Source organism: Mobula birostris, chromosome 6, assembly GCF_030028105.1.
Source record: "Mobula birostris isolate sMobBir1 chromosome 6, sMobBir1.hap1, whole genome shotgun sequence".
In the NCBI taxonomy this organism is placed as follows: domain Eukaryota; kingdom Metazoa; phylum Chordata; class Chondrichthyes; order Myliobatiformes; family Myliobatidae; genus Mobula; species Mobula birostris.
The window spans coordinates 92,989,736-93,133,914 of NC_092375.1; the positions used below are offsets into that span (position 1 = coordinate 92,989,736).

The 144,179-nt window shown below is 43.0% G+C and overlaps 2 protein-coding genes across 3 annotated transcripts; one reads left to right on the forward strand and one right to left on the reverse strand.

Annotated features, from left to right (window-relative positions):
• The first annotated feature begins 3,472 nt into the window (after window positions 1–3,472).
• Window positions 3,473–64,626, forward strand: grk1a (G protein-coupled receptor kinase 1 a). The gene is made up of 7 exons (XM_072262347.1): window positions 3,473–4,174; window positions 25,474–25,601; window positions 37,199–37,356; window positions 40,172–40,255; window positions 54,075–54,199; window positions 58,180–58,381; window positions 64,331–64,626. The coding sequence occupies exons 1-7, from the start codon at window positions 3,473–3,475 to the stop codon at window positions 64,624–64,626; spliced, it is 1,695 nt and encodes a 564-aa protein (XP_072118448.1).
• A 22,354-nt stretch (window positions 64,627–86,980) lies between these two features.
• Window positions 86,981–133,115, reverse strand: lamp1a (lysosomal associated membrane protein 1a). 2 transcript variants are annotated; one of them, XM_072260869.1, is made up of 9 exons: window positions 132,980–133,115; window positions 121,826–121,944; window positions 113,787–114,000; window positions 112,189–112,347; window positions 108,875–109,053; window positions 101,557–101,679; window positions 100,772–100,835; window positions 91,952–92,122; window positions 86,981–89,161 (listed from the first exon to the last, which is right to left on the reverse strand). In XM_072260869.1, the coding sequence occupies exons 1-9, from the start codon at window positions 133,026–133,028 to the stop codon at window positions 89,022–89,024; spliced, it is 1,218 nt and encodes a 405-aa protein (XP_072116970.1). In that variant the 5' UTR covers window positions 133,029–133,115; the 3' UTR covers window positions 86,981–89,021. The 2 variants fall into 2 exon arrangements, with proteins under 2 accessions (XP_072116970.1, XP_072116969.1); XM_072260868.1 differs by having other exon boundaries at window positions 108,860–109,053; window positions 132,980–133,114.
• Window positions 133,116–144,179: the final 11,064 nt, after the last annotated feature.

Sequence of the window (144,179 nt, forward strand, 5' to 3'; positions counted from 1 at the left end):
CCTTAGAAATTACTAGGCTTACCTATAGCCCTCTATTTTACTAAGCTCCATATACCTATCTAAAAGTTTCTTAAAAGACCCTATTGTATCTGCCTCCACCACCTTTGCCGGCAGCTCATTCCACGCACTCACCACTCTCTGAGTAAAAAAACTTACCCCTGACATCTCCTCTGTACCTACTCCCCAGCACCTTAAACCTGTGTCCTCTTGTGGCAACCATTACAGCCCTGGGAAAAAGCCTCTGACTATCCACATGATCAATGCCTCTCATCATCTTATACACCTCTATCAGGTCACCTCTCATCTTCCGTTGCTCCAAGGAGAAAAGAATGAGTTCACTCAACCTGTCTTCATAAGGCATGCTCCCCAATCCAGGCAACATCCTTGTAAATCTCCTCTGCACCCTTTCTATGGCTTTCAAATCCTTCCTGTAGTGAGGCGACCAGAACTGAGCACAGTACTCCAAGTGGGGCCTGACCAGGGTCCTATATAGCTGTAACATCACCTCTCAGCTCCTAAATTCAATTCCATTATTGGTGAAGGCCAATACACCGTATGTCTTCTTAACCACAGAGCCAACCTGTGGAGCTGCTTTGAGCGTCCTGTGGACTCGGACCCCATGATCCCTCTGATCCTCCACACTGCCCAGAGTCAAACCATTAATACTATATTCTGCCATCATATTTGACCTTCCAAAATGAACCACCTCACACTTATGTGGGTTGAACTCCATCTGCCGCTTCTCAGCCCAGTTTTGCATCATCAATGTCCCACTGTAACCTCTGACAGCCTCCACACTATCCACAACACCCCCAACCTTTGTGTCATCAACAAACTTACTAACCCATCCCTCCACTTTTTAGGATATTAGAGTTAAGGGGATAGAATTAGAGACAGTGGTGTATTATAAACATCAGAAAGTCTGCTGATGCTGCACATATAAAGCAACACACACAAGATGCTGTGGGAGTTCAGCAGGTCAGGCAGTTTCTATGGAAATAAAGTTTTTGGCCAAGATCCTTCTTCAAGATTGAAGTGATATATTAAAGGATACAGGAGGAAATAAGACCATTGGAGCAGAACTCGGCCTGCTAAATCTGCTTTACCATTCCATCATGGCTGATTTATGATCCCTCCCGCAGGAGAATGGGCTTGAGAGGGATAATAAATCAGACCCTGACTAATCCAGAACCTGTCAACCTCCACTTTAGATATACCCAATGGCCTCTATGGTTTTCTGTGTGCAGGATTAGCCAAGGAGGGATATTACTGTATAAAGGGAGAAAGCAGGATTAGAGCAGATGGGATAAAATAGTGCAGAGAAGAGAATGGAATTAGAGATTGAAGAGTAGGTGAGTGAGCAGGGGATTAGACAACAAAAGGGGTGTGTGGGGAGATGTGGGTGAAGTACAGAAGGGTGCAGGGAGAAAGCTGGGAATATGATATAGCCTGGGAAGATCAGAAATGAATAAGAGAGTGGAGAGTGGGTGAGATGGTGGGATATAAATGCTTTTGGGGGAGGTGAAGGAAGTGGGTATTGAGCAAGAGGGACAGTAGGTTTGTGATATATTATAAAAGGTAACTAGAGCAGAGATTAAGCTGGATGGGATATCAAATTACATGGGGAGAGTAAGATTAAGTTATGTCGGGTGGGATATCATAGGGTGTGGGCTGAGACTGACAAGCCAAACATGCTTTGGAACACTACAGATGGTCTCTGTTAATAGTTTAATCTCACTCTCCTACTCTCATTTTATGTTTTCCATGGGTTTGTCTCTGATCGTGCCTTTTGTTCTGCAGTAAGGTCTTGTTTACGCAGAGCTTTTTTCCCTCTACCTTCACCATCTTGTGTCTTTCTTGTACAGTTTCTATGCTGTGTGTTGTTTGAACTCGTGTGCCTGTGATGCTGCTGTCCATTTTGCACTGTATCTTGTACCTCACTGTACTTGTGCACCAGATAATAAACTTGATTTGAGTAAGGGAGTTGCATTGGATTGGAGGTGTGATATGTAATAAAATAGCAAAATTCAGGGCAAATGAATTAGATTTGGTTTGGTCTAAAATGAAAGAATATGGCAGCCAAGAAAGTTGGATATTAAATGGTATCAGGAGAATGAGTTTGGATAGGATAAGGTATAGAGAGGGGTCAGACTATGTACAAAACTTATTCTATGTTCCACCTTCCACTCCTATTGGATTGCTTCATCTTCAGTGTTTTGTCAATTCTTCCAATTTCCTCCCAATTCTGACTCCATTCCCATTCTCAACTTTCCTATCAGCCTCTCAACCCAACCCCCATCCACGCCTGCCAGCTCTAGTAGAGTCATAGGGAAGTACAGTGCAGAAATAGGCCCTTCAGCCCATCTAGTCCATGCTGGAAACCATTTAAACTGCCTATTCCCATCGACCAGCATTGGGACCATAGCCCTCCATATCTCTACTATCCATGTACCTATCCAAAATTCTGTTAAATGTTGAAATCAAGCTGGCATGCACCACTTGCATTGGTAGCTCATTGCACACTCTCACAACTGTCCAAGTGAAGAAGTTTCCTCTCATGTTCCCCTTAAACTTTTCACCTTTCACCCTTAACCCATGACTTCTTGCTCCATCCTTTCACTCCACTTTCTTATACTAGTTACTTCCTCTTTATCTTTCAGTCCAGGTGAAAAGCCTTGACCTTCAATGTTGGCTGTCATTTCCCTCCACAGATACTGAGTCGTTCCAGTGTTTTGTGTGTTGTTCCACATTGCAGCATCTACAGCTCCTTGTGTCTTCTGTGTACAAGATTACAGGGTATATGGACAGCAAGGGAGTAGAATCTGGGAGAGTGGGGCATTAAAGCAATGGGCAAATAGGATTAGTCTGAAACTATGTTATAATGCCAAACTGATACATCACTTGACAGTAATGTAGAATTATCACATAGAATAATATAGATCTAAATGTATAGATTAATGCAGATCTCTCAGAGAGTGACAACGATATAAAAGTACAAAGAGATACCAGTAACATGGTGTGTTGAGCATGATGTGAGAATTATTTATAAGTGGATAATATCTTTATCCAAGATGTTGAGTCAGGTCTGTTTCTGTTGCTGCTATTTGCTCATCTGCTGTAATGCAGGCAGAATGGAATTGGAAAAGATTAAGATTAAGGGATCTGTAAACTGTAACATGTAGCCTCAGGGGAACTTTCAGTTTGGTCAGTTATGTCAGCGCCGGCGACGTCCAGCACATTCCTGAGGTTACTTTCATCTGGGTGGCGGTTGAACGGATCATAGTGTCTGGGAGTTCACAACCCAGTTCTTTCACTGTCCTCTGCTCCCTCGTGGATTTTACAGGTCTCTCTCTCTCCCTCTCTCCCCCCTCCCCCTTCTCTCTTTCTCTTTCTTTCTCTCTCTCGCTCTCTCTGCCCCCTCTTCCCCTTTCGCTCATGCTCTTACCCTGAAGTAAAATAAAAGCAAAGCAGGATGGATTTAGGGAGTCTGCAGACTGTTGTAGCTAACTCTGCCTACATCTCGGCCCGAGTCACTTTTGATGGGCCCTCTAATGTCCAGATGACCAGAGATAAAAAGTACCGAGCCAAACTCAAACTGCCACACATCACCCAAAGTGAAAGTCTGAAGGATGAGATTGACACGGAGTTTGAGAGTATTTGCATCAGGCAACCCATTGGGAAGCGACTGTTCCAACAGTATTTGGACACTGTTGCTGACTACAAGCCAGCTTGTGAGCTGTGGAAAAATATTGAAGACTATGATACAGCAGAAGACGAAGAAAGAGTTCAGAAGGCACAAGGTATTATCAGCAAATACCTGGAAATGGGGGCAGAACTCTTCTGTAGCTACTTGGAAGAGAAATGTATTTTGAGGGTCAAGGAGGACTGTGAAAATGTGAGGGAAGACCTATTCAAGGAATGCAAGGAGCTGACGATGGAATTCCTAAAGAGTGCTCCCTTTGAGGCTTACAAACAAAGTATGTACTTCATGAGGTTCCTGCAGTGGAAGTGGCTGGAAGCCCAACCCATCGGAGAGGACTGGTTCCTGGAATTCCGGGTTTTGGGAAAGGGAGGGTTTGGCGAAGTGTCTGCTTGCCAGATGAAAGCGACTGGGAAACTATATGCTTGCAAAAAGCTGAACAAGAAGAGGCTGAAGAAGAGGAAAGGCAACCAGGTAAGTTTGGGCTGATTGAGGCTCGAGCTTTGCACTGATGTGGGGAGGGAAATTACGCAGATTCAGCTCCTGCACAAGATATGGGTCAGAATAATTGGATGAAGGGGCACAGTGATCTGCTGAAAGGATCAACCTTCTTGTGAACCTGACCTGAGACAAGATTAGAACATGCTCAAGTCTTAGCAACATCTGCCGCTATACCATTGCTGTGCAGTTTCTAGAGGCATGAATGAAAATATCAGTCAGTGTTTTTTTAGGAGAAAATTGAGTTATACAGCATGGGGACCGGCCCTGTGGACCAACTCATCCATCCCAGCCAAGTTGTCAACCTGAGGTGGTCCCATCTGCCTAAGTTTGGCCCATATCCCGTTCCTATCCACATACCTGTCCAAGTGTCTTATAATGGCACTTGCTTCTACTACTTCCTCTGGCCCCTCAATCCATATACCCTCTGTGCACAGAACTTGCCTGGTCTCCTTCAAATTACTGACAAGTTGGTTGACGGAAGCACAACTACTAATTTTTGCTGCTGCACGCAGTTCCAGTGTAACACTTAATTCAAATGAACATTGGGAAATAGAAGATAACATGTGATTCCAGTCAGGGCACAATTACAATGGAGAGTGTGCAGACAAGGTTGCCCAGAGTGTTGCCTGGGATGGAATGTTTCAATTAAGAGGGGATACTGGGTAGGTTGAGTTTGTTTCCTAGAAATGGAAGGGGCTGACGGGGGGGGGGCGGTTTGGGAGCTGACAGAGGTGTACAAAATTAGGAGAGGCACAGAGAGGGGGGATAGTGAAAAATTTTCCTTTTTAACAGATGTATTAAACCAGAGGGCATGGATTTTAAGGCAAATGGCAGGAGATTAAGAGAGGATTTGAAGAATTTTTTTTCATGCAGGGTATGATTGCACTCTCAGAGTCTGTGGTAAACATAGTTACTTTGGCAACATTTAACGAGTATCCACATAAACACTTGGATAGCTAAGAAAAGGTTACAGGACAAGTGTTCATGAAGAGAATTGGGAGAGATGGGCACTAATTGTCAGCAGGGATTTGGTGGTCCGGTGAGCTTCTTTCCATGCTCTGTAAGTTTTGAACTCATTTCGTTCTGAATCCACATTGGAACCAACCTGGCTTTCCCTAAAGCAGGTAAAATCTATTTCTATGTGAAAAGGATGTGACAAGGGAGAGAAAAAAAAAACAAAGGTCATGAGTATTATCAGGAAGCACCGTGGAATGGATTTTTGGAACTCTAAACAACGACACCTTGCATTTATGTAGTGTTTCTAGCATAACGAAACCTCCAGCTACTTGGGTTGTGAGTTCTAGACACTGAGGTGGATAGATTTGTCAAACCAGAATAAGAATCATCACTGATAAATGTCATGAAATTTGTTGTTTTGCAGCAGCAGTACAGTGCAATACATGAAAATTACTGTAAACAACAAAAAGGATATATAAAAATATATAAGCAGTGCACAAAGGGAGCAAGACAGTGAGATTGTGTTCATAGGTTCATGAACTGTTCAGAAATCTGATGGCAGAGAGGGAAAAGCTGTACCTTAAACATTGAGTATGCATCTTCAGGTTCCTGCATCTCTTCCCTGATGGTACTAATGAGAAGAGGGCATGTAAGGACCCTTCATGATACCCCGGGCTTGTTTTCATGGTGCTTTGTATATTTGCTTCCTGACTTCTACCAGAGACAAACTGGAGTTCACAAAAAATGTCTGTTGTCTTGGTCTTAGTTGCCAAAATTCTATTTGTCTATTACTCCCGCTAATAAACCAAATAGATTCTGCAGATGCTGGAAATCTTGAGTAACACACAAAATGCTGGAGTCAGACAGCATCTACAGAGGAAAATAGATAATCAACGTTTTAGATTGAGACTTTTCTTTGGGACTGGAAAGGGAGGGGCCAAAAGCCAGAAGCTGGGAGAGGGGAAGATGTACAAACTGGCAAGTGATAGGTGAAACCAGCTGAGGGGGAAGATGGGTGGATCGGGGAGGGGGCATGATGTAAGAAGCTGGGCAGGAGAGGTGAATGGGGTCTGTCTTTTTTTTATATATGTTTTTCAATTTTTTAATGTTCTTTGCACCTCTGATTTTATCTACATCCCCAGGCAGTCTCTATGTATCCCAAACTCTAAAGATTACTGTGTAAAATGTTGCCTTTGGTTCCAAGTCACATCAGTGGCTATTGAAAACAGATTCTCTTTAACTCTGTTTAACTCTGTTATTCTGTTTAACTCCTTCATCATTTAAAACCATTCTACTGAATCGTCCCTTTCAATGGAAGATTATCCTTTCTCAATCCTGAGATCCCCTCATCCTCCAGTCAAGTAAAGCTTTTCTATGCCCTCTCCAAAGCTTTAATGACCTTTCTAATGTGTGTTCCCAGAGCTAAACTGTTTGCTTCACGGGTTTAGCATAGCTCCTTGGCTTCTGTGTTCTAATCCACTGTTAAAAATATTCACATGCTTTGTTAACCAATCCTACCACCACTGGCATGATGATTAAAATCACCTTCTGGTGTTGTGCTGTCTCTCATATATCATTTATTGCTACTTATTGTTTACTTCCAAATGTTGTGTCATCTGCCAGTTCTACAATGATGCTGCGTATCAGTCATCCAGGATCTGCTCATGAAGTGGGAGTTTTAGAGAGATACAGCTGGGAAACAGGCTCGTGTCTGTGCCAGCTATGATACTAATCTCATTTGGCACCACATGGTCCATATCTCTCCATTCTCTGCTTGCTGAAGTACCTGTCTGAAGTGTCGCTTGCACCATTTCTCTCACCTCGTAAAAAGGTTGTCCATTCATCCATTTTATTTCTGCCAGCCAATCACAGACTCCTGTTTCTCGAAGCCATATACCTCCCCAATCCATTGACATTAGTCATTCCCCGTTCAGTACATGTTCTAGACTGCTGGTTGCCTTCTCTATCAATTCCATGATGCCATGGTAATTATTTTCAATATTTTGACATTCCCCACCAATTCCATTTCAATTTCTGATATTGGCCCTTTCCTGAAAGGGAAGAAAAAAGATGATACTGAGATGGCGACAGTCTTTCTCCAGTTGATGTCCCTCTCTTTAATATCTTTGTAAATATATTTCACCACCCCATTCCCTTCACTGGGTGGCCCACAAATGCACCATGTCTCCCGCACTGTTAGACAACTTTCTTCAACTCGTCTGCAGTTGACGCACAAAGCATGACAATTCCCTTCCTTATCTTTTCTGAAAGCTTTCTAACGTGAATATTATGTCTATATCCTCCCTTTCTTCATAACTGTCAGATCATCAAATTTATAAGCTAGGTATCATCCATTTCCCAAAGCTGTGCTGATTTTGCACTTCTATTCAAGACAAACCCTGTGGAAGGTTTGTCCACACTCCTGATGGCAAAGACAGCATGCAAGAAAGGTCAGGCTTGGGGTCACTAGCTCTCCTTGTGAGTGTTAGTCCTTGGGTTCAACTTAATATCAGAGGATGTATAGAGTATGCACCCTGAAACTCTTACTCCACAGAACAGAAAACAACCCAAAGAATGATGACAGAAAGTGTTAGAGCTCCAAAACCACCTCCCCTCCCCTCCCACACACAAGCAGAAGCAAAAGCATAAACCCTCCCCTCCCCCCTCCACTTGCTCCAGCAGAACTATCAATTCCACCCCCCCCCCATCACCCGCCCTGCAGGCAATAGCAAGGCCCCCAAAGAGACCATGATCTCAAGTCCATCAAAAACTACAGTCCATCCCAACTCTTCAACATCTTCAACAAGGGAGAGAGAGATATTGCTCCTGTACAATGAGAGGGCAGATCAGCAGCTCACTGTTATGATCTGCTGCAATCCTTGTCTGAGTTCCCTGACACGAGAACCATCAGACTCTCACTCACCATTGAGAGAGAGAGAGAGAGAGAGATTGCTCAAGTGCAGGGGGTCTTATTTCACCAAACACCACCTGCTGTCTCGATATTTCAATCTACTGCAACACTTCAGTTGGTGACATCAGCGAGGAATCGGGTCATCTGTAGGGCTGCATTCCAAAAGGCGCACATCTTCCAGGCTGTACCTGGAGATAATGAAATGCCAAGCTGCATGGCAAATCCGAGAGCAAAATCCCACTGCCTGTGAATAACTGTAGTGTGAGCTACAGTTGTAGATCATGAACTGGACCCCAGCCACCTTGAAAAGAAAAAGAAGAGACCTGAGAAGAAAAGGATAAGCTGTTTTGCAGACAAACAGCAAGAAGTTGCCTGCGGTCTGCAAAAACCTCTGGCCATCTTTAGCTCCTCCCAGTTGTTTGTGCTCTTTGGAGGTTTGATGAAGAGTTAAATCTTGTATCTAGAACCCAGCTCCTTCCTATTCCTGTTCACCTCTAATGAGACTGTTCCTTCTTGTCAATCCAGTCCATCCAATCCATTTGAGATATTTTGTCCAATCACAGCCAGAGTATTGGTTGTCACAATATTACCTTATACTTACCACTTCATCAGTGCATGAATACTAACTAATTAGGTCCAGAGGGGCATTGATCAATTGATTGACGTACAAGGACCACATTCTCCTTGGCTCCTGAAATTGACGAGCGTTTGGTTTGTACCAGGTATGTGTTTAAGATATCCCCTATCACAACTCATTTCATCTAATTCCAGCTGTCCATGTATTCATTGCCATTGGGACTTTCAGAACAATTTCTGATTCAAAATCCTATCATCAATTATTAAAACTGTATAGAAATTCCAATATTAAATATAAGGTGTATAGGAATTCCTTCTCTCTGAGGGTAGCGAATCTCTGAAATTCTCTGCTTGTGAAGGTTGGATCACTGGATATATTTAAGGTAGAGATAGATAACTATTTGAAAGATTGAGGAATTGAGGTTTGTGGGAAATTGCAGGGAGGAAGTGTGGAGGCCAGTGTAGATCAGCCAGGTTCATATTAAATGGCGGGGCTGTGTTGAGGGGCGGAGTGGCCTACTCCTGCTCCTGTTTTCCTGTGTTCTTGTGTTCAGTCAATCCCAAAGAATTCACCTTCCCTCCTCTGATTGTAATCCTGCTTTGTACTCCAGTACATCCTCAGAAAGCCTCACTGACATCCATCACCCTGTATGTTGCTACCTCCACATGTCTGTTAAGTTGAACCAATCTTTTATTCCTTGGTGCTTGTTTTAACCATCTGATGACCACAATGTGTATTCCAAGCCTAACCTTAACGGTTTATTGTCCTCTGTTTTGAATTGGAATTATGAAAAGCACCATGCAGAAGCATCCCTTTTACTAAATATGATGAGAAAATGAGGCATTTTCTAAGGATTCTGATCTACTATTTGGCTTAGATTTTATGCTTATATTAGACAATAGACGATAGGTGCAGGAGCAGGCCATTCAGCCCTTCGAGCCAGCACCACCATTCACTGTGATCATGGCTGATCATCCACAATCAGTACCCTTTTCCTGCCTTCTCCCCATAACCCTTCACTCCGCTATCTTTAAGAGCTCTATGTAACTCTTTCTTGAAAGAATCCAGAGAATTGGCCTCCACTGCCTTCTGAGGCAGAGCATTCCACAGATCCACAACACTCTGTGTGAAGAAGTTTTTCCTCAACTCTGTTCTAAATTGTCTACCCCATATTCTTAAACTGTGGCCTTTGGTTCTGGACTCCCCCAACATCGGGAACATATCTCCTGCCTCTAGCATGTCCAATCCCTTAATAATCTTATATGTTTCAATAAGATCCCCTCTCAGCCTTCTAAATTCCAGTGTATACAAGCCCAGTCGCTCCAATCTTTCAACATATGACAGTCCCGCCATCCCGGGAATTAACCTTGTGAACCTACGCTGCACTCCCTCAATAGCTAGAACGTCTTTCCTCAAATTTGGAGACCAAAACTGTACACAATACTCCAGGTGTGGTCTCACCAGGGTCCTGTACAACTGCAGAACTATACTCTTTTGCTCCTATACTCAATTCCCCTTGTTATGAAGGCCAACATGCCATTAGCTTTCTTCACTGCCTGCTATACCTGCATGCTTACTTTCAGCGACTGATGAACAAGGACACCTAGATCTCGTTGTACTTCCCCTTTTCCTAACTTGACACCATGCAGGTAGTAATCTACCTTCCTGTTCTTGCCACCAAAGTGGATAACCTCACATTTATCCACATTAAACTGCATCTGCCATGCATCCCAGCCTGTCCAAGTCACCCTGCATTCTCATAACATCCTCCTCACATTTCACACTGCCACCCAGCTTTGTGTCATCGACAAATTTGATAATGTTACTTTTAATCCCCTCATCTAAATCATTAATATATATTGTAAACAGCTGCAGTCCCAGCACTGAACCCTGTGGTACCCCACTGGTCACCGCCTGCCATTCCGAAAGGGACCCATTAATCGCTACTCTTTGTTTCCTGTCTGCCAACCAGTTTTCTATCCATGTCAGTACCCTACCCCCAATACCATGTGCTCTAATTTTGCCCACTAACCTCCTATGTGGGACCTTATCAAAGGCTTTCTAAAAGTCCAGGTACACTACATCCACTGGCTTTCCCATGTCCATTTTCATAGTTACATTCTCAAAAAATTCCAGAAGATTAATCAAGCATGATTTCCCCTTCGTAAATCCATGCTGACTCGGACCTATCCTGCTACTGCTATCCAAATGTGTCATAATTTCATCTTTTATCATTGATTCCAGCATCTTCCCCACCACTGATGTCAGACTAACTGGTCTATAATTGCCTGATTTCTCTCTCCCTCCTTTCTTAAAAAGTGGGATAACATTAGCTACCCTCCAATCCGCAGGAACTGATCCTGAATCTATAGAACATTGGAAAATGATTACCAATGCGTCCACGATTTCTAGAGCCACCTCCTTAAGTACCCTGGGGTGCAGACCATCAGGTCTTGGGAATTTAGCAACTTTTAGACCCATCAGTTTACCCAACACCATTTTGTGCCTGATGTGAATTTCCTTCAGTTCCTCCGTTACCCTAGGTCCTCTGGCCACTATTACGTCGGGGAGATTGTTTGTGTCTTCCCTAGTGAAGACAGATCCAAAGTACCTGTTCAGCTCTTCTGCCATTTCCTTGTTCCCCATAATAATTTCACCCGTTTCTGTCTTCAAGGGCCCAACTTTGGTCTTAACTAATTTTTCCCTCTTCACATACCTAAAGAAGCTTTTGCTATCCTCCTTTATATTCTTGGCTAGCTTGCCTTCGTATCTCATCTTTTCTCCCCGTACTGCCTTTTTAGTTATCTTGTGTTGCTCCTTAAAAGTCTCCCAATCCTCTGGCTTCCCACTCATCCTTGCTATGTTATACCTCCTCTCTTTTATTTTTATACTGTCCTTGACTTCCCTTGTCATCCACAATCGCCCCCACTCCCCTTAGAATCTTTCTTCCTCTTTGGAATGAACTGATCCTGGACCTTCTGTATTATTCCCAGAAATACCTGCCATTGTTGTTCCACTGTCATCCCTGCTGGGGTATCTTTCCAGTCACCTTTTGCCAGCTCCTCCCTCATGTGTCCATAGACCCCTTTGTTCAACTGTAATACTGACACTTCCGATCTTCCCTTCTCCCTCTCAAATTGTAGACTAAAACTTATCATATTATGGTCACTACCTCCTCATGGCTCCTTTACCTCGAGTTCCCTTATCAAATCAGGCTCATTACACAACACTGAATCCAGAACTGCCTTCTCCCTGGTAGGCTCTAATACAAGCTGCTCTATATTTTTGCCTATCCAATCTTGGGAGAGGATGACGACAGCGTGCGCAGCCTCTCCGGTGATGAATATCTGTTATCTGTCAAGTAGGGGACCGTGCACAATCCTGATTTGATGGAGACAGACGTGAGAGCACTGAGGAACATCTGGAAAACTTCTGAAATGTCTGCTTCGCTGCCGCTGCTACTGTGTGGTAACCAGAATCTCTGGAGCTGAAGGCCTCGAAATCCTCGGCTTTGCGTGTTTCAGCAGCTGGGGAGAGGTCAAAGGCGCTCGGCAGAGGATGGCGCTCGGGAGGCTGTATCAGAGAGGCTGCTTGGAAGCTCAGTTTTTGGACAGATGGATTCAGGGTCCGCTGTGGTCGGCTGCTTCCAAGGTATCAGCAAGTTGATGGTGCCTGGAGGTTTATGGCAGAGAGTTTCTCCCTTTTGCCGCCGCTATCGGGGACTCGGGAGTTGATCGACTCGGGGACTTTGAGACTATTTTTTGTACTGCGCCTATGGACTGTTCTTCATCAAGTTATGGCATTGCTTTGCACTGCTGTAACTATATGGTATAATTATGTGGTTTTGTCAGTGTTAGTCTTTGGTCTGTCCTGTTTTCTGTGATATCATGCTGGAGAAACATTGTATCATTTCTTAATGCATGTATGCATTTCTAAGTGACAATAAAAGAGGACTGAGTGTTCTCATAATCTATTATAGGCAAAAATCTTGCATCTGCGGAGTTGCAAGATTTAGTCAGTATCGAGTGTAGCGGAAAGGAACTGGTACACCTGATGCAGTGTCTAGACCTGAAATGCTGACTGTCTATTTCCATCAATAGGTGCAACCTGACCTGCTCCAGATTTTCATAATCTGCAGTCTTTTGTATCTCAACCAGGGAGGAACTGCCTGGGTATATCCTGTTCATGAAAGCAGAACAAATCCAACGCAGACAACTGGAGTTGGAATTGGAATTGGTTTATTATTGTTACATGTACTGAGCTACAGGGAGAAGCCTTGTTTTGTACACCGTCCATGAGGGATAATTTCAAAACATAAGTACATTGAGGTAGTACAAGTGAGTGCAGAATCTCGCGTTATAGCTACAGAGAAGGTGCTGATGTACAGCAGACAATAAGGTGTAAGGACCACGATGAGGCAGGCTGTGAGATCAAGAGTTCCCGTTAAGTTCAGGAGGTTCAGTCGAGAGTCTCATAACATCAGGGCGGAAACTACGCATGGGCCTGGTGCTGCATGTTTTCAAGCTGTTGTACTTTGTCCAATGGAAGGGAAGAGAAAAGGAATGGCCACGATGGAAAAGGTCTTTGTTTATGATCAAGATCAAGTTTAATTATCATTCAACCATACATGAGCACAGCTAAATGAAACAGTGTTCCTCTGGGGCCAAGGTGCAAAACACATTACCAACAGCACACACAGCACAAGATACATATAATACATCTAACATAGCAATAAGCAAACAGCCATATTGAAAAATGTAATATAGCCCAAGTCCCTGCGTGACGTGTCCTGCAGGTTGATTGTCAGCAAGAACAAGCTCTCGTCAGATGAATGAATGCTCACTTGCACGCAATCTAACTTGTCTTCCTCCGAGTGAACCCTGGGGGGCAGGACTGATGGGAAGGGCTTGTCCCCCCCAATCCAGCATGGACCGAGTGCCACAGTACCTCTGGCGCTTTCTCCCCTGGGCGGCTGCCGCAGGTACTAGACCGAGCTACAACAGAGTCCACACAGCTTTCTGCTGTTGTTCTTGCCAATGAACCGGTGAGCTGGACGACGTATTCTACATTACCAATGTCTAACAGGGTCTTGCAGTCACAGGAAAATGTGACAATCTCTCACTGTTAGACTGCACACTGCCTTTGCCTTCACACACCGACTCCAACGCCTTCCTGTAGCAGGCAGCAACGTAGTCCACACCAAGTCCAGCTCCTTTGCTATCGAACAACTCACTGACAGGGTAGACCTGCAGTACCTAAAGTTCTCAATATCCAGCAGTGTCTTGCAAATGTAAAAAAAAATGTTTAAAAAAGACAGAAACACATTTGGTTAGCCTCAGAAAGGCTGCTGCGTCTGAGCGCGATGCCAGTTTACCAGAAACGTCTTGTTGGCTGTGTTCCCAAGTGTAGACAGACTCCACAGCAGGGAGGCTGGTTTTCATCCTAGACGGAACTTTGTCTTTAGCTCTCTGCAGCTTCTTGTCCAATCATCTAATCACTTAATCAGCAAAGTGTTGCAAGTTATCATTGAGAGGAAAAGCCCTCCCTACCCTTGGGCATATCTACAAGGAGTGCTGCCAGAAGAAAGCAGCATCCATTGTCAAAGGTGCCCACCATCCAGGCCAAGCTCTCTTCTCGTTGCTGCCATTGGGTAGGAGGTACATATGCCCTGGGTCCCACATCACCACAGTTATTTACCCTTCAACCATCAGGCTCCAGATGAGGTAAACATCCTCTCCATATCAAGGCGTTTCAATCCTGGAATCATTGTTGTGAACCTCCTTTGAACTTCCTGCACTGTGAGCACATCCTTTCTTAGATAAGGGACCCAAAACTGCTCAAAATATTCCAAATGAAGCCTCACCAGTGGTTTATAGAGACTTAACATTACACCCTTGCTTTTATATTGTAATCCTGTCAAAATGAATGCAACATTGCATTTGCCTTCGTCAACCTGCAAATTAGCCTTTGGGGAATCCTGCAGGACTCCCAAGTCCCTTTGCACCTCAGATTTTTGAAGTTTCTCTCCATTTAGAAAATAGTCTATGCTTTTATTTCTTCTACCAAAGTGCATGACCATACACTTCCTGAAACTGTATTCCATCTGCCACTTCTTTGCCAATTCTCCTAATCTGCTTAAGTCCTTCTGTAGCCTCCCTGCTTCCTCAACACTACCTGCCCCTCCACCATGTCTTTGTATTGTCTGCAAACTTGGCCACAGCCATCAATTCCTTCATCCAAAATCATTGACATATAACGTCAAAAGAATCGATTCCAACACAGACGCTTGTGGAACACCACTAGGCAACCAGAAAAAACTCCCTTTATTCACACTCTTTGTCTCCTACCAATCAGCCAATGCTCTATCCATGCTAGTATCTTTCCTGTAATACCATGGGCTCTTACTTTATTAAGCAGCATCATTTATTAAGCACCTTGTCAAAGGCCTTCAGAAAATCCAAATGGTCAACATCCACTGATTCTTGTTTGCCTATCGTGCTTGTTATTTCTTCAAAGAATTCCAACAGATTTGTCAGGCAAGATTTTCCCTCAGGAAACCATGCTAACTTTGGCCTATTTTATTGTGTGCCTCCAAGTACCTCAAAACCACATCCATAATAATCAACTTCAATATCTTACCAACTACTGAGGTGAAATTAGCTACTGGCCTGTAATTTCCTTCCTTCTGCTTCTCTCTCTCCTTGAAGAGTGGAGTGAATATGCAATTTTCCAGTCTTCTGGAACAATGCCAGAATCCATGCAAATACATATTTCCCTGAAAGTGGTGACAGAGCCAAGACGACAAAGAACTTGTGTGGCATACTTAATTTTATCAGTCTGGACAATGAATGCAAGAGTTGGGACATCATGTTACAAATAGACAAGACCTTGGTAAGACTGCACTTGGAGTATTGTGTGCAGTTCTGGGCTCATCTCTCCAATCTAGCTGAAGAATCCTGACCCAAAAGGGACTGTCCTTTCCCTTCACAGATGCTGCCTGACCTGCTGTTCCTTGAGCTTTTTGTGTGTACTCTAAATTCCAGCATCTTGTACATCTATTCCTAACAGCATTATGTTCTTAACAATATTGCCTACCAATCAATCAGCAGATGTTCTTAATAATATCAAATGTAAAAACATACATTGTAAACAAAGTCATTCTAGAATGGTTTGCCAGCATGCTGGCTCATAAGTTATGTACCCTGTTAACATCTACACTCTCCTGGTCTGGTAAACAATGAGGACAGTCCCTTGTGGTGAATGTACACAGAGGGGCTTAAAGATACCTGGTGGTATACTGCATAGTCACTGTCCACAGGAGGTAAATGGTGAAAAGGAGGGCTGAGAAGGTTAATGCACATCAGTTACTGCCTACTGTTCAGAGTCAATGGAGGCTGGGCCCCGGTTACTGCAGATACTGTAGTTAAGTACTGTTCCAATGCCATGTACAATACACCGTTGTTGGTAGAATCATGGATGATGACAAGGAGACATACAGGAGTGAAACCAACCACCTGGGTGAGTGATGTCAAAAAGCAACCTTGCACTTAACACCAGTAAAACCAAGGAAAGGGAAGTCAGGTGAACAGACAGCAGTCCTCACTGAAATGTCTGTGATGGAAGGGGTGAATGACTTCATGTTCCTGGGTGTCATCATGTCATGTGGCTCAGCACAAAGATACAGCCATGCCAGAGTCTCTACTTCCTTAGAAGTCTAAGGAGATTTGGCATGTCATCTATGACGCTATCAAACTTTTACAGCCCTTTGCTGAGGTGGTCACATCTGAGATACTGGATGACCACCAGGAAAAGTAAAGAGAGTAGGCCGACAGTACAAGGTCCTCTGTTGCCATTCCCCTCACTAACAGAGTCGGGGGACGAAGGGGATGTTCTTTCAGGGTTAACAGCAGCAGTGATCAGGGCTCTGGCACTGTGACTAGCTCTGAGGCCTTGAGGGAAAGGGTGGAGTCAGACGGGGTAATAAGAGACCCAGTAGTAAATGTTGAGACAGGAGATTCTATGGCTGCGGAAGTGATGCAGGAGTGGATCATTGCCTCCCGAATGCCGAATGTTGGTTCAAATGACTTAGGCAGAAGAAGGAATGTGGTCCCGCGGTGCGAATATAGGGAGACTTGTAAGAAGATAAGAAGCAGGACCTTGAGGGTAGTGATCTCCAGATTATTCCCAGTGTCACATGCAAGCGAGGTCAGAAATAGAAGGATAGGCCAGGTGAATTTGAGGCTAAGGAGTTGGTGCAGGAGCAGGGAGTCTGGTCCTTGACCTATTGACGTCTCTCCTGGGGGTAGTGGTTTCAAAGCATGAGGTTTAACAGGTAAAGCAGACAAGTGTGGATTGGCTCTGGGGGCTGGGATGCTATAGTCATTACAGAAACATGGCTGAGAGAAGGGCAGGACTGACAGCTCAATATTCCAGGATACATATGCTACAGGCATGACAGGAGATAGTTCTCCCTCTACAAGATACAATGTTTTCAGGAAGATGACAGCCATCATTAAAGACTCCTACAGTCTGGGCTGTGCCCTCCGTTCGATGTTACCATCAGGGAGGAGGTGCAGGAGCCTAAAGAATCAACCTCAAGGTTCAAAAGCTGTCCCCCGAGTTCTATCAGGTTCTTGACCCAACCTGAAAAACCCGAACTCTACCTCTGATTATATTTCCCTCAACTTGTTATTATGTTTATTTTGTCATATAAGTTGTGTATAATTTATGTTTATTTATGTTTATGTAATTCTCATCTGTAACCAGCTGCCTGCCGTAAATAACTAATTTTCATAGTATTTATTCCCTGGGTGTGAATGCCTGTGGCAAAAAGCTCGAACATTGATGTTGGTGGTAGTGGGCTGGTGGGATTAGACACTAGGTGCTGAACTCCAGTCATTGTGCATTGAGGTGGCAGTGTGGGGTATTGTACTTTGGTCACTCTGAATGATGGGGAGATAAAACACAAGATGGGCAGTGTCTCAGTCACTGAATACTGGGAATATATCAGAGCTTGCTTTCATTTCCTAGAATTCTAGTCCCCAAAATTTGCCGTGAAACTCACTTTAGCATTGCTGAGGAGATAGCAGAATTTACTTGAGTTCTTTGAGGATAGAATAGAGAGGGTTGATAGAGGGGTACCTGTAGATGTAGTGAATTTAGATATTCAAAAGGCATTAGAAAAAGTGCCAGAGAGAAAACTGGTGTACAGATTAAAAGCCCATGGTATTCGAGAAAGTGTGTTAAAATGGACTGAGAACTGACCATCTCAGAAAACAGAGAGGTGTCATAACTGGGTCCTTTACTGAAAGGAGCTTTAGTGAAGCGAGAATCAGAATCAGGTTTATTATCACCGGCATGTGACGTGAAATTTGTTAACTTAGCAGCAGTTCAATGCAATACATAAACTAGCAGAGAGAGAGAGAGAGAAAAAATAAATAAAATAGAAATAATAATAATAAATAAACAAGTAAATCAATTACTTATATTGAATAGATTTTTTAAAATGTGCAAAAGCAGAAATACTGTATATAAAAAAAGTGAGTAGTGTCCAAAGATTCAATGTCCATTTAAGAATCGGATGGCAGAGGGGAAGAAGCTGTTCCTGAATCGCTGAGTGTGTGCCTTCAGGCTTCTGTATCTCCTACCTGATGGTAACAGTGAGAAAAAGGCATGCCCTGGGTGCTGGAGGTCCTTAATAATGGATGCTGCCTTTCTGAGACACCACTCCTTGAAGATGTCCTGGGTACTTTGTGGGCTAGTGCCCTAGATGGAGCTGACTAGATTTACAACCTTCTGCAGCTTCTTTCACTCCTGTGCAGTAGCCCCTCCATACCAGACAGTGATGCAGCCTGTCAGAATGCTCTCCACGGTACAACTATAGAAGTTTTTGAGTGTATTTGTTGACATGCCAAACCTCTTCAATCTCCTAATAAAGTATAGTTGCTGTCTTGCCTTCTTTATATCGATATGTTGGGACCAGGTTAGATCCTCAGAGATCTTGACATGCAGGAATTTGAAACTGCTCACTGTCTCCACTTCTGATCCCTCTATGAGGATTGGTTCATGTTCCCTCATCCTACCCTTTCTGAAGTCCACAATCAGCTCTTTGGTCACACTGAAATTGAGTGCCAGATTGTTGCTGCAACACCACTCAACTAGCTGGTATATCCCACTCTTGTACGTCAGCTCATCTCCATCTGAGATTCTGCCAATAATGGTTGTATCATCAGCAAATTTATAGATGGTATTTGAGCTGTGTCTAGCCACACAGTCATGGGTATAGAGAGAGTAGAGCAGTGGGCTAAGCACACACCCCTGAGGTGTGCCAGTGTTGATCGGCAGCGAGGAGGAGATGTTATCACCAATCTGCACCGACTGTGGTCTTCCAGTTAGGAAGTCGAGGATCCAATTGCAGAGGGATGTACAGAGGCCCAGGTTCCGCAACTTCTCAATCAGGATTGTGGGAATGATGGTATTAAATGCTGAGCTATAGTCGATGCACTGCATCCAGATGTAAGTGTTTGTGTTGTCCATGTGGTCTAAAGCCATAGAAACATAGAAACATAGAAAATAGGTGCAGGAGTAGGCCATTCGGCCCTTCGAGCCTGCACCACCATTCAGTACGAACATGGCTGATCATCCAACTCAAACCCCTGTACCTGTTTTCTTTCCATACCCCCGATCCCTTTAGTGACAAGGGCCATATCTAACTCCCTCTTAAATATAGCCAATGAACTGGCCTCAACTGTTTCCTGCGGCAGAGAATTCCACAGATTCACCACTCTCTGTGTGTGAATCTCATATTAATTGCTGGCACGCCACACGTTTTCATGTCATTGTGGTTACAAAAGTATTGTTTTAATTGATGAGTTAAAGCTGGATTTAAGCTAAAATGATATGAATATAAGCATGAAGTTTTATCACCAGCATGAGACTCCCTCACCATTTTCCTGCTCTCTTTTTGTGGTGGGGTTGAACTTGGGAATGCTTCTTTTGGGTGTTACCATTTAAGCCAATTAGCAGGGACCAATCTGATTCAAATTTTAATTACTTTTTGTAATGCCCAAGAATTAACACATTAATGCATGAAAGCAATGTTCTTTAGTACTCTGCAAAACAATTCAAACCAAATACAACGGAACTATATGATCTGGGAGTTGTCAGTAACACTATGGTTCAATCAGGTAATTAACATACTAAAAACAACTACTAAAATATAAAAAATATGTTCTCTTCATTATTTTCTAAGTCGCCTGTTGAAACAATGGTCAGGAATTCCCTTTGGACTACCTTTTGTAAAGCATAAATACTTCCAATATCACATGTTTGCCTATCCCTGTTACTTCACCCTCTAAGGCAGGAGTTCCCAACTTGGGGTCTATAGACCCCACAGTTAATGATGGGGTCCATGGCATAAAAAAGGTTGGAAACCCCAGCTCTAAGGTTTGTACAGTTCTTCATCCCTCACCTTCTGTGAATCTTTAACTTTAATAATCCTAGGATAGGCAAGAATAGTTCAGCTGATTAACCACCATGTTCTGAAAATTCTCCCTCTTTATCCTTTCTCTTTAAAAGATGCATAATTTTGCCTCATAATAGTTCTTGTTTGATAACATTCTGTTATCTGTCTTAAGGCCGATTTACACTTGTGCGTCAAATGTATGCCGTAGGTACGGTGTAGCCGCGCACCCTACGCTGTTATCTACTTCGAACCCTACGCCATAGCCTAACGTGCACCTCTCCCAAAACGTAACTACGCATCGCGGCGACGCAGACCAAAACAACTGTGATCGGTCCGCTTGGTAGCATCGCATTTCCTCCTACGCTGCAATAGCTTGCCATTGGGCGACTAAAGAGCAGGGAAGGAGCTCTGGCTGCAATGCTTTCCATAAAGCTTTACAGACCTCCGAAATTATGGAGGACCCTGTGCTTGACACCAGTTTGTAGCTAGCTGCTACAGCCTGTTGACTTCCACCTGAAGCTAAAACTCGAATGGTGATTGCCAGTCTCTGAGTACACTGTGCGTACACTGATGCGAAGTAAATGGTTGGAGACGATGAACCAAATCGTCAAATCTACCTGCTGACATCCAAAAATATTTGAAATGCACTTCCTCGTCCATGTCTCTCAGTGACCGGACAGGCACAGAAGATTCACCCTCCTTCAGTTTCAGTCACCATTGTTTGTAGTTTGAGTTTCTTCGTGTTGAGTTTCAACATGAAGAAATTCAACACAGTGGCATAGAAACCCCCAACGCCAGCTAGCGTTTTGGTGGTGAATTGCAGACACACCAACGCACAAGTATAAATGCTCACAACGGTGTAGCCCACTTGCGTAGGCTACAGCCTAAGCTAGTACACACAAATATAAATCAGCCTTTAGGGGTGTTCCACTATGTTATGGATGTGGAGAGGCATTGAGATTGCGTCTGCTGTTGACTTATTGTGGCGATAGGCAAATTGCAATGGGTCCAGGTCCTTGCTGAGGCAGGAGTTCAGTCTAGTCATGACCAACCTCAAAGCATTTCATCACTGTCGATGTGAATGCTACCAGGCGACAGTCATTAAGGCAGCCCACATTATTCTTCTTAGGCACTGGTATAATTGTTGCCTTTTTGAAGCAAGTGGGAACTTCCACCCGTATCAGTGAGAGGTTGAAAATGACCTTGAATACTCCCGCTAGTTGGCTGGCACAGGTTTTCAGAGCCTTACCAGGTACTCCATTGGGACCTTCTGCCTTGTGAGTGTTCACTCTCTTTAAAAACAGCCTGACATTGGCCTCTGAGACAGAGATCACAGGGTCATCAGGTACAGCAGGGATCTTCACGGCTGTAGTTGTGTTCTCCCTTTCAAAGTGTGCATAGAAGGCGTTGAGTTCATCTGGTAGTGAAGCATCGCTGCCATTCGTACTATTGGGTTTCGCTTTGTAAGAAGTAATATCTTGCAGACCCTGCCAGAATGCTGTGCATCCAACGTCACCTCCAGCCTCGTTCGAAATTGTCTGTATGCCCTTAAAATAGCCCTCTGCAAATCATACCTGGTTTTCAGGTACAGGCCTGGGTTGCTAGACTTGAATGCCACAGATCTAGCCTTCAGCAGACGACGTACCTCTTGGTTCATCCATGGCTTTTGGTTTGGGAGTGTACAGTAAGTCTGTGGGCACACACTCATCCACACAGGTAGATGAATTTTTGTTCACCATTTACATTATAATTGGAGGAAGGAACCATATGAAGTTTTCCAAATTCACTGAAAATAGGTGGAAGAGCCTGCTTTAATAAGGGTATTGTGATTCTGCAATGGGATATAGATAGATCAAATAAGTGTGCAAAAGACAGGAGCTGAAGGTGGGGAAATGTAAGTTTGTGCACCTCCGTAAGAGAAATCAAAAAGCGGATTATTATCTAAATGGAGAGAAACTGCAAATGAGTGAAATTCGGAGATCTCAGTGATCTAGTTTACTCTCACGAGAGGATCTAACAAGTCACTAAGGAAGCAAATTGCATTTTGTCCTTCAAAGTAAAAAGTTGGAGTTTAAAAATGGAGGGGGATGCTGTAATTATATAGGGTATTGGTGAAACCTCACGAGGACTACTGTGTGTGATTTTGGTCCATTTGGCTAAAAGAAATTGGTGGCGTGGTGGAAATACGTCTCTACCAAAGGAGGTGTAAGGCACTCCTTCCCTCCGCCAGCCTGCAGTCACCCTTGGGCAAGGTGTAGCACCTGATTAGCCCCTCAGTCGGCATCACCTGAAGCCATAGGAGCAGGTTGTGTGAGCAACTGGTGCATATCACACGTAACACACACAACATGCTGGAGGAACTCAGCAGGCCAGGTAGCATCTATGGAAAAAAGTAAAGAGTCGACACTTTGGGCCGAGACCCTTTATCAGATCCTGGAGAAGGGTCTCGGCCTGAAACTTTGACTGTTTACTCTTTCCATAGATGCTGCCTGGCCTGCTGAGTTCCTCTAGCATTTTGTGTGTGTTGCTTTGGATTTCCAGCATCTGCAGATTTTCTCCTGTTGGTATATCACAAGTACTGGCTATGTGACCACTGACACTGGGCACATAACCTCTAAAGAGTATTGATAATGGCTGGGGTCACTGTCTTGTAAAGCCACTGCCCAGAAGAAGGCAATGGCAAACTACTTCTGTGGAAAAATTTGCCAAGAACAATCAAAGGTTCAAGGGTTAATTTGATATCAGAGAACGTATACAATATGCAACCTGAAATTTGTACCCTTCACAGACATTCTCAAGATAAGAAACCTCATAGAATGAATGATAGAAACATTGAAGCCCCCAAGACTCCCTCCCCCCACCCCTGCACAAGCAGGAGCAAAAGCATTGACCCTCCCCACTTGCGCCAGCAAAAGCACTGATTCCTCAGCCTCCCCCCACCATGCAAGCAACAAGAGAAGCCCCCTAAAAGAGACCTTAATCCAGAGTCTATCAGAGCTACAGTTTATAACCCAGCACTTTGCTATCTCAGACAGGCTCTCTCTCTCTCCAGCGAGGGACAGGGAGGTCGCTCCAGCACCAACAAGAGAGGAGAACCACGACTCCCTGTTCCGATGTCACAATCTTTCATGTCGCTTCTTCAAGACCCCTGTCTCGAGAACCGACGGACTCTCAGTCTCCATTCAAAGGGGGGGGGGGTGGAATCGTTCAAGTACAGGGGCTTTCTTTCAACAGCAGCTGGCGATTAGCAAACACAACACTGTTGCCAGTGTCCCACGTCGCTTCAGTCGGTGAAATCGGCGAGGAACTGGGTCACCTCTGACTTCTGATGTTCCAGTCCCGAGGGTGCATGTTTTTCAGGAAAATGCCAGGCTGCACAGTTGGCCTGGAAGCCAACCACTTGTGAAGAACCGAAGTTTGAAATATAGATCACGGTCTCTGACAGAGCTGCAACCACCTTGAAAAGAAAAGGAAGACACAAGAGAAGAAGAAGAAGCCGTTTCGTGGATGAACTGGAAAAAGTCACCTGGGTCCGCAAAATCTGCTGTCAATATCTTTCCTCGCTCCTCTGATAGAGAAAAGAATAAGAACAACAGTGTGAAGGGGGACTTGCCTACAGGCAGATTAGGAGACCATGATTGCCCGCGTTATATGACACAGAACATAATCATGATGATGACCTAAAAAAATCAAGTAATGTTGGAGGCAGTGTAAAGATTTACCAGTCTAATTCCTGGTATGAGATAGTTGCCTCATCCCTCTTGATTAGACAGACTAAATAGTTTGGGTTTGTGTTCCTTAGAGTTTAGAAGAAACAAGGGATGACCTTTCTCCAAGCACGTAAGTTCCTAATGGGGCTTGAAAGAGAGGCCCTTCCATTTGTGAGAGAATTTTGAACAAGGGAACACAAAAGGAATCAGAGGTAGAGAGGGTCAGTAACTTTAAATTTCAGAGGACCAGCATGTAAGTGCCATTATAAAGGAGGCCAGGCAGTACCTCTGCTTTCTTAGAGGTTTGAGCAAATTCAGCAAGAGATGGAAAATTTGAATAAACTTGTATAGATGCACAGTGGAGAGTATCCCGACTGGTAGCTAGCTCACAGCCTGGTGTGGAAACACCAAAATCCAAGAATGGGAACGCCTACAGGTTGAACAGGAACAGGCTCCTGAACCAGTATGGATAACTTCATTCAGCTCAATTCTGAACTGATTCCACAACCTATGGACTCATTTTAAAAGACTTCACAGTTCATGATGTCAGTATTATTGTTTTTGTTTGTTTTAATATCTGCACAGTTTGTCTTCTTTGCACCTTGGTAGTTTGTCAGTCTCAGTATGTATGTAGTTTTCCAATGATTCTGTTGGATTTCTTCATTCCACTGTGAATCCTGCAGGGCAATGAACATGGTGACATATATGTACTTTGATATTTCAATCTCCAAAGGTCCAATTTAATGTCAGAGAAATGTGTACAATATACAGCCTGAAATGCTTTTTCTTCGCAACCATCCCCAAGACAGAGAAGTGCCCCAAAGAGAGAATGACAATTAAATGCTAGAACCCAAAGTCCCCCCCAGCTACCCCTCCATGCGTAAGCGGCAGCAAGTGACAATCCTCCTTTGAATGAACTACACAATAAGGAGTTGGTCATTTAAAACTGAGGTACATAGAAAATTTTTCACACAGACGAAGGTGAACAGCTGGAATTCTCTGCTACAGAAATTGTTGGAAGCAGGATCATTGGAAATATTTAAAGTGGAGATAGATAAATATTTGATTGCTTGAGAAATATAGAGGTAAAGAGAAATGGCTCACAGGAGGAATTGAGGTCAGTATAAATCAGCCATCATATTGAATTGTTGAAGATTTAGCTCTGATTGAAGATTTTTGTGTCCTTGTGATGATGGTGTTGAGGGTAGAATTGCTCAGTGTCAGTGCAGGTCTGTCCACTAGCTATGTATTTGTAAATGATTGGAATGATAACCCTTCGTACTGAACTATCACTCCTTTGCCTACAATCCTAGATTTAATTTGGCAATGATGGAACCTGAAGGAAGAATTCTCATCTCCGGAAAGTAAAGTCAACATTTGAAGTCATGAAGGTATTGGATGGAGCTTTTAGAATAATTTTCCAGAGACCAGGACAAATTAGACTGGCACATGGAGGACAATGGTCAAATGTGTGCAAATGGGATTATCTTACCTGGGCACCTCGTTTGGCACGGATGAGTTGAACTGAAAGGTCTGTTATATGACTCTGAGCATGCTAAGGCAGAAAGTTAAATGGTTGAGAGTAGGAGGCACAGGCCCACTTAACATCTGAACAAAATCCATGGATTAATCTTGCTGGTTTTCATTTTGCAGGGTGCCATGGTGGAGAAGAGAATCCTGGCTCGGGTACACTCTCGCTTCATTGTCTCCTTAGCATATGCTTTCCAGACGAAGGCAGAGCTGTGCCTAGTGATGACCATCATGAATGGAGGGGATCTTAGGTGAGCACTACTGTCCCAGCCAGCATGGTAGAATAGTGGCTAGTGCAATGCTTTATAGTACCAGCAGTCGCGATTGAGGTTCAATTCCCTCTCTGTAACATTGCAGCAAAGTACAGGCCCTTTGGTCCACAGTGATGTGCAGACATTTTAACCTACTCTAAGATCAATTTGACCCTTCCCTTTCAAATAGCCCTCCATTTTTCTATCATCTATGTGCCGATCTAATATCCCTAATGTACCTTCCTCCGCCACATTTCATGCACCCACCACTCCCTGTATAATAAAACTTCCCTCTGACATCCCCTCCATACTTTCCTCCAATCACCTTACAATTATGCTCCCTCATATTAACCATTTCCACCCTGGGATAAAGTCTCTGGCTGTTCACTGAATCTATGCCTCTTATCACCTTGTATGTCTCTATCAAGTGACTTCTCATCCTTCTTTGCTCCAAAGAGAAAACCATTAACTCTCTCAACTTATCCTCAGATGACATTTTCTCTCCAGGCAGCATCCTGGCAAATCCACTCTGCACCATCTCTAAATCTTCAACATCCTTCCTATAATGAAGCAACCAGATCTGAACCCAATATTCCAAGTGTTTCATCGAGCTGCAACATTACCTCATGGCTCCTGGACTCAATTTCCCCGACTAATGAAGGCCAACACGCCATTCACCCTCTGAACAACCTTATCAACTTGCGTGGCAACTTTGAGGGATCTATAGATGTGGACCCATTGATCTCTCTTTTCCTCTACTCTGTCCTGAATCCTGCCATGAACTCTGTCATCTGCACTCTTCCACTTCTTCATCCAGTCAGAATACACCCCATCAACAACCACCCTCTATGAGCAAGGCAATTCTGAATCCACACAGCCTGGATCCCCTGCTAAAACTTTTATCCGGTACTTGGGTTCCTGATTCATGCGATGGTAGTCTAGCAAATACTGTATGTTGGAGCAGATCTTCTACTGTTACCAAGATGATTAATGCTGAGACCACACTGGTTCTTCCAGTAAGGGTCTCTCAACTGAACAGAGACCATTAGTATGGGTATATTTAAAGCAGAGGTTGTTAGGTTCTTGATTAGTAAGGATGTCAAAGGTTACAGGGAGAAGGCAGGAGAATGGGGTTGAGAGGGTTAATAAATCAGCCATGATCAAATGGCGGAGAAAACTGAAAGGGTCAAATGGCTTAATTCTGCCTCCCGACTTTCTGAATGAGCCTACCACGGGGAGCCTTATTGAACGCCTTATACATCACGCCCACTGCTCTACCTTCATCAATGTGTTTTGTCACATCCTCAAAGAATTCAATCAGACTTGATCTGCCCCTCACAAAGCCGTGCTGATTCTCTCTAATCGGACTATGCTTCTCCAAATACTCATAAATCTTGTCTCTAAGAATCTTCTTCAATAATTTGCTCACCATTGAAGAAAGATTCGCTGGTCTGTAATTTCCAGAATTATCTCTGCTCCGTTTGCCTAACCTTAAGCCTAACAATTAGCACGCTCCAATAACCTGTGGCCAGTGAGGATGAGAAGACAATCAGCAAAAGCACAGCAATCTCTTCCCCGGCTTTCCGTAATAACCTCGGGTAGATCTGCTCTAGCCCTGGGGACTTATGTATCTTAATGGTTTTCAAAAGTTCCACACATCCGCTCTTCACGTTGACAAATTCTAGCATATGTCCTCATGATCGTGAAGATTCCTTTCACAGGTGAATTCTGAAGCAAAGTATTCATTAAGGACATCACCTACCTCCTCCGACTCCAGGCATGTTTCTCTTTCACTGCTGGGTGGTCTTACCTCACTCTAGTCTTCCTCCTGTTTTTCATATATGTGTACAATGCCTTGGGGTTTTCCTTAACCCTACTATCCAAGGCCTTCTCATGCCCCCTTCTAGATTCAAGATTCAATTCAAGATTCAAAAAACTTTATTGTCATTCTAACCATACATCAGCTCTGCAGGGCAGAATGAGACAGCGTTTCTCAGGGGCAGTGCAATCATAACATAACAAACACAACACTAAATAATAAACATAACAATAAATAGTAAAACACAACAGCCACATGTCAGTTAAAATCAGTTGTAAGTGTCCAGTGCAAGTTAAAAGTGTTCAAAGCAGAGTCAGGTGGAGCAGCTATTTAGCAGTCTGACTGCCTGTGGGAGGAAGCTGTTTAGTAGCCTTGTGGTTTTAGTTTTGATGCTCCTGTAACGTTTGCCTGATGGCAGAAGAACAAACAGTTCATGGAGAGGGTGTGACGAGTCTTTAATGGTGTACTGTGTCTTCTGGAGGCATCGACTCTGAAAGGGGTCTTGGACAGAAGGTAGGGAGACCCCAATAACCTTCTCTGCTCCCCTCACCACCCTCTGCAAGGTTTTTTTGTCAACAGCACTGCAGCTGGAGTACCAGGTTGTGATGCAAAAGGTCAGCACACTCTCAACCACGCCCCTGCAGAATGTAGTTAAGATGTTAGTGGGGAGTGATGCTTGTTTAAGCTTCCTCAGAAAGTGCAATCTCTGCTGGGCCCATTTCACAATCCCAGTGGTGTTCCTGGACCGGGTGAGATTGTCCGAGATCTGCACCCCAAGGAACTTGATGTTTTCCACTCTCTCCACTGTGGAGCTGCTGATGCTGAGGGGTGTGTGCTCAGGCTGAGACCGTCTGAAATTGACGATCATCTCCTTGGTTTTGGTGACATTAAGCATCAAGTTGTTATCCCTGCACCAGCTGTCTAGGTGTTTGACCTCCCTGTACATTGTTTCATCATTTTTGCTGATGAGCCCCACCACTGTGGTATCGTCTGCAAATTTAATGATCAGCTTCTCCTTGAATCTGGCTGCACACTCGTGTTAGCAGTGTAAACAACAATGGTCTAAGCACACAGCCTTGTGGGGATCCAGTGCTCAGTGTGATGGAATCAGAGATGTTCCTGCCAACACAGATTGACTGTGGTCTCTCTGTCAAAAAATCCAGAATCCAGCGACACATGGCAGTGCTAAGGCCAAGCAGCGACACTTTCTCCACTAGTCTCTGTGGGATGATGGTATTGAACGCTGAACTGAAATCAATGTACAGGATTCTGGCATAGGTGTCTTTGTTGTCCAAGTGAGAGAGAACTGTGTGCAGTGTGGTGGATATTGCATCCTCCGTAGAGCGATTTGGACGATAAGCAAACTGTAGAGGATCCAGTGATGAGGGGAGGCTGGCTGTGATGTGAGGCTTGACAAGCCGTTCAAAACATTTCATCACTATGGGGGTCAGGGCAACGGGACGGTAATCATTCAGACAGGCTACAACTGATTTCTTTGCTACAGGGATGATTGTGGAGGTTTTGAAGCATCTGGGGACAATAGCTTGACTAAGGGAGATGTTGAAAATGTCTGTCAGGACATCTGCTAATACGTCAGCACATTCCTTGAGCACACGTCCAGGGATGTTGTCGGGACCTCCCGCTTTTCGTGGGTTGACCCTGGCAAGGGTCCTCCGTGTCTGCTCTGGATCAATGTTTGGAGCTGGCTGGTCAGATGGTAAAAAGGGACTGGCTCTCCCCCTTGCTGTAGTGTTTGATACTTTGAAACGGGCAAAGAAATTGTTAAGTCCCAAGTCGATTTTTCAGCTCCTTCCTGGCTACCTTGTAACTTTCAACAAGCACTGTCTGATCATTGCTTCCTGAATCTTAAGTAATCTTTCTTCCTCTTGATGAGATGTTTCACATCATTTGTCAACCCTGGTTCCTTCATTCTACCAACTTTTCCCTGCCTCAGTGAGGCAAACCTATCCAGAACACGACACAAGTTTTCCCTAAATAACCTCCATATTTTTGTTGTGTTTCCCTGCGTACCACTGTTTCCAATTTACACTTCCAAGTTTCAACCTAACAGCGTCATAATTCCCCCACACCCAATTAAATACTTTCCCATACCATGTGCTCTATCCCTCTCCAAAGCCATGGTGAAGGTCAGGGAGTTGTGGTCAATGTCTCTGAAATGCTCATTAAATAAGAGATCTGACATCAGATCCAGTATGGCCTCTCCTCTCGTTGGCCTGTTTAAATCCTTCCCAGACACATCAAACAAATTCCAGCCCATCTAGAACGAGAGAAGATCTGCAGATGCCGGAAATCCGAGCAACACACACAAAATGCTGGAGGATCTCAGCAGGCCAGGCAGCATCTATGGAAAAAAGCATAGTTTTGGGCTGAAACCCTTTGGCAGGACTCAGTTTGTGTGTGTTGTCCACCCCATCTGACCCTCCTGTACTAAGGAGGTGCCAATCAATATTAGGGAAATTGAATATGTATAATCCTCCAAAAGGACCACAATCTTGTTGTAGGGTTTGGAGGCTTGTGTGTCTCAATGACCTGGAGAACTATGTTGGCTAGAGTCAGGGCTTTATGCATTTGCTCTTGATAGGGTCACCCATACCAAACAGGTCAAAAGGTTAGAGGCCAGATTAAGAGTGATCCACTCAAAGCTAACAACTCTGACTGGTAATACAAAGGGAATTGTTAGGGAAACAGCAATGAAGAATCCTTCTACATCTGAGTGCGACGGTATTCCTGAGTATCCATCTGGGACTTGTGTGACTGACGGTAGTGAAAACTGAGAGGAAGCTACTGTCATGTCGAAGGAAGCCCTGAACACTGCTAGAGATGGAGGACCTTCATTGCTGCCCTAAACCCAGAGACGTAACGGGAGTACATTAAAGCAGTTTGTATGTTCTCCCTGTGACCACATGGATTTTCACTGGGTGCTCTGGTATCCCCCCACATTCCAAAGACACAAGGATTAGGGTTGGTAAATTGTGGGCACCCTGGTGGCATTTGTGGGCTGCCTAGCACAACACCCAGGCTGCGTTGGTTGTTGACGCAAATGGCGCATTTCACTGTATGTTTCAATGTTTTGATGTACAGGTGCCAAATAAAGATAATCTTTAAAGATTTTTAAAGATCTTTGTAGTTAACGATTTTCCTTGCCCCATCACTGATGAGTACAGAAGAGTACAGTTGACATTTTGGGCCGAGACCCTTCAAAGGGTTTTGACCCAAAATGTCGAGTGTACTTTTTTCTATAGATACTGCCTGGTCTGCTGAGTTGCTCCAGCATTTTGTGTGCATTACCATGGTAGCATCCAAGTTATTGTGGTACTATTACAGCTCGGGTCATCAGAACTTGGAATTCAATTCCGAGGTCATCTGTACAGAGCCCGTACATCCTCTGGGTGCTCTGGTCTCCCCCCACAGTCCAAAGACGTTGCTGACCGCATGGCTCGGACAATCAGAAGAGCCGATTCCAAGCTGTTTCTCTAACATGTCATCATATACAACCCCAGATACATTTTTGTGTGAGCATCCACAAAGAATTAACAAAAAAAGAAGCAAATTAACAATAAATAAGTAAGCAATGAATACTGAGAACATGAGATGAAGAGTCATTGAAGGTGAGTCCACAGGTTGTGGGGTGTTGGGATGAGTGAAGTTATCCCCACTTGTTCAACAGCCTGATGGTTGAGGGGTAATAACTGTTCCTGAACCTGGTGGTGTGGGTCCTGAGGCTCCTGTACCTTCTTCCTGGTGGCAACATCGAGCAAAGAGCATGTCCTGAGTGGTGGAATCCCTGATGATGGAGGCTGCTTTCCTGCGACAACGCTCCATGCAGATGTGCTCAATGGTGGGGAGGGCTTTACCTGTGATACACTGGGCTGTATCCACCACTTTATGTAGGATTCTTCGTTCAAGGACATTAGTATCTCCATACCACGCCATGATGCAGCCAGTCATTATACTACGCACATACCACACATCTTAGAAGCTTGTCAAAGTTTTAGATAACATGCTGAATCTTTGCAAACTTCGAAGTTCAAGGTCAGGTTTATTTGTCACTCAATCATACATGAATACCCATGGGTACCACGAAACAAAACGGTGTTCCTCCAGGGCCACAACACTCGTACCCAGCACAAGGTACATCATATAATTCTGCAGATGCTGGAAATCCAAAGCAACACGCACAAAATACTGGAGGAACTCAGCAGGTCAGGCAGCATCTATGGAGAGGAATAAACAGTCAAAGTTTCGGGCCGAGGCCCTTCATGAAGACTGGAAAGGAAGGCGGAAGACACCAGAATAAAAAGGTGGGGGGAGGGGAAGGAAGATAGTTAGAAGGTGATAGATGGAGTCAAGTGGGTAGGACAGGCAAAGAGCTGGAGAGGAAGGAATCTGATGGGAGAAGAGAGTGGACATTAGGAGAAAGGGAAGGAGGAGGTGATAGGGGTGAGAAGGGGTAAGAGGGCCAGAGTGTGAAATTAGAAGAGAGGAGAAATCAATATTCATAGCATCAGGTTGGAGGCTACCCAGGTGGAATATAAGATGTTGCTCCTCCACCCTGAGGGTAGCCTCATCGATGCACCACAGGAGGCCATGGACTGACGTGTTGGAACAGGAATGGGTATTAAAATTTAAAACGTTTGGCTATTGGGAAGTTTTGCTTTTGGCAGATGCAGCAGAGGTGTGCAATGAAGTGGTCCCCCAATTACGTCAGGTCTCACCACTGTAGAGGAGGCCACATTGGGAGCACCAGGCACAATGGATAGCCCCAGCAGTTTTGCAGGTGAAGTGTTGCCTCACCTGGAATGACCGTTTGGTGCCCTGAATGGAGGTGAATGGGCAGGTGTAACTCTTTGGCTGTTTGTAGGGATAAGTGATGGGAAGGAGATTAGTGGGGAGGGACAAATGGACAAGCGAATGATGAAGGGAGTGATCCCTGGAGAAAATGGAGAGGGGTGGAGGTAAAGATATATTTGGTGGTAGGATTCCTTTGGAGATGGCGGAAGTTGTAGAGAGTGATGTATTGGATGCAGGATCTCATGCGGTGCTAGGTAAGGACAAAAGGAACTCTATTACTGCTAAGACGGTGAGAAGATGGGGCGAGCGTGGGTGTTGGGGAAATGGAGGAGATGCAGATGAGGGCAGCATCAATGGTGGAGGAAGAGAAACTCCATTCTTTGAAGAAGGAGTCCTGGAAAGGAAAACCACATCCTGGGAACAGATGTGGTGAAGCTGGAGGAACTGAGAACAGGGAGTGGCATTTTTACAGGAGACAGAGTGAGAAGAGGCATAGTCAAGATAACTGAGGGAATCAACAGGTTTATAAAAGATGGCAGTCAACAATTTGTCACCAGAGATGGAGACAGAGAGATCAAGAAAGGAGAGGGAGGTGCCAGAAGTGGACCAGGTGAATTTAAGGTCAGGATGGAAGTTGGAGGTAAAGTTGCTGAAATTGACCAGATCAGCATGGGTGTAAAAAGCAGTGCCAATGCAGTTGTCAGTGTAGCAGAGGAAGAACTGGGGAGCATTACCAGGGAAGGGCTTGGAACATGGACTGTTGTACGTAGCCAACGAAAAGGCAGGCATGCTGGGGTGGGTGCAGGTGTCTGTGGCTTCCCCTCAAGTCTGGAGAAAGTGGGAGGAGCTGAAGGAAATATTGCTGAGTATATGGCACATATTAGACAGCGGTAAACATACCGTCACACAAAATACGATGATCTCGGCCGTGTCTCGGAGTGTCAGGTACTGTAGATTGATGGTGCATGGGATGTTGTCATGAAGCTCTTGTCAGTGTTACAACCAAGGCCACTCAACTCCCTTGCCATTGGTCTCTCCAATGAACCAGTGAACCAAACTTGCAGTATTCCACATTACCAATGTCCAACAGGATCTTTGTCCCAGACATTTCCTCAACACAGGAGCTCCCCAGGGCTGTGTCCTAAGCCCCCTCCTTTACCCTCTGTATACCCATGACTGTGTCACCACCTATAGCTCCAATCCGCTAATTAAATTTTTGATGATACTACATTGATTGGACTTATTTCAAATAATAAGGAGGAAGCCTACAGGGAAGAAGTCATCACCCTGACACAGTGGTGTCAAGAAAACAACCTCTCCCTCAATGTTGCAAAAACAAAGGAACTGATTGTGGATTACAGGAGGAATGGAGACAGGCTCACCTCTATTGACATCAATGGATCTGGGGTTGAGAGGGTGAACAGCTTCAAGTTCCTCAGTATGCACATCACCAAAGACCTCACTTGATTTGTATATACTGGCACAACAGTGCCTCTTTCACCTCAGAAGACTGAAGAAGTTTGGCATGAGTCCCCAAATCCTAATAAATTTCTACAGGGGTACAATTGAGAGCATCCTGACTGACTGTATCACTGCCTGGTATGGGAACTGTACCTCCCCCAATTGCAGGACTCTGCAGAGAGTGGTGCCGACAGCCCAGCGCATCTGTAGATGCGAACTTCCCACTATTCCGGACATTTACAACGACAGGTGTGTAAAAAGGGCCCAAAGGATCATTGGGGACCCCAGTCACTCCAACCACAGACTGTTCCAGCTGCTACCATCTGGGAAACAGTACCGCAGCTTAAAAGCCAGGACCAACAGGCTCCAGGACAACTTCTTCCACCAGGCCATCAGCCTGCTTAATTCACTCTGATACAATTGTATTTCTAAGCTATATTGACTGTGCTGTCGTATACCTTACTGTACATACTATTTATTACAAATTACTATAATTTGTACATTGCGGAGATGTAACGTAAGGATTTTTACTCCTCATGTATGTGAAGGATGTAGGAAATAAAGTCAATTCATTTCAGACAATCACTCACACCGTTTATTGGATCGTGCAGCAGCTTCATGCATCACCTCTGATACCTCCTTCCCTGGGTGGCTGAAGCACTGCAAGCCCAGTACCACCGCTATCGAGCAACTTTCTAGTGGGATAGTCCTACAGTAACTGATGTTCTTGATAACCAGCAGTGTCTTGTAAAAAAAGAACTTAAATGACGAACAATTAAGTTGAAGTTTAAATTTAATTATCATTCAACCATACATAAATATAGGCAAATGAAACAGCATTCCTCCACAAAGCATGTTACCAACGACACATAGCACAAATATGGTTACAATCTCAGAAAGACATACAGTCACAAAAAATCTATATGGCCTGAGTCCCATGACTGTGGAATTGATGGGAAGTTGTCCTGGTCCAGCTCGTTCTTCCACTGAGTGAACATCAGAGGGCAGCACTGAGTGAACACTGCAGGGGAAAACCGAGTGAATACCAGAGAGCCCCACCGACGGGTGTGTCCAGCCCCCCAGTCCAATAGGGACTCCAGTGTGCTCCACAGAGGCTCTTCCACACCGCCTCTGCGTCTCCTCTCCTGGGCATCTGCAGCAGGCAACCGCACAGCCTAGACCTAGCGCTAGACCTCTCCACTAGTGAAGCAAAGCACTTCCCCACCACCAGTCTTGCCAATGAACCAGTGAACTGGGCTTGCAACATTCTACATTAAAAATGTCTATCGGGGTCTTACGATCCCAATGAAAACCTTCTTGGCACAACGGTGTGCAACAAATCCAGGTGACCCCACAACAGCGATAATGTAAAAAGTCCAGCTCCATCACTATCAGGCAACTCTCTGCTGTGATATCCTGCAGTACCTGCTCTTCTTACTATCCAGCAGTAAGTGATTCGTGATGGTAAAAAAGACAAAGAAGATGAACAAATGCATCTTTGACTGAACCTGAAGCTGCCGCTGCTGTCATCTGAGCACGCCGCCATCTTACTGGAACTGGTTGTAAGAAGATTTCAGCACTGCCATGCTTTCTCTGTAACGCTGGTCAGCCAGATTTTCAATCTCCCTCTCTATGCTGATTTGTCGCCACCTTTGATTCGGCCAATGATCGTGGTGTTATCAGTAATCAGCAAGCTTAGCCTAACAGTTGTGAGTGTAAAGCAGGTAGAGCAGGGGCTAACACACTGCCTTTTGGTGCACCTGTACCTATGGTGATTGCAGGAGATGTTGTTGACAATCTGAGCTGACGGGTTTGCAAGTGAGGAAATCAAGGATCAAATTGCACAAAGTCTTGAAAGTTATTGATTAGGCTTGAGGGGTGATGATGTCGAATGCCAAGCTGTGGTCAATAAAAAGCATCTCGATGTGTGCACCTTCACTGCCCAGATGTTCCAGGGTTGAGTGAAAATCCAATGAATGGCATCTTCCGCTGAGCTGTTGTCTCAGTAGGCAAGCTAGAATGGTTCCAAGTCACCCCTCAGGCAGGAGTTGATATGTTTCATCACCAGTCACTCAAAGCTTTCCATTACAGCGGATGTAAGGCAAAGACACCTAATCCATTTTATAAGCACGTTATCCATATCCCTCCATTCTCTGCATATTCATATCTCTATCTAAAAGCTCCTAAATACCATTATTATATCTGCCTCCACCACTTTCCCAGGCAATACATTCCAGGCTACCAGTCTCTGTAAAAAAAACAACTCACCTGAAATGAACGCTCTCCAATATTAGACATTTTGATTCTGAGGAAAAAGATACCAGCCGTGTACCCTATCCATGGCCCTTATAATTTTATAAACCTTTATCAGGTCTCCCCTCAGTCTCCAATGCTTCATAGGAAACAACCCAAGTGTGTCCAACCTCTCACGCCCTTTAATTTAGGCAGCATCCTGGTAAACCTCTTCTGCCCCCTCTCCACGGTCTCCACGTCCTTTCTGTAACGGGGGTGAACAGAACTGAATGCCCCATTGAGTTGTACAGAACTGAGCTGTGCTGATTAGACTCAATTGAAGACAATTTTCCACTTCACTGAGTTTTCATTGCAATCCATCAGTTCTTTTGACTACTCACCCAACCATAGTTCCATCTTCACCCTCAACAAACAAGCCCAATAAACATTTCCTTTGCATTTTGACTTTCTCAAATCTCTTTCAAACGTCACGATTTAAGAGTAGACAGCAAGATTCGACCAATAGTTAGTGAGACGAGTGGGCAAGGATGCCATTTTGGGTGAGCTCAAAGATGCACCTGAAGGATTGATCAAAGTCAGGTGGAGCCAGAATGGGAAACTGCTCGGTCGTTTTCCTGCCCCACAGGAAGGAAACATCAAAGTCAAAGTTGAAGTTGAGTTTAGTGTCAAATGCGCAAGTACCTGTATACACAAGTTGAAGAACAGGCATGTACTGTAGCATTAGATAAGCAGCATTCACAAGAAAAAAATGGAAATTATATATAAATTATTCAAAAATTGAATAAGAAAGAACACAGGTCAAAAAATAAATCAAAGTCGATTATAATGCAAGGAGATCATATAATCACTATACTGAGGTAGTGATTAGGCTTGTGCAGGTTAGTTTGAGAACCAAATGATTGAATGGAAGTAGCTATTCGAGAATCTGGTGGTATAAAGCTTCAGGCTTATATTGGGCTTTTGAACTGAATAATAATATGGGAGTTCAATCGCGTGTATGGGGGTGCAAACTTCGAGAATAATTTGTAACCTGAGAATAGTAGTAGGGGAGATACATGATGAGGAAGGAATAGGAAAACGATGCAAAACAATTGGGAGGAGATTATGTGGAGGTTTACCACCAGGAGAGACGAGTCGTTCGTGTCACTGGGTTGTTCCTGTGTAAATTCCACGTCACTCATTGATTTAATGATGGTTCATTTTGTATCAACTAATGGTGGCACTGAGGGAGGTTGTCTCTTTCTCTCCGCAGATACCACATTTACAATGTGGATGAGAACAACCCTGGCTTTGAAGAGGATAGAGCACGATTCTACACAGCTCAGATCATCTGCGGCCTGGAACACCTTCACCAATCCCGCATTATCTACCGTGACCTCAAGCCCGAGAACGTCCTCCTCGATAACGATGGTGAGCGAGGCTTGATTGGTCCGCACTGCCCATCCCAAATTACTGCTTAAATTGAGCACCTTCCTGGCGGGCCTTGGGTTCTATAGAGCCAGGTTGGGTAAGGATGGCAGGTTTTCTTCATTGAAGGGCACTAGCGAGAGAAATAGGCTTCTGTGACAATTTCCAGATTTCCTTATTTGCAGTTTAGTTGAAAGATATTTGTCCAGCTATGTGGACAGGGAAAGATATGAACCAGCTGCCAGCAAACTGGACGACCTTAGTTGGGAACTTTGGTCGGGATGAACCAGTTGGGGAGAAGGGCCTCTCTGCGCTGTGAGACTCTTTGACTCCTCAGCCATCCTGTTGGAATTCACCTATGTGTGGAAGACTTAATACTTATCTCAGAACATGTTTGGCATTTTCCCCATAAAACTGTGGGTTTCACCACCACCGTGGGTGTTGCAAGCTCAGATTCACTTCCACATTCTTTGCTCCAAGAGAGGGTTCTCCAAAGTTCCTCACCAATGTTAGCCCTCACTGACACACCTCAAAGCCGAAAAGAGGAAGAGCCATACGACCTTGTGGTCAGAGAGTCACACAGCGCAGCAGCAGGCCCTTCAGCCCAATATGCCCATGCTAACCACTGCGCCCGTCCATACTAATTCAATTTGCCTGCACTACCTATACCTATCTATGCCTTGCCTATTTAATGGTGTATATAAATAGCTGTTAAATATAGTAACACATGTGATTCCAACATGTCCAGATATTACATGAAATACTGGAGGAACTCAGTGGTCAGTCCAGGTGAAGGACCTGAAATGTTGATCAGCTGCTTCCCTCTACAAATGCTGCCTGACTTGCTGAGTCCTGAATCTGCAGCTGCTCGTGTCTCCAAGTTCCGGAAAGCAACTGCTCTGTACAAAAAGAGATTTTCCACACAAATCCCCCTTAGAGCTTCTCCCTCTGCTGGATTCCGTTTCTTTTAGAAGTCCCGAATGACACTTCGTGATTGTTTTATTAAAAGTTGATAGGACAAAGAGAACAGTGACAGGGGCTCACTGCCACTTGAAAAGAGAGGAACCAGAAGAAAGATGGTGCCTAGCACAAACCAGCTACTTTTATATTATAGAGCTAAGAAAAACTCCATAGATAAGAGATGACCATTTTGAAAATACTTATTTAATACTGCAGCAAAAATGAGGAAATGTTAGCCACTTAATGCAGTGCAAAGCTTCCAGAATTAAACTTTGTATAGCCACTGGAGGCATATTAAACCGTTATGTGTATAAAGGCTACTTAAAATACAAACAGATAATTATTTGTTAAACTGCAAAGAAAATAACAATTAAACATTCAGATCCAATACCTCTCACCTTAACCACATGCCCTCTTGTTTTTGGTACACCTGACATAGGAAAAAAATTCTGCGTATCTTAAAGCATAGGAAAATTTAAAGTCCATAGCAGTTTAAAGTCCCTGCGTATGAACATTTCTGAATATCAATCCAGGGCCCAGCATACTGATGCAGTTACAAGGAAGGTATGCCATAGAGTCACAGTAAAGTGCAGCACAGAATCAGACCCTTCAGCCCATCTCCTCCATTCTGAACCAGTCCCATCAGCCAGCAGCTGGACCACAGGGCTATAGTCTGGTGATGATAGGTGAGACCTGGCAGTAAGACAGATTGGCACAGACTAGACGGGCCGAAGTCCCAACTTTTATACTCAATATCCAACCTTTGAAGGTAAGCGTGCCATATACCTTCTTCATACACCCTATCTACCTGGTGTGGATCTGTCTCAAGGTCATTTACATTCTTTATTTAGTGCATATATCTTGCCTTTTTATAATTTGCCGAAGCACAGCACCTTGCACCTGCCAGAATAACATTCCATCTGCCCGTTCTCCAGCCAGACTGCTATCTGATCTATATCATCCTGTATCTTCCCATCACCAACTTTCAGAGTAAAGAAATGCCCTGGAAGAACAAGGAGTTTATTTATCAGAGGGACCGAGGGTTATACAGTGTGTGGGTGAGGGAAGAAATGAGACGACATTCACACTCACCTGTCAAAGCAGCCACCCAGACACCGATTGTTTCTGTGGAGTCACACCGTCATTCTCACACCGAGGCATCTTGCTCACTGACCTGAGGAGAATTAAAACATGGTGCTACTGTAACAGGGGACATGGATTAAATATAATCTATTATCAACAAAGTGAAACCCTTTGCTACAAGGTTGCCATTGTTTGATCAACTTTAAATTTTTCCACATTCCATATTTATCTTGAAGTCTTCTGTTTGTATATTTGTTTTCTTTCTGTGTCGAACTGTACTCACATTACGTCGAGCACCACTGATTGACTTCATCTGGCTGTGGGTCAAGGGATAGCCCTTCTATTTAAATAAGTTTCGATTTACATCGAATATAAAATGAGGCAAAAGGTTTCTGGTTGTGATTCAGGCAGCTCCACTCAATTTTTGGCAAAAAAACCTTGCATTTTCTAGCACCTTCCATGGTTTTAGGATGTGTGGAATTTCAGCACAGTCCTTTAAGGTGTCATGTTGACACCTTGCTGGGTTTGTCAGGGGCAGCAAACTGGCGGGTCAAGAGTGCTGGGTGATGGAGGACAACACTGGCCACAGAATTTTGGGAAATATCTGAGAGGGGCTTGTTCTCTCTGATCCTGCTGGCTGACAGTTACACCCATCAAAACACAGCACCGTCAAAACCTCTCCACATTTATTCTGATAAGGAATCACTGCAGGATGTGGACAAATAAATGCAAAAAAGAGAGCAACTCAAATGGGTTCTAACCTGATGTGTTTCAGGCCACGTAAGGATCTCTGACCTTGGACTTGCTGTGGAGCTGAAACCAGACGAAAACAAAACAAAAGGCTACGCTGGAACTCCAGGTGTGCTTTTGAACCCTCTGCAATAGGAGGCTTTCTGTCCGTACCTGGGAGGCTATAGAGTTGAATGGATGTGTCTGGAATAAATCAGAGATAGCGTGCAACAGAGATGATAGACAGGCCAGGCCGGAGATGAGGCATAATCACAGCCAGTGGGATGAGTTACAGGACAATAGAGGTGTGGTGCAGTTAAAACAAAAAGCAACAAATACTGGACTGAAAGTGTTATATCTGAATGCACGCAGCATAAGAAATAAAATGGACAATCTTGAAATTCAGCTACAGATTGGCAAGTATGACTTTGTGGCCATCTCTGAAACTTGGCTAAAGGATGGCAGCCATTGGGAGCTGAATGTCCAAGGATATACAGTGTATCAGAAAGATAGGTTAGTAGGCAGAGGGGGTGGTGTAGCCCTGTGTAAGAAATAATATTAAATCATTAGAAAGGAATGACACAGGATTGGAAGGCGTAGAGTCTCTATGGGTTGAGTGAAGGAATGGCAAGGGTAAATGACAGTTGTATACAGGCCTCCAACAGCAGTCAGGATGTGGATTACAAATTACAACAGGAGATAGAAAAGGTGTGTCAGAAGGTCAATGTCATGATAATCATTGGGGATTTTAACATGAAAGAGGATTGAGAAAACCAGGCCAGTACTGGACCTCAAGAGAGAGAATTTGTAGAATGTCTTAGGGATGGCTTTTTAGAACAGCTTGTTGTTGACCCACTAGGGGATCGGCTGTGCTGGATTGGGTGTTGTGTAATGATACAGAGATGATAAAAGAACTTAAGGTTAAGGAACCCTTGGGGAACAGTGATCACAATATGATGAATTCACTTTGAAATCTGAGGAGAAACTAAATTCCAATGTGTCAGTATTTCAGGGGAATAAAGGAAATTACAGTGTCATGAGAGGGGAAGTGGCCAAGGTTGACTGGAAAGAGACACTAGCAGGAAGGACAGCAGAGCAGCAATGGCTGGAATTTCAGCAAAAAATGAGGGAAGTGCAAGACAGATATATTCCAAATAAGAAGAAATTTTCAAATGGAAGAAGGACACTACCGTGGCTGACAAGTGAAATCAGAGACAAAGTAAAAGCAAAAGAGAGGGCATACAAGGAAGCCAAAGCTAGTGGGAAGATAAAGGGTTGGGAAGCTTTTAAAATCTTTCAGAAGGAAACTAAGACGGTTATTAGGAAGGAAAAGATGAATTATGAAAGGAAGCTGGTAATTAATATAAAAGAAGATACTAAAAGCTTTTTTAAGTATATAAAGGGTAAAAGACAGTAGAGGGTAGATTTAGGATGAATAGAAAATGACGCTGGAGATATTGTAATGAGAGACACAGAGATGGCAGAGGAACTGAATGAGTATTTTGCATCAGTCTTCACAGTTTAAGACATTTGCAGTATACCGGACATTGAAGAGTGTCAGGGAAGTGAAGTATGTGCAGTGAAAATTACAACTGAGAAGGTGCTCAGGAAGCTTAATGGTCTGAGGGTGGATAAATCTCCTGGACCTGATGGAATGCACCCTCGAGTTCTGAAAGAAGTAGCTGGAGAGATTGCAGAGACATTAACAATGGTCTTTCAAGAATCAATAGATTCTGGCATTGTACTGGATGACTGGAAAATTGCAAATGTTACTCTGCTATTTAAGAAGGGTGAGAGGCAGCAGAAAGGAAACTATAGCCTGACATCAGTGGTTGGGAAGTTGTTGGAATCAATTGTTAGGGATGAGATTATGGAATACCTGGAGGCACATGATAAGATAGGCCAAAGCAAACACGGTTTCTTGAAAGGAGAATCCTGCCTGACTAACCTACTGCAATTTTTTGAGGAAATTACAAGCAGGACAGACAAAGAAGATGCAGTAGATGTGGTGTACTTGGATTTTCAGAAAGCCTTTGACAAGTTGCCACACATGAGGCTGCTTAGCAAGATAAGAGCCCATGGAATTACGGGGAAGTTACTAGCATGGGTGGAGCATTGGCTGATCGGCAGAAAATAGAGAGTGGAAATAAAGGGATCCTATTCTGGCTGGCTGCCAGTTACCAGTGGAGTTCCACAGGGGTCGGTGTTGAGACTGTTGATTTTTACGATCTATGTCAATGATTTAGACGATGGGATTAATGGATTTGTGGCTAAATTTGCCAATGATACAAAGATAGGTGGAGAAGTAGGTAGTGTTGAGGATACAGAGAGCCTGCAGAGAGACTAGAGAATTTAAGGAAATGGGCAAAGAAGTGGCAAATGAAATACAATGTTGGAACATGTATCGTCATGCACTTTGGTGGAAGAAATAAACAGGCAGACTATTATTTAGACGGGGAGAGAATTCAAAATGGTGAGATGCAAAGGGACTTGGGAGTCCTTGTGCAGGATACCCTAAAAGTTAATCTCCTGGTTGAGTCGGTTGTGAAGAAGGCGAATACAATTACAGAAGGCGATACAGACCACCCAATAGTCAACGAGACTTGGAGGAGCAAATCTGCAGAGAGATAGCAGGCAACTGCAGGAAACAGAAAGTTGTGGTGGTAGGGGATTTTAATTTTCCATATATTGATTGGGTCTCCGATACTGTTAGGGGTCTAGATGGTTTAGAGTTTGTAAAATGTGTTCAGGAAAGTTTTCTAAATCAATATATAGAGGGACCAACTAGAGGAGATGCAATATTGGATCTCCTGTTAGGAAACGAGTTAGGACAAGTGACAGAAGTCTGTGTAGGGGAGCACTTTGGTTCCAGTGATCATAATACCATTAGTTTCAATTTGATCATGGACAAGGATAGATCTGGTCCTAGGGTTAAGGTTCTTAACTGGAAGAAGGCCAAATTTGAAGAAATGAGAAAGGATCTAAAAAGCGTGGATTGGGACAGGTTGTTCCCTGGCCTGGATGTGATCGGTAGGTGGGAAGCCTTCAAAGGAGAAATTTTGAGAGTGCAGAATTTGTATGTTCCTGTCAGGATTAAAGGCAAAGTGAATAGGAATAAGGAACCTTGGTTCTCAAGGGATATTGCAACTCTGATAAAGGAGAAGAGGGAGTTGTATGACATGTATAGGAAGCAGGGAGTAAATAAGGTGCTTGAAGGGTATAAGAAGTGCAAGAAAATACTTAAGAAAGAAATCAGGAGGGCTAAAAGAAGACATGAGGTTGCCTTGGCAGTCAAAGTGAAGGATAATCCAAAGAGCTTTTACAGGTATATTAAGAGCAAAAGGATTGTAAGGGATAAAATTGGTCCTCTTGAAGATCAGAGTGGTAGGCTATGTGCGGAACCAAAGGAAATGGGGGAGATCTTAAATAGGTTTTTTGCGTCTGTATTTACTAAGGAAACTGGCATGAAGTTTATGGAATTAAGGGAAACAAGTAGTGAGACCATGGAAACTGTACAGATTGAAAAGGAGGAGGTGCTTGCTGTCTTGAGGAAAATTAAAGTGGATAAATTCCCGGGACCTGACAGGGTGTTCCCTCGGACCTTGAAGGAGACTAGTGTTGAAATTGCAGGGGCCCTGGCTGAAATATTTAAAATGTCACTGTCTACAGGTGAGGTGCCGGAGGATTGGAGAGTGGCTCATGTTGTTCCATTGTTTAAAAAAGGATCGAAAAGTAATCCGGGAAATTATAGGCCAGTAAGTTTAACGTCAGTAGTAGGTAAGTTATTGGAGGGAGTACTAAGAGACAGAATCTACAAGCATTTGGATAGACAGGGACTTATTAGGGAGAGTCAACATGGCTTTGTGCGTGGTAGGTCATGTTTGACCAATCTATTGGAGTTTTTCGAGGAGGTTACCAGGAAAATGGATGAAGGGAAGGCAGTGGATATTGTCTACATGGACTTCAGTAAGGCCTTTGACAAGGTTCCGCATGGGAGGTTAGTTAGGAAAATTCAGTCGCTAGGTATACATGGAGAGGTGGTAAACTGGATTAGACATTGGCTTGATGGAAGAAGCCAGAGAGTGGTGGTAGAGAATTGCTTCTCTGAGTGGAGACCTGTGACTAGTGGTGTGCCACAGGGATCAGTGCTGGGTCCATTGTTATTTGTCATCTATATCAATGATCTGGATGATAATGTGGTAAATTGGATCAGCAAGTTTGCTGATGATACAAAGATTGGAGGTGTAGTAGACAGTGAGGAAGGTTTTCAGAGCCTGCAGAGGGACTTGGACCAGCTGGAAAAATGGGCTGAAAACTGGCAGATGGAGTTTAATACAGACAAGTGTGAGGTATTGCATGTTGGAAGGACAAACCAAGGTAGAACATACAGGGTTAATGGTAGGGCACTGAGGAGTGCAGTGGAACAGAGGAATCTGGGAATACAGATACAAAATTCCCTAAAAGTGGCGTCACAGGTAGATAGGGTCGTAAAGAGAGCTTTTGGTACATTGGCCTTTATTAATCAAAGTATTGAGTATAAGAGCTGGAATGTTATGATGAGGTTGTATAAGGCATTGGTGAGGCCGAATCTGGAGTATTGTGTTCAGTTTTGGTCACCAAATTACAGGAAGGATATAAATAAGGTTGAGAGAGTGCAGAGAAGGTTTACAAGGATGTTGCCGGGACTTGAGAAACTCAGTTACAGAGAAAGGTTGAATAGGTTAGGACTTTATTCCCTGGAGCGTAGAAGAATGAGGGGAGATTTGATAGAGGTATATAAAATTATGATGGGTATTGATAAAGTGAAAGCAAGCAGGCTTTTTCCACTGAGGCAAGGGGAGAAAAAAACCAGAGGACATGGGTTAAGGGTGAGGGGGGGGAAAAGTTTAAAGGGGACATTAGGGGGGGGCTTCTTCACACAGAGAGTGGTGGGAGTATGGAATGAGCTGCCAGATGAGGTGGTAAATGTGAGTTCTTTTTTAACATTTAAGAATAAATTGGACAGATACATGGATGGGAGGTGTATGGAGGGATATGGTCTGTGTGCAGGTCAGTGGGACTAGGCAGAAAATAGTTCAGCACAGCCAAGAAGGGCCAAAAGGCCTGTTCCTGTGCTGTAGTTTCTATGGTTCTATGGTTCTATAAGAGCAGGGATGTGATGTTGAGGCTCTATAAGACACTCGTGAGACCACACTTGGAGTATTGTGTGCAGTTTTGGTCTCCTTATTTTGGAAAGGATATATTGATATTGGAAAGGGTTCAGAGAAGATTCACGAGAACCATTCCAGGAATGAAAGGGTTATGGTATGAGGAACGTCTGGCAGCTCTTGGGCTCTATTCCCTGGAGTTCAGGAGAATGAGGGGGATCTCATAGAAACATTCTGAATGTTAAAAGATTAACATTAGATATGGCAAAGTTATTTCCCATAGTAGGGGAGTCTCGGACAAGAGAGCATGAATTCAGGATTGAAGGACATCCATTTAGAACAGAGATGTGGAGAAATTACTTTAGTCAGAGGGTGGTAAATCTGTGGAATTTGTTGCCACGAGCGGCTGTGGAGGCCAAGTCATTGGGTGCTTTTAAGGCAGAGATCGATAGGTTCTTGATTAGCCAGGGCATCAAAGGGTATGGGGTGAAGGCAGGGGAGTGGGGTTGACTGGAAGAATTGGATCAGCCCATAATTGAATGGCAGAGCAGACTCAATGGGCTGAATGGCCTACTTCTGCTCCTATATCTTATGGTCTTATGGTCGGTGTGACTGAACAAGAAAATCTGCAAATCCAAAGCAACACACAAATTGCTGAAGGAACTCAGCAGGTCAGGCAGCATCTATGGAGAAGAGTAAGTCATCAACGTTTCAGGCCAAGACCCTTCATCAGGACTGGAAGGAAAGAGGAGGTGTCAGAATGAGAAGGTGAGGGGAAGGGAGGAAGTGGTACAAAGTGGCAGGCGATAGGTGAAACCGGGAGAGGAGGATGATGAAGTAAAGAGCTGGGAAGTCGATTGGTGAAAGAGCTACAGAGCTGGAGGAGGGGAATCTGACAGGAGAGGACAGGATCCATGGAAGAAAGGAAGGGGGAGGTGAACCAGAGGGAGGTGATGGGCAGGTAAGGAGATAGGGTGAGAGAGGGAAATGGGAGTGGGGGACAATTACCAGAATTTTGAGAAATTGATGTTTATGTCATTATGTCACCCAGGCGGAATATAAGGTGTGGCTCCTCTAACCTGAGTGTGGCCTCATCATGACTGCATTCCCCTTCCTGTTTGCCTCTCTCACCTCCCTCTGGTGCTCCTTCCCCTTCCCTTTCTTCCATGGATCCTGTCCTCTCCTGTCAGATTCCCCTTTCTCCAGACCTCCGCCTCTTTCACCAATCAACTCCCCAGCCCTTTACTTCATCCTTCCCCCTCTCCTGGTTTCACCCAATCTCCTACCACCTTACTCTTCTTCCTCCCTTCCTCCACCTTCTTAATCTGACTTCTGCTCTTTCTCTCCAGTTCTGATGAAGGGTCTCGGCCCGAAATATCAACTGTTCACTGTTTCCCCTAGGCGCAGCCTGGCTTGCTGAGATCCTGCAGCGTTTTGTGTGTGACTGAGTCTCTGCATTTGTCTACGTGTGTGTGTGTGTGTGTGTGTGCGTGTGCGTGTGTGTGTGTGTATGTGTGTGTGTGTGCATGTGCGTGTATGCGTGTGTGTGTGTGCGTGTGCGCGTGTGTGTGTGTGCGCATGTGCGTGTGTGTGCGTGTGCATGTGTGTGCGTGCGCGCGCGTGTCGGCGTGTGCGTGTGTGCATGTGCGTGTATGCGGGTGTGTGTGCGCGCGTATGTGTGTGTGTGTGTGTGCATGTGCGCGCGTGTGTGTGTGTGCGTGTGCATGTGCGTGTGTGTGTGTGCATGTGCGCATGTGTGTCTATGCGTGTGTGTGCGCGTGTGTGTGCGTGGGTGTGTGTATGTGTGTGTATGCATGTGTGTGTATGCGTGTGTGTGTGCGTGTGCGTGTGCGTGTGTGTGCATGTGCGCGTGTGTGTGTCGCGCACGTGTGTATGTGTGTGTGCGCGCATGTGCGAGTGCATGTGTGTGTGTGCGCACGTGTATGTGTGTGTCTGTGCGTGTGCGTGTGCGTGTGTGTGTGTGTGCACATGTGAGCGCGCGTGTGTGTGTGCGTGTGCGTGTGCGTGTGTGTGTGTGCATGTGCGCATGTGTGTGTATGCGTGTGTGTGTGCGCGTGTGTGTGCGTGGGTGTGTGTATGTGTGTGTGTGCATGTGTGTGTAGCGTGTGTGTGTGAGCGTGTGCGCGCGTGTGTGTGTGTGTGCGTGTGCGCGCGTGTGTGTGTGTGCATGTGTGTGTATGCATGTGTGTGTGCGCGCGTGTGTGTGTGCGTGTGCGTGTGCGTGTGTGTGCATGTGCACGTGTGTGTGTGCGCGTGTGTGTGTCGCGCACGTGTGTATGTGTGTGTGCATGTGTGTGTATGCGTGTGTGTGTGCGTGTGCGCGTGTGTGTGCGCGCATGTACGTGTGCATGTGTGTGTGTGCGCGTATATGTGTGTGTCTGTGCGTGTGTCTGTGCGTGTGCGTGTGTGTGTGTGCGCATGTGAGCGTGTGTGTGTGTGTGTGTGTTTGTGTGTGTGCATGTGCGCATGTGTGTGTGTATGCGTGTGTGTGTGCGTGTGTGTGTGCGTGGGTGTGTGTATGTGTGTGTGTGCATGTGTGTGTAGCGTGTGTGTGTGCGTGTGCGCGCGTGTGTGTGTGCATGTGTGTGTATGCATGTGTGTGTGCGCGCGCGTGTGTGTGCGTGTGTGTGTGCATGTGCGCGTGTGTGTGTGCGTGTATGCGTGTGTGTGTGCGCGTGTGTGTGTCGCGCACGTGTGTGTGTATGTGTGTGTATGTGTGTGTGTGCATGTGTGTGTATGCGTGTGTGTGTGCGTGTGCGCGTGTGTGTGTGCGCATGTGCATGTGTGTGCGTGTGCATGTGTGTGTGTGTGCGCGCGTGTATGCGTGTGTGTGTGTCTGTGCGTGTGTGTGTGCGCGTGCGTGTGTATGCGTGTGTGTGTGCGTGTGCGTGTGTGTGTGTGCACGTGTGTGTATGCGTGTGTGTGTGCGTGTGCGTGTGTGTGTGCATGTGCACGCACGTGTGTGTGCGTGTGCATGTGTGTGTGCATCTGCGCGTGTGTGGTGCGTGTATGTGTGTGTGTACGCGAGTGTGTGTGTGCACGCGTGTGTGTGCGTGTGCGCGTGTGTGTGCGCATGTGCGTGTGTGTGCGTATGCATGTGTGTGTGTGCACGCGTGTATGCGTGTGTGTGAGTCTGTGCGCGTGTGTGTGTGCGTGTGTATGAGTGCGTGTGTGTGCGTGTGTGTGCGTGTGTGTGTGTGTATGTGTGCGTGTGTGTGTGTGCGCGTGTGTGTGCATGTGCGCGCGTGTGTGTGTGCGTGTGCGTGTGTGTGTGCATGTGCGCGCGTGTGTGTGTGCGTGTATGTGTGTGTGTGCACGAGTGTGTGTGTGCACGCTTCTGTGTGCGTGTGCGTGTGTGTGTGCGTGTGTGTGTGCATGTGCGTGTATGTGTGCGTGCGTGTGCGTGTGTGTATGTGCGCGTGTGCATGTGTGTGTATGCGTGTGTGTGTGCGTGTGCGCGTGTGTGTGTGCGCATGTGCGTGTGTGTGCGTGTGCATGTGTGTGTGTGTGCGCGCGTGTATGCGTGTGTGTGTGTCTGTGAGTGTGTGTGTGCGCGTGCGTGTGTATGCGTGTGTGTGTGCATGTGCGTGTGTGTGTGCATGTGTGTGTGTGCATGTGCACGCACGTGTGTGTGCGTGTGCATGTCTGTGTGCATCTGCGCGTGTGTGGTGCGTGTATGTGTGTGTGTGCGCGAGTGTGTGTGTGCACGTGTGTGTGTGCGTGTGCGCGTGTGTGTGTGCGCATGTGCGTGTGTGTGCGTATGCATGTGTGTGTGTGTGCGCGCGTGTATGCGTGTGTGTGAGTCTGTGCGTGTGTGTGTGCGTGTGTGTGCGTGTGTGTGTGTATGTGTGCGTGTGTGTGTGTGCGCGTGTGTGTGTGCATGTGCGCGCGTGTGTGTGTGCGTGTGCGTGTGTGTGTGTGCATGTGTGCGCGTGTGTGTGTGCGTGTATGTGTGTGTGTGCACGAGTGTGTGTGTGCACGCTTCTGTGTGCGTGTGCGTGTGTGTGTGCATGTGCGTGTATGTGTGTGTGCGTGTGCGTGTGTGTGTATGTGCGCGTGTGTGTGTGCATGTGCGTGTATGCGTGTGTGCGTGTGCGTGTGTGTGCATGTGCGTGTGGGTGTGCGTGTGCGTGTGTGTGTGCATGTGCGTGTGCATGTGTGTGTGCATGTGTGTGTGCATGTGTGTGTGCATGTATGCACTTTTGCATGTGTATATGTAGTATGTGTATACATACACATTTTAGGTATCAAAGTGTTCAAGTGTACATATGTGTGTATGTGTGTACTTGTGCAGGAATGTGCATCTACATGCACAAGTACAATCCCCCACCACCCAGGACATACTCCCTTTCGCTGCTGCCATCCCACACCACCAGGTTCAGGAACAGTTATTACCCCTCAACCATCAGGCTCCTAAACCAGAGAAGATAACTTCACTCAATTTCACTCGCCCCAGTGCTGAACTGTTTCCACAACCTGTGGAGTCAGTTTCAAGGATTCTGCACTCCACGTTCCTGATTTTTATTATCATTTCTTTTTGTATTCGCACAGCTTGTTGTCTTTTGCACTCTGGTTGTCAGCCTGTTAGTTCAGTCTTTCATTGATTTTATTATGCTTACTGGATTTATTGAGTATGCCCATAAGAAAATGAATCTAATGATTGTCTATGGCGACGTATATGTACTTTGATAATAAGGTCACTGTGAACTTTGAGACCAACGCTGGGGGAGCTGTGTTGCATTCGGCCAGGGGAAGAAATGCCAGAGGTGGTGTGGCAGAGAGCAGAGACCTCTGTAGTTGGGATGGAATTTGCACTGGTTTGAAGGCTGCCCCATCCCTTTGCTGCTGCTCTCCAGTGTTCTCTCAGGTCTGCCCGCTGATGTTCGCTCAGGTCTGCCCGCTGGTATTCACTCAGGTCTGCCCTCCGGTGTTCGCTCAGGTCTGCCCTCTGGTGTTCGCTCGGTTGTGCCCTCCAGTGTTCGCTCAGGTCTGCCCTCCGGTGTTCGCTCAGGTCTGCCCTCCAGTGTTCGCTCAGGTCTGCCCTCCGGTGTTCGCTCAGGTCTGCCCTCCGGTGTTCGCTCAGGTCTGCCCTCCGGTGTTCGCTCAGGTCTGCCCTCCGGTGTTCACTCAGGTCTGCCCTCCGGTGTTCACTCAGGTCTGCCCTCCGGTGTTCACTCAGGTCTGCCCTCTGGTGTTCGCTCGGTGGTGCCCTCCGGTGTTCGCTCGGTGGTGCCCTCCGGTGTTCACTCAGGTCTGCCCTCCGGTGTTCGCTCGGTTGTGCCCTCCAGTGTTCGCTCAGTGGTGCCCTCCGGTTTTCGCTCGGTGGTGCCCTCCAGTGTTCGCTCAGGTCTGCCCTCTGGTGTTCGCTCAGGTCTGCCCTCCGGTGTTCACTCAGGTCTGCCCTCCGGTGTTCACTCAGGTCTGCCCTCTGGTGTTCACTCAGGTCTGCCCTCTAGTGTTCGCTCGGTGGTGCCCTCCGGTGTTCGCTCAGGTCTGCCCTCCGGTGTTCGCTTAGGTCTGACCTCCGGTGTTCGCTCAGGTCTGCCCTCCGGTGTTCGCTCAGGTCTGCCCTCTGGTGTTCGCTCAGGTCTGCCCTCCAGTGTTCACTCGGTGGTGCCCTCCGGTGTTCGCTCAGGTCTGCCCTCTGGTGTTCGCTCAGGTCTGCCCTCTGGTGTTCGCTCGGTGGTGCCCTCCGGTGTTCGCTCAGGTCTGACCTCCGGTGTTCGCTCAGGTCTGCCCTCCGGTGTTCGCTCAGGTCTGCCCTCTGGTGTTCGCTCAGGTCTGCCCTCCAGTGTTCACTCGGTGGTGCCCTCCAGTGTTCGCTCAGGTCTGCCCTCCAGTGTTCGCTCAGATCTGCCCTCTGGTGTTCGCTCAGGTCTGCCCTCCAGTGTTCGCTCGGTGGTGCCCTCCAGTGTTTGATCAGGTCTGCCCTCCAGTGTTCGCTCAGGTCTGCCTTCCAGTGTTCGCTCAGGTCTGCCCTCTGGTGTTCGCTCAGATCTGCCCTCCGGTGTTTGATCAGGTCTGCCCTCTGGTGTTCACTCGGTGGTGCCATCTGGTGTTCACTCGGTGGTGCCATCTGGTGTTCGCTCAGGTCTGCCCTCCAGTGTTTGATCAGGTCTGCCCTCCGGTGTTCGCTCAGGTCTGCCCTCCGGTGTTTGATCAGGTCTGCCCGCCGCTGTTCGCTCAGTGGTGCCCTCTGGTGTCCGCTCGGTGTTGCCTCTGATGTTTGCTCAGTAACACTCACAACACGCTGGAGGAACTCAGCAGGTCGGGCAGCATCCGTGGAAAAGATCGGTCGATGTTTCGGGCCAGAACCCTTCGTCAGGACTGTAGGGGGAAGGGGCAGAGGCCCAATAAAGAAGGTGGGGGGAGGGTGGGAAGGAGAAGGCTGGTAGGTTCCAGGTGAAAAACCAGTAAGGGGAAAGATAAAGTGGAGGGGGTGGGGAGGCAGGGAGGGGATAGGCAGGAAAGGTGAAGAAGGAATGGGGGAAAACACAATGGGTAGTAGAAGGAGGCGGAACCATGAGGGAGGTGATAGGCAGCTGGGGGAGGGGACAGAGTGAAATAGGGATAGAGGAAGGGAGGGGGAGGGAATTACCGGAAGTTGGAGAATTCAATGTTCATACCAAGGGGCTGGAGACTACCTAGATGGTATATGAGGTGTTGCTCCTCCAACCTGAGTTTAGCCTCATCATGGCAGTAGAGGAGGCCATGTATGGACATATCTGAATGGGAGTGGGAAGCAGAGTTGAAGTTGATGGCTACTGGGAGATCCTGTCTGTTGTGGTGGAGGTGCTCGACGAAGCGGTCCCCCAATCTGCGTCGGGTTTCACCGATGTAGAGGAGGCTGCACCGGGAGCACCGGATGCAATAGATGACCCCAACAGACTCACAAGTGAAATGAGACACTTCTCGGACACTTCCCTCCCCTTTCTCGATCTCTCGGTCTCCATCTCTGGAGACAGACTGTCCACTGACATCTTCTACAAGCCCACTGACTCTCATAACTACCTCGACTATACCTCTTCCCACCCTGCCACATGCAAAAATGCCATTCCCTATTCCCAGTTCCTCTGTCTCTGCCGCGTCTGCTCCCAGGATGAGGTTTTCCGTTCCAGGACATCTCAAATGTCCTCTTTCTTTCAGGATCGTGGTTTCCCTTCTGCTGACATCAATGATGCCCTTACCTGCATCTCCTCCATTTCCCGGACTTTGGCCCTCACCCCATCCTCCCGCCACCACAACAAGGACAGACTTCCCCTTGTCCTCACCTACCACCCCACCAGCCTCCGGATCCAGCACATTATCCTCCACACTTCCGCCACCTTCAACAGGACCCCACCACTGAGCACATCTTTCCCTCTCCATCCCTGTCCGCTTTCTGCCGGGATTGGTCCCTCCGCGACTCCCTGGTTCACACGTCCCTCCCCACGGATTTCCCACCCGGCACTTATCCCTGTAAGCGTAAGTGCTACACCTGTCCCTACACCTCCTCTCTCGCCACCATTCAGGGCCCCAAACAGTACTTCCAGGTGAGGCAACACTTCACTTGTGAGTCTGTTGGGATCATCTATTGCATCCGGTGCTCCCGGTGCGGCCTCCTCTGCATCTGTGAAACCCGACGCAGATTAGGGGAACGCTTCGTCGAGCACCTCCACTCCGTCCACCACAACAGACAGGATCTCCTGGTAGCCACCCACTTTAACTCTGCTTCCCATTCCCATTCGGATATGTCCATACATGGCCTCCTCTACTGCCATGATGAGGCTAAACTCAGGTTGGAGGAGCAACACCTCATATACTGTCTGGGTAGTCTCCAGCCCCTTGGTATGAACATAGAATTCTCCAACTTCTGGTAATTCCCTCCCCCTCCCTTCCCCTATCCCTATTTCACTCTGTCCCCTCCCCCAGCTGCCTATCACCTCCCTCATGGTTCCGCCTCCTTCTACTACCCATTGTGTTTTCCCCTATTCCTTCTTCACCTTTCCTGCCTATCCCCTCCCTGCTTCCCATCCCCCACCCCTTTATCTTTCCCCTTACTGGTTTTTCACCTGGAACCTACCAGCCTTCTCCTTCCCACCCTCCCCCCACCTTCTTTATAGGGCCTCTGTCCCTTCCCCCTACAGTCCTGACGAAGGGTTCTGGCCCGAAACATCGACCGATCTTTTCCACGGATGCTGCCCGACCTGCTGAGTTCCTCCAGTGTGTTGTGAGTGTTGCTTTGACCCCAGCATCTGCAGATTATTTTGTGTTTACTGATGTTTGCTCATGCTGCCTTCTGGTGTTCATGAGGCGCTGCTCTCCAGTGTTCGCTCAGGTCTGCTCGGTGCTGCTCTCCAGTGTTCGCTCAGGTCTGCTCGGTGCTGCTTTCCAGTGTTCTCTTTAGTGGAAGAGAGACAATTTGGACAATTTACCATCAATCTATAGTCATGCCACTCAGGGCCGAGCTGTATTATTTTTTGCTTTGGGATTGTGTGCTTTTTCTGCAATTGTAACTATATGTGCTATGTATAGTGGGTTGCGTGACTGTTGGGAATGTGTTTTGCACCTTGGCCCCAGAGGAACACTGGCTGTATTGGCTATATTCATGCACGTTTGAATGATAATTCAACTTGAAATTCAAGATACATGTAAGCACATGTGTGCATGTATGTTTTTGTGTGTATTTGTATAGTTTGTATGTGTGTGTGCATTTGTGTTTGTGCATACGTGTGTTCATGAGGTGTCTCTGTTCTCTACTTTGACCTGGGGTTTGAATTTTGGGCTTTTCTCTGTTTCCAGGTTTTATGGCCCCAGAACTGCTTGGAGGAGTGGAGTATGATTACTCAGTGGACTACTTCACACTGGGAGTCACTCTGTATGAGATGATAGCAGCCAAGGGCCCATTCCGATACCGGGGTGAACACGTAAGGAGACGCTCTTGACTTACTCGTTCATAAATCTGTGTATTCAATGTTAATCAGGTGTACAGTCAGCAGGACACGGGAGCTCAGGTTTGAGATTACAGGACCCAGCTCCAGCTGTAATCGGCTTGGTCATGCACAGAGATGGAGCGTCCTTCTTAATCATCAACGACTTTCCAGACTTTCTGCAGATGCCCTGAATATATATGCCAAGGCATTATTATATATCACAAACAATAATTTGTATGTAATAGGGCTTCTTTGGATTTCTGCATTTAATGATTGGATATTGTCACATTAATAATAATCATCATAATAATAATGTGCTTTAGTGATCCTGTGGGAAATTATTTCATTACAGCAGCAACGATTAAAAACACTCTGAGCAATAATAATAATAAATAATAATTAATATAATAATATTACCTAATAATAAAATACAGAATACTGTGCGATAATAACGTACGAAGTAATACAACAGAGACTATTGTACTATGATGTGTGTTCTCCTGTCGCACAGAGATGAACCTGTTGTATATGCTTATTGCATTCAATAGGGAAGATTTTCTGTAATGATCTTTGTGACGGCGGAGCTGAATATCTGTTTGAAAAGGTGCTCTGCTGCTTATTCAGTAGCTTATGGAGAGGATGAGCCAGATTGTCCATAACAGATAACAGTTTGTTTAGTGACCTCCTCTCCACCACTAACTCAAAAGAGTCTGGGTTGTAGCCCAGGATGGATCCAGCCTTCTTGATGAGTTTATTTAATCTGTTGCATCACCAGCAGCGACGCTGCTCCCGCAACATAAAGAAGCAAAGAAGACTGCACTCGCTACAACAGACCGGTAAAAGATTTTTAACATCGTGCTGCACATATTGAAGGAGCTCAGCTTCCTTAGAAAATAGAATCTGCCCATCCCCTTCTTGTAAAAGCCTTGGTGTTGGTTTTCCAGTCAAGTCAGTTGTTGAGGTGAACACCCAAGCATCTGTATGCCTCCACCACTGCCACTCCTTCTCCCAGAATATATACAGGACTCCTGACAGTCCTCTTCCTCTTAAAATCAATCACCATCTTCCTAGGTTTGGCCACATTCAGGAGCAGGTAATTCCTCACATACTGCTCCACAAACTTGTCCATCTTTCCTCTGTACTTACTCCTGCCCACCTCTGATACACCCAACCACCACAGAGACATCAGAGAACTTCTGCAATTGACAGGACTCAGATTTGTACTGAAAGTCTGAGGTGTACAGTGTGAACAGAAACGGAAACAGGACAGTTCCTTGTGGGGCTCCAGTTCCACTCACCACCACCTCAGACAGAGAACTACCCAGCCATGCAAACTGGGGTCTATCTGTCAGGTCGTCAGTAATCCAGCAGATAGTGGATTGGTCTACGCCCATCTTTTGCAGCTTCTCGCTCAGAAGTGGCTGAATTGTACTGAAGTCACTATAGAAATCAAAAAATGTGATTCTCACAGTGCCACCAGCATCATCCAGGCGGGAGTGAGCTCTCTTCGACAGGTAGATGATGGCATCTTCCACTCCCACATGAGGTTGGTAGGCAAACTGTAGAGGGTCCAATGAAGATCTCACCTGTGGTCCAAGGTAAGTCTGCAGCAGCCTCTCCAGCACTTTCACACAAGAGATGTGAGGACAATTGCTCTGTAGTCAGATGATGTCAGATGGAGTCACCTTCTTGGGTACAGGAACCAAGCAGGAAGACTTCCATGGCACCGGTATCTTTTCCTGACTCAGACTCAGATTGTAAAGTTACTGGCAAACTACCAGACAGCTGGCTCGCATGGGCCTTCAGTACCCTGGGGCTGATACCGTCCAGTCTAGCAGCCTTACCTTGATGTAGTCTCTCCAATATCTCTCATCCTGACCCGCAGTCACAGTCAGGCGGGGGAAGATGGTTATCCCCATGGAGACAGGAAACTCAAAAGCTGGGGAGCTCGGAACCGAAGCACTCACCAGAGGGGAGAGAGGGGTGGAGGGAGAAGCCTTCGGGGGCGGGGGGGTGGGTGGTTTGGGCAAGTGGGGGAGGGGACAGCAGAAAGTCCCATGCTGAACCTGTTGAAAAACAAGTTCATTTTATTGGGCCTATCCAGGCAGTCCCCGATCTTCCTTTCCTTAACCTTGAAGCCAGTGATCTGCTTCATGCCCGACCACACGTCCTTTATGCTCTTCTGCTGGAGCTTGTACTCTAGCTTCCTGTAGGAGTCTTTGTACTCCCCCAGCCCTACCCTCAGTTCACTCTGTACTCGCCTCAGTACTTGTCTTTCTCCAGACCTGAAAATTTTCTTCTTCATATTCAAAAGTTCTTCCAGGTCACTGATGATCCAGGGCTTGTTGTTGGGAAGCAGTGTACAGTTCTGGCTGGCAAGATGGTGTTCTCACAGAATTTGACATTGTCTGTGATACAGTCAGTCATTTGGTTAATGTCCTCCCTGTGTGGCTCACATAACACATCCCAGTCTGTCCTCTCAAAGCATTCCTGCAGTGCCTCGTTAACAACCTGAGTCCACCTCCTTACAATCTTACACTCACAACACGCTGGGGGAACTCAGCAGGTCGGGCAGCATCCGTGGAAACGATGAGTCAACGTTTCGGGCCGGAACCCTTCGTCAGGACTAAAGATGGAAGGGGCAGAGGCCCTATAAAGGTGGTGGGGGGTAGGGCTCCTTTTTTTGCATGAGGAACAGACACACAGACTATCTCTGATCTCTATCCACAGAGTAAGTACTCATCTTCTCCAGATATTCTGGAGGAACTGGATAACTAATCCAATGGTGCAGATACTGTACTCTGTAATAGTGATCATTTATTGGGTGAGGTTAGACAAGCATTCTTCAACCACTGCTACTTCAATTGGATTCGGGTCGCTCCACTGTAGTTCAGAGGAGTGAACTGTGCTGCCCTCCAGTGGTTGGCAGGTAGAAGACAAACTGATTGCAGATTCCGGCAACATTCACAGACTCAGGGTTTTGTATGCCTGTATTTTACTGCTGTCATATATGTGTTTTATGTGCCTTGTGTTGTGCATGACTGTTGGTGCTGGGTTTTGGAGGAACACTGTCTTGTTTGACTGTATTCATGGGTATTTGAGAATGGCTGACTGAATTAAACTTGATGGGTGTGGGGAGAAGACAGGCAGACTTGTGGTTGTTAACAAAGTGGCTTTGGTTTATGATGGGAGCAGGAACAGAGAACTGAGAACTATGATTGGTAAGTCTTTGAAGATATTAGGGATGATATGAAGCAAGTTGAGCTGGAGTGTCACATCGTGCCCATGGTTGCACTGGATGCTGTGTATAGTTCTGAGCAGTACGTCATTACCAAGGGGCTTAGACTCTGGGGAGGCAGACATGACTTGTCAGAATATATCAGTGACGAGTGCCTTCAGTTTTGAGGGGGTGGTGGGGAGGCAGGGGTTACTTCCCTTAAAACAGATTCTGATATGCCTAAAATAGTGAATATTTTTGAGGGAATTAACAAGGAGTGGCAGAATCAGTGTGGCTGGCAGAGCTAGTGCCACACATCCTCACCCCAGCACTGACTGTATGGAGCCTGCACACTCTCCCTCTGACCATGTCTGTTCCCCAGTGCAGTTCAGCTTCTTTCCACACCCTAACGTGAAGACTGGCCCCTGTCGTTGCCTGTAGTGTGTGGCTGAGTGGTGGGAACTGGGGGGGGGGGGCGGTTGATGGGTGTGTGGGGAAAATTAGGATTGGAGTAAAATTGAAATGGTGTTACGGGTTCAATGGCTGAAGGGTCTGTTTCTTTGATGTGTGAATTACTGACTTTAAGTGCTGTAACCAGGGGTTTCTTCCTTGGAGGAAGAAGCCCTCTATAATATTGCTCTAAAAAGGGCCAGCACTGCAGTATAGGCTGAATACCCCTCCCACCGCCTGTTCCACCTCTATCTGGGATTCCTCTTCAGAGACTCAACACTGACTGTTTGCCCACTTCTGCCACCAGGTTGAGAACAAAGAGCTGAAGCGACGGATTCTCAACGACCCGGTCACCTACTCCGAGAAGTTCAGCGAATCCTGCAAGCTGTTCTGTGAGGCTCTGCTGGAAAAAGATCCCGAGAAACGTGTTGGGTTCAGGAACGACTGCTGTGATGAATTAAAGGCTCATGGCTTTTTCAAGGATATTAACTGGAGAAAGCTTGAAGCTGGTAAAGTATAAAAATAGACTTTTTAAAAATGCAAGTTAAGTCTGATTTATATTTTTGAAAGAACCTACATTATTAAAAGGAAATTGCTTGTGTGATGTGGATGTTACTGCTATTTACTGGTCTCCCTATTGCTCCTGGATAAACTTTGGTCACAGAGGCTGTATGTTGCAGTTGTACAAGCGATAGTTGAGGCTGTGTTTGGAATATTATAGCCTCTCTGCTATAAGTAAGATGCTGTTAAACTGGAAAGAGTGCAGGAGTTACAAGGATTTTGTCAAGACTCAAAGGATTGAGCTATGCCGAGAAGTTGAGCAGTTAAGTTAATATTCCTATTGCAGAGTAGGAGACCGAAGGGTTCTCTTACAGAGGTATTTGAAACTCTGAGGTGCATAGGAATGGTGTTTCTGCACTCTTTTTGCCAGAGTCAGGGAATCAAGAACCAGAGGGGAGAGATTTAATACGAGTGTGAGGGGCAGCTTTTTCACCCGGGGGTGGTCTGTATATGAAATGAGCTACCAGAAGGGGTTGAACCAAGTACAATAACAATATTTACAAGGATACTTGGATAGATTCATGGAGAGGAAAGAAAGGGAAATGGGCCAAACATGGACTAACTAGGAATGGAATCTCGGTCGGTATGGACTGGTTTGGCCGGACGGGCTGCTTGCATGCTGTGTGAATCCACGGCTTTACAGCACAGACCTTCACGTTCGAGCCTGGAGCCTTGGTAAGGTTAAGGCTTGCAGAACCTTTGACCATTTGACAGTTTCATTGTTACAACTGTCGCATACCCCGTGACGGGTTAAAGAATCAGCAGAAATAGAAAACACTTTGGAGTCCAGTATTACTATTAACTAAGACATCCGTTAGTCTTGCGAGACCATGGATCTGCGCCTGGAAAGTCTTCACTCTCCAGGGCGCAGGCCTGGGCAAGGTTGTATGGAAGACCAGCAGTTGCTCATGCTGCAAGTCTTCCCCCCTCCACGACACCAATGTTGTCCAAGGGAAGGGCATTAGGACCCGTACAGCTTGGCACCAGTGTCATCACAGAGCAATGTGTGATTAAGTGTCTTGCTCAAGGACACAACACATTCCCTTGGCTGGGGCTCGAACTCACGACCTTCAGGTAGCTAGTCCAATGCCTTAACCACTTGGCCACGTGTCCAGACTACTACTATTAACTAATATTATTTATCAGTAACTACGCAATACAGTAATTTAAATGCAGATAAATCAAACAGGTTAGCAGTGATTATATATAAGTAAGTGTGGAATATATAGGAAAACCAACCTTCTTCCTGTCTAGGGGTAAATAGATAGTCTTATAACAATGAGTAAAGTTCAGTTCAGTTTGTGGTACTGAGTTGAGTAATGATGGAGAGAGAGAGAGAGATTTAAGTCTTCAGGTAAGCTGAAGCCGTCAATCTTCCCGTTGTCCTCCGAAATCCTGTAGAAGTCACTGACTGGGACTTCAACAAAGGGGACTGTTCCTCTGTGGTGGAATCATCAACCCAGGGAAGGTTAGACACATAGACAATTCCCCACCAGTCAATACCTTTTCTCACTGCAAGAGCCACTGATCGATCCGCCTGATCAATCCTCCAAAAACCCGCTTTTTCTGTGGGCACAACAAAGCTCACTCAGTGTCCAAAAACATGTGCCAGAGGTCTATCATCTGGCCTCCTATTTATCTCACCGTACTGAGTACCAACTGTCATTCAAGTAACTCTCCCATCTCTGTCTGCACTAGTAGTCCTTGGGAAGTATAAACACACTCCAGAGAAACTATAACATCCATTGTCCATCAAATAATGCTGCCCTCGGTCACCATAGCGACTTATGAGCTGCTCAGTGCCCTCTTTCTCCAGCTCAGCAGAAATCCAAAAGTTAGTCTTCGTCTCTCTCTCTCACTCTCTCTCTATCTCTCTCTCTCTCTCTCTCTCTCTTTCTTTCTCTCTCCCTTTTCAAAACAAGATGATGGTGTTAAATACCCCCCTCTCTCTCTTTTCAAAAGCACAGTTCATAGGGGTAATTCCGGACCCCGTCACACAACCAAAATTTGCTTCTCTTTTCTGATATTACTGAATTAGTGGAAGTGTTAGCTTCATTGTAGAGGGATAGATATTTATGTCTGTGAGTCAAAAGACTACTTTCTGTGTCTCACAGAGTGCAAGTCAAGCTTATTATCATGTGCACAAGAATGATGGGAACACAAGTACAATGACAAAGGTGTTTGTCACAGCTAGGGTCAGACAACACGTGGAATAGAAGTCGGCTATACATGTTTATTGTGTTTCTTCTTTAATTGTTCTTTTAAAGATTTCTTTGGAATATGCTTTGTGATAATTTTCTTTTGAATTTTTTTTTTCTGTAATAGTTGCTCTGTGCAGGGAGTGTTCTTGCTACACACAAGAAATGCTTCTATCGAAAACAGTCTCGGCCTAAAACATCTTCCATAGATGCTGCCTGGCCTGCTGCATTCCACCAGCATTTTGTGTGTGTTGCTTGAATTTCCAGCATCTGCAGATTTGCTGGTGTTTGAGTGTTCTTGCAAATGGTTTCCTGCAGTGTTGGGCTGGAATGGCAGGAGGATCTCTGTCCGATCTGAAATGAGTGCAGGACCACTGGCTGCCCCATCAGGTTCATTGTGAGGGGTACGAGCACCGGACTCTGTGTCTGCTCACTGTTTGGCTGTTCACCTGTGTGCAAAATGCATGTGTGCTTCTGGCCAAAGAGTGACCGCAGGCTTCAGTCATGTGTGTACATCTGTCTGCATGTACGGTATGTGCTCGTGGGCATGACTGGGTGTGTACGTTGTGTGGTGGCCACTTTATTCGGTCAAGGAGTGGAATCCGCTGTGCCCTTCTGCTGCTATAGTTCACCCACTGCAAGGTTTGGCATGCTGTGCATTCAGAAGAGCTCTTCCACACACCACCATTGTAACATGTTGTAACTGAACCAGTCTGACCACTGTTACTACCAAGGCATTTTCAGCACACAACTGCCGCTCACTGGATGTTTTTTTTTGGTTTTCACACCTATCTCTGTAGCCTTTAGAGACTGTTGAGCTTGAAAATCCCAGCAGGTCAGCAGTTTCTGAGATACTCAAACCACCCCGTCTGGCACCAACAATCATTCCATAGTCAAAGTCACTGAGATCACATTTGTTCCCAATTCTGGTGTTTGGTCTAAACAACAACTTAACCTCTTGACCATGCCTGCATGCTTTTATGCACTGAGTTGCTGCCACATGATTGACTGATTAGATATTTGTATTAATGTACAGGTGAACAGGTGTACCTACTAGTGCCATAAAGTTCTACCATTCTATGAGAAGTTAAAGCTCAGGAGAACATTCACCTCCTGGTGCCAATATTCTTTCCTGTATTCTCAATATCATTAAAAGATCTTTATAAATTAATTATTTTCAAATAAGAACATTAGAAACAGGAGCAGGACCCTTTCTGGCCTGCTTCGTCTATCATTAAAATCACTGTTGATCTTCTACCTTGAAAGTATTTTCCAGAAAGATCCCATATCATATTCCATACATTTGCAGAGATCTATTAATGTCTCTTTTGAATGAACACAATGACTGAAGGGGTAGCAAATTGAACAGGTTCAGAAGTCCCTAAGAGAATAAATTTTCCTCATCTCTGTTTGAAATGACCCACTGTTCTCAAATAATGTCCTCTGGTCCTAGGTTCCTCAGGCTGGGAAAACATTATCTAAAGTCTCAAGCCCTTTATAAGTTTTCTAAGTTTCTATGAGATCTCCTTTCATCCCTCGAGATTGTAGAAAATACTCTCTCAATCTACTTGATCTTTTCTGTGGGAGATCTACAGTCGCTAGAACCCATCCACTGAACCCTTGCTGCCCTCTCTCTACGACATGGAAGGAGACCAGACCTGTGCACAATACTCTGTATGATCTCACCAGTGCCCCATACAATACCTTCCTTCTGTATTCAAACCCTCTTGTCCTGAAGGTTAACATTACATTTGTCCTCCCCATCTTCTCCTTTCCTTCAGTGACTTGTCTACACACACATCTAACAGACCTTGTAGAATCCTTGGTCTCTGTGGGCAATGTGTGCTTTCAACATCTGCAGTTTATTTTCTCTGAGCCTCTTAAGGATTACTTCAGTTTATGAACATTAGCACTCCCCGATCTCTCACCATTGAACAGATGCTCCACGTTTCTGTTATGTATACCAGTATGGATAACTTCATATTTTCCACACCATATTCTATCTGCCAGGTCCTCACCAACTCACTCAACTGTCCAAGTCTCCATATTCAAGTCTTCTTTACGCACTCCTTGTACTCAGCATTCAAACTAGTTTGTTATCATCAGCCAACTTAGAAATATGACATTTCATCTCCACAGTAAACAGAAAATAAGGTTTGTAACTTTGTATCTGTTCACTGATACAAAAATGTAAACTTTTCTGGAAAGGAATGAAAAAAAATCATTTTTCAGTATCTATCAGTCAAGACGTTAAGTTCAAGAGTTGAGGTATTATGTTGTAGCTTCATGGAAGTCTGGTTAGGCTGCATCTGGAGTATTTCATTCAGTCTGGTCACCCCGTTTTAGGAAGTATACAGAGGCCTTCGAGGAGCAGGGGAGGAGATTATCAGGTTGTTTCTTGCATTAGACAGCATATTCCTATAAAGACAAGATGGACAAACTTGGGTAGTTTTCTTGGAAGCGCAGAGGTTGGGAGGGCCACCTGTTAGAAGTTTAGAAAGTGATGAGAGATTTGGATAGAGTGACAGTCAGTATCTATATCCCAGAGCTAAACTGTTAAATAGTAGAGGGCATGCATTTAAAGTGGGAGGGGGACGTTCATAGGAAATGTGTCAGGCAAGTATTTTACACAAAGTATGGTGGGTGCCTGGACTTTCCTGCAGGGGCAATGAGAGAAGCAAATACAATCCAGGCATTTATGAGGCTCTTATACATGATTTGGCAGAGAATGGAGGGATATGGACCATGTGCATCCAGAAGGGAGTTGTTTAATTAGGCACCATTAGCTTGATTAGTTCAGTGTAACATTGTAGGGCAAAAGGTCTGTTCCTGTGTTGTACTATGCTGTGTTCCATGACTATATTCTCTGTTCTATCTCTGTAAAATGTCTGAGAGCAACTCACACAGGTATTTTTTTGGAGTGAACCCAAATGACCTTCCTGAGTGAGTAACATTGTTTCCTTTGGTGAGGTTGTCAAAAGCAGGAGCAGTGGGTTCAGACATTGGCGAAAGGCCCTTGCTCTCTTGGTCATCCCTGGTTGTAATATGTGGGAGACAGAATCAAAATTGGATCGAAAAATTGGCACGACATTCAGTGACCTCCTGTACCTAATAAAGTGGCCATTAAGTGTATGTTGGAGGTCTTCTGCTGCTGCAGCCCACCCACTTCAATGTGTTGTGTGTTCAGAGATGGTGATCTGTACACCACTGTTGTAATGTGTGATTATTTGAGTTACTGTTGCCTTCCTGCCAGCTTGAGCCAGTCTGGCCGTTCTCCTCCCACTTTTCTCATAAACAAGGCATTTTTTCCCGACAGAACTACTGCTCATTGGATTTTTTTCATGTTTCTTGCACCATTCTCTGTAAAATTGAGAGACTGTTGTGCTTGAAAATCCCAGATGATCAGCGGTGTTTTAGCTACTCAAACTACCCCATCTAGCACCATTCCACATTTCTTCCACATTCTGATGTTTGGTCTGAACAACAACTGAGCCCCTTGACCATGTCTGCATGCTGTTATGCGTTGAGTTTCTGCCACATGATTTGCTGATTAGATATTTGCACCAACGTTTAGATGTGCCTAACATAGTGACCATGAGTGCATGACAATGGAACTCTTTCTCACAACAGCACAAGAGTGGCTGCCAAAAAGATAGTATTTTTCTAAAATGACAAGGGTGTTTCTATGTTCCTCTCCAGGTATACTCCCACCTCCTTTCATTCCTGACTCCAGAACAGTGTATGCAAAGGATATCCAAGACGTGGGTACCTTCTCTACTGTGAAAGGAGTCACCCTCGAAGATTCAGACAAGGAGTTTTTTGATGAGTTTGCAACAGGAAACATCTCCATTCCATGGCAAGAGGAGATGATTGAGACTGGCATCTTTGTAGAGCTTAATGTTTGGGGTCCCAATGGAGGCTTGCCGAACGACCTAAGGGGAGAATCATTTCTGGAGATCCCTCCCTCCAGGTCGGGGATGTGCACTGTCGCTTGAAGAAGCAAATTCCTAGGGTTGGGTTTCTGTGCTTTGAGGAGTAGTGTGGCCGAGACATCTAGATCAATTCAGAAGAGGTCCTTTGAAAATTCAGATGTACAGTTTAAAGAAACATCGTGTATCTGACCTACTGTAGCACTGTAGTGAAGTTGTTTGCTTGTTACACTATAAAACTGTCAAACCCCAGTTCTGGTCCAAGAGAACTGGGAGATGCTTGGTCTAGCCACTTCGAAGGCTCTGTTCAGCGGATTTCCACTTTCTCACTCAAATCCCCACTCTTCTACCAGCTGTTCCAAGACCTTGTCCCCTCCATCCTTCCAAATTGGTGACCGAGTGGACCTGAGGTGGATTGTTTGGTCTGGTGACGAGCTTGAGCCTAGGGCATATCCCTTGACCCTGGTCCTTTCCAACCTCATGCCTTTGGCCTCTGCCCTGGCTCCTAGCCCATCCCACCCCCTGAAGTTATGGATTGATCTGATTGAGGTATTTCAGATGGTGAAAGAGCTTGATCTGAAGGAAAATGAGAGGAATTGTTAGTCATAGACTGTCTGGAATAAGGTGACACAATGGCAGGTTAGTTCCGGAGGTACTTCACATAAAGAGAAATAACCAAAACAGCTTCACTACGATGGCCAAGATTTGTTGGTCTCTCTTGTCCTCTTGTCACTGACCTTCAGGGCAGAGAAAAAGGTGTAAAAGACTCTGTGTGTGTGTGTGTGTGTGTGTGTGTGTGTGTGTGTGTGTGTGTGTGTGTGTGTGTGCGAGAGAGAGAGAGCGAGGAGTGAAAGAGAGATTGAGAAAGACATAGAAAATGTGAAGGAGAACCAGCACGTATGAGACAAATCAAAAGCAAAAGCAGCAGGCGATAGAGGCAGAAAATGTGTCAGAGTGAACACGTGGTATCAGGCAATTAGGCCCTTGATGCAAGTCTGCACCATCAACCACTATTTCCATAAATCCCACTTTAATCCCCCATTTTATTCTTGCCATAATCTCATCAACTCCCCAGATTCTATCTTTCATTGCACGATGGGGGCAAATTACAGTGGCCAATCAACCCTCTAACCTGCACCTCTTTGAGACGTGGGAGGAAACGGGAGTTTTCGGGGAAACCCCTACTCTCACAGGAAGAACATGCAAACTCCACGCAGACAGCACTCAAGGTGGGAATCGGATCCAGATTTCTGAAACTGTGAGGAAACAGTCCTACCAGCTGTGTCACTGTGTTTCCTTCAAAAAGCAGAAAGTGCATGAGGCAAAGGGAGAGTGTGAGAGACGTTTTCCTTGTGTAAAAGAGAGGGTTAGTGAGGGGCAGACAGATAGAGATTGAAGAATTGAGTGACAGAGCGAGGAGACACAGAAAAAGAGGACAGAAGGTGAAACGAAAATACTTGCATCAGTTTGGCGTCTTTCACAAGCAAAGTTCAAAGTACATTTATTATCAAAGTGTGAGATTCCTCTTCCCACAGATAGCCATGAAACGAAGGGATGCCATGGAACCCGTTCAAAGAAAACATCAAAACCCCAACATGCAAGAAAGGACCAATTGCACAAAAGGCAAAAAAAAAAGATTAAATAACTCACAGAATAATAAACATCAAACTGCCGAGTCCTTGAAACAGTCGAGGAACATTCAGTTCAGTTCAGTTTAGCGCTGTGTTGTTCATTGAGTGCAGGCTGCAGAGCCAGTCTATCCCCATCAAAATCGCACAAAATAGCAATAAAAATGGAGTAACCAGAAACCAGAAACACATATAACATGAGCTGCAGAGTCCTCTAAGAACAAGTCCAGTCCACAGACTGCGCCAGTCAAACCCAAGACTCCTGTCCTTCCTCTGCATCAGCGAGTGAGAGGGAGAGAGATCCATCAAACGCAAGCAGATGGCACTGAAAAACTGCTCACCTTCCGCTGTCGTCCTCATTGATCTCAATCTTGCTCAACACTTTAATCGGCGAGTTGGGCGAGAATTGGAGCCAATCATGGGCTTGCTCTCTGCCATAAGGCTGCACTCTCTGTTCCCAATCACACCGACTTTCCCCAGAGACAGCAAAAGCATCAGATCGCTAAAACACTTTATTAAAATGTAAATCACACATAGATTAGGAGTAGACGTATATTTAAAGAAGAAAGAGAAGAAGTAGTTTTGTGATTTGTCCGTGGCATTCGCCGTTAGTTGCTGGCGCCATCTTGCTGATCATACCCACTGGACATACCCAAAATATATTCAGCTAACGCTTTACTCTGAAAGTATAGACACCTTTGTAATATTGGAAGTGTGGCAGCAAACTTTAGTACAATAAACTGCCACAAAAGGAAACATGGTTATAACCTGAACATCTGTTTCCAGTGAATGTAAAGCAGATACATATTGGCAAATTGTTGTGTATTTAATATATCAGTAATATTGTAAATATATTCTTTGATTTTGATCTTTCAATAATTCCTTTTGGTTATATGTACGAAATACATGAATTGCATACTTCATCATGACGCTACCACATCATACGTGTGCGTCTCGCTTAAAGTAAAAATGAAATTAGACTCACATTTCAGACTTCTGACTTTTCCTTTCAATTAGTTTAATGTTTTGGAGTTACAAAATATAAGAGTGGTAATGAGGAAGTTTTAAATGAACCTGAGACAATTGCTTATCTGTTGAGGTACAGCAAGACGTTTGAGTAAAAAAAAAACACAACGAGAAACAGTCGAGTAAAAAATCAGCTCAGCATATTGTTTCTTCGGGAACAGACAGACACAGTTGAGTAAAAAAAAGGCAGAAATGCAAGAATTCACAGTTTTATAAACACTGAGTACTTGGTTATAATAATCATAAAAATAAGGCAGAAGTGGCTGACTACATTGGAAAGATTGACATGTTTGATTACACTACAGATAACTGGATATATTAGATAGAAGCCTATTGAACAATAGCCAATGAGAAACAAGTACCAGTTTTGCTAAGTGCATTGGGTTTAAAGGAATATAGTTTGCTTTGAAGTTTAACTGCTCCAATCAAACCAGCCAAAATGAGCTTTGCTAATATCATGAAAGTAATGCAGGAACATTTAGAACTGAAACCATTGTTGATTGCAGAATGCTGTATGCTTCATAAGTGGAATCAAAAGGAAGGGGGATTCATTTCACTGTACATGGCTGAGTTGAAGAGATTATCTGAGTATTTTCAGTTTGGTAATGGGCTTAGTGATACACTGAGAGATTAGTGGAACCTTACAAGAAAACATTCAAAAACAGCTCCTAACTGAAAACTAACTACATTTAAAAGCAACACACACACAAAATGATAGAGGAACTCAGTAGGTCAGGCAGCATCTATGGAAATGAATAAACGGTCAACATTTCAGGCTGAGACCCTACATCAGGACTGGAAAGGAAGCGGGAAAATGCCAAAATAGAAATGTGAGGTGAGGGGAAGGATGATGGCTAGAAAGTGATAGGTGAAGCCAGATGGGTGGGAAAGAAAAAGGGCTGGAGATGAAGGAATCTGATAGGAAAGGAGAGTGGACCATAGGAGAAAGGGAAGGAGGAGGGGACAAAGAGAGAGGTGATAGGCAGATTAGAAGCGGTAAGAAGACAAAGTGGGGAATAGAAGAGGGGGAGGGAAATAATCTTTTACCAGAAGAAGAAATCAATATTCATTCCATCAGGTTGATGAAATATAAGGTGTTTCTCCTTCACTCTGAGGGTGTCCTCATCTTGCCACAAGGGGAGCCATTGACTGACATGTCAGAATGGGAATAGGAATCAGAATTGAAATGTTAGGCCACTGGGAAGTTCGGCTTTTGGCAGGTGGAGCAGAGGTGCTCAATCTCCGCTCCATGCATTTAAAAGACCAGTTGAAATCACTATCATGGAAACAACAGAAAGAGGTGCAAATGAGTTGCAGTCAGGAATGAAAGTGAGCACAAACAAGATTGCAATGCCTAGACGGAGGCCTGCTTGACCAAACAAATTATGTTACCATTGTGGCTGGGCTCACATACACTAGGCCAATGCAGGTTTAAAGATGAAACTCGCAGAAAATGCAGCAACGTTGAACACATACAAAGAACATGTCAGTCAGACAAAAATAAATGGACTGCACAGGGAAGAGAAAAGGTTAAGAAGTCAAGTTGCAGTTCCAAAAAGAGAAGGAATTTGCATGCTGTTGATGAGAAATCTGGTAATAATGAGAGTGACACTGGACCGGGTAACTTTGAGTTTTACAATGTGAAGATCAACAAGAGAAAAACAATATGGCTTACACCAGAAGTCAACGGCAAATTAATTAAAATGAAATTGGACACTGGCTTGCCTGTTTCAGTCATTCCACAAAATGACTTTGCTACATTCCCTGCAGTAGATTCATCTGCACGCAAATTAAGGAAGATACTCACTGATGCCACAACTGTCTCCATGCTGTGCACCATGAACTGTTGCCCAACAGAGGACGAATAGATGTTGGTCCCAACCTCTGTGTTTCTGGCTGGAAAGCATCTAGGAAAGACTATGCTGCTCCCAGCAGTTGTGAAAGATTGTGTAGGCAACATATCTGAGAAAGCTTCTGAGATAGAATTCAATTGATTTTATTTCTTACATTCTTCATATACATGAGGAGTAAAAATCTTTACATTACATCTCCGTCCAAATCTGCAATGTGCAATTTATAGTAATTTATAACAAATACTATGTACAACAGGGCAGTCAATATAACATAGAGATACAATTGTATCAGCATGAATTAATCAGTTTGATGGCCTGGTGGAAGAAGCTGTCCCAGAGCCTGAATAGTGGGAAGTTCACATCTACACCACTCTCTGCAGAGTTTTCCGATTGTGGATGATACAGTTCTGCATCCCAGGGTACTTAAGGAGGTGGCTTTAGAAATCGTGGACGCATTGGTAATCATTTTCCAATGTTCTATAGATTCAGGATCAGTTCCTGTGGATTGGAGGGTGGCTAATGTTGTCCCTCTCTTCAAGAAGGGAGGAAGAGAGAAAACAGGGAATTATAGACCGGTTAGCCTGACGTCAGTGGTGGGAACGATGCTGGAGTCAATTATAAAAGATGAAATTACGTCACATGTGGATAGCAGTAACAGGATCGGCCTGAGTCAGCATGGATTTACAAAGGGGAAATCGTGCTTGACTGATCTTCTGGAATTTTTTGAGGATGTAACTATGAAAATGGACATGGGAAAGCCAGTAGATGTAGTGTACCTGAACTTTCAGAAAGCCTTTGATAAGGTCCCACATAGGAGGTTAGTTAAAATTAGAGCAAATGGCATTGGGGGCAGGGTACCGACATGGATAGAAAATTGGCTGGCTGACAGAAAACAAAGAGTAGTGATTAATGGGTCCCTTTCGGAATGGCAGGCAATGACCAGTGGGGTACCGCAGGGCTCAGTGCTGGGACCGCAGCTGTTTACAATATATATTAATGATTTAGATGAGGGAATTAAAAGTAACATTAGCAAATTTGTCGATGACACAAAGCTGGGAGGCAGTGTGAAATGTGAGGAGGATGTTATGAGAATGCAGGGTGACTTGGACAGGCTGGGTGAGTGGGCAGATGCATGGCAGATGCAGTTTAATGTGGATAAATGTGAGGTTATCCACTTTGGTGGTAAGAACAGGAAGGCAGATTATTATCTAAATGGAGTCAAGTTAGGAAAAGGGGAAGTACAACGAGATCTAGGTGCTCTTGTACATCAGTCACTGAAAGCAAGCATGCAAGTACAGCAGGCAGTGAAGAAAGCTAATGGCATGCTGGCCTTCATAACAAGGGGAACTGAGTATAAGAGCAAAGAGGTCCTTCTGCAGTTGTACAGGGCCCTGGTGAGACCACACCTGGAGTACTGTGTGCAGTTTTGGTCTCCAAATTTGAGGAAGGACATTCTTGCTATTGAGGGAGTGCAGTGTAGGTTCACGAGGTTAATTCCCGGGATGGTGGGACTGTCATATGTCGAAAGATCGGAGCGACTGGGCTTGTATACACTGGAATTTAGAAGGCTGAGAGGGGATCTTATTGAAACATATAAGATTATTAAGGGATTGGACACGCTGTTGGCAGGAAGCATGTTCCCGCTGATGGGTGAGTCCAGAACCAAAGGCCACAGTTTAAGAATAAGGGGTAGGCAATTTAGAACGGAGTTGAGGAAAAACTTTTTCACCCAGAGAGTGTGGATATATGGAATGCTCTGCCCCAGAAGGCTGTGGAGGCCAAGTCTCTGGATGCTTTCAAGAAAGAGATGGATAGAGCTCTTAAAGATAGCGGAATCAAAGGTTATGGGGATAAGGCAGGAACTGGATACTGATTGTGGATGATCAGCCATGATCACAGTGAATGGCGGTGCTGGCTTGAAGGGCCGAATGGCCTACTCCTGCACCTTTTGTTTGTCTATTGTTCCCATACCAGGCAATAATGCAGCCAGTCAGGATGCTCTCAATTGTGACCCTGTAGAAAGTTCTTAGGATTTGGGGGCCCATACCAAACTTCCTCAACCGTCTGAGGTAAAAGAGTCGCTATTGTGCTTTTCTCATCACACAGTCGGTATGTACAGATCCTTGGTGAAGAATTTAAAGCTGTTCACCCTCTCAATCCCAGATCCATTGATGTCAATAGGGGTTAGCCTGTCTCCATTCCTCCTGTAGTCCACAACCAGCTCCTTTGTTTTTGTGACATTGAGGGAGAGGTTGTTTTCTTGACACCACTGTGTCAGGGTGATGACTTCTTCCCTGTAGGCCACTTCGTTATTGTTTGAGATAAGGCCAATCAATGTAGTGTAGTCAGCAAATTTAATTAGCAGATTAGAGCTGTGGGTGGTGACATGTCATGGGTATACAGAAAGTAAAGGAGGGAACTTAGTACACAGCCCTGAGGGACACCTGTGTTGAGGGGTCAGAGGGGCAGAGGTGAGGGAGCCCACTCTTACCACCTGCCAGTGATCTGACAGGAAGTCTATGGTCCAGTTGCACAAGGCAGGGTGAAGGCAGGGATTTCCGAGCGTCTTGTCAAGTCTGGAGGGAATTGTAGTGTTGAATGCTGAACAGTAGTTCAAGAACAGCATTCTCACATAAGCATCCCTCCTCTGCATGTGTGTAAGGACGGTATGTAGAGCTGTGGCTATTGTGTCATCTGTTGACCGGTTGTGTCAGTAGGCGAATTTTAGGGGGTCCAGTGTGGTTGGTAGCACGCTGCAGATGTAATGCTTGACCAGCCTCTCAAAGCATTTGCTTATTATTGAGGTGAGTGCGACAGGGTGCCAGTCATTCAGACATGTTACCTTGGTCTTTTTAGGTAAAGGGGCAATGATGGATGTTTTGAAGCAGGAGGGCACTCTACATTGGGAGAAGGAGAGATTAAAAATGTCTGCAAACACACCTGCCAGATGTGTTGTGGACAATCTGAGTACCCACCCTGGGATGCCTTGGGATATGTTCAATTAGATTAGATTCTGACAACACTCAGTCCTCTTTTATTGTCATTTAGAAATGCATACATGCATTAAGAAATGATATAATGTTAATTCAGAAACAAAGGTTCTGAACTTAAAGAGGGGTAATTTTGAAGGTATGAGACGTGAATTAGCTAAGATGGACTGGCAAATGACACTTAAAGGATTGACGGTGGATATGCAATGGCAAGCATTTAAAGGTTGCATGGATGAACTACAACAATTGTTCATCCCAGTTTGGCAAAAGAATAAATCAAGGAAGGTAGTGCACCCGTGGCTGACAAGAGAAATAGGGATAGTATCAATTCCAAAGAAGAAGCATACAAATTAGCCAGAGAAAGTGGCTCACCTGAGGACTGGGAGAAATTCAGTGTTCAGCAGAGGAGGACAAAGGGCTTAATTAGGAAGGGGAAAAAAGACTATGAGAGAAAACTGGCAGAGAACATAAAAACGGACTGTAAAAGCTTTTATAGATATGTAAAAAGGAAAAGACTGGTAAAGAAAAATGTAGATCCCCTGCAGACAGATACAGGTGAATTGATTATGGGGAGCAAGGACATGGCAGACCAATTGAATAATTACTTTGGTTCTGTCTTCACTAAGGAGGACATAAATAATCTTCCAGAAATAGTAGGGGACAGAGGGTCCAGTGAGATGGAGGAACTGAGCGAAATACATGTTAGTAGGGAAGGGGTGTTAGATAAATTGAAGGGATTGAAGGCAGATAAATCTCCAGGGCCAGATGGTCTGCATCCTAGAGTGCTTAAGGAAGTAGCCCAAGAAATAGTGGATGCATTAGTGATAATTTTTCAAAACTCGTTAGATTCTGGACTAGTTCCTGAGGATTGGAGAGTGGCTAATGTAACTCCACTTTTTAAAAAAGGAGGGAGAGAGAAACTGGGGAATTATAGACCGGTTAGCCTAACGTCGGTGGTGGGGAAACTGCTGGAGTCAGTTATCAAGGATGTGATAACAGCACATTTGGAAAGCGGTGAAATGATCGGACAAAGTCAGCATGGATTTGTGAAAGGAAAATCATGTCTGACGAATCTCATAGAATTTTTTGAGGATGTAACTAGTAGAGTGGATAGGGGAGAACCAGTGGATGTGGTATATTTGGATTTTCAAAAGGCTTTTGACAAGGTCCCACACAGGAGATTAGTGTGCAAACTTAAAGCACACGGTATTGGGGGTAAGGTATTGGTGTGGGTGGAGAATTGGTTAGCAGACAGGAAGCAAGGAGTGGGAATAAACGGGACCTTTTCAGAATGGCAGGCGGTGACTAGTGGGGTACCGCAAGGCTCAGTGCTGGGACCCCAGTTGTTTACAATGTATATTAATGACTTGGATGAGGGAATTAAATGCAGCGTCTCCAAGTTTGCGGATGACACAAAGCTGGGTGGCAGTGTTAGCTGTGAGGAGGATGCTAAGAGGATGCAGGGTGACTTGGATAGGTTGGATGAGTGGGCAAATTCATGGCAGATGCAATTTAATGTGGATAAATGTGAAGTTATCCACTTTGGTGGCAAAAATAGGAAAACAGATTATTATCTGAATGGTGGCCGATTAGGAAAAGGGGAGGTGCAACGAGACCTGGCTGTCATTATACACCAGTCATTGAAAGTGGGCATGCAGGTACAGCAGGCGGTGAAAAAGGCGAATGGTATGCTGGCATTTATAGCGAGAGGATTTGAGTACAGGAGCAGGGAGGTACTACTGCAGTTGTACAAGGCCTTGGTGAGACCACACCTGGAGTATTGTGTGCAGTTTTGTCCCCTAATCTGAGAAAAGACATCCTTGCCATAGAGGGAGTATAAAGAAGGTTCACCAGATTGATTCCTGGGATGGCAGGACTTTCATATGAAGAAAGACTGGATGAACTGGGCTTGTACTCGTTGGAATTTAGAAGATTGAGGGGGGATCTGATTGAAACGTATAAGATCCTAAAGGGATTGGACAGGCTAGATGCAGGAAGATTGTTCCCGATGTTGGGGAAGTCCAGAACGAGGGGCCACAGTTTGAGGATAGAGGGGAAGCCTTTTAGGACCGAGATTAGGAAAAACTTCTTCACACAGAGAATAGTGAATCTGTGGAATTCTCTGCCACAGGAAACAGTTGAGGCCAGTTCATTGGCTATATTTAAGAGGGAGTTAGATATGGCCCTTGTGGCTACGGGGGTCAGGGGGTATGGAGGGAAGGCTGGGGCGGGGTTCTGAGTTGGATGATCAGCCATGATCATAATAAATGGCGGTGCAGGCTCGAAGGGCTGAATGGCCTACTCCTGCACCTATTTTCTATGTTTCTATGTTTCTATGTTCCTCCAGAGTGATATCACAGAAAAACAGGACAAACCAAAGACTGAAACTGACAGAACCACATAATTATAACATATAGTTACAGCACTGCAAAGCAATACCATAATTTGATAAAGAACAGACTATGGGTACGGTAAAAAAAGAAGTCTCAAGTCCCGATCGACTCCCGAGTCCCCGATAGCGGCGGCAAAAGGGAGAAACTCCCTGCCATAAACCTCCAGGCACCGTCAACTTGCCGATGCCTTGGAAGCAGCCGACCACAGCCGACACTGAGTCGATCCATCCGAAAACTTCGAGCTTCCGACCAGCTCCTCCGATACAGCGTCCCGAGCACCATCCTCTGCCGAGCGCCTTTGACCTCTCCCCAGCCGCTGAAACACGCAAAGCCGAGGATTCGGGGCCTTCTGCTCCGGAGATTCCAGTTACCACACGGCAGCAGCGGCAGTGAAGCGGGCATTTCAGAAGTTTCTCCAGATGTTCCTCCATGCTCTCACATCTGTCTCCATCAAATCAGGATTGTGCATGGTACCGTACTTGACAGATTCCAGATATCATTTACCGGAGATGCCACGCGCGCTGTGTCGCGCCGCCATCTTCTACTCCTCCTCTTAGTTAGGCAGTTCCTCGTGAAATGTGGCTTGGTTTTGAGCTGGAAGAGAGTTCAAGAAGCTTCAGGAAAGTTGCAAGCATTCGGTTTTTGTGAGTATAAAGAACTAGAATCTGCTCTGTGAGCATTAAGGTTATTGCATGAACTTCACGTGGGGGACAGGAAACTGCTTGTAAAAGTAGATGCAAAGACCAAAGTCCAGCCGGATGAATGGACGGCCAAAAAGAAAGGAGTGAATGGAGATACAAAACAGAGGATTCAGCAGATAATGTTGAGGATGAGGAAACCTAGAACAGAGAACAGATTGTAAAGGGTTAATAAGAGAATACTCCAGTGAATGTATTGCCACCTTCCCCAGATCAAGATGCACAAGCTAGAAAGAAAAAAATGAAAATAAAGAGGAGAATGACTATAGAAATGAGAGGATCAATGAGACCTAAATTCTCAAAAAATTAGCAAATGCAGAGATACTCACAAGAGATGAGAAGAAGAAGGAGGAAAGTGAGAAAAAGACACAAGAAGTTGGAAAGGAGAGGAGAGAAAAGTCCTAGAACGAGGCACTACCCGATGCTTGGACAACTTAAATGCCGGCACAGATAGACTGGAAAGCCCAAATGCAGAAGAGAGGGTCAGGCTGATTTTGCTCATTCCTCTCTCCGGTGGCTGTGAGTTTTGTGGCATTTTTGCCCCGCTAATATGATGAACGAGATGGAAGCTTGGGCCCACTACTCCGGCTGCTTCGGAGAGCGGATCTAAGGACTCAATCTGTTCGGAACGCTGTCGTTTGCGTCTGTTGTTTGCATCACGTGTGGTTTTTCTCTTTCTCTGAGCAGTGGTTATGGTCTTTCTTTTTTTTAATGGGGTTCTTCAGGTTTCATGCTCTGTGGCTGCCTGTAAGCAAACAAATCTCAAGCTGTATAATTTATACATTCTTTGATAATAAATGTACTTTGATGAAGTCGATGTTAATATTGATTAAGCATTTTTGTTGTTTAAATAATTAATCGTGATTATATATTCAAAATACATGAACTGCACATCATGACACTGCCACCTTATACGTGTGTGTCTTGTTTAAAGTAACAACAAAGTTAGACTCATATTGCAGACTTCCTTCTTTTCCTTTCAACTAGTTTAATGTTTTGGATTTACAAAACATAACAGCAAGAACTCCATCCACAATACTATCAGATTGATGATATCACCTGAGGAAGCAGAAGAGACTTCAGTTTAATGTTTCATCTGATGGAGAGTGCCAGTGACAGTATAGTGCCCTCTCAATGACCGGGGCAATGCCAACTGGGATGTCCAACTTAGGCTTCTGGAGTCACTCTCACTAACTCCTGACTGGTAAGTGTGACAATGGAAAAACTTGAGAGGGACAGAACAGGAGAGAATATGTGAGATACTGAGAAAGGCTGCAGGAGAAATAGAGAGACCCAGAATTGTAGGGTGGTGCTCACTGCATTTTGGAGGATTTTCCGCTCAAGATCATTGGTGTTTCCATACTAGGCCGTGATGCAGCCAGTCAACACACTCTCCACCACACATCTATAGAAGTGTGCCAAAGTTTCAGACGTCATACCGAATCTCAGCAAACTCCTGCAGCCTTTCTCAGTGAGGTACTGAGAAAGGCTGCAGGAGAAACAGACAGACCCAGAACTGTGCAATTGTCGACCATAACATCCGGCTGTTTCTGCAGTTATATTAGCCGAATATAATAATACTCTTAGAAGGCTGTTGGGAGGATTGGTAGTGTGGTAAATGTGTAACTAGGAAAGTTAAAGAACATAGAACTGTACAGCACAGAACAGGCCCTTTGTCCCACAATGTTGTGCCAAACCAGCAAAAAAAACAAATCAAAAACACCCAAACACTAATCCCTCACATCCATGTGCCTATCCAAACGTCTCTTAAAAGCCTCTAATATATTTGCCTCTACCACCACACCAGGCAGCACATTCCAGACATCCACCACTCTCTGAGCAAAAAACTTACCCCTTGCATTCCATTTGAACCTACCCCCTTTCACCTTCAATGCATGCCCTCTGGTATTAGACATTTCAACCCTGGGAAATAGATACTCCCTGTCCACTCTTTCTATGTCTCTCATAAACCTCTATCAGATCTCCCCTCAGCCTCCGATCCCCAGAGAAAACAACCCAAGTTTATCCAGCTTGTCATGATAGCACATGCCCTGTAAACCAGGCAGCATCCTGGTAAACCTCCTCTGCATCCTGTCCAAAGCCTCAACGTCCTTCCTATAGAAGGGCAAACAGAATTGTATGCAATACTCCAAATGGGGGCTAACCAGAGTTTTATAAAGTTGCAACATAACCTTTGACTCTTGAACTCGGTACATCGACTAATAAAAGCAAGACTTCTTAAACACCATATTGACCTGTGTAGCCACTTTCAAGGAGCTATGAACTTGGATCTCAAAGTCTCTATGCTCAGCCACACTTCTAAGGACTTTTCCCTTAACAGTGTACTGTCTCCTTGCATTTGCCCTACCAAGGTGCAACACATCATATTTATCTGGGTTAAACTCCACCTGCCATTTCTTTGCCCATATCTGCAACTGACCTATATTGTGTTGTATTCATAGAAACATAGAAAACCTACAGCACAATACAGGCCCTTCGGCCCACAAAGCTGTGCTGAACATGTCCTTACCTTGGAAATTACCTAGGGTTACCCATAGTCGTCTATTTTTCTGAGCTCCATGTACCTGTCCAGGAGTCTCTTAAAAGACCCTATCGTTTCCGCCTCCACCACTGCCGCTGGCAGCCCATTCCACGCACTCACCACTCTCTGCGTAAAAATCTTACCCCTGACATCTCCTCTGTATCTGCTTCCAAGCACCTTAAAACTATGCCCTCTCATGCTAGCCATTTCAGCCCTGGACAAAATCCTCTGACTATCCACATGATCAATGACTCTCCTTACGTTATACACCTCTATCAGGTCACCTCTCATCCTCCTTCGCTCCAAGGAAAAAAGGCCAAGTTCACTCAACCTATTCTCATAAGGCATGCTCCCCAATCCAGGCAACATCCTTGTAAATCTCCTCTGCATCCTTTCTATGGTTTCCACATCCTTCCTGTAGTGAGGTGACCAGAACTGAGCATAGTACTCCAAGTGGGGTCTGACCAGCGTCCTATATAGCTGCAACATTACCTCTCGGCTCCTAAACTCAATCCCACGATTGATGAAGGCCAATGCACCGTATGCCTTCTTAACCACAGAGTCAACCTGCATAGCAGCTTTGAGAGTCCGATGGACACAGACCCCAAGATCCCTCTGATCCTCCACACTGCTAAGAGTCTTACCATTAATACTATATTTGACCTACAAAAATGAACTACCTCACACTTATCTGGGTTGAACTCCATCTGCCACTTCTCAGCCCAGTTTTGCATCCTATCAATGTCCCACTGTAACCTCTGACAGCCTCCACACTATCCACAACACCCCCAACCTTTGTGTCATCAGCAAACTTACTAAACCATCCTTCCACTTCCTCATCCAGGTCATTTATAAAAATCACAAAGAGTAGGGGTCCCAGAATAGAGTCCTGAGGCACTCCACTGGTCACCAACCTCCATGCAGGATATGACCTGTCTACAACCACTCTTTGCCTTCTGTGGGCAAGCCAGTTCTGGATCCACAAAGCAATGTCCCCTTGGATCCCATGCCTCCTTACTTTCTCAATAAGCCTTGCATGGGGTACCTTGTCAAATGTTTTGCCGAAATCCATATACACTACATCTACTGCTCTACTTTCATCAATGTGTTTAGTTACATCCTCAAAAAATTCAGCCAGGCTCGTAAAACACGACCTACCTTTCACAAAGCTGTGCTGACTATTCCTAATCGTATTATGACCCTTCAAATGTTCATAAATCCTGCCTCTCAGGATCTTCTCCATCAACTTACCAACCACTGAAGTAAGACTCACTGGTCTATTATTTCCCGGGCTAGCTCTACTCCCTTTCTTGAATAATCGAACAACATCCGCAACCCTCCCATCCTTCAGAACCTCTCCTGTCCACATTGATGATGCAAAGGTCATCACCAGAGACTCAGAAATCTCCTCCTTTGCCTCCCACAGTAGCCTGGGGTACATCTCATCCGGTCCTGGTGACTTATCCAACTTGATGCTTTCCAAAAGCTCCAGCACATCCTCTTTCTTAATATCAACATGCTCAAGCTTTTCAGTCTGCTGCAAGTCATCCCTACAATCACCTAGATCCTTTTCTGTAGTGAATACTGAAGCAAAGTACTCAATGAGTACCTCTGCTATCTCCTCCAGTTCCATACACACTTTTCCACTGTCACACTTGATTGGTCCTATTCTCTTACGCTTTATCCTCTTGCTCTTCACATACTTATAGAATGCCTTGGGGTTTTCCTTAATCCTGTCCACCAAGGCCTCCTCACGGCCCCTTCTGCTAATTTTTTTCTTAAGCTCCTTCCTGCTAGCCTTATAATCTTCTAGATCTCTATCATTACCTAGTTTTTTGAACCTTTTGTAAGCTTTTCTTTTCTTCTTGACTAGATTTACAACAGCCTTTTTACACCATGATTCCTGTACCCTACCATCCTTTCCCTGTGTCATTGGAATGTGCCTATGCAGAACTCCATGCAAATATCTCCTGAAAATTTGCCACATTTCTTCCGTACATTTCCCTGAGAACATCTGTTCCTGATTTATGCTTCCAAGTTCCTGCCTGATAGCCTCATATTTCCACTTACTCCAATTAACTACTTTCCTAACTTTGCCAGTCATCTACAATATCCAGAACTATGGTCTGAAATGTATTGCCAGGGTTATTAATTGAAGAAGATTCTGCTGTAATGTTTGAAAGGGATCTCAATAAATGCAGTGGATTCCAGTTAATTGGGTCATCGGCTAATCAGGACAGCCACTTATTGGGACAACTCTTAAAGAACAAAATTGAGAAAATAGCCAGGATTCCCCCTTTTTTTGGGACACAATGTCACTTAATTGAGGCAGGAGAATGTTGCTGAACAGTTTCTAACTAGTGTCTGTCACGTGCCCTTGTGTGGCTGTTAGAGACTACTCTGTGCTTAGAGTGAGTAGTTTTAAAATAGTGTCAGTTGCATGTGTTTGTGTTCAAAAAGCAATGATTTTTGACATCGATAGTTGGTGAGAAATCAGCAGTAAGTCAATTCAGAACCATTTTGCTCACTGCGGTTTCAAGCATTCAGGCTGGGAAAGAAAACAAAACACGATTTCACTGATTCAACAACTTAGGAATTAGGAAGAATTTGAAGGTATCGATAATTACCTTGGATATTACACTATCTCTGTGATAGAGGATATGAAGCTTTATGCTGGTGGATGGGAGCTGATCAAATAAGGTACTTTGTCCTGGATGGTGTTGAGCTACTTGAGAGTTGTTGGTGAAACATTCATCCAAGCAGATGAAGAGTATTCTATTTTCCTGACTTGTACCTTGCAGATGGCGGAAAAGCTTTGGAATAGCAGGAGGTGAGTCACCCACTGCAGGATAGCCAGGCTCTGACCGGCACTTGTAACCACTGTTACGTGGTTAGTCCAGTGGGGTTTCTGGTTATTGGTGATTCCCAGGACTGTACTAATGGGCTGGTTAATGGCAATGCCATTGAATGAAATGTTAGGTGGTTATACAGTCTATCAGTGGAGAGCTGATTGCCTACACAAAGCTTAGAGCATTTTCCACCGATATATACTTGCAATAATCACCAATGATCACCTTGCCTGCTGCAACCATCCTGTGACTCCACATCTCTCTCCAATGAGATTTCAGTTTGTCTCATTTATTTTGTCTCAAAAAGAGTTTTGACCAGACATCATAAGTTTGGAGAGGAAGGGACTTTAATTAGGTCCACTGCCAGAGGACAAATGGCATCAGCGGGTCATGGCAGCGAGAAAGATCTTTGACCAGTGACGCACTGGCATTTGGGAAAGGCAAATTAAAGGAAGGCAGCCATCATCTGAGTGGACGTAGTCAGGGTGGTGACCTTGAGGCTTTAGCTCTTCGAGGCTTTTGTGAAGAGAGGCTTCAGCCAAAGAAAGAAATCTGTAAGTTTTTTTCTTCTTCTCTTCTTTAATCTACTCAGCTAGGGCAGTAGAGATGCCAGCTGGGATAATGAAATGCTCCTTGTGCGGGATGTGGGAAGGCAGGCAGATCTCTATGTTCTATGTTTGTTGCCATTTTAGCCAGTTTTTCCAGCTTGTCCAGATCTCAGAGCAAGCTTTAACAGACTTCCTCACTGTCTACTATGCCCCCAATCTTGGTCATATCTGCAAGTTTGCTGATCTAGTTCATCGCACCATCATCCAAATCATTAAAATAGATGACAGATAACAAAGGGCCCAACATGGATCCCAACAGCACTCCACTAGTCACAGGCCTCCAAAAAGGCAACCATTTACTACCACTTTGACTTTTCCCATGAATCCAATGTTGCATCCAATTTACTACTTCTGCAGCTCACTCGGTGACTGTTGGCGTCACAGCGGCCTCTCTTACAAGTGCCATTCTTCTCCAGGGACTAAATTTAAAGGGGCAGCCTGAGCAGTGTGGCTGTGTTTCATATTTTTCTACTTTTTCATGATTGACTGCGCTAAGCTCTGAGGTACGTTCACTGCCTTTGAGATGGTCTTGTACCCTTCCCCAGATTTGTGCGTCTCTAATTATCATTTCCCAGACTTGTCTTGAATGCTTTTTTTGTCTTCATTTTGGTTTGGTCTGTGAAAATCATCAAACATCTCTTCCTCTGTAATATGTAGAGGGTTCATGACATTGCTGCTGATTTGCCTCACTTGGATAGGCTCTGTGTCTGTCTCCCAAGTAAATAGATATACAAGAAATCCATTTAAAATCTCCTCCAACTCTTGGCAGAATAATTTTGTCCCTTGTAATCCTTTTGCTCTTAACACATCTGTAGAATCTCCAAGGATTCTCCTTTACCTTGTCTGCTTGGGGATCCTCATACCTTCTTTTAGCCTTCCTGATTTCTTTCTTAGGTGTTCTCTAGCATTTCTTATACTCAATGTGTACCTCATTCATTCGTACCTGCCATGCAGCTTTAAAAAAAAAGGCCTCAATATCACTTGAAAACCAAATTGTTGATGTATATCATGAACAGTTTGGTGCCCTGCACCAAACCCTGTGGCAGTATGCTTCATATGCTTTCAAGATGAACTAGTTTTATTTTGCTGATATCGGCATATAACTGTTTTAGAAGAAGTTACTGATAGGACCATGTGCATCCATCCAGCATTCATACAACTCCACAAAAAAAAAGTGAGATCGGGGACATTTGGGCACAATATTTGAATGTGCGAAAGCACACTATTAAACCAGTTGAAATGCACTGCATCCTGGGTTTTGTTTGCTAAACTCAAAATAGTATCAGCAGCAGCCAGACTATTGTATTCAACTCTTTAACCATACTTTGAGGAGGACATTAAAACTTTGAAGAGTTTCGAGGATTAATTACCTGGATCACCTGTTGCTGCAAGGGAAGCTCTCCATGCAACAGAAAAATCTAAGAATAGATTTCAAATACTATCATGAATGATTTGTTATTGGGTTGTGTTAACAGCCAAATAGCTGTAGCCAGTAAAAGGGCAGTAGTCACATAGCAGAGACACAGATCCTTCGGTCCAACCAGTCTATGTTGACCATCAATCACCTGCTCAGTAATTCTACAGTAAACCCTTCTTATTCTCCCACATCCCTAGCTTCTACTGACTCACCTGCATACACATGGAGCAATTAACCTACAAATCCACATTTTTGGGATGTAAGGAAACTCAGAAAGGGTATGCATGTAGTTACAGGGTAACAGAGAGCACAACCTCAGAATACAAGGACATTACTTTGGAACAGAGATGTGAAGTAATTTCTTTAACCAGTGGGTGGTGAATCTGTGGAATGCATTGCCACAGACAGCTTGGAGTTATTGTGTGTAGTTAAAGCGAAGGTTGATAGGTTCTTGATTAGTAAGGTAATTGCAAAGTTTGCAGAAGGATTGAGATGGATTATAAATCAGTAGGATGGACTGGGCCAGTGTTCTAAGGTGTGCGCATGCACACATCTTTCGCTACAAGCATACAAAGGAGTTTAAATCGCACACAAAAGGTTACCCATGTTATTTCACAATCATATTTTCTTTTCCGGTTTCTGATGTAGAGTGTTGACAACATGGAGTTTGCGATGATTTGTCTGCAGATTTTAGAACTGGTTTATTTATACTGTTTTTAATGAGGAAATTATTCAATGTGTACATGTTGTCACTGGGCAAAAAATTGTACAGCACAAGATTTTTGCTTACACTGGTCATTACAAATCAGAGGGAACATTGCGAATAGCCCAATTCTGCTTCTATACATCTATGGTCTTATGTGCAAACTCCACACAGACAGCAACAAGGGTTAGGATTAAAATGAGGATGCTTGAACTGACAGGCAGCCACTCTACTGGTTGTACCATTATCCAAAAGAACCAGAATAAGATGAAATAAGCTAAACAGTATGTGCACTGCCAACAAGGTGATGAATACATTTACAACAGTAACCTTCAAAAAGGGAACTGAAAATACATTTGAAAACTTCGGGACTATGGATAACAGACATGGTATTTGAACTAAATGAATTTACCTTCAACTATCTGGTGTAGACTCATTGCGTTCAATGATCTTTCAATGCTCTACCACTAAAATGACCTTTTATTTCAATAAGAGACAATCAGTGATACTTTACTTTGCAAAAGCCCAAAGTTCTTTGAATATAAATCTAAATTGACTGGATTATAACTCTGTAGTCTAGTATAGTTTTTGTGTAGTCTACTGTAGCCTTGTGTTGTTTCTTGTAGCACCATTGTCCTGGAGGAACGTTTCATTTTTACTGTGTACTGTACCAGCAGCTTATGGTCAAAATGACAATAAAAAGTGACTTGACTATACATTGCAAATACATTTGGAAATATTCATATTGCTAAAATTAGCTCATCTAAATTCACTCGCTGTCCAATTCTCATACTTTACAATTTTATTAAATTGCTGTTAAGACTTTTCAAAGCAGGACATTATAACAGCAGTTATAATGGGTGACTTCAATCTACATGTAGATTAGGTGAACCAAATTCGTAAAGGTGCTGAGGAAGAGGATTTCTTGGAATGTATGCGGGATGGTTTTTTGAACCAACATGTCGAGGAACCAGCTAGAGAGCAGGCTATTCTGGACTGGGTTTTGAGCAATGAGGAAGGGTTAATTAGCAATCTTGTTGTGAGAGGCCCCTTGGGTAAGAGTGACCATAATATGGTGGAATTCTTCATTAAGATGGAGAGTGACATAGTTCATTCAGAAACAAAGGTTCTGAACTTAGAGGGGTAACTTTGAAGGTATGAGACGTGAATTAGCTAAGATAGACTGGCAAATGACACTTAAAGGATTGACGGTGGATATGCAATGGCAAGCATTTAAAGGTTGCATGAATGAACTACAACAATTGTTCATCCCAGTTTGGCAAAAGAATAAATCAAGGAAGGTAGTGCACCCGTGGCTGACAAGAGAAATAGGGATAGTATCAATTCCAAAGAAGAAGCATACAAATTAGCCAGAGAAAGTGGCTCACCTAAGGACTGGGAGAAATTCAGAGTTCAGCAGAGGAGGACAAAGGGCTTAATTAGGAAGGGGAAAAAAGATTATGAGAGAAAACTGGCAGGGAACATAAAAACTGACTGTAAAAGCTTTTATAGATATGTAAAAAGGAAAAGACTGGTAAAGACAAATGTAGGTCCCCTGCAGACAGAAACAGGTGAATTGATTATGGGGAGCAAGGACATGGCAGACCAATTGAATAATTACTTTGGTTCTGTCTTCACTAAGGAGGACATGAATAATCTTCCAGAAATAGTAGGGGACAGAGGGTCCAGTGAGATGGAGGAACTGAGCGAAATACATGTTAGTAGGGAAGTGGTGTTAGGTAAATTGAAGGGATTGAAGACAGATAAATCCCCAGGGCCAGATGGTCTGCATCCCAGAGTGCTTAAGGAAGTAGCCCAAGAAATAGTGGATGCATTAGTGATAATTTTTCAAAACTCGTTAGATTCTGGACTAGTTCCTGAGGATTGGAGGGTGGCTAATGTAACTCCACTTTTTAAAAAAGGAGGGAGAGAGAAACCGGGGAATTATAGACTGGTTAGCCTAACATCGGTGGTGGGGAAACTGCTGGAGTCAGTTATCAAGGATGTGATAACAGCACATTTGGAAAGCGGTGAAATGATCGGACAAAGTCAGCATGGATTTGTGAAAGGAAAATCATGTCTGACGAATCTCATAGAATTTTTTGAGGATGTAACTAGTAGAGTGGATAGGGGAGAACCAGTGGATGTGGTATATTTGGATTTTCAGAAGGCTTTTGACAAGGTCCCACACAGGAGATTAGTGTGCAAACTTAAAGCACACGGTATTGGGGGTAAGGTATTGATGTGGATAGAGAATTGGTTGGCAGACAGGAAGCAAAGAGTGGGAATAAACGGGACCTTTTCAGAATGGCAGGCGGTGACTAGTGGGGTACCGCAAGGCTCAGTGCTGGGACCCCAGTTGTTTACAATATATATTAATGACTTGGATGAGGGAATTAAATGCAGCATCTCCAAGTTTGCGGATGACACGAAGCTGGGGGGCAGTGTTAGCTGTGAGGAGGATGCTAAGAGGATGCAGGGTGACTTGGATAGGTTGGGTGAGTGGGCAAATTCATGGCAGATGCAATTTAATGTGGATAAATGTGAAGTTATCCACTTTGGTGGCAAAAATAGGAAAACAGATTATTATCTGAATGGTGGCCGATTAGGAAAAGGGGAGGTGCAACGAGACCTGGGTGTCATTATATACCAGTCATTGAAAGTGGGCATGGAGGTACAGCAGGCGGTGAAAAAGGCGAATGGTATGCTGGCATTTATAGCGAGAGGATTCGAGTACAGGAGCAGGGAGGTACTACTGCAGTTGTACAAGGCCTTGGTGAGACCCCATCTGGAGTATTGTGTGCAGTTTTGGTCCCCTAATTAGAGGAAAGACATCCTTGCCATAGAGGGAGTACAAAGAAGGTTCACCAGATTGATCCCTGGGATGGCAGGACTTTCATATGAAGAAAGACTGGATGAACTGGGCTTGTACTCATTGGAATTTAGAAGATTGAGGGGGGATCTGATTGAAACGTATAAGATCCTAAAGGGATTGGACAGGCTAGATGCAGGAAGATTGTTCCCGATGTTGGGGAAGTCCAGAACGAGGGGCCACAGTTTGAGGATAGAGGGGAAGCCTTTTAGGACCGAGATTAGGAAAAACTTCTTCACACAGAGAGTGGTGAATCTGTGGAATTCTCTGCCACAGGAAGCAGTTGAGGCCAGTTCATTGGCTATATTTAAGAGGGAGTTAGATATGGCCCTTGCGGCTACGGGGGTCAGGGGGTATGGAGGGAAGGCTGGGGCGGGGTTCTGAGTTGGATGATCAGCCATGATCATAATAAATGGCGGTGCAGGCTCGAAGGGCCAAATGGCCTACTCCTGCACATATTTTCTATGTTTCTATATATATTTATTAAAATGTATAGATTTTATGTATTTCACTGTTCTGCTGCCACAAAACAAATATCACAACATATGCCAGTGATGCACAAAATGATCAGAAAAACAAACAGGAATTTAGAAAATAAGACTGGGAATAATGGGCGAACAGGAGAATTAGTTTGGTTTCAGTGGAAATTAAGTTTCTCAAGGCATCAGATTCATCAAAATGTAATTATGATATTTATAGCTCCTGTAGCAGACCAATACATCCCAATAGATTCTACAGTGGATTTTATCTGGAAAGCATTACACCAAACCATACAAGATATTAGAGCTGATGACAAATTATTAAATAATTTCATCCATACTTCAATGCAAACAAACATATCTGGCAGACAAAAGAAACAATTTTATTGGTGCATAAGTTGTCAGAAAAAATTTAATCTCCAACATCAATCTGAATTACAGAACCAAAAATAACTCAAAATTGCAAAGTACAAAAAAAGGAATGGAACAGCATGAAAACAGGACAAATTTAACTTTGAAATCATTTCTCATGAAATAAAAAGGCCCCAATATGGTGTAGAAAATCATACAAGCAAATCTCAAGCTTAATGCTACTACTCTGTCAAGAATGTATTGGGAAATAGGAGAGAAAGCAAAAAATTACAATCTTAGAAACTGCAGTTTTCACCCTAAAAAAAAATGCTCTTTGTTCTAATGTGTCAGAGTTAAGATTCCCTTTGTAATCCAACTGGGAGAGGTGGCCAAATGCCTTTAATACAAGAGGGGAAACTAAGCACATAGCCCTTTCAGAAATAAAATATTTATTAGCAGTTAAAAGATAATGCATTCTCATTATGTGCGAAGTGTCGGTCAATATCCCAAACAAGCTCTTACGCACAACCAACCAGCAGGCTGGATTTTTTATATATATACGCTAAGACATGCCTTAAAAGGTGCAGTCACAAAAATGCACACCGTTTTATTGATATTAAAAGAACTGGAGAGAAAAAAAAAGTGGAGAGTGCCAGCTCCTAGTATTTGCAAAGCACTCAATATACATCACCTAACATCCCTGACCAACAGCTTATAAACAACCCAAATGTTTAAATACATAAACCAGATTTTTAAACATTTTTAATATAACCTAAGCTCAAATTATGCACCTCTTTTAAGTACTGGCAAAAATAGTGCATGTTAAATGCTTCAGAGCAACCTTTACTCCAACCAACATCTTTTGAGTTTACAGTTCACACACCAGGTGCTTATCATCCAAACCGGTTAGTTCAAAATTTAATCAGCATCTATCTAGGGTAATTTATCAGCAATTACTGAAGCTGTTGCAGGATTTTTATAGATAAAGCTGTTCACCCCAATACATTTTAAATGGATAAAAGATAATCATTGTGTAATTTGAAACATTAGTTAAAGGCTAAAAAAGCCCAACAGCAGTGTTGTGCTATTTTGGAAAGTTCAAACACTGCAACACGATCTGCACTTCAGGGTAATATTTTTATGGAAATAAAAACATCAAGGAGTAGATTATGCTCATTTTTAAAGGTCTCATTCTAATGATTAAATCATACTCAAAACCAAACTAAAATCTTAGTAATGTGCCAGTCTCTATAATTTATCAATTTTTTTTGGAGGAGGGAAATAGGCAAGGGACAGGAGGTATCAGCGCATAATTTGCAAGAAGCCCAACTTACAGGCACATTGTGTTAATGTATACATACACACACATCCTTGTGAAGTTTATTGGACAAAAAAAAACCACTTTAGCACAACACACCATTACAATATTGTAAAGTAAGAATTAACACTCCTGGTTACACAGTAGAATGTGAAAATGTTATAATTTAGTCACAAACAGACCTGTTAAGGTGCTCTTACACTATATCAGCATAGCCTTTATGGAAAACCAGGCCTCCCTTGTTTGGCTGCACTCCATAGTGTAAATAAACCTGATCTCTATTTTACCCACTGCACATCCACTTAGGACCAAAAAAATGTAGAAACATTAATATTGAAAGTAGGTGTACAGATGCCACTCCGCCACAACCTGAATTAAATGTGTAAATCCCCTCCTGGCAACATTACATTCTTATTCACTGTGGCCCTTAGCTTTCACATTGCATGTAGCCACCATTTAACTATTCCCAGCTCCATGGTTATACAATGTAATGCATTGACATACCCCACGTCAAGACCTAGGGATGGCAGGGGTGGGGGAATATTTCACCATGTTCTGTTAAAAACATACTATTAGAATCAAGTTGTCAGGCAGAGGATTCCATTTGTCAGTAAACATTTTTCTCTTAACTCCCTTTAATGCAGGTCCATCCCCAAGATTCCAGGAGAGAATGTGTATGCATTTCTTTGAAATAGAATTAGTTAAAGAGGTGGAATAGCTAAATCTATACAAGATTAGATGGTCTGATATCCAGCGTGGCTTCTCTTTCTTCCAATTAGATATGCAATCAACACAATCAGCACAAGGCCAGCAAGAGCTGCACCAACTATGATTGGGATCAACATGTCATCTTTATCCATTTGGCATTCTTCAGCTGTTCAAAAGAAAATTAAAATTTGAAAATTCACTGCTTAAAGCCAATCTGAAAATTCAGCACATATAATTATAATTTAACAGACGTAACTTTCAGGGAAGGGTATTATAAACACCAACATTCAATTTCATGATAAATTCCTCCCACCTACACCAATCACACAAATTATAGTGCTTGTTCAGTGCAGATCAATACTTCTGCTAGTAAGAATATTTAACAGCCTCCAAGGCCTACTTTCCATTTAATGAGATTGTGGCCCACTTCTTAGTTTTAAGGTACTTGGAAGTAGGTACAAGGGGAATATCAGAGGCAAGTTTTTCCACACAGAGCGGTGGGTGCATAGAATGCACTACCAGTGAAGGTGGTAGAGGCGGATACGATAGGGTCTTTTAAGAGACTCTTAAGATAGGTACATGGAGCTTAGAAAAATAGAGGGCTATGCAGTAGGGAAACTCTAGGCAGTTCCTAGAGTAGATTTAATGATTGGCACAACACTGTGGACCGAAGGGCCTGTAATGTGCTGTAGATTTCTATGTTTCTTAAATCAGCTTCACTTTTCTAGTCTATCCCAAATACCTCAACATTCATGCAGCATTTTTCAGAACTTAAAATGCATCACAGGTGATAACATACTTTTAAAAGTGTATCAAAATCAGAAAATGCCTGAGGGTCTTCAACCCAAACATTAACCTGTTGAAAATTACCACCATTTACTATTTTCATTTCGATTTCCAGCGTTGGCAGCTTTTTGATTTCAATTTACTAAGAATGGAAATACTACTGTAGTCTAGTCACACAGAGTGAACAATCTGCACGAAGTGTGGCCTTATGTTAATAAGATACATGGCCAAAAAAAAAACATTTGGTAATGCTGATAGCAAAATGGATTGAGACCAGGATCTGGAGGACCTTTACCCTACAAAGAGCCCTCAAAATTTTATATTCAGCTAATTCAATACTCATTTTAGTGACGTAGCTAGCGAAGGGAACAAAATACAACCAGATTGTCAACTATCACTTGTATTCCCAGAGGTGCTCCCATGAAACCATAGTTAAGTAGAATTCAAGATAATGGATTCATAACAGAAAAAAAGTCATCCCCATAAGGCAGTAATTATTTATTGAAACCAACTTGCAGAGGAATGTTAGCAAAGAATAGAATCAAAAATTTGGCACTGACTAGATGAGCCAAAGGGCCTGTTTCTGTGCTGTACCCTTTTTTTGCAACTTTATGACTGAACATTTCTTCAATTAGAAACAGTGATGCTATGTAGAGCTTGTATTAAAAATCTCTCTCATCTCGTGAATGACATAGAATATTTTTCCAAACATAAAAAGGGATCCGATTATTTTCACAGAATAAAAATTTCCAAAAACCAGCTGATGCCACTAGTCTTCTAGCTTATGTTTTACTGTAAAAGTTTTCTATTAACCTTCATGCAAAATCTTATCATTGAAACCTATAAGATTTTGCATGAAAGCTAATACTCAAAATAAGAACTTCCAGAAGTACTTATAAACTTAATTTGGTTTTTCCCCCTTTCTAATTCTGTTCAGAATTTTTCTTGGTTCCTGAAAGCTTGAATTGACTGTATTTCAGTTTATTTAATTTTAGAGTAAATTTGGTTTAGATGGAATTAAAAACAGATAAACTCAGTATACCTAGTGGAGCAACAACATGTGTGCACATAACATATACAGGTTGAGTATCCCTTAACGGAAATGCTTAGGAAGCGTTTTGGATTTAGAGCTTTGGAATATATAATGAGATAGCATGGGATCGCCATTATTTCCAATTCTGAAATTATGTGTTACCAATAAGCATTCTTTGTCTTACACTTGTTACACTTAACAATAAATATTATTCCATACCATCAGTATAATGAAAATATAATAATGCGTGTAGCATAATAGAAGAAGCACAGCAGCAGACTTTCACTCTCCATCTATAACGCTGTGTTTTGAATAAAAGTTTACAGTACACTGTATTTGCATTTTACTTCTTTTTAAATAAAGTTTTATGTAAGGTATAAAAACAATCAGCACTGTAGACTTGTTCTGGTGCTAGATTTTTGTGATCAGTACCTACTTTAAGAACTTAATGTCGTGTATTTTCTTAAATTTCTGCAACCAGCCTGCTGAATATTCACAATTACCTTCAATTTTCAGTTCATCGTGATAGATCTTTGCCTGCTTCACGATCAGCATTCCGTTAAGTGGCATATATTCACTCTGACACTGATGATAAAGGATTGAGATCTTCATTTATCACTTTATGTGGTGTTTTTTTTATTTTTCATTAACTTCTGCTTGTTACATATGTGAGGTCACTTCTCAGAACTGTCTGTGCTGCGCAAAGACTCGCGTATCACCTGCGAACATTCCCAACATCTTGTGGAATTTTCAGTTTGTGATGTTATGACAGACAGCGCTCAAAAAATTGGATTTTGGTTAAGGGGTATTCAACCTGTATCAACAATCATGAACTAATTGAGATGTGACTGACTTAATGCTCGGCATGTGTATACCTACCAATCTCTCAGGTATTTACAGGGTGCACATATGAGAGAAAAACAAACAGGCCTTAAAATAATTGTATGCATTGTACTATTGGCAAGGTGCCTAGGAGATACAGCTTCTTTACCACCTAAAAAAATTAAAAGGAAAAGAAACATTTCTGCTTCAAACATACCCATTAAAGGAATTTCAGAAGACAAAAAACCAGTGCAGACAGCACAACATCCATAAGATGCATTAAGTTGTAACATTTGAAAAGTGGCAAGAACTTACCCATTCCATATTTTGAATTCTTTACTTCAAATGGTTGCACATGGAACTCAAATGCATTGATGGAAAAGTTTGGGGTCACTTGGAGAACTTGTTCAGCTTGGCACATGTAAGATTTGCCCAAAGAAGTCTGCAAATAGTGCAGACTGGTATTTTCAGCCTCAAACTTGTTTTCTACATTAAAAATGCAAAGTAACAATGACATTGATTTATCATATTAAGTAGCATCAGCAAATTAACTCAGAGCTAGAATATTAAAATACTGCAATTATCAGAAGGAAGAAGAGCTGCATTCTAAACAGGGTTTCTTTCTGCAGAATCAATTACTCAAATACCTCAGTTCTACATTTCAAGAGTTTTGAAGTTAGTGTTCTTTTCCCATTTCTGATCCCAGCCATTTGTAGACGGAGAAAATGTTCTACTTAATCTTGTTCTTCCGCTTTTAAAAATAGTGCTTTTGCCAATATTGGGCGTGTCATTTCAGTAGATTAATTAGTGTTCGTTTTCAGTAAGACACATTCACACAAGCCTACAGAAAGCTACTTCATGAAAATATTAAGCAAAATACCACCCAATTACATATAGATGAGCTAAAGTTTGATGTGAGGTTGGATTTTAGAGAGTGATTCATAAGGACAGGAATAAAACTAATACAATACCAAATGCAGACCCAGAGATCTGTGAATTGAACCAAGTGCAAGTTGTTGAATAACCTGATTTTCTACCTCCTAAATCACATTAACTTACTCCTGCACTTAAACTGGCTAGTTCAAGAACTAATCTATGTCCTATTTGATTTCAACTTGTCCATTATTGTGTGACTTTTAGTACAATATTCTTTGTAAATGAAGTGGATTCAATACAATATCCAAAGAAGCACCACTTCCAAACACCCTCAACTAAAACTATTTACCTTTCTATGCATTTAGAAAGCTTCCCATCAGGCAAGTTACTGAACACTGAATCTATCTTCCTTTCTCTCAAGTTTTCTTCAAGTTTGGCTACTTCTTAAGTGATGTTATAAATATTGAGCAATAGAATTTTACTGTATCTGGAAAAAGTTAATGATTTTTCTTCTAGGTCCCCAATACAACATGCCCTTCCACTTATGTTGTCTTATATACAAAAATGGATGCTTCACACTCTGTCCTCTCTTCCGCGCTAATTATAAATTGTAAGTAATTAAGGGCCAAACACTGATTCTTGGGGGCACTGTACGAATTCTATCCTTCCAGCTCAAAAAAAAGGAGTAGCTTATTTCTACTGTCTTCTATGTAATAACCAATCTTCAATTCATGCTAATGTCATGTGCATCAACCTTTGGAACCCTGCATAACACCTTCAGAAGTTCCAAATATGCAAGATCAACATATCCCTTCTTGACTTCACAAGCATGCTACACATGCTTTAACTACTGTCCTGCACAGCTGCACATGTTCATTTTACTGTCAAAGTATGCATGTGCAATACAACAGTGATATTTGTCTACTCCACATAGCCATTAAATACAAAATGACCATGGGTGCTGATGAAAGAAAAGACGTCAACTCCTCACCCCCGGCATGAAAAAGAAAATAAACAAAACTAGCAGACCCCCCAAAACCCCCCTCCCCCGCAGCAAAAAATAGCAACAGTAATAGTCTCTGACCTCGTCACTCAAACAAAAACAGCGCTATGGCACCAAACCCTCCAGACTCCCCTTACACACAGGAAACTAACAGAGCACCATGCTGCCAATTGGGCACAAGAAAGTAAGCACTGAAAAACTGAAGGAAACCAATATGAAGTACAGACCAATAATCACATAAATCTCAGAATATCAGAGACCTTTTCATCTGCATACGAGAGGAGAGCAGCTGCATGAACTCAGTGTCCTTCTGTAAAGAGTGACCACCGACCTGAGCCCAAGAGCCGCCGATCTGGCCGCTGACTGTCTCTGTTGGGAGATATCGCTGACCCACTTTGCATTCACCTTGATCCTTCAATCTACCTCACTGCTTCAAGACCTTGAGCTTTGTCCCTGGTCTTTTCATCGAGTATGAGATGTTCCAACTCGTACTCAATCCCTCCCTATGAAAGCTAAATGCTATCTTCACTACTGTAACACCATTTTCAGGAAACTATGAACTTGCATCCCAAGAATGCTTTACACATCAATGCTTTTAAGATACCTGCCATCTTCTGTTCTGTACAACCCTATCTGAAGGATCTTGGCCCAAAACATGAACTGTTTACTCCCGTCCACAGATGCTGCCCGACTTGCAAAATTCCTCCAGCATTTTGTGCGCCACTTACTGCACATGTTCAGCCGGTTTTACCCTTTGCTGTTTTTTATCCCATTAATTTTCCTCAAATTTTGTGCCTTGTGATAACAATTGTTACTAGTTCTTCCACAGTATTTGAATCAAGCCCATCAGAAACCTGTCGACATTTACAGTGACTTATATCATGAAGATTTATGCAAAATATTATCTATAATTTCCTCATTTCTAATTTTAATTCCCCCATCCTACGTTCCAAGGACCCTAAACTTACCCTAAATGACCTCTTAAAAAACACTTTGACAATACTCTCATTTTTCCAATCATTTAAAAAAATTTCTTGATAACCTTTTAGTTTCTCGCTGCTTGTTCTTATAAAATTATTAGTCTTTTTGTCTAACACTAGCTCTTGCCATTTCATATGCTAACCTTTAGCTTACTCTTTTCCTTGACCTCTACTTTCAATCACAAATGGATCACCTTTTGCCTAGTATTGCTCTTTCTAATTCAGATAAATTTCTGCTAAGTGCTATGAACCAGCTATTTAAATATCTACACTGCCCATCCACTTAACTTATCCCTAAGTTTATTTACCCAGCTCACTCTAGCCAACTACCTCTTCAGATGATTGTAACTGCTGTTGCTTGAGGATATTGGTGACAGAGAGTGTATCCAGAATCCCAACACATTGTGATCATGTTTTAATTTAGAACTTTAAAAAGGCCACAATTTTAAACTGAAAATTAGTAATTAAAAAAGATTTGAGCAAATAAACAGAACTTTACAACAAAAAATCTGGAACAATGTTTATTATTGATACAATGGACACCAGGTGTTACATGCTCAAGGAAATCTGTTTTTTTTTGTGAAAATGATGTAATGGTCTTTTGGAGGTCACCTGATGTGATTTTCCCACCGTTGTGAGGTCATGTGATGACATGTGCCCCGTGACTATATAAGGGTCGACTCAGGTGACGCAGTAGGTTTTTGAGTTTGTAGATTTCCAGGTAGAACGCGTTGTGCCTCCGTTTCTGTTGCGTGTTTGTTTTTGTGACGCAGTTTCATTTTTAAAATGGAAGGTGCGTTCTCTTACAAGATATTGCATTTGAACTGGAAATTTGTGGCTGGAAGTGCCAATTTATTCAATTCCAACAGTTTTGAAGGGAGAGTGAAGAATTCATCGAAGTGAAGGATCGAAAGAAGTCGGCATCGGTTGGCAGTTTAATAAAGGATCGACCTTATTGAGTCTTCGTTGAAGAGAAGCTGCATTGAGATAACTCTTGCAACAGCGCAATGAGTTCATGCACAAAGGCGCTCTCTCTCTCTAAAAGGAATTTAAGGTCAGTCAATTTAAACTGTTTATTTTCGGCATCGGGAATCCTGTGGACAGAACCGGCAGTAAAGGTGTGTTGGTGAAGAAATCTTTCTCCAAAGAAGTCTCTCCCAATTGAATGTGTAAAACTGTTGGACTTCCGAAGTTATCGCTTTAAGAACTGTATCTGCCTGTATCGCTTTAAGAACTGTTTTCGCATTTAACGCTTTAAGAACCAGATCCGAGTGGAGGTGATGAACGGCTGCGTACCTGTTTAACCTCCGGTTAAAGTTTTCCTTTGTTTTTTTTCCCTTATCGCTTATATGTGTTTAATGAATGTTTGGTTGTTTTCATAAAGCCTGTCTCAATTAATATTCATTATTGCCGGTTACATAACATAATTTTGTGGGGGCTCGTGGGATATGTTCCGATTTTGAGTTTAAGTGCTGGTAATTGCCATTTTGATTTGGTAAAAGGGAATACCCGATTTTTTTTTTGGTGTGTGTGTTGCATTCAGCAACAATGGATATTGACGAGTTTTTGAAGTCGCCTGACTCGGGTTTTTTAGAGACTGCGAGAAAACCTGTGGTATTGGAGATTGCTAAGAAGTTGGATATTAAAGGAATTACGAGGAATTCTACCAAGGCTTTCATACAAAGGAAAATTGTTGAACATTATATTAATTTGGAATGTTTTGAGGAAGAGGTGTTAGAGAAGTTTCCAATGAGTAATCTGGAAATGCAGTTGCATCTTGAACAGTTAAAGTTTGAAAGATTTAAAGTGGAAATGAGAGAAAGAGAAGCTGAAAACCAGAGGAAATTTGCACTAGAGATGAAGAAAATAAGGTCTGGGAATCAGTCTTCTGGTTCTACAAAACAATTTATTGCTAGTCGTGAGGTTGTTTTGGCTCCTCCATTTAATGAAGCTGATGTGGATGCATATTATCAGCATTTCGAAACTGTTGCTCTGAGTTTAAAGTGGCCAAAGGACCAATGGCCAGTGATGTTACAAAGTGTAATTAAAGGCAAGGCACAACAAGTTTACACAGCTTTAAATGCTGAACAAGCACTGGATTATGATATTGTTAAAGAGAATATATTACAAGCATACGAGATGGTTCTGGAAGCGTATAGAGAAAGATCTAGAAGTTTAAAGAAATCGGTGGAAAAAACTTATGTGGAATTTGCCTATGAGAAATCTGTGTGTTTTGAGAGATGAGTTTCCTCTAAAAGTGTGAATGGGGAGTATAATAAATTGAAAGAGCTGATTTTGCAGGAGGAATTTAAAAGAAGCATTCCTGTTGAAGGGAGAACATACTTAAATGAACGGGACACTGCTACATTGCAGGAGATTGCTAAATTGGCTGATGGGTATGTTTTAATTTGCAAGAATAAATTTTCTCCAGGTAAATTTTTTAAAAGGAAAACTAGCTCAGAGAGTCAAGGCAAATCAGACATTAAATTTGAAGTTAGTGAGAAAAGTAAGGATGAAGGGAGACCTGTGAAGGAAAGACATTCTGGTATTATTTGTAATTACTGTAAGAAACCTGGACATGTAGTGGCTAATTGCTTCCGATTGAAACGGAAAGAGAAAGAAGTGGCCCCAGATGCTTGTGTGCAGCATATTGGAAAACCTGTAAAACCACAGGGTTTAGAAAATATTAATGAAGATGTGTCAGAGTCTGACCAAGTTAAGAAGGGATATGAAGTTTTTATAACAGAAGGATTTGTATCCTTGAAAGAAGGATCCAATGCAGTACCGATAAGGATTCTTAGAGATACTGGAGCTTCACGATCACTAATATTAGATAGTGTGTTAAGGTTTAGTGATGAGTCTGACATGGGTGAGGTAAATTATAGAAGCGTAGTAGGGAGTGCCCTTATGCCAGTACATTTACATAGAGTAAATTTAAGGTCAGGGTTAGTTACACGGGTTGTTAAAGTACGACTACAATCCAGTTTACCTGTGAATGATGTTTCTCTTTTGTTAGGGAATGATTAAGCAGGTGGACAAGTTTTTCCTGACGTGCATTTGACAATAAATTCAAATTCTGAGGAACCACAGAGGGATTCTAACACAGATTCTTCCTGTGTTGTAACAAGAACTATGGCTAAAAAGACTGATGTAAAGGATGTGGTTGTTACCTACGACAGTTCAAATCAAGATTTGAGTTTTGAGGATGTATCAGAAACTTTCTTACCTACCTTATTTGATCAGGATTTTGGTAGTAAGTCTGATCAGGAAGATTTGTCTTTATCTCGGAAGGAGATGATAGCAGAGCAGGGTAGGGATCCTGAGATTAAAAGAACAAGCTCTTCCAGGTAGTGAAATTGGAAAAGTACCAGTTGGATATTATTTTGAAAAGGGGGTATTAATGAGAAAGTGGAGATCGCCTACAATTCCTGCTAGTGAGGAATGGGAAGTTAATCATCAGGTTGTTGTTCCTAAAATTTACCGAAATGAGATTTTGACTATGGCTCATACTATTCCTTTGGGTGGTTATTTAGGGGTAAAGAAAACTATGAACAAAGTTTCTAAACATTTTTATTGGCCTAGTTTAAGACAAGATGTGGCCGCATTTTGTAGAATGTGTCATACGTGTCAAATTGTTGGTAAACCTAATCAGGCTACTCCAGTGGCCCCACTGCAACTAGTTCCTGTATTTGGTGAGCCGTTTTCAAAAATCATTGTAGACTGTGTAGGTCCTTTGCCAAAGACTAAAACTGGACATCAATATTTATTAACTATTATGTGCACAGTGTCTAGGTTTCCAGAGGCAGTACCCCTTAGGAATATAACAGCCAAAACTGTGACAAAAGCTCTTATAAAATTCTTCATTTATTTTGGGTTGCCTAAGGAAATACAATCAGATCAAGGAAGTAATTTTATGTCTGGGTTGTTTCAGCAGATAGTTTATAAACTGGGAGCAAAGCAGATTATTTCCTCAGCCTATCATCCAGAATCACAAGGCGCCTTGGAGAGATTTCATTCTACACTAAAAACTATGATTAGGACATATTGTGTAGAAAATGAAAAGGATTGGGATGAAGGTATACATTTACTACTTTTTGCAGTCAGGGAGGCAGTACAGGAATCATTAGGTTTTAGTCCTTTTGAACTTGTGTTTGGACATAGAGTTCGAGGACCTTTGGTTTTGTTGAAGGAACAGTGGATTAATAAAGAAGTACACACTAGTTTGTTAGATTATGTTTTGAAATTTAAAGACAGATTGTATAAAGCTTGTAGTTTGGCCAAGGAAAATTTAAAGTTAGCTCAAGAGAAGATGAAGACGTGGTGTGATAAGGAAGCTAGGATGAGGTCATTTAAGCCTGGAGATAAGGTGTTGGTTCTTTTCCCAGTGCAAACGAACCCATTACAAGCAAAATTCCATGGTCCTTACAAGATTAAATCTAAAGTAAATGAGGTGGATTATGTGGTAAAAACCCCAGATAGGAGAAAGACAACACAGTTGTGTCATATAAACATGATAAAACTGCATTATGAGAGAGAGGTTGCTACTGTGACTGTTAAGGAAAAGGGTTAAGGAAATTAAACTCCAATTTAATAATCCAGTTTAATGTTACAGGAGTATAGTATTTTGATCACTCATATCAAGGGTAAAGATAATGTGATCGCTGACTGTTTGTCTAGATGTTAAATGTACAATGAAAATTTTTTTGGGAGTGATATTTTATCATTTGTGACATGCCTACTGTACATTAATTTGTAAAGGGCTGAAAGATAAGATTGTATATATTGTGTATTTTGTAAATTTTATACCTTTGTATTTTTTTTTGTATAAATTGTTCAATTTTTGTTCTTCAAGAGACCAAAAATTTTTTTTGGAGGGATGTGTTACATGCTCAAGGAGATCTGTTTTTTTTTGTGAAAATGATGTAATGGTCTTTTGGAGGTCACGTGATGTGATTTTCCCGCCGTTGTGAGGTCACGTGATGACATGTGCCCCGTGACTATATAAGGGTCGACTCAGGTGACGCAGTGGGTTTTTGAGTTTGTAGATTTCCAGGTAGAACGTGTTGTGCCTCCGTTTCTGTTGCGTGTTTGTTTTTGTGACGCAGTTTCACTTTTAAAATGGAAGGTGCGTTCTCTTACAAGATATAGCATTTGAACTGGAAATTGGTGGCTGGAAGTGCCAATTTACTCAATTCCAACAGTTCTGAAGGGAGAGTGGAGAATTCATCAAAGTGAAGGATCGAAAGAAGTCGGCATCGTTTGGCAGTTTAATAAAGAATCAACCTTATTGAGTCTTCGTTGAAGAGAAGCTGCATTGAGATAACTCTTGCAACAGCGCAATGAGTTCATGCACAAAGGCTCTCTCTCTCTCTAAATGGAATTTAAAGTCAGTCGATTTAAACTGTTTATTTTCGGCATCGGGAATCCTGTGGACAGAACCGGCAGTAAAGGTGTGTCGGTGAAGAAATCTTTCTCCAGAGAAGTCTCTCCCAGTTGAATGTGTAAAACTGTTGGACTTCCGAAGTTATCGCTTTAAGAACTATATCTGCCTGTATCGCTTTAAGAACTGTTGTCGCATTTAACGCTTTAAGAACCAGAGCCCAGTGGAGTTGATGAACGGCTGCGTACCTGTTTAACCTCCGGTTAAAGTTTTCCTTTGTTTTTTTTCCCCTTATCACTTATATGTGTTTAATGAATGTTTGGTTGTTTTCATAAAACCTGTCTCGATTAATATTTATTGTTGCCGGTTACGTAACATAGATCAGAAAAATAATTGCAGCCATGTTGTTGTTCAGCTCTGCACATTCCCAACCTAACAGACATCAGAGGGATATTTAGTAAAAATTGCCATCAAGAACAGCACAACATTGTGGGCCAAATGGCCTGTCCAGGGCTGCACTACTCTAGGCCCTATGAATTCAATATTGTTAGCCACATCCCATGTATTCCTTAGCTTTGCCAAAACTGCTAATTTTCATAGCACCAAGAGGAAATCCTGGCCCTTCAGACCAATGAGTCCTATTTCATGCTGTGAAATCCCAACAGTCCTTGGTCACAATGCAATTGCAGGACTATTTGCTGGAAAAGAGTGATCTCAAGATCTTCCTTACAGAGGTAATTTATTAGTGCAAATACCATTTACAAGCAAATTAATGTTGACGTAATTCTTCCATGAGACAGTATTGCAAATCCGTAGTGCATTTAGCCACATTGATCTGAGTAACAGTTCAACTAAACTTATTCGTAGTATCATAGTTTCCAAGACTTGAAACTTACCTTGTGATGGAACAAGGCTTGAAATTGAGATCCCTTTCAGGTAAAAATTGCTGACAGTAGTATTCTGAATAAAAAGATACCAAGGTTTCACAATAGAAGCTGAATATATATACATGCAGTCAAATTTGTGTAACAAGAATAATTCTTTATAGCTAGTGGACATTATTCTGAAGGCAAAATAAATTTTGGACTAATTTAAATTGTCACCTGATAATTCACTTTGTAAGTATTGAAGAAACTGGCTACATTTGAGATCTGATTTCCATGTTGTCCACTATATAAACAAAGACCGAAAAGTCCTCAATTACTGGACCAGGATATGTAAAATTGGAATCAGGTGATTCTGACTACTTATAAGTTATAACTAGCCAGTCTATTTTATTTTATTTACCCACTGATCCACTGAGGCTTGTGACACATTTTATATTGCTGTAGACTACATGGACTATGGGCTCTCATTACAGAGATGTTGGGTTATTTAGAGTGCAGCAGTAAAGCAAATGCCTCAAAAACATGTTAAGAAGAAGGTACTTCATTATTGATTTTTTTAAAAATATTTCTTGTGTGCCTTCAGAATCAGCTCTGGTTATTGGTAACCAGAGCTCTAAGGCCTCTTTAGCAAACAGCTGGTTGTGTCTATCTATGGGAAAAGATCAAAGGCAGTGCATCTGAATGTAGCATCACCTATTTTATTGTAAACTCAAAGCTGAGTAACAGTATAGAAGGAATACAAAAGGATCTTCTTTTAAATAAAAGACATTACGTTCTGCATATAGTCAACTCACCACAGCAAAATGAAAAATCAGCGTGGTCCTTGGATCTGTCAGTTGAAGGGATGCATGATCTTTGCTACAGTTTCCACTTGCTTGGGTTAGGTTGGGATTAATGTTAAAAACTTTCATTGTAGTCTGAAAAACAAAAGCAGCTTTCTATGTTGCAGTACTGTTTCCAATTAAACAAACTTGTTTACATAACATAAGCAATTAAAATTAAATGTCAGTGGATGCTTGTACAATTTGTTAAGAAGAAATTGCTTTTGAACTTAATTTCTGATGTGTTTAAAAGTCTTGTCCATTGAGAATTATTGCTTGCTTCCCACTGAACCAAATGTTATTTTAAATTGCTTTAAGGCTGAAAATCAAATCTGCTGGCCTCAAGTAATTTTCTCTTTAAGCACTGCAACACAATTCATATTTTACATTAATGCAAGTATTCAGGACATCGATCCCCTTTTTGCCTCCCTGATATTTTTCTGATAGATCTCCGTTGAAAATTACAACTCTATATTCAAACACACCTTACAACCTAGAAAGCATTAAGTTACAGATTCCAGCCTTTAGCTCAAGTGAAAACATCCAAAGTCAAGGCAACTTTTGCCTCTGCCATCTTTTACTTTAACAACTGCACAAGCTAAAGACTATGCAAACCTTAACACTGCATGTCATCCATCTTATGACTGCTTACTTAAGACCTTGACATCTCCCATTTCAATTTCTTTGCTAGCAAAACTAACACCTGTACCTATATCAATTACATCAATAAACTTCACAAAGCACCCTTAAAGTATGGCTATACGTGCCTAATATTCCAAATTAGGTTCATGCGTTTTCTAGCATATTAAAATTACAAATCACAGAATCAAGTACACACTTTTGTACCATTACAAGTTTAAATCCACTTTGACCTTAGAACCATTAACCTCTTTCACATCTTTCTTCAATAGAACCCTCTGGAATACTGCTCTTAACCTCATACCCTTTCCACCAATGTGAGCTTTTTGATTTAAAAAATATACTAAACCAATAATTTCAAGCAGTGTGAGTCTCCACCCTGTGAAGTGCAACTGTTGTGTCTGTAATCAGAGCTCTTAGGATTCTTTCTAAAATATAAAGACACCATCCAAATCCAAGTCACCATTGCACGAAGGACAGAGAATTTTAAATCCTTTAAATTAGTTTGATTATATATGTGTGGCAACACTGACCACACTTATGCCATTCAAACGATATAACTGCCTGTGGCATTGCAATGAAAACAACCCCGATATTTAAACTGTCGACAACTAGTTAGTTTGAGATGCCCTTCTGGCCCAATGAGTCACAACCCAGCCTAGTCTAATTACCGGACAACTCACAATTACCCTACAGACGGGCATGTCTTTGGAATGTGGTAGGAAACCAGAGCACCAGAAGGAAACCCACACGTTCAGGGGGAGGAACGTACAAACCCCTTACAGACAGCGCTGGAATTGAACTCTGAAGACCCGAGCTGTAATAGCGCAGCGCTAACTTCAACACAGTGACGCCATTTGATGGGGTTACCATGATATAGTTATACTGTATTTATCACATGTAACAGTCCAAGCATGAATTATAATGCAGGTATGGCCAGACAAACAGGCATTTCCAGGAATTGTAATGAAACACAGTAACTGCAATCCACTCTGAAATAGCTGGCAGCTCATTCTGCAGTACAGGCATTTCTAAATATCAGAAATACACTTTATTCATAAAAGATACATTTAAACATTCAATACATATAACTCTATATTAATTACTATCAATTCAATACATTCTCATAACATGTCAGTCAGTTATCATGTTTTGACCTTAAAATAATGCGTCCATGAATTCTTTTGAGAGGCTACTGAACAACAGCCACCTCTTCATTCGAGCGGCGGAAGGATCCAAAAAAACTTTTGTAGTGGCTGCACTTCAAAACATTGCAACCTGCAGCATTGGATTGCAGACATTTCCTTAAAATGGAAGATCAGCAAGTTATAGGCAGACCAAAGTGTCTTTCAACAGCAGTTGATGCTTGACTCAGTGGGTATTTCTGGGAACACTGTAGGTCATAGAGACCTCCGTTACCTGACTGCTTGGAGTAAACCTTGACAAGGACCAATCCACCTGCATACTAAAAACCCTATGATCTACAGTGCCAGGACTGCCTTAATTTCTAATTGCTCAGAATGCTACCACCTTTGACAGGTTTACAATTGATCTTAAGGTTCTCTCTAATCTGCTGGTACCTATTTTGCCAGGTGGAATGCATATAATGATTTAGATGGACTCTGCCCTCCCACCCCCAACCGATATCAGTTCAAAATCATTATATTTCACAAAGTTTGCAATGCAGTAGGCTTCACATGGTCGGCATCAATAATATTCACAAGGTAGCTTCACTTTACATTGACTTAAAAAAATGCTCTCTCCTACATTACTGCTATTGACCATCAATAGACACTTCTGTTTAGAAAACTTTGGGGACAACTGCCTTTTGCAATTTATATAAATACCTTGACAGAGGCACAAAAGACACAGCTACAAAATTTTCTGAAGTCACACAAACTGGAAAACAAGTTGTGAAAAAGGACATACGGAATTATTAAGGTGGGAGGAGAAGATGGCAGTGCGACGCAGCTCGCAGTGGCCACTCCGGTGGTGATGTCTGTTATCTGTCAAGTAGGGTGCCGTGCACAATCCTGATTTGATGGAGATGGACGTGAGAGCACAGAGGAACATCTGGTGAAACTTCTGAAATGCCTGCTTCGCTGCTGCTGCTACCGTGTGATCCAGAATCTCCGGAGGGGAAGGCCCCGAGTCCTCGGCTTTGCTTGTTGCTTGGCGGCCGGAGCAGGGTTGAAGCACTCGGCAGAGGATGGCGCTCGGTGTCGGTGGGCTGGTCGGAGGCTCGAAGTTTTCGGACGGACTCAGAGTCCGCTGTGGTCGGGTGCTTCCAATAGTGCGGCATCCGCAAGTTTGCGGCGCTTGGAGGTTCACGGCAGGGAGAGTTTCTCCCTTCTAACGTCTGCATGAGATGATGAGGCTATCCGGACTTTGAGACTTTTTTTTAATCGTGCCCATGGTCTGCTCTTTATCAAATTACGGTATTGCTTTGCACTGTTGTAACTATATGTCATAATTATGTGGTTTTGTCAGTTTTAGTCTTGGTCTGTCTTGTGTTTCTGTGATATCACACTGGAGGAACATTGTATCATTTTTTAATGCATGCATTTCTAAATGACAATAAACCAGGATTGAGTGTCCTTGTAATCTAATCTAAAAGGGATATAGATAAGTTAAGTCAGTTGGCAAAGATCTGCAAATAGAAAATGTGGAGAAAACGTTAAGTTGCCTGGTTTGGAACAAAAACATCATCCAAGTAGTGAGAGGTTGCACAGCTCCAAGATGCACAGGGATTCTTGGAATTCTACACACAATTCACTAAAGGCTAATGTGTAGATATAGCAAGTAATTAGGAAAAGTAAGATTGTTATTAAAAAAGAAACATGCCCAACTCTCCTTCACTATTCCCATTTCCCTCTCTCACCTGATCTCCTTACAGTGGCATGCAAAGGTTTGGGCACCCCTGGTCAAAATTTCTCTTACTGTGAATAGCTAAGCAAGTAAAAGATGACCCGATTTTCAAAAGGCATAAAGTTAAAGATGACACATTTCTTTAATATTTTAAGCAAGATTACTTTTTTATTTCCTTCTTTTACAGTTTCAAAATAACAAAAAAGGAAAAGGGTCCGAAGCAAAAGTTTGGGCACCCTGTATGGTCAGTACTTAGTAACACCCGCTTTGACAAGTATCACAACTTGTAAACGCTTTTTGTAGCCAGCTAAGAGTCTTTCGATTCTTGTTTGGGGGATTTTCACCCATTCTTCCTTGCAAAAGGCTTCTAGCTCTGTGAGATTCTTGGGCTGTCTTGCATGCACTGCTCTTTTGAGGTCTATCCACAGATTCTCGATGATGGTTAGGTCGGGGGACTGTGAGGACCATGGCAAAACCTTCAGCTTGCGCCTCTTGAGGTAGTCCATTGTGGATTTTGAGGTGTGTTTAGGATCATTATCCTGTTGTAGAAGCCATCCTCTTTTTCATCTTCAGCTTTTTTACAGATGGTGTGATGTTTGCTTCCAGAATTTGCTGGTATTTAATTGAATTAATTCTTCCCTCTAGCAGTGAAATGTTCCCCGTGCCACTGGCTACAACTCAAGCCCAAAGCATGATCGATTCACCCCCGTGCTTAACAATTGGAGAGGGGTTCTTTTCATGAAATTCTGCACCCTTTTTTCTCCAAACATACCTTTGCTCATTGCGGCCAAGAAGTTCTATTTTAACCCCATCAGTCCACAGGAGCTGTTCCCAAAATGCATCAGGCTTGTTTAGATGTTTCTTTGCAAACCTCTGACACTGAATTTTGTGGTGAGGACGCAGGGAAGGTTTTCTTCTGCTGACTCTTCCATGAAGGTCATATTTGTGCAGGTGTCACTGCACAGTAGAACAGTGCACCACCACTCCAGAGTCTGCTAAATCTTCCTGAAGGTCTTTTGCAGTCAAACGGTGGTTTTGATTTGCCTTTCTAGCAATCCTATGAGCAGCTCTCTCGGTAAGTTTTCTTGGTCTTCCAGACCTCAACTTGACATCCACCGTCCCTGTTAACCGCCATTTCTTAACTACATTACGAACTGAGGAAATGGCTACCTGAAAACGTTTTGCTATCTTCTTATGGCCTTCTCCTGCTTTCTGGGCATCAATTATTTTAATTTTCAGAGTGCTAGGCAGCTACTTAGAGGAGCCCATAGCTGCTGATTGTTGGGACAAGGTTTGAGGAGTCAAGGTATTTATAAAGCTTTTAAATTTGCATCACCTGGCCTTTCCTAACGATGACTGTGAACAAGCCATTGCCCTAACAAGCTAATTAAGGTCTGAGACCTTGATCAAATCTCTTGGGGGTGCCCAAACTTTTGCATGATGCTCCTTTCCGTTTTTTCCCCACTCTAAAATTGTACAAAACAAAAATAATACACTAATCATGCTTAAAATGTTGAAAAGAATGTTTCATCTTTAACTTTATGACTTTTGGAGATCAGTTCATCTTCAACTTACTTAACAGTAACAGAAATCTTGATCAGGGTGCCCAAACTTTTGCATGCCACTGTACCTGCCCATCACCTCCCTCAGTCCCCACCCCTCCTTCTATTTCTTCCATGGCCTTTTGTCCTCTCCTATCAGATTTCCCCTTCTCCAGACCTTTATTTCTGTCAATCAACTTCCCAGCTCTTTACTTTCCCCTTCCTCCCTCCCTCTTTCACCTACCAGCTACTACCTTGTATTTCTTTCTCCCCTCCCCCACCTTCTTACTCTGACTTCTCATCTTTTTTCTCTAGTTCTGATGAAGAGTCGCGGCCCAGAACAGCAACTGTACTCTTTTCCATATATGCTGCATGGCTTGCTGAGTTTCTCCAGCATTTTATGCGTGTTGCTTGGATTTCCAGCATCTGCAGATTTTCTCGTTTGTGACCCAACATAATATGTGCATTTCAAAATGACAAGCATAAAATACAGTAAACCTGGCCACAGATTTCTCCTTCTATCTGTTCAAAGTTAGTCCACATTAATCTACACAGTAGTTTTCTGGTTTCTTTCCACATCCCAAAGTGATGTTCTTTAATAGGTTAGTTGGCACTGTAAGTTGCCATTAGTTTAGGTAGGCAATAGTTAGGTAATAACAGGTGTTGTTGGAGAAATGAGAAACAATAGGTTACAGGGAAGTAAATACCATTTATGGGATTACCTCAAAGCTAGCATGGATTCAATGCTCGAAATGACTGTCTCCTATGCATTAAGCATTCCACCTCTTAAGAAGAGAAAGTACATGGTGGAACGAGGAGGTAGAACTGTCTGGATTTGTCTGTTAAATGTAGCAGGAGAAGACCATTCTCCACCATTTAGAAACATAGAAAATAGGTGCAAGAGTAGGCCATTCGGCCCTTCGAGCCTGCACCGCCATTTATTATGATCATGGCTGATCATCCAACTCAGAACCCCGCCCCAGCCTTCCCTCCATACCCCCTGATCCCCGTAGCCACAAGGGCCATATCTAACTCCCTCTTAAATATAGCCAATGACCTGGCCTCAACTGTTTCCTGTGGCAGAGAATTCCACAGATTCACCACTCTCTGTGTGAAGAAGTTTTTCCTAATCTCGGTCCTAAAAGGCTTCTCCTTTATCCTCAAACTGTGACCCCTCGTTCTGGACTTCCCCAACATCGGAAACAATCTTCCTGTATCGAGCCTGTCCAATCCCTTTAGGATTTTATACGTTTCTATCAGATCCCCCCTCAATCTTCTAAATTCCAACGAGTACAAGCCCAGTTCATCCAGTCTTTCTTCATATGAAAGTCCTGCCATCCCAGGAATCAATCTGGTGAACCTTCTTTGTACTCCCTCTATGGCAAGGATGTCTTTCCTCAGATTAGGGGACCAAAACGGCAGACAATACTCCAGGTGTGGTCTCACCAAGGCCTTGTACAACTGCAGTAGTACCTCCCTGCTCCTATACTCGAATCCTCTCGCTATAAATGCCAGCATACCATTCGCCTTTTTCACCGCCTGCTGTACCTGCATGCCCACTTTCAATGACTGGTGTATAATGACACCCAGGTCTCGTTGCACCTCCCCTTTTCCTAATCGGCCACCATTCAGATAATAATCTGTTTTCCTATTTTTGCCACCAAAGTGGATAACTTCACATTTATCCACATTAAATTGCATCTGCCATGAATTTGCCCACTCATCCAACCTATCCAAGTCACTCTGCATCCTCTTAGCATCCTCCTCACAGCTAACACTGCCACCCAGCTTCGTGTCATCCGCAAACTTGGAGATGCTGCATTTAATTCCCTCATCCAAGTCATTAATATATATTGTAAACAACTGGGGTCCCAGCACTGAGCCTTGCGGTACCCCACTAGTCACCGCCTGCCATTCTGAAAAGGTTCCGTTTATTCCCACTCTTTGCTTCCTGTCTGCCAACCAATTCTCCATCCACATCAATACCTTACCCCCAATACCGTGTGCTTTAAGTTTGCACACTAATTTACTGTGCAAAATTTTGCCAGCTTGAAACTGACACCTGCAGTTCCTCCACACCTGTACTTATCTGGTCCAGATGTGGAGTACTTGATCCAAAATTACGTGTATTTTTATCAATAGGTACATTTAATGTCTGAGAAATGAATACAATATACATCCTGAAATTCTTTTACTTTCCTTCAAATGCAAAGATTCAAATTCATTACCTTACTGCCAGTCACCTGTGTAATATTCATCTGTAGTCCCATCTCTGCAAGTAAGCAGGTCCCATTGTTACTGGTTACATTATATCTTCCTTGAGTAGGTTTTCGTATTTCAGGTGTTACAGTAGTTGGAGCCACAGTGGTGACCGTTGTTGTGGGAGGTGAAGATGGAGTCGGATCAGCAGAGCATTCTGTTTCTTAAAATAAAAATGCTCTGGATGTAAACGTGGACTTATAAAATCCAGAATAAACCCACTACATACAGTTTTCCACACAAACTAACAGAAATCCATCTGTCATCTACTAGCAGTTTGGTCTTGTACACTTAGGCAGTTTTGAGAACATTATCATTGACCTCATTGCAAATACCCATGACAAGTGTCAGAAAAGTCAGTACATGAAGGACAAGGCAAGTAAGCTTTTAAACAAGAAAATTACATCTTCAAACAGAGTCTCATTTTTGTCCTCAACGGACACAGCTCCTAGATGGACACATTCTGAATCCAAGCTAAGCAGTTCCATTCAACAAGCTGCTTATCTTGCAGCAATCTTTCATTTGATCAGAAGCACACAATATATTTAAAAATATTTCACAGAATATTAAACTATACTCACACATTCTCTATTCTTACTTAGCACATGAGCCCTGTTAATTTTTTCTCTAGCTTGAAAATCAGGGTCAACATTCCACTGAGAATTCTGATCCCCTTTAAAATGTTGACAATGATTAGTTATTTGAGATTTGACTTTCAAAGGTCAGGAGGGCTAAAAGACAGTATGAGGTTACCCTAGCAGAGAAGGCGAAGGAGAATCCTAAGGGATTCTACAGATATGTTAAGAGCAAAAGGATAGCAAAGGGCAAATTTGGTCCTCTGGAAGATCAGAGTGGTCATCTGAGTGGAGCCGAAAGAGATGGGGCAGATGGACACAGAGCCTATAAAAGTGAGGCAAGCAGCAGCAAGTTAATGGACCCTATTACAGAGGAGGTGGTGTTTGCTACCTGGAGGCAAAATTGGGGTGGATAGATCCCAGGGCCTGACAAGATGTTCCCCGTGTAGGAGACAAGTGCAGAAATTACAGGGGCTCCAGCAGAGATAGTTAAAACAAACTTGGTTACATGTAAGATACCAGAGGATTGGAAGATAGCTAATGTTGTTCTACTATATAAGAAAGGATCCAAAAATAAGCCAGGAAATTATAGTCCGGTGAGCCCGTCATCAATAGCGGTCAAGTTATTGGAATGTATTCTAAGGGACTGGATATATAGTATCTCAAAAGACATGGACTGATTAGGGATAGTCAACATGGCTTTGTGTATAGTAGGTCACGTCTAACCAACTTTAAGTGTTTTTCAAAGTTACCAGGAAAGTTGATGAAGGCAATACAGTAGATGTTGACTAGATGGACTTGAGCAAGGCCTTAGACAAGGTCCCATATGGGAGGTTGGTCGAGGTTCAGTCACTTGGCTTTCAAGATGAGCTAGTATATTGAATTAGACAATGACTTCACGGGAGATGCCAGAACATGGTGGTAGATGGTTGCTTCTCTGACTGGAGGCCTGTGACTAGTGCTGTGCTGCAGGGATCAGTGTTTGCTCCATTGTTGCTCATCACCTATACCAATGATCTGGTTGATAATGTGGTAATCTGGATCAGCAAATTGGCAGATGACACCAAGACTGGGGGTGTAGTGGACAGCGAGGAAGACCATCAAAGCTTGCAATGGGATCTGGACCAGCTTTAAAAATGGCAGATGGAATTTAATGCAGAGAAGTCTGCAATTTGTGAGAACAAATCAGGATAAGACTTAAAATGGTGAGTGGTAGGGCACTGCGAAGAGCGGTAGAACAGATGGATCTGGAAATACAGGCCCATAGCTCATTGAAAGTGGTATCATAAAAAAAGCTTTTGGTACACTGGCCTTTATAAATCAAAGTACTGAGTACAGGAGTTGGGATACAATGTTGAAGTTGTATAGGATGTTAGTAAGGCCTAATTTGGAGTATTGTGTGCTGTTTTGGTCACCTACAGGAAAGATATCAGTAAGGTTGAAAGAGTGCAGTGAAAATTTACAGAATATTGCCAGAATTTGAGTATCTGTGTTATAGCAAAAGGTTGAATAGGCTATGACTTCCCTACAGTGTACAAGAATGAGAAAAGGTTTGATAGAAGTATACAAAATTATGTGAGGAAAAGATAAGGCAAGCACAAGCAGGCTTTTTCCACTGAGATTGCAAGATGCTAGATACTAGAACTAAGGGTCATGGGTCAAGGGTGAAAGCTGAACTGTTTAAGAAGAACATGAGGGGAAATTTCTTCCAAGGTGGTGAGAGTGTGGAATAAGCTACCAGCAGAAATGGTGGATGCAGGTTCAATCTGAACATTTATAGACAATAGATCTAGGGGTAGGCTATTCGGCCTTCGAGCCAGCACCACCATTCACTGTGATCATAGCTGATCATCCACAATCAGTACCCCGTTCCTGCCTTCTCCCCATTTCCCTTGACTCTGCTATCATTAAGAGCTCTATCTAACTCTTTCTTGAAAGCATCCAGAGAATTGGCCTCCACAGCCTTCTGAGGCAGAGCATTCCACAGATCCACAACTCTCTGGGTGAAAAAGTTTTTCCTCAACTCTGTTTTAAATGGCCCACCCCTTATTCTCAAATTGTGGCCTCTGGTTCTGGACCCCCCCCAACATCAGGAACATGTTTCCTGCCTCTAGCATGTCCAATCCCTTAATAATCTTATATGTTTCAATCAGATCCCCTCTCATCCTTCTAAATTACAGTGTATCCAAGCCCAGTAGCTCCAATCTTTCAACATATGACAGTCCCGCCATCCTGGGAATTAACCTCGTGAACCTCCGCTGCACTCCCTCAATAGCTTCCTGAATTTTCTTTCATAGGTTTATCCCTTCAATCCAATTGTTTACTGTACTTACAGGCCTGTCTGCCATATACTATGAGCCAGACACCAAGATCCGTCAAATTTATTTCTTTCTCCCCCTTTCCAAAGGAAAATTGCCTTTACTGCCCCTATATTTGGTGCAGTTTCACGCCTATTTCTACTCTTAATCATTTAAAAAATTCCAGATCATGGGGCAAAAATTTGCAATTAATATAGTACAAATAAGAACATGATTCCTGATCTTGCACTTTGCCATTAAATTTCAAATTAATGAGTAAACTTCCCAAGTCCCACTGCTAGGCAACAGTCAAAAAGTGCAAGAAAGTTATCTAAACTTGGGATACTGTATCCTGTTTTCACCTACAGTAACAACAGAAAACAATTCAGCAGATTCTTTCATATTATGTCGAAAAAGAAAGCTTACTAATTTTACTGAAGTTAGCAGCAGGTGGTAGAGCTTCCCACTGGACCTTACTCAGTGTTACGTTTACTTCATCCATGCATATGATGGAATCATTCATGCAGGTGTACGTTGTATTCAGTTTTGCACTGATGTTCAAAGATGCTGAAGTGTTGAATAAACCTGGCAGAATTTCAAAAACAGCAAATTAATTTTAAAAAATCTTAGAAGTGGTCCATATTACAAGGCTTCTTCATCAACTACAAATTTCTATCTACATAAAAATAGCTTTGCTGAAACAGCAGTTAAAGCACTGTACAGCTGAAGTAACTTAGTCCATGCAGCAAGTTGCTCAACTTTCTATTTTATTCATATTTCCTTTTTACACAGTAAGCCGCATTAAGTCTATGCTGGTGCTGAAAACATTTCTATGAATCCTATTATCCCCCCCACCTCCCCCCCCACAAAGCAATAGTGACAATTTACAACAATCAATTAACTTGCCAAAATATTTGGAATGTGTAAGAATATCACTGGACTACCTAGAGGAAACTCACAGGTGCCCAGAGAACATGCAAACTCTGCACAGAAGCACCCAAGGTCAACATTAAATCAAAGGCACTGGAGGTGAGGCAATAGCTCTAACCACTGTAGTATTATGCCGTCCAAGGAGTGCCTTCAGTACTTAGTGACCTACTGCTCCGGGAGTACCTTTACCTCAAAGCTCATGCCAATAAAAAAACAAAATCTTTCATAAAGCCCTCAGCATACTTTATTCAATGTTTTTTAATCCATTAGATTCCACTTCATTTCCCTAAATTAATATTAATTCCTTCAGATAATTCTGCAAACTTGCAAGATAATTTTTTAGAAATCTGTCCCACTTCATTTTTCTCAAGCGTTTTACCTTTTGCTATAAGCACCCATTTATCAAATTAAGGACAAATGGACTTGAAATTCTATCTTAACCCCAAAGATACTTCAACTGACCCCTTCGATACAAAGATCTGAGGACCGGTGAGCAATTTTGGAGCATTGTCCTATTAGCAAACAACATCATAGTAACAAAATCATACTTCATTCTTTAAATCCTGCTATTTTATATATATTGGGAAAAGGTATAGAATTTTATCATTTTCATCTCTATACACCTTTCAGTCAAATATAGGGCAGCATAACATTTTTGAAAAACAATTATAAACTGATATGGATCCTCAAAAGGCACAAAAAGGGGAACGTTCTGGTGGCTAGTGTATATCTGACAGGCCAAGATTTCCTGGACATAGATCTGCAGAGTAGTTAATCTTTTGGCCAAATAAAGCAGGCTTCTAACGGAAACAACAGGAATTCTGCAGATGCTGGAAATTCAAGCAACACACATAAAAGTTGCTGGTGAATGCAGCAGGCCAGGCAGCATCCCTAGGAAGAGGTGCAGTCGACGTTTCAGGCCGAGACTCTTCGTCAGGACTAACTGAAGGATAATGTACCTCTTCCTAGAGATGCTGCCTGGCCTGCTGCATTCACCAGCAACTTTTATGTGTGAGGCTTCTAACAGAACCTGATAGTTGAAATTAAGTAGCAAGAAGTCTGAAGCACATACCACCTTACCAACTAAAACTTACCGCTTTTACTTGAATTAAGAAACAGTGCACTGTCACTCATATTGAGAGTAATAGCCAGCTCTTCCATTTTGTATGATATGTTGTTCCTTGAAAAGTTCATGCTGAGAGAATGACCATTCTTAAAGCTGACTACCAGTAGCGGTGCAGTCATGTTATTACAATTACTTTCTGGGCTTAGCTTTGCATCTTCTGGCAGAGAGAACACAGCTATAGCCTGAAATGAAGGGAGAAAAACTGTAGCAACTTGACAATTTTTTGAAAGATTAAAACTTTTCAGCAATAAATCTTCTTTTATTGAGATACAGCACTGTTTAGGCCTTCCAGCGATTCAAGCCTCACTGCCCAGAAGACCTGACTTAATCCTAGCCTAATCACAGGACAATTTACAATAACCAATTAACCTACCAACTGATATGTCTTTGGACTGTGTGAGGGAACTGGAATACCTAGAAGAAACGCACGTAATCACGGGGAGAATAAACTCCTTACAGGCAGCAGTGGGGATTGAACCCGGATTGTCTGTAAAGCGTTGTTTTAACTACTATGCTACCGTGCGCTCCAATAAATAAGTAAACAGACAAATAAATAAATCAATCATCTTAAATGTTTATTTAGTTCTCCATACCAAACTCACTTAGCTATATAAATTTATTTTTGCACATTTTGTTTTACGAATTCAACCTTATGTAGGCACATTTAAATTAACCACTTCACACTTTTAACACAACTCAGTTTTTATCATAAGGATATCACTCTTATCCACTGTGGTACAATTATTCAAAAGTTCAAAGTATGTACACGTCACCATATACTACCTTGAGATTAATTTTCTTGTAGGCATTCACAGTAGAACAAAGAAATCCAAGAGTAATCAAAGAAAAACTACACACAAAGACTGATAAACAACCAATGTGCAAAAGACAAACTACAGAGAAAAGTCATTCCTGTAACACACTAGGGATTCTAGCACACTAGGGAAAAATGTTACAATGCACAGCTACACATATCAAAGTTGCTGGTGAACGCAGCAGGCCAGGCAGCATCTCTAGGAAGAGGTACAGTTGACGTTTCAGGCCGAGACCCTTCGTCAGGACTAACTGAAGGAAGAGTTAGTAAGAGATTTGAAAGTGGGAGGGGGAGGGGGAGATACAAAATGATAGGAGAAGACAGGAGGGGGAGGGATGGAGCCAAGAGCTGGACAGGTGATTGGCAAAGGGGATATGAGAGGATCATGGGACAATGCACAGCTAATGTGTGGAATTAGAATTCTCATTTGGTTACAGCTAACGCTCCTTGGCAGATTAAGGTGTGATTAATTCGTGGCTTCCCCAGATATAAATATGGTAAAATTTCAATAATAAATTATCCCTGGGGCTTGAGTAATGCTGGAACAGCAGATTTCCCCAGCCTACAGAATGTTACTATTGCTACTACTCAAACATGTAATTTTTATTTATACTTATAACAAAATATAATAAATTTTCCAATGAACCCAGTGAGTTTAAAAGGGAGTGTGAAATATTCAAACACTCCTGGCTCTGGCTGCAAACCTACCACCATTTCTGACCCTGGCTCTAGCTACATACTTGACCTACAGTCTGAACCTGATCTCTGCCAACTTGGACTCTGTACCCTGGTTCACATTCTGGACTAATGAACGAGTCAGACATTATATTATCAAGATTTCGGAGCAATTAAGTGTTAGGTTATCAGATTTTTACTTGCTGACAATTGCATGCTTCTGAGATAAGGACTATTTAGTCGTAGCACTGATGATATATCCAGAAATCCCAAAATTCTTTGACAGGATAATCAAACAAGCATCATCATTCTCTCCCAACCAACATTTCCACTATCAAGGCTCAGATGACACTCATTTGACCCAGTGAATTGATTGCATTGTTCACATGCCTGGCACTATCCCAGGCTCTGTTATGACAAGATATTACTGGATAGAATCAAGATAAAATTCCAGGATGTCTTCAAAATCTTGTTGGGAAGAATGGAACCAATTCATGGGGACCCTTGACCCATAACCACTTCAAAATGTTGGAACGTTCAAGATAACTTTAAAGGAAATCGTCCAAGTATAAAAGACACGTGGAAGCTTGGTGCAAATTATTGTACCAGCACACTACTTTGCAAACCAGCTAACCATCCCCATCAAGCAAGCACTGCCCCAAATATAGGAGAGTCTGAAGGCTCCACACCTGCCTCATCCGCTACTAGAGAACTCAGTACTATAGTGGAAACAAGTGAACTTCAAAGCTGAGATCTCAATTTGTATAATTTGATAAAATTTTCCAAACTCTAAGCTGCATAACCAGCTGAGGTTACCTAGTTGCGCTGAAAACTGGAGTGATATCTGATTCCAACACTTATCTGTCCTCAGGAGTCTTTACTGCTTAGCAAACCCAGATCCATTTCACCTTTCCCTGCAGCCTCAATAAAGAGAACAATGTCAGAACCTACCTGCGCAGTGTCAAAGTTCAGAGTTTAGGATTGCACATAAAAGTACCTTGACAGAATCTGGGGAGGGGTGGAAAGCACTGAGAGGGGAATAATAATGGAAATGAGGTGAAGGGGTGGTTGGAGGGTTAGGGAGGAGAGAGACATTTATTTTAGAGTAAGAAAAGGGACGTGCAAAAAGGGAAAGACAGATTAATGGTATGAGAGGGAAATAATGGGAAAAATTAAGTGGGAATCAAGGCAAGCAGAGTGAAAGTGTGTGGGGTGTGTGTGGGATAGAGGTGACAGAAAAGCAAACAAGCTCTGGTAATCTTTCTCTCAATACTGCATCTTGATTCCTTGTAAATCCAGCCTAACAAATGAATCCTTGCTGTTTTCCCCACTAGAAACTTTACGCGCATGATTCCTTGGGATGTTTCCATTAAGAGTTTCATTTGGGAAGACTACCCTACCTGTTTACTCTGAAGCTGTCGACAGTTTGCAGGCAAGGACATGTTTGAAGCTTTGCTTCCTAAGTCTTTCAAAGCCTGCAATCTGGGCATTAATAAGAGCAACCCTTTAAAACCCCAGTGCTTTCTCTAATATACACTAGGATCAGTGTCCATCTTTTACCTCAGCACCACTTTCCTGCATTAAACCCCTTATCCTAAAATATTTAAACATCTTTTTCTCTGAATATATTGAGTGACTTAAGCTTCTCAGCTCTCTTGGACTGAGAAGTTCCAAATATGCAGTACTGTGCAAAAGTCTTAGGCACATGTAAAGAAAACTGTGAAGGAAGGAAGTTTCTAAATATCAAAATATTTATCACAAAGCAGTAAATAGTAAAAAACTAAATCAAATCAATATTCCATGTGACCACCCTTTGCCACTTAAAACTGCATCAATTCTTTTAGGTGCAATGTCATGCAGTTTTGTAAGAAAATCAGCTGATAGGTTGTTCCAAGCATCTTGGAGAACTTGCCACGGTTCCTCTGCAGACTTTGGCGATCTCACTTGCTTCTGTCTCTCCAGGTAGTCCCAGACAGCCATGATGACACTGAGATCAGGGCTCTGAGGAGGCCATGTCACTTGCTGCAGAATTCCTTTTTTTTGCTGAAGATAGTTCTTTATGACCTTGGCTGTGTCTGGGGTCATTGTCCTGCTGCAGAATGAAGTTGGAACCAAATGAGATGCCTCCCTGATGGCACTGCACAATGGATTAAGATTTGTTTGTACTTCTCAGTATTGAGGATTACATTAATTGATCAGATCACCAACTCCATTTGCAGAAAGGCAGCCCCAAACTTGCAGAGAACCTCTGCCATGCTTTACTGTTGGCTGCAGACATTCATGCATGTAGTGCGCTTCAGCTCCTCCACGGACAAACTGCCTATTTGAGCCAAAAATTTCAAATTTTGACTTGACAGTCCAGGGCACTTGCTGGCATTGTTCAGCACTGCAGTCCTTGTGTTTTTGTGTATAGGCGACTCTCTTGGCTTTGGTTCCACTTCAGAGTAATGGCTTTTTGACAGCTACTCTTTCATGAAGACCACTTCAGGCAAGACTTCTCTGGACTGTTGAGGGGAATACTTGGGTTCCAGTGGTTTCTATTAGTTCAGAGCTGATAGCAGTGCAGGACTTCTGATTTAGAAAAGATGTCAATTTGATGCCTCTTTCACCTGCTGCACCTAGTTTCCACAGCTGACCGCTGTGTTACTGGTCCTAAACCTTGCCCATGCAGGATGAGCACCTTGTGTCTTACTGCTTATGCTCACCTTTGCCATGGTGTAAGAATTGATTATTTGGAGGTTAAACTGTTACTTCTGCCATACCCTCACCTTTGTCCTTTGCCTAGTTTGATTCCTTCTATGCCCTCATCTGTTTCAGTTAATCAGCTTAGTTCAATCAATTCATTATGCCATTGACCATTAGCACTTGTATGTTATTTTGTTTAATTTTTCATTGGGCTATATACCTACAAAGTAATCAAGTTTTTATTTGAAAAAATGATCTATTACTTACTATGTTGCTTTCTTTAATGAAACACAAAAAATTCTCTAACATTTAATTGTTTGGAAAATGAGTGTTTGGAAATATAAAAATTACTCTTTTCTACTGATACACTAATGCAGAAGGAAAAAAAAACTAACAAAATTTATATTAAAAATCTTGGGTGCTTAAGACTTTTGCACAATACAGTACGTCATTTTCTCAGTGAATGAACTTTCTGATCATCTCTGTACCACTTAACTGACGCTTATTTTGAGGGTGCTGAATACTCTAGTCAGGGGAAACACAAATTTTTCACCTATGCAGTTAAGCCTTTAAGCATTTTGTTTGTTCAGATGATACCTCATTTTATTCTAATCTCACAGTATAGACTCTGTTTATCTAGCCTCACTTTGAACAACAAACCTGCCACTCCAGATATTAATATGATGAATAGACCCCTCTAGTGTGAATACATTGTTGATAGGGAGATTAGACCCATACAATGTCCCAAATGCAGTTTCACAAGAGCCCTATATAACTGGAGTAAGAAGAATACTCTTGTTCTTAAATAATTGCTTAATAAAAGCCACAATCTATTTCCCTTCTTAATTGCTTGCTGCAGCTCCAGGTTAAATTTCATGTGATTCACACATAAGTACATCTAGACTCTCTGAGACTACCTTTCAATCTAGACTATCCAGGCTATCTTTCAATCTCTCAGCTTTTTCAAAAATAAAATTCTTCTTTTTTTCTACCAAGTGGATGATACCACACTTAAAATATGCAAATACTTTATCTGCTATTTCATTACTAAATCACTTACCCTATCCTCCAAGATGTATATATAGATATAGTGATAGTGTGCTACCTGTGAGCTCTCAGTGATAAGAGGGAGAGGACAACTTGTGACAAGCTAACAGAAATTTTTCCAAATGTTCTTTATGGAGTTCCAAAAAGGGTGAAGTGGCTCATCATATTGCATTATATAAAACATAAAAGCACATTAGCAGGCCATTTGATTTCTGCAGTCCAAGCCAACCTTTAGGCTCCACTTCAACCTCTAGTCTTTCTTCATCTAAATTTATCAGAGCAATCCATTATTCCAATCTCCATCATGTGCTTGCCCAGCTGCCTATTAAATGCATCTTTACTAAATATTTCAACCACTGTCTGTACTAACAAGTTTTGCACTTCAGTTTGGATAAAGAAATTTCTGCTTAGTTTGCGAATAGATTTTTCAACTATCTAATAATGATTGTCTCATCATCCCAAGTGCAAATACTCGCTCTGTATTACTCCATCTAAACCTTTTATAATTTCAAAGCTCCTTATCCGGTGTGATTTGAAGACACTACATTTTAGTCAGATTATTTATCCAGAGCCCAACACATCAATGCAACTACAAAGAAGGCATACCAGTGGCTCTACTTCATTAGGAGTTTGAGGAAATTTAGGACCAAAGACTCCTACAAATGGAGAACATTCTAACTGGTTGCACCACCAAATTTCAAAAGTACAGGATCTCAAGAAGCCATAGAGAGTTGTAGTTCCATCATGGGCACAACCTTCTCCATCACTGAGAACATCTTCAAGAGGCAGTGCCTCATTAAAGACCCTCACCAATCTGGACATCCTTTCTTTGCTCTATCACCATCAGGAAGGATGAACAGGAATCTGAAGATCCACACTCAACATTTTAGGAACAGATTCTTCCCCTTCATCATCAGATTTCTGAACATTCCATGACTCCATGAACACTATCATCCTTTGCACTATTTCTATATCTTTGTAAGTTAAAAGTAATTTGTATTTCTTGCACTGCATCACTGATGTAAAACAATAAAATTCACCATCTATGTCAGGATAATAAACCTGAATCTGATTCTTATAAAACTAATTAAACCAATAGCCCTGCTTCCAGATAATGTGCAGATTTTATTCAGGCAACTACAGAGTGGAGTCTTGTCCCTGCAACACACACAAAATGCTGGAGGAACTCAGCAGGCCAGGCAGCATCTATGGAAAAGAGTACAGTCAATGTTTTGGACTGAGACCCTTCATCAGGACTGGAGAAAAAAGACGAGGGGTCAGTTAGAAGGTGGGGGGAGGGGTGAAGTAAAGAGCTGGGAAGTTGATTGGTGAAAGAAATACAGGGCTGAGAGAACAAGGAATCTGATAGGAGAGGACATAATGCCATGGAAGAAGGAAAAGGGGGGTGAGCACCAGACGGAGGTGATGGGCAGGTAAGGAGATAAAGTGAGAGGGAAAAGGGGATGGGGAATGGTAAAGGAGTGTGGGGAGTTGGGGGGGAGGGTGATTGCTGGAAGTTTGAGAAATCGTTCATACCATCAGGTTGGAGGCTACCCAGACGGAATACAAGGTGTTGCTCCTCCAACCTGAGTATGGCCTCAACGCAACAGTAGAGGAGGCCATGGACTGACATGTCAGAATGGGAATGGGAAGTGGAATTGAAATGGGTGGCCACTGGGAGATCCCGCCTTTTCTGGTGGACAATGTGCAGGTGCTCGGCGAAGCAATCTCCCATTCTACGCTGGGTCTCACCGATATACAGCAGGCCACATTGGAAGCACCAGACACAGTAGCTGACCCCAAAAGACTCACAGACCAAGTTTCAATCACAATCAAGTGAATAATACAAACTCTAGTTGCACCTATCCACCTAGAACGAATTGAGTCCAGATGATGATCGAAAGTATTGCCTTATGCACTGAAGTGTATGACTTCACAATTTTCCACATTTTATTTCCTATATGTTCTCACACATTCTCATTGATGGCCTACATTCTCTTAAAGCCTCTTTTACCTCCTCACTTCTCACTATCACTTTGCACCACACACAAAATGTTGGAGGAACTCAGTAGACCAGGCAGCATCTATGGAAAAGAGTAAACAGTTGACATTTTGTCCCAAGACCCTTCTTCAGGATTCCTTGTTTTGTATAATCAGTAAACTTGGATAGTTGTTATTTGCTCCCCTTAGCAACATCAGTGATGTAAATTGTAATAAGCTAGGTAGCAAACATGAATCCCTGCAATAACCCACTGGCCATAGCCTGCCAACTGGGAATGCCCCATTTATTGACTCTGCTTAGTTATGTTAACCAATTATCACTCCATTCCTGAAAACTACCCAGACCTTGCTTACCATAGATGTAAGGCAGTTAACAACACTACTAACCATTGATGAGTTAGCCAAGAATACCTCCTCCCCAATCTGTGTTGTTTCATAAACGTAATATTAAACACATGATTCTCTTGTCAATATTTTCCTGGAAATGCTAAGTAACTGTTGAACTCAGCTAATGTGTTGTAAAGATAAACAGTCCAGTGGGCTCAAAGATACTTCAGTTCTGTACACCAAATGCTTGATTCAATGTTAATTATTACCTAGTACTTTTGAAATATCAACAATGTCACTATCTGGTTATCTCAAAATGTCAAGATTTTTTTTTCACTGATCCCCAAGTAATATTTTGCTACATCAATATAGGTGTTCTATGGCAGGAAAGAACTTCAATAGTCTTTCCTGAAGACCGACATAAACAAGGGACAAAACTTAGAAATAACATTATTTACCTGCTTTTTAGCGACGTTGTCAAATCTGACTGAAAAGTTAGCTGAGAATTCAGCCAGCAAACATATTTTTGATTCATCTTTCACCACAAATCTCTGTGTCAATATTACCTGTACAAAACCTGTATAAAGAAAGTTATTTAATTAAAAAGTGAAGTTTGAAACCAAGGGACAGTAAATACTGCATGTCATTACTTCCATGAACACTTAATTTTCAGGAGTATTAAAAGGCTGCATTTGAAAAGAAGCCTTCTTCGTTAATCCAACAATATTCATTGTGAATTAAATCAGGTATGTGCATTTTTAACAAGTGAAATAAAGGATGTTTCAGAAGGCGTGATAAGAAATAGTGAGCTTATTTCACAGCAAACGAAAAGCATTAGTCAATTGTCCTGAATGATCATCTCCTCTTATTTCGGAATGTGGGTTATCAAGAGCAGATGAATCTGAACTGATTTCTCACTCTAATCATAAAAGTAGGAAATCAAGACCACAGAACAGCATGCCATAAACAACATTCCAGGACAAAACAGCCATTTGATCACACCCCCAACCATCAACTTTAAAGGTTCCTTCCTTTCACTGTTAGCACCATGACTACATTTTGCATCACTTACAAGATGCACCATGGCGTAGAAATAGAAATACTGTCATCGGTATTATTAATGCTGCTGTAGTTTTACTAGAATACTTTAGCTCAATGGCATCGTGGAGAACTTTCAATAAATGGAATATAAATGTTCAAGAAAACAGTTTGTTCACCACCATGCTTCAGGGTTAATTATAAATGCAGAATAAATACCACCCTTTTTCAGAATACCCATATTCTGTGAACAAATTCAAAGAAAATACTAATTTTAAGCCTCCTTGAAAATTCTGAAGCCTTCCAAAAACGCACTGCCCACACAGATTCAAAAAGCCCGCCAATGCTTGTAATGAAAACAGAAAATGAAAAGGTTACTGGACATTGGCTTTTTACATAAGTAGCCAATATGGCCTTGGGAAGGGAGGACAACAGGAATTCTGCAGATGCTGGAAATTCAAGCAACACACATCAAAGTTGCTGGTGGATGTAAACAACCTTGATCAGAACTTGTACTGCATCTAAAAAAGTGGCCTCTTTGTAAAGTTCACTGGGATGTTTCTCAGGCAGAGGGAACCGAAGTTAATACTTCAGGTTGAAGCTCTGATGAAAGGTCGTTGATCTGAATGATTAACTTTATTCCTTTCTCCACATACGCTTCCTAGTATTTCCAGCACTCTCTCCATATTTCAACAGAACAATATTAGCCACCAGAAGAAAATACTTCTAGCATTGCTGTATAGAAATTAATACAATGGAATACTCAACAATGCCTTAAAATCTAATGGAAAATGAATGATACAATAAAAGGTAGGTTATCTTTTAAAGAAAACAATAATTTCCACAAAATAACTAACTACATGTGTAGTACCCATATAGATGTCAAGGGAATTTTTATTAAAATTAATTAAATATATCAAGTAATTCAAAGTTCAAAGTAAATTATCAAGGTACATGTGCAAATACAAAAAGCAATGAATATTGAGAAACTGGGCTGAAGAGTCCTTGTAAGTGAGTCCATAGGTTGTGGGAACAGTTCGGTGATGAAGCAAGTGAAGTTGAGTGAAGTTATCTCCACTATTTAAAAGTATAATGGTTGAGGGGTAGTAACTGTTCCTGAACCTGGTGGCGAGAGATCCTGAGACTCCTGTACCTTCTTCCTGATGATAGCAGCAAGGTGTCAGCATGACCTGGGTGGTGGGGGTCCCTGATGATGGTTGCTGCTTTTCTGTGACAGCACTCTGTGCAGATATACTCAATGGTGGGGAGGGCTTTACCCATGATGGACATGGCCATATCCACCACTTTTTGTAGGACTTTTTCTTTGTTCTAGAACATTAGTGTGTTATACCAGGCTGTGATGCAACTGATCAATATACTCTCCACCACACATCTAGAGAAGTTTTTCAAACTTGTACAGAAGCTGGCACTGCTGTGCTTCCTTTGTAAGTGCGCTTTCACGCTGGGCCCAGGACAGGCCCCCAGAAATGATAACACTGAGGAATTTAAAGTTGCTGACCCTCCACACCTTCCATCCCCTGATGAGGACTGGTTCATAGACTTCAGTTTCCTCCTCCTGAAGTCAATAATCAGCTCTTGGTCTTGCCAATATTGAATAAGAGGTTGCTGTGGCACTATCCTTCCTCCTTTATGCTGATTTGTTACCAACTTTGATTCAGTCAATGAGTGGTGTTATCAGCAAACTTAAATATGACACTGGAGCTGTGCTCAGCCACGCAGTTACAAGTGAAAAGCAAGCAGAATAGGGCCTAAGCACACAGCACCTGTGCTGATGGAGATCGTAAGAAAAATGCTGTTGCCAATCCAAATTGACTGGGGTCTGCAAGTGAGGAAATCAAGGATCCAATTGCACAAAGAGGTATTGAGGCCCAGGCCTTGAAGCTTATTCAGGTGCAGCGAAGAACAGGCCCTTCCAGCCACACTGCCAAGCAGCCCCCGATTTAACCCAAGCCTAATCATAGGACAACTTACCAACCAGTACAACCTTGGATGCTGGGGGCAACCCATGGTCACAGGGAGAACGTACAAATTCCTTAAAGACAGTGGCGGAATTTTACCCAGTTTTCATCAGTTTTGAAGACTTTATAAGTAGAGGAGAAAGAAAACCATGGGCTCAAAAAGTTGTTGCAAGACTGGGGTGGTTATTTGTGCAGCAACAGAACAGGAAATGTTACGATATGCATTGAATTAGCTCCAACATATAGGATCCAGGGGAATTTGTAGCAGTTTGAGGATTTTACATCAGAGCACTGATTAACAGAGGGATGGGGGTAGTCTCCAACCTGATGGCCTGAACATTGATTTCTCTAACCTTTGGTAATTTTATTCCCACCCCCACTCCTTTTTCCATTTCCCCATTCTGGTTCCTCTCTCATCCCTTTTCTTCTCACCTGGGCAACAACGCCCTCCGGTGTCCCTCCTTTTATAGTCCACTCTCCTATCAGATTCCTTCTTCTTCAGCCCTGTACCTCCTTCCACCTATCACCTTCCAGCTTCTTACTTCACTTCTTCCACCTCACCTAATTTTACATATCATCTGCAAATGTGTACTCTTCCCTCTCCCAGTTTCTTATTCTGGCTTTTGGCCCTTCCCTTTCCAGTCCCAAAGAAAAGTCTCAGTCTAAAATGTCTATTTCCATCTGTAGACACTGTCTGACTCTAGCATTTTGTGTGTTGCTCAAGATTTCCAGCATCTGCAGAATCTATTGGGTTTATCAGGGGGAGTAATAGTCAAATAGAATATTGGTAACTAAGAACTAGACAACACTTTTTTGTGAACTCCAGTTTGTCTCTGGTAGTGGTCAGAAAGTAAGTATGCAAAGCACCGTAAAAGCCTGGTGGTTACAATTCCACAGATGAGTGTCACAACACCAAAGTGCTAGATAAAGCAGATAAACACGCAGTCTTGTGATAGATAGGATCATGTTTGCTCCAGAACATGCAAGCTTTAGACTGGTTAAAAATTCAGTCAACCTGTATTTAACTCCATGTCCTTTTTTGAAGAACTACACTACTGATGTTTTCCTAAATTTAGAGCTTGAAGAACATTCATTAGCCTGGCTTTTGATTGGAAAACACTTGTACTTGCTTGTGTAACTATAAGCAACTCAGCACAATCAATCATGCCAAAGGTGCAGTCAGTGGTTCACCACTGTTCCAAGAATATGTTTTGACACTATTCCACTGGGAGAATAAAATTGTCCCAGTTCCTTATCACTTGTAGTGTCAGACCGCAAGGGTGGTAGAAACTGTTCATTTCAATGGATGGAAACAGCTACAAGACACTGCTTAAAGTTTAAATTACTCATGTATTTAAATACTCTAATATTAAAATGTTTAAGCTTAAAATTTTTTTTTAAATACAGTGCATTCCGGTTAATTGAGACAGCTACTTAATTGGGTCAACTCTTAAATAACAAAAACAAATCACAAAAATAGCCGAAATTGCCTTCATTTACTTGGGATGCTATGCAACTTAATTGGGGGTTGCAAACGGTCAGTCACATGCAATTGTGTGGCTGTTAGACACGACATCGTGCTTAGAGCGAATAGTTGTGCCAGTTGTGTGTGCTTGTATTATGTTATCCGTATGGGCTAATGGACACTGACTCAAAGAGCAGTGACTTCTGATAATTTTGTTTTTTTTTTTCATTTTTATTTTAAAATATTTTTGAACTCTTGCCAAGAAGCCATGAAATGATGTGACACTAGCTGAAAAAATTACCCTACTGGACTGAATTAAAAGCCAGGTGCCTAACATCACTCATCGTCATCAGGGAACATCACAAAAGCAAAAGCGTGAAGGTAAGATTCCAGACGTTGAAGAGACCCTCGATCGATGGTTTACCATTTAACTGGATGAGGTGCACGTGTCTGTGGACCAATGTTAAAAAAAACAAGTCAGGAGATAGCGAAGAAGTTGGGTCATGAAGATTTTAAAACAACAGGTGGTTGGTTGTCTCAATGGAAATGTACGCACCACATTAAATTCAGGAAAACACACTGCTAGAAAGGTAGTGCAGAAACATGGAATTATACAAGACTGGCTTGCTTCAAAAATCTACAGATAACTACAATGTCGATACAGCAGGCCTTTTTTTATTGTGCCACACCAGACAGTTCCCTTTGCTACACACACACACTATCAAGTTCAAAAAACGCAGTGGATCCGGAACTGATAAAAAAGAAGAAATTATTGGTTATTGGGAAAAGCATTAAACCTCAATGATTTTAAGGGTTAAGAATGCATAGTTTACCCATTGAAGACTATGCTAATAAAAATGCACGGATGACTTAGGGTTAGGATATGGAGGTACAGCAGAAATCAAGCAAAATTCTTCTGTTTGTTGACAATTGTGCAGCACATCCTGATGTAGAATGTTTGAGGGAACTTCTTCCTGCCAATACAATATCCTTGGTGAAGCCAATGGATAAGGGAATCATAAAAAGTTCAAAGACATTGTATCGCAGAAAGATGGTGAACCATTATCTTGAAACAATTAAAAAATCAACTGACACCATTTTCAACAGCCAAGGAAGTGAGTGCAAAGGTTAACCTTTTACAGTTTGTCAGTGATAGGTGGCGAGATACAAGCAGCAAGATAATTCAGAACTGTTTTGCTCACTGCGGTTTCATGCATTCAGGTTTGGAGATACTAGAAATGGTCAGCAGTGAAAATGAAACAACTTCACAACTTTGACAAGTTAGAAACTACGAGGACTTTTAAGGTATTGACAAACTTGAATGTTACAATGAAAATGAAGATCTGAGGGATGCAATTGTTGAAAGCACTGCATCAAAACACCAAGGTGGGGAATTTTAAGGTGAGGAAAATAATGAGGATAACACAACTGAACCTGAGCTAGTGACTACACAGGATGTCAGGAAATTTATTGTTGGATTACGACATTACTTCATGTAGGAAGGCAATCCATTATCTGCACTAGGAAGCTGCCCTGATTTTGCTAATTCTTGAAGAACTCCTCTGCTGGTAACTATTACAAACAAATACAAAGTTTTATAGTAATGTAGTAATATTGATTGTGTTCTAATTTGTTCAGTAATTCATTTAAATACATAATTTGCTACTCAGTTAAATGGTAGTTTGTCTTTTTTTTAAATACATTTTTAACTATTTCCATGAAGCTTCAGCTAATTGGAGCAGATGCTTAACAGGGCCAAAATTTTCTGGTCCCGTTGTGTCCCAATTAACCGGGGTCCACTGTATTAACTTTCTGAATATTTTCTCAAATGCACGGCACAATAGTTTAGCAGTTAGTATCACGCTATTACAGCACCAAAGATCCAGGTTCAATTCCACTGCTGTCTGTAAGGAGTTTGTATGTTCTTCCTGGAACCATATGGGTTTCCTCCCACATTCTATAGATGTAAGGTTGAAAGAGTGCAGAGAAGGTTTACAAGGATGTTGCTGGGACTTGAGAAACTCAGTTACAGAGAAAGGTTGAATAGGTTAGGACTTTATTCCCTGGAGCGTAGAAGAATGAGGGGAGATTTGATAGAGGTATATAAAATTATGATGGGTATAGATAGAGTGAATGCAAGCAGGCTTTTTCCACTGAGGCAAGGGGAGAAAAAAACCAGAGGACATGGGTTAAGGGTGAGGGGGGAAAAGTTTAAAAGGAACATTAGGGGGGGCTTCTTCACACAGAGGGTGGTGGGAGTATGGAATGAGCTGCCAGATGAGGTGGTAAATGCGGGTTCTTTTTTAACATTTAAGAATAAATTGGACAGATACATGGATGGGAGGTGTATGGAGGGATATGGTCCATGTGCAGGTCAGTGGGACTAGGCAGAAAATGGTTCGGCGCAGCCAAGAAGGGCCAAAAGGCCTGTTTCTGTGCTGTAGTTTCTATGGTATGATTTCTATGTACAGGTTAGGTTAATTGGTCACGTGGGTATAATTAGGTAGTGTGGGCTCGCAGGGCTGGAAGGGCCGGTTACCATGCTAAATCTCTAATAATAATAATAAAAACTTGCTAAACATCAAGTGCTGGCTTAGCGTGTTGCTTTTTTTTTGTAGGCCAGGTTTCTTCTAGACCACTACCCATACTTGCCACCACTCACATCATCTGATTATGTCAAAGGAGATTCTGTTGAGGTGTGGTGTCTCATATAAACGTCTTGGATGTTTTTATTGTGATCGCAAGACCATGTTGGACATTTGGCACCAGGACTAGGCCTAGGGCGTGGGGTTGCCTGTTGTGCTCGCCCAGAGGTGGAGACGCTAAGGTGATGTGGGAGAGGCCTCTGCAGGTGTGCTAGAATATATTCTGGGTTGGGGGCTGACCCGTCCGGTCAGTGCTGCCCTCACTTGGTGGAAGAACAAGCTGGGCACTCAGGGACTTGGGCTATATATATTTTTCTTTGTGACTGTTTTTCTGAAATCTATTTGTGTACGTGCAGTGTGCTGTGTGTTGTCGATAACGTGTTTTGTACCTTGGCCCTGGATTCGTTTGGCCTTATTCATATATGGTGAATGATAATTAAACTTGAACATGGACTGAGCTAGCCAGCACTGTAATACCAGTTACAAGGCAAGTCTTACTGGTTAGTAAGATAGCATGTACAACTGAGTCACTGCATGTTAGACTATTGTAATAAATGTAAATCCAAAAAAAAACACAACAGATGCTGGAAATCTGAAATAAAAACAGAAAATGAAATTGAAACATTTAACAGTCAGGCAGTACATATGGAAAGAGAAACAGAGTAAACATTTCAGATCAAAGAAAATGGACTTCAGATTCATGCAATTAACCTCTACTTGAGATCAAGTTTTACAAAATACAAGATGATACTCTGTAAATTTTGTACAGGATTACAAAAGGCAACAGGAACTTCACTCCTAAAATGACTATTTGGTAAACAAGTCTCACTTCAACAAGAGAACTGAAACACTCAAATAAATTGCATCAAGGTAAATCTGAATATTGAATTTTTCCAAAGTGATGTATGCAGAACTATTAAAAGTTAAATTTTTAAAAAATGAATAAAATCTTAGTTTAGAAGTGCACTGATCCACCCTACTAGCACCTAAACAGGTATACAGGATGCTGAAGATAGTCTAGTATTAATATTTAATAATAAATGGAAGCATTTTTAACACTAGCAGAAATTAAATGTATCCAAATTTAAACGGGAGATTTATTTTGATGGTATTCCTGAAGTAAACTTTACAATATGTCCCAATGGGCCTGCATGTTATTTAGCAATTTCTCCATAAGCGTTACAATTTCATCAACTTCACGTTCATATCAATACTTTTTTTAAAGCAATCACAAAACATAGTACTTAGAAGAATTTTTAAATTTTACAGTTTCATTATTATTGTTCTGCAAGTTCACATTTTGCGGAAATCCAATCTTAATAACAGCATCAGGATCTTTTAGATACACGGGTGTGAGGCTAAACATCTCTCACATATGACCTTTATGCTATGTTTTGTTCTACAACAAAATTTTCTCTCAAGATTTGCCAAGACTAACTTTGCCTCAACAGTTGTGCATTTCACTTAGGTGTCATTAACAATAGTTTTGCTAATATCAGATCTTGTAAATGAAATTAATTTTGACCAAGACAGTCAAAAAAGGTAGAGCAGGAGGGAAATGGTGGGGTATGAGGAATAAGAGCTGGAGTATCATATGGCCCAGCTCAGATCACCACTGTTGTTTACCTTCACTTCCTTTCAGGCTCAGATGGCAACAGGTTAAAAAGAACTCTTCAGAAATCAGAATCAGGCCTATTATTACAGAAATACGTTTTGAAATTTGTTGTTTTATGGCAGTAGTATGGTGCAAGACAAAACTTATGATTGTGCAAAATAGGAATAAGCAAGATAGTGTGCATGGGTTCATGGATCTTTCAGAGTTCCGATAGAAGTAGAAAAAACCTGTTCCTAAAATGTTAAGCATGGGTCTTCAGGTTTCTTTACCTCCTCCCTGATGGATTCCCTTCTTTTAAGGGTTCATTTAGACGAAAACAATCTGCCAAACTAATTCTAGGCCAGTTTTTGGTGCGTAATGAGACTTTATATTGTAGCATGTTTAGAAAAATGAACCATCTCATTGAAATATACAAAATCCAGCAAAGGCTTTACCAGCTAGATGCAGAGAAAATGAATTCTTGACCCCAGAAAGCTATGCAGACTGTCATTCAGAACAGATCAATACTGCCTTGTAGTCACGTGCTTAGAGGAAGCGGAATTTGTTAGGCACACCTAGGAGTGCTTCTTGAAACAATACGCTGATGGACCAACTAGGGAAGAGGATATACTAGATCTTATGTTGGGAAATGAACCTTGCTAGTTGATCCAAGTTTCAGTAGGGGAACTTTATGAAAACAGTGAGCACAATTCTCCCAAGTTTTCAGATCACTAAGGGTAAGACTGGTTGTTAGATGAAAACACTAAATTTGGGGAAAGGCTATTATTAACTAATTATTAATTTTTTTAAGCAAAAACTAGAGAAAGTAGATTTGGGTCAGCTTGTCTGGTACACTAGTCTTTTAAAGGTCAATTGATTAAGAATATGAGGATGAAAGGTAAGGCTCAAGAACCTTAGTCAAAAATTAAAGGAGAGCATATACAAGGGTTAAGAAGCTGAAATATCTATGAAGGAGGTGAGAAATTGAATAAGAAAGTTAGTGGGCTAAAAGGGGCCATGAAAAGTAGGACTAAGGAGAATCCCAAAACATTTTATATGTTTATTAGGAGCATGAGGGTAGCTAGAGAAAGGGGCAATCCATTTAAAGACAAAGGAGAGAATTTATGTCTGGAGCCTGGTGAAGCAGGTGAGGCCCTTATGAGAATCTTCCAACAATGTTCACCAAGGCAAAGGACATGGATGATTATGTTGATATTCCAGGTCATGTTGAAATTAAGGAAACGGTGATATTGCTCCCCCCCCCCAAAAAAACATTAAGGTGCTAAGTTCTCAGTGATTGATCGAATTTATCAGGATGCTGAGAGAAGTAAAGAAAGAGACAGCTATGGCCTTGACAAAGACCTTTTTTTTAGGCAAGGTGCCAGAAGACTAAGAATAACAAATACTGTTCCTTTGGTTTTTCCCTTATTACCAAGAAACTACAGGACAGTGAGCCTTACAATTGAAAGGTACGGAAATCACTGAGAATTTTATTTAGGGACACTTACATTTTGAAATTTGTGGACTTACTGGTGGCAGAAACATGATTTTATGCCGGGGAAGTCCTGTCTCTCAAATTTGTGTTTTTTTTCAGGAAGTGACGGAGATAATTGAAGGTATGACAATGGATGTTTACACAGACTTTAGGAAAGCAGTGACAGGTCCCTCACTATAAACTGCTACAGAAGACTAAATCATGAGGAATCTACATTGAAATGGTAAACTAGATCCAATATTGGCTATTTTATAGACTACAGTAGTGATAAAAGTATATTTATTTGACAGGAGGACTGTGACTAGTGATGTTCTACAAGGATCTGCACGAGGCACTCTTATTTGGAATGAATCCTAATGGATGAAATGCACTGCTCTGATTACCAAGTGACACAAGGATTGGAGGAGTTACTCATATTGCAGAAGGTTTTCAAAGTACAAAGCAAGATATAGATCTGTTGGAAATTTGAGCAAAGAAATAGCAAGTTTAATCTGGACAAGTGTAAGGTGGTATAATTTGGGAGGTCAATGCAAGAGGAAGATACATAGTAAATGGTAGAATCCTTATGAAAAATGATATATGCAGACAAAGGAGGCAACACAAATGGAGGATGACAGAAAATGCATGTAGCATGCTTGCCTTCATTGGTGAAAGCAGAGTTTAAAAGTTGGGAATTCATTATAGCTGTTCTGCACACTCCTTCCACAACACTTGGAGGGAGGGGGGCAGGTTGTTGTGCCAGGGACTATTGTCCCTCCTAACAGCACATGTTATCCCTGCATGACACTGGGGACTAGAGTGGGCGGGGGTGAAAAGAATCCAGCCCCTCCTTCCAAGACACAGGGGCAGGGAGATCCAGTTCGTCCTTCCATGAGACAGGTGTTCTCTACCCCTCCCTGCATGACAAGGGTGGTGTCTGACTTCTCCTCTTTCCTTCATAACACAGTTTGAGGGTGTTCTGTAGCCCTCCCTCCATGAGGCGCATGGGGGAAGGGGTGTACTGAACTCCTCCTTTCATGACAAAGGGAGAGTGTGGAAGATCCTGACCCCTCCCTCCATGATCCGGGGTCCATCACCCCATCTCATAACATTGCCACCCTTTACCCACCCCCCCGACCTCAAATGACGTCATTGTTCCCTCAGTTCTCGATCATTCCACGCCTCACGTGATGGACGCACACGTGACTTTAAAAAATTTCCCCTCCCTTCTTTCTCCCCCACCCCTCCCCTCTCCCTCGTTCTTTCTCTGTTGTCTCTAACCCCCCGGCTCCCGGCCATCCTCCGTCCCCTCCCCCAGCGAGTGGTCGCCTTCCTCCAATACCGCAGGCATCGCCGATAACGCGGCCTGCCGTCTACACGAAGCCGAAAAGCGGCCTCCAGCGCCTGCGTGTCTTACCGAGCAGGAGCAAAGGCGTCAAGAGGCGATAGTGGACGACAGGACTCATGGCGTCGGAATGAAAATCCCTCTCCGCTCTCAGACAGACAGACCGCTTGCTCCCAGCCGGGCCACCACGCACTCATGTGACTGATTGCATCACAGGGGGCGGGGCATCAGCTGCCAATCACCCGGAGATCTCCGGGGCTGTGTGAAAACTCTACAGCCACCTCTGCAATGCAAAACAAGTGTTCTGCTGGAAGACTCACAGCTTGCCTGCATGATGCATTCAATAACCGCGACCTATCATCCAGGACAGAGCTAGGGATGACCCTGTTTGCAATGCATCGATTACAAAAACGTAATAAAAAGCCAGCCAGTTTAAAAAATTTTTTTTACATCTTTTGTAGATGACACTCACTGCTTTCTTACAGAGAATGATGGTGGATGGGATACCAAACAAGTGGGCTGCTTTGTTCTCACGAACGAGGAGAGGTTACGTCCCCCCACCCAACTTGTGCCTTGTAAACGCTGCGTGCCGTGTGACAAGTAGTCACTCACTGCAGGATGCCAAGCCCCTGATCAGCTATTTTCGCCACTGTATTTACATAATAGTTTCAGTCTGGTATATGATGACCTCCACAATATTAATAGTTTGGGATTTGATAACTTTTATGAGGGACTGGAAGTTAACGCTCGCTTTTATTTGAAATGATATTTACATTACAGTTAATAAAGGATTTGGAGGAACTCTGTGGGCCAGGCAACTTCTACGGAGGGAAATGGATAGTGGCATGTTTCAGGTTGATGTCTCATTCTGATTTACTTTACCTTGCACTTTTATGGTGCAAGTGTTACTGTCACTTATCAGAATAAGGTTTAATATCACTGACATACGTCGTGAAAGTTGTTAACTTTGCAGCAGCAGTACAATGCAACTTAATGAAAAAATTACAATTAAGTACATATGTATATTAAACAGTTAAAATTACATATATAAAATGGAACTAAATATCATACAGTCATCAATGAGTATCTCATTAATAAAGCAGTGAGCTTGGCAAGACTAGCATGCTGCTAGGAGGATCTCCTACAATGATGCCCTGGGATGAAGGGGGTGGCGGGGGCGAATGACCTTTATGGGCCATATGACTCAAACAATTGCCATCACTTTTCTTGATATCCATTGACCTCAGCTGCACCAGACCTTTCGATGCTATGCTCAGTCCAATGCTGACTTAATTGACATCAATTGGCTGTCTGCCCTGTTTGATATCAGGACAGTCATCTTGGAATTTTGTCCTTTGGTCCCAATATCTGGGACAGAACAGTCCTGTTATAGTCATAGTCATACTTAATTGATCCCGGGGGAAATTGGTTTTCATCATAGTTGCTCCATAAATAAATAGTAATAGAACCATAAATAGTTAAATAGTAATATGTAAATTATGCCAGTAAATTATGAAATAAGTCCAGGACCAGCCTATTGGCTCAGAGTATCTGACCCTCCAAGGGAGGAGTTTTAAAGTTTGATAGCCACAGGCAGGAATGACTTCCTATGACGCTCTGTGTTGCATCTCGGTGGAATGAGTCTCTGGCTGAATGTACTCCTGTGCCCACCCAGTCCATTATGTAGTGGATGGGAGACATTGTCCAAGATGGCATGCAATTTGGACAGCATCCTCTTTTCAGACACCACTGTCAGAGAGTCCAGTTCCATCCCCACAACATCACTGGCCTTATGAATGAGTTTGTTGATTCTGTTGGTGTCTGCTACCCTCAGCCTGCTGCCCCAGCACACAACAGCAAACATGAAACTGGCCACCACAGACTCGTAGAACATCCTCAGCATCGTCCGGCAGATGTTAAAGGACCTCAGTCTCCTCAGGAAATAGAGACGGCTCTGACCCTTCTTGTAGACAGCCTCAGTGTTCTTTGACCAGTCCAGTTTATTGTCAATTCATATCCCCAGGTATTTGTAATCCTCCACCATGTCCACACTGACCCCCTGGTTGGAAACAGGGGTCACTGGTACCCTGTTGAAACTCAAACTGAACATTGGAGACAAATGTGCGCTGCTTGATCATGTTAGCGTCATCACTTGATCAACAAACGGTTGGCAGGAGAACTCGGAGAGTTGAGCAACATCTGTGGAGGAAAGAATTGTCAATAATGTTGATGCTTCGGGTCAAAACTGAGAGTGGAGAGAGGAGACAGGCTCTTCCCCCTCCTGCACACTCCACTCCTCTAACCTTGTGTGGTCCAGGTTCCATCTACCTTAATGGTTCTTATTATCAGCTTCTGTACTCATCAGATTACAGCAATGGAAGCCCTGTGTCTTCCTGCTTATCACCCTGCAGCAGCTGTTTCCACCAGCCCTCCCCTCTCCCTTCTGGTTCCATCCTCCTCCATTTTTGTTTTGTCTACTTCCTTCTTTCATGCTCATCCCCACCTGCCTTGATCTATCCACCATCCATCAACAACCCCTCCTCCCTCAGTCTACAAATCAGTTCTAACCTCCATCTCTCCTTCTCCTCATTATACTGGCCCATCTCCCTTTTCCACTCTCAATCCTGATGCAGGTTTCAACTCAAAATTTCATTTATTTTGCCCCCACAGATGCTGCTTGACCTGCTGAGTTTCCCCAGAAGATTGTTGCTCTAGACTCCAGCATCTAGTCTCTTGTTTCTTCACCTTCTGTGCCATGATGAAGACTGAGTAAATGGTATGATGCATACATGGAGAGGTGGTTGGGTTGGTCAAGGCTCCACCAGCAATCACTTAAAGGATAAAATGCAAAGTTATGCATGTGCATTTGTCCCAGCTATTTTCAAATGCCAGATCAACTCCCCTGCACTAACCTGTTCTGATGGATAACAAATAAAAGGAGAAATATTGTGTTCCTCTGAGTTTATGCTGTGGAATCTTATAGATGCACCACAGAGCTGATGGGCCTTGGAGTAACATCATGCAAAAGCCCCCAACTCCAATAAGGCGGCAGCACTTCAACCTACAACCCCCTGAAGTGAACTGTCATCGTTGATCAACAGTTAGCAGATCGGAACTCTGGATAAGTGCTACCTTAGAAACAGTAAACTGTTGTAGCGGACGACACTGCAAACTTACTTTAGTATTTTAAAAGTTGGAACAGGTGGGAACAGTTGTAATGTATTTGAACTTGAGCCAAGGCACTGCTTCCTTATGCCCTCATCGCTAAGACTGATTATTTATGCATCGGTAGCATTTCCATGTAACTCAGCTCAATAAAATCTTTTGCGAGAAATCTGACCATCCCACTGCTCCCCTCCCCCCCCACCCCCGTGTAAACCCAAGATCAACCAAACAATGCTGTCCATATGCAGTATCTCAGCCTCTTGTCACCCTGATCTCCTGCAACTAAAGGCTTCCAGTCCAATAATGCCTTCAGTTCCAGGAACTGTATTTGAGGAAAGACCTTAATCGCAAGTAAGAAGAATTATGACCCTAGGGTCAGCAGTAAGACCACAGGTAATTTTCTCCCCCCACCCCGCAATGGTAAGGAGCGCAAACAGACATTTCTATGGCGGCATTCGAGACTTCAGGGTGGTATGTCACCTCCCTGACCATCAAGGGTCAAGGATGTCTCACAAAAGGTACAGGACATTCTGCAAAGGGAGGCAAAACAACCAAAGGATGTGGTCTGTATCGTTCCAATGAGATAGGTAGGAGAACACAAAATACTCTGCAGATACTGGGGGCAAAGCAACACGCTAGAGGAACTCAGCAGGTTGGGCAGCATCCGTGGAAGTGAACAGTCAACGTTTCGGGCCGGAACCCTTCATCAGGACTGTAGAGGGAAGGGGCAGAAGCCCTATAAAGAAAGTGGGGGGAGGGTAGGAAGGAGAAGGCTGGTAGTTGCCAGGCGAAAAACCAGTAAGGGGAAAGATAAAGGAGTGGGGGACGAGATAGGCAGGAAATGTGAAGGAATAGGGGAAAACACAATGGGTAGTAGAAGGAGGTGGAACCATGAGGGAGGTGATAGGCAGCTGGACGAGGGGGCAGAGTGAAACTGGGATGGGGGAAGGGAATTACCAGAAGTTAGAGAATTCATTGTTCATACCAAGGGGCTAGAGACTACCCAGGAGGTATATGAGGTGTTGCTCCTCCAACCTGAGTTTAGCCTCATCATGGCAATAGAGGAGGCCACGTATGCCTCATCATGGCAGTAGAGGAGAGAAGTTTGAGGTCCTGTAAAGACTCTTTATGAAACTAGGTAAAAAGTTAAAAATTAGGTCCAACACTTTCCCCAACCACTGAGGTTAGGTGTATAATTTCCTTTCTTTTGCCTTTCTCTCTTCTTAAAGGGTTGAGTGACATTTGCACTTCACCTTGTTATTTTGACTCCTTCCCCCTTACTCTCTTACCCTGATTAAGGGTCTTGGCCTGAAATTCCCATTCATAGATGCTGCCTGACCTGCTGAGCTCCTCCAACACATTGTGTCCAATGCTACATCTGCCTCTCCACCACCTCCATCATTTCGGGCTCCAAACCAGTCCAGCCAGGTGAGAGAACACTTCACCGAGTGTCTGTCAGAGTCATCTACTGTATCTGGTGCTGGTGGAGACCCACTGTAGATGGGGGATCTGCTTCGTTGAGCACTTGCATTCCACCCGCACAGAAGACAGGATTTCCTGGTGGCTGCTCATTCCCTTTCTGATATGTCAGTCTTGGTCTCCTCTATGGTCATGATGAAGCCACCTTCAGGTTGGAGGTGCAAAACCTCATTCTGTTTAGCTAGCTTCCAACATGATGGCAAGGACATTGATTTCTCTAACATCTAGTGATTTCTTCCCCCTCCCCTTTCTCTCTATTTTCATTCCCCATTCTGGCTCCCCTCTTATCCCTTTCTCTTCTCCTTCCCTGCCCATCACCTCCTGCTGGAGGCCCCCCCCCCTTCACTTTCTTCCATGGTCCACTGACCTCTCCTATCAAATACCTTCTTATGCAGCCATTCGCCTCTTCCACCAATCACTTCCTAGCTTTTCACTTCATCCCCTCCCTGTCCCTTTGCAAAGAAAATTCAATTAAAGTTAGTCACCATTAAAGTGGACAGGGACTTTCAAAGTGGCTAGAGAATACCTTTATTCAAGAAGGGAAGAGGGGCTTCTTAACAGTGCAGTCGCCTGGTCTTCCAAAAAGCAATAGTCATAGCCTTTTTTAAATACATGCTCACAAATTCAATTAGATTATGAGGACACGCAGTCCTCCTTTATTGTCATTTAGTAATGCATGCATTAAGAAATGATACAATGTTCCTCCAGAATGACATATCAGAAACACAAGACAAACCAAGACTGAAAAACTGACAAAAACCACATAATTATAACATATAGTTACAACAGTGCAAAGCAATGCCGTAATTTGATAAAGAACAGACCATGGGCACAGTAAAAGAAGTCTCAAAGTCTCTCGAAAGTCCCACCATCTCACGCAGACGGAGAAGGAAGAAAAACTCTCCCTGCCATGAGCTTCCAGCGCCGCAAACTTGCCAATGCAGCATCCTGGAAGCACCCGACCACAGCAGACTCTCAGTCCGTCTGAAAACTTCGAGCCTCCGGCACCGAGCACCATCTCTGCCGAGCGCTTCGACCACGGCCCTGGCAACAGGCAATAGGCAAAGCCGAGGATTTGGGGTCTTCCCCTCCGGAGATTCTCAATCACACAGTAGCGGTGGCAGCGAAGCAGACATTTCAGAAGTTACTCCAGATGTTCCTCCGTGCTTCTCACGTCTGTCTCCATCAAATCAGGATCGTGCACAGTACCCTACTTACAAATACGATATCATTTTGGAGCAGCCGCGCGCACTGCGTCACGCCGCCATCTTCTCCTCCCCTCTCCCAATTACATCAGCCAAATTAAAATAAAAGATCAATCCTATGTAATTTAATTGCATTCCACAAAATGTTAGAGACAACCTGTCTTGTTCCACAATCTATACTGAGAGACAAGTTGTTATTCATCCTTGAAACTAAGCTTGCTGAGAACCCAAGGCCAAATGGTGAATCTTTATTTACGATAATTACAGAAACGTCATTAAATCCTTAAATCCAGTAAGTTCTTTAAGGTACAAAGATATAATTTGTTTTACGTGTTAGTACCTGATATGTAAAGGAAAACCAGGACAGCCCTTAATGGTCAGAGACTTGACAGTCCAGTGTCCGCCCCACAAATCAGGACCTTCACCGTCTTCATCTTGTTTACACAGTGTGTTATACACTAAGGCTAGCACTAGGTGGATGGTTTGTTAAAGGAAGGTGCAGGATGTTAATGACTCAGATATTTTAATCCTTTATTCAGAATTTTCTTCCACACCCTCCCAAACACCTCCCCCCCCCACCATGGTTTCACCAATCACCTGCCAGTTAGTGACCTTTCCCCTTCCTCCACCACCTTTTATTCTGTCTTCTTCCCCCTTCCTTTCCAGTGTCAATGACTGTTTATTCCCCTCCATCGATGCTGCCTGACCTGCTGAGTTCCTCCAGCATTTTGTCTGTGTTGCCCTGGATTTCCAGCATCTGCAGAACCTTATTGTGTTTCAGATTACAGATTGTGCTGGTGTACATTTCTGTAGCTGAGGGTCTACAGAGCCTCATGTTCCGAATTTATCCAATTTTGTACAATTGTATCCCAGGGCAGTTCACCATTTCAGGGAATTAGTCTCCATGAGGACGGTGTGGTGGTCTTGTCAAGCAATGTTGGCAGGAAGAGATGCATCTGCCGTTGGTGAGGATAAAGGCAGATTTCCTTTCATGTATGCACCACTCACTACAGTCAGTGATGGTGCAACCTGGAGAGAGCAATGAGCGGTGAACTCAGGGTAAGATCGAAACAGGAGTGAGAACCGGGCTGGAGGTGTCCAAGCAGAGAGAGGGGACCTGCAGAGCAATGTGAAAGAAAAGAGGGACACCAGGGGAGAGGAGAGCAGAGAGAGGAACTCGACAGGAGGGGGAAACAGAAAGAGCAACGCAAGGGGAGAGGTGAAGGCAGAAGGGAATATGAGAGTGGGGAATGGGAAATTGAAAGGGGGTGACTGGAGTAGAGGTGTACCGCGAGGGCAAGCCGGGGTGGACGGAGGCAAGGCCAAGGAAAACCTTGTGAGATACGTGAGTGGAGAGTGTTCATGAGGGGAGGACGGTGTGGGAAACATGAGGAAAGGAAGTAGAGTCCGGGGCACAGTGCACAATGGGAGGAGAAGAAACTTAGAGGAGTTCTGAGGGTGATGAGAGGGAGTGAAACTTTGAAGGGGTTGAATTGCAGCAGATTCAGAGCAAACAGGATCGAGGGTTGTAGAGTGGATGGTGAAGGACTGAGGGGTGTAAAAGGAGGAAGGAGGAAGGAAGAGGGGAACGTGTAGAGGAGAGGGCAGAGAGTGAATGCGAGGGCAAGGATTTGACTGTAGAGGGGATCCAGAGGCAGAAGGAAATTTGATTCTGCAAGGAACATGAACTGTTAATGGATAGCAACAAGGCAAGCTCACAATCACCAGCATGTTAATTTGCTACAATTAACTCATTGTCATTGGTGTTCTGTCTCAGCTTCCAACCTGTGACCAACCCATGCCAACATTCACCCTGAACTCACTACTCAACAGGCAAGCCATATCTGAAAGACTTCACCTTTCTCCCTGTCATCTTGGACTCTGGTTTGAATTTTGATTCTGACAGAAGGTGAAAATTCTAATCTGGCAACCTTGATTGGAGCCCTTTCCCCATGGTAAATGCATGGCACAGAGCAAATGTAAACAAGAAAAAAGGTTTTATATGGTCAGCTCACAGCTGGGGTCATACTATACATCATTAAGAACAGAATCAAAATTTCAAAGTACAGTGCCTATAAAAAGTATTCACCCCTCCCCTGGAAGTTTTCATGTTTTATTGCTTTACAACACTGAATCATAGTGGATTTAATTTGCTTTTTTGACATTGATAAACAGAAAAGGCTTGCGTGTCAAAGTGAAAACAAATTTGTACAATTTAGTCTAAAATTATTAAACAAATTATTAAATAATTGATTGGATAATTACTCACCCCTTCAAGTCAGCATTTGGTAGATGCACCTTTGGCAGTAATTGAGTCTGTATGGATAGGAATATCAGCTTTGCACATCTGGACACTGCAATTTCCCCCAATTCTTCTTTACAAAACTGCTCAAGCTCTGTCAGATTACATGGGGATTGTGAGTGAACAGCCCTTTTCAAGTCCAGCCACAAATTCACAGTTAGTTTCTGTCTTGGTACACTCCAGTGTGCACTCCAAGTTACAGCTCCTTTGCAGACTGCATCAGGTTTTCCTCCAGGATTTCCCTGTGTTTAGCTGCATTCATTTTACCCTCTACCTTCATAAGTCTTCCAGGGTCTGCTGCAGTGAAGCATCCCCACAGCGTGATGCAGCCACTACCATGCTGCATGGTCAGGATGGGTGTTTTTGATGATATGCAGTGCTTGGCTTATACCAAATTGTGTTGAGTCTGATGGCCAAAAAGCTCAATTTTGGTTTCATCAGACCATAGAACCTTCTTCTAGCTGACTTCAAGTCTCCCACATGCCTTCTGGCAAAATCTAGCCAAGATTTCATAAGAGCTTTTTTGACAGTGGCTTTCCCTTTGCCACTCTCCCATAAAGCTACAACTGGTGAAGCACCCGAGCAGCAGTTGTTGTATGCGCAGTCTCTCCCATCTCGGTCACTGAAGCTTGTAACTCCTCCAGAGTTGTCATCGGTCTCCTGGTGGCCTCCCTCACTAGTCCCCTTCTTGCACAGTTACTCAGTTTTTGAGAACAGCCTGCTCCAGGCAGACTTACAGCTGTGCCATATTCTTTCCATTTCTTGATGATTGACTTAACTGTACTCCAAGGGATATGCAGTGATTTTGAAAATTTCTTGTATCCATTCCCTGTATTGTGCTTTTCAATAACCTTTTCACAGAGTTGCTTGGCATATTCTTTTTGCCTTCATGGTGTAGTTTTTGCTAGGATACTGACTCACCAGCAGTTGAACCTTCCCGATTCAGGTGTATTTTTACTACAATCAATTGAAACACCTTGACTGCACACAGGTGATCCTCATTTAACTAATTATGTGACTTCTAAACCAATTGGCTGCACCAGTGATGATTTCGTGGCTCATATTAAGGGAAGTGAATACTTATGCAATCAATTATTTTGTGTTTTATATTTGTAATTAATTTAGATTAGTTTGTAGAGATCTATTTTCACTTTGACACTGAAGAGTCTTTTTCTGTTGATCAGTGTCAAAAAAGGCAAATTAAATCCACTGGGATTCAATATTGTAAAACAATAAAACATGAAAACCTCCAAGAGGGGGGGAATACTTTTTTATAGGCACTGTAATTCCAGCAATGTTGTTAGAAAGTTCTATGAAAAATTACAGCACGCATACATTCACCTCCTGGTGCAGACATTCTCACCAACAATCTCACTATCGTCCAAAAATCCTTTTTCGAACGTAATATCATAAGACCATAAGATATAGGAGCAGAATTAAGCTTCATATAGCCCATCGATTCTGCTCCACCATTTCATCATGACTGGTCCATTTCCCTCTCAACCTCATTCTCTGCATAACCTTTCACGCCCTGCCTAATCAAGGATCTATCAACCTCTGCCTTAAATGTACCCAGTGACCCAACCTCCACAGCCATCTGTAGCAACAAGTTCCACAGTTTTACCATTCTCTGGCTAAAGAAATTCCTCCTCATCTCTGTTATAAATGGGCATCATTCTATTCTGAAGTTGTGCCCTCTGGTCTTGGACTCCCCCACTATAGGAAATATTCTCTCCACATCCACTCTATCTAGGCCCGTCATCATTTGATAGGTTTCGATGAGATTCCACCCCACTTCCCATTCTTCTAAATTCCTGTGAGTACAGACCCTGAGCCTTCAATCACTGCTCATATGATAACCCTTCCATTCCCAGATTCATTCTTGTCAGCCTCCTCTGAACACTCTCCAACGTCAGCACATCCTTTCTTAAATAAGGGGCCCAAAACTACTCACAATTTTCAAAGCAAGGCTAATCCTATGTCACTTCTTTCTAGAGATTTGATTTCATTTTTTTCCAGCCAAGCCACTCCTCTGCCTTTTTCTACCTGTCTGTCCTTTTGATAGATTCTGTATCCTTGTATAATAAGCTCCCAACTACAACCATCTTTCAGCCATGACTCTGTGGTACTTATAACATCATACATCTAATTGCGCTACAAGATCATCTACCTTATTTTATATACTGTATGCATTCTAATATAACACCTTCAGTCTTGTATTTGTCACTCATTTCATTTTTGACGCCCTTTTATACTGCAACCTGTCCCACTGACTGCAATTTTGCCCTTCTTGACAGTCTCACTATACACTACTTCTGCTTGTAAATCAATATCCCTATCCTCAGCCCTACGACTCGGGTTCCCACCGCCCTGTCAAATTAGCTTAAGCCCACTCCAACAGCTCTAGCAAACCTGCCCTGAAGGATATTGGTCCTCCTCAGGTTCATGTGTAGCCCATCATTTTTGTGTAGGTCATACCTTCCCCAGAAGAGATCTCAATGATTCATACATCTGAAACCCTGACCCCTGCACCAGTTCCTCAGACATGCATTGATCTGCCAAATCATCCTGTTCTTACCCTCACTGGCGCGTGGCACAGGAAGCAATGCAGGGATTGTTACCCTGGAGGTCCTGCTTTTCAGCTTTCTACCTAGCTCTCTAAATTCTCTCTTTAGAGCCTCCTCTCCTTTCCTTCCGATGTCATTTGTATCAAAATGTACCATGATGGCTGGATACTTACCCTCCCCCTTAGAAAGCTGTGGACCCGATCTGAGATGTCCTTGACCCTGACACTTGGGAGGCAACATACCATCCCGGTGTTTCTATCTCATCCACATACTCTCCTATCTACCTCTCTAACTATGGAATCTCCTGTCACCATTGCATTCCTCCTCTGCCCCCTTCCCTTCTGAGTCACTGTGCCAGACTCAGTGCCAGAGACCCAGTCCCAATGGGGCAGGGGCAGGGTGAATCTCATTCCCCCCAGCAGTATACTTATTACTGAGGGGATGGTGATTTCTCCTCATTTCAGTAATAAATAGCCCACTGCTTATTTTCAGATTGTGTTTCCTGGTCTTAAGACTCCTCAGTTAGGAGGAGCATTCTCCATTTATCTAGCCTG

What these genes read in the sequence shown, in the direction of transcription:
- grk1a (XM_072262347.1), top strand. Translation starts at nt 3,473, where the DNA reads ATGGATTTAGGGAGTCTGCAGACTGTTGTAGCTAACTCTGCCTACATC. An exon ending in AGAAGAGGAAAGGCAACCAG is followed by an intron (nt 4,175 to 25,473) that starts GTAAGTTTGGGC and finishes TTCATTTTGCAG; the next exon opens with GGTGCCATGGTGGAGAAGAG. An exon ending in CGTCCTCCTCGATAACGATG is followed by an intron (nt 37,357 to 40,171) that starts GTGAGCGAGGCT and finishes GATGTGTTTCAG; the next exon opens with GCCACGTAAGGATCTCTGAC.
- lamp1a (XM_072260868.1), bottom strand. Translation starts at nt 133,028, where the DNA reads ATGAGTCCTGTCGTCCACTATCGCCTCTTGACGCCTTTGCTCCTGCTC. An exon ending in TCTTAATTCAAGTAAAAGCG is followed by an intron (nt 112,348 to 113,786) that starts GTAAGTTTTAGT and finishes AAATTCTGCCAG; the next exon opens with GTTTATTCAACACTTCAGCA. An exon ending in GAATTCAAAATATGGAATGG is followed by an intron (nt 89,162 to 91,951) that starts GTAAGTTCTTGC and finishes TCTTTTGAACAG; the next exon opens with CTGAAGAATGCCAAATGGAT.